This window comes from Macaca fascicularis, chromosome 1, assembly GCF_037993035.2.
Source record: "Macaca fascicularis isolate 582-1 chromosome 1, T2T-MFA8v1.1".
In the NCBI taxonomy this organism is placed as follows: Eukaryota; Metazoa; Chordata; class Mammalia; order Primates; family Cercopithecidae; genus Macaca; species Macaca fascicularis.
This window is the reverse complement of record NC_088375.1, coordinates 140,848,140-140,992,318: the sequence shown is the minus strand read 5'-3', so window position 1 is coordinate 140,992,318 and position 144,179 is coordinate 140,848,140. Positions and strand designations below refer to the sequence as shown.

The window sequence follows — 144,179 nt, the reverse complement described above, 5'->3', positions numbered from 1 at the left end:
CTAATATTTGGTTTTACTTTCTGACACTAACATTTGAGCCAGTTGATATGAATCAGAAAATCAGGATCATAAATTCAAAAGTTTGATTTTAATTTTCTGGCAAATTCAATAGGGTCCTGAAGAGAATTAAGGAATCCTTTAAATATGCCCATAAGTTTAACTTTTGACTATGGTTGATAAACCTAGGCTGGTTCTTCTCTGCTGAACACAGAGTGTTCCCAAAATGGAGCCAAAACAGCAGAAGAAAGAGGAGGAGGAGAAAGGGGAACTAGGTTCAGACAAGGAGGTTCTGACAAAAGAGAAAGAGGAACTGAAGGGGAAATTTTGGCAGTCTTTTTCAATTCAGAAATTATTTCAGACAATTTTTGTTTTTCTCTTGCAAATAAATTACTTTATCAGAGCCTTTTTTAGAAGGTTCTAAGTACCATTGAAAATAGCTCTCCCCTTGGCATGAAGTACAAAAAATAAACAAACAAACAAACAAGAAAAAAAAAAACCACACAGAAAATAGCTTCCCCATTGATTGTGTTTTTATTTTAGAGCTGGCTTTTTCTGAGTGTGTCATTATCTTCTGTTTATAGATGAGGAAATTGAAGCACTGAAAAGGTAAACAATCACTCACCCTTACTCCAAAGCACTTTACAAAAGAGGGAAATAAGCTTAGAGATGGAGAAGAAGCAAACTAAATATTAGAGAAAGATAGCATGATGAAACACACTGCGAGGCTGGCACAAGGTGCAGTGAAAAGAAGCATGCAATAAAGAAAGGAAAGTAATAAAGAGAGGGAAGTAATCACTAGTGAGCACATCACATGGAATGAGTATTGGATTTGGGTAGGAATTCAGTCCTGGTCCTGCCACTGACTCAGCTTATTTAGGCAGACTATTAGAAGTTAAGAACATGGCTTCTGGAGTCCAACTGCCCAGGTTTGAAATTTTCTGCTTTAGCAACTTTAAGAAGATACATGGCCTCTTTGTGCCTCAATTTACTCAGCAGTAAAAGAGATAGTATTATCTCCCTCATAGGATTGTTGAGAAGATGAGAGTTAATGGGTATTTCTATTAATAGCAATTTGGCTTGTTATAGACTAACTCTCCTGCTGAGAACAAATAAAAACACTGCAAAATGTTTTTAGAAATACATGATTGAAGGTATTGAAGAGCTGCCTAGGCAACAAAGACATTAGAAGTCAAGATCCTAGAAGGAAAGAATGCACAGAGAGAGGTAAGATGTTTGGCAATTCTTTTTTTCTCTTTTATTTTTGCTTATTTATACATTTTTATTTTTTTTACTTTCATCTTTCTTTCCTGGTACCAATTATTAAGTATTGGCTAAGAGACTGGGAAAGTGTACAGAGCTGCTTGCAGTCGTATAGGACTAGGTGAAGAAAAACTGCACTTCAGGGCCTAACAAAAAGGAGAGATCCTAATAAATACTCTGGTTTTCCAGTTTTGATTCCCCAGAAGTTTGCACCTTAGGGTTGTAAATCTACAAGTCATTATAAAAACTGACTCCTTGGTTCAAATCAGCTCAGTCCCTCCTTTTATTAAGTTGACCTGACTTTACTGAAACTGTCTGAAAGGGGAAGAAAGAAAAGTCAAAAAAGGGTATCTTTAGAAGTTTACTTCTGTGGTTTACTTCTAGGTTACTATGATGGTCTCTTGGGACCTTGCTATAGTTTAAAATTCATGATGAAATTTAATTCCCAATACAACAGTATTGAGAGGGACCTTTATGAAATGATTAGGCCATGAAGGCTCCACCCTCATGGATGGTATTAATATCCTTATAAAAAGGCTGGAGCGGGTGCGTTTGCTCCCTTTTTGCCCCTTCTGCCATGTGAGAGTGCAGCAAGAAAGTGTTACCTTGGAAGCAGAAAAGAAGACCTTATCAGACACCAAATCTGCTGGCACCTTGATCTGGGGCTTCCCAGCCTCCACAACTCTATGATGTCGATTTATATTATTTATCAGTTATTCAGTCTGTGTTTTTTTTCTTTTGTGAGATGAAGTCTTGCTCTGTTGCCCAGGCTGGAGTGCAGTGGCACAATCTTGGATCATTGCAACCTTTGCCTCCCAGATTGAAGTGATTCTCCTGCCTCAGCCTCCTAAGTAGCTGGAGTTACAGTTGTCCACCACCATGCTTGGCTAATTTTTGTATTTTTAGTGGAGCTGGGGTTTCACCACGTTGGCCAGGGTGGTCTCGAACTGCTGACCTCAAGTGATCCTTTTGCCTTGGCCTCCCAAAGTGCTGCAATTACAGGAGTGAGCCACTGTACCCGGTCAGTCTGTGGTATTTTGTTATAGCAGCAGGAACAGAAGAAAAGAGACCTCTATGTTGCTGGAGATCCTCTAAAGAATCATGTAAAACATATTTTAAAATAGAATTGTCCTACTGGAGGATGGAAAGGCTGGGGCATTCATTCACTAATGCCTGCTCTCCATTTGGTTGAGGGTTAACTCTCCCACATTCTAGGTTGCACTTGCTCATGGCTGAGTGGCCTTTTGCAGCTTTGGAGAATCGGAGCATAGAGATGGTGCTTGATGTAGCACACTGTAAAGCTACATGGAGCTGTCCACCATGGCTGTGCTGAAATTAGTAGTGTCAAGGAGATGTGATAAAGTGTATCAGAAGCCTCGTCTACATATAGAACATAGGTACAGGCCTGACATGCATGTGATTGAAGTCCTAGTAGGACAAGATAATAGATGAGAGAAGAAAAGAGAAGAGAAGAGGAAAAGAAAAAGATTGCAGAAGCAATGTCAAAATAGGTTATGGCCATGAATTTTCTATTAATAAAGTCCTTCACAGGACAAGAAAAAGCAATCCTAAAATTCATATAGAACCAAAAATGAGCCCATGTAGCCAAAGCAATATACTAAGCAAAAAGAACAAATCTGGAGGCATCACATTATCCAAATGATATGGTTTGGCTCTGTGTCCCCACCCAAATCTCATCTTGAATTGTAATCCCCATGTGTCAAGGGAGGGGCCTTCTGGGAGGTGACTGAATCATGGGGGCAGACTTCCCCGTTACTGTTCTGGTAATAGTGAGTGAGTTCTCATGAGAACTGATGGTTTAAAAGTGTGGCTTTCTTCACTCACACTCTCTCTCTCTCTCCTGCTGCCTTGTGAAGAAGGTGTTTGCTTCTCTTTTGCCCTCTGCCATGATTATAAGTTTCCTGAGGCCTCCCCAACCATGCAGAACTGTGAGTCAATTAAACCTCTTTTCTTCATAAATTACCCAGTCTTAGGTAGTTCTTTATAGCAGTTTGAAAATGGACTAATACAGAAAATTGCTACCAGGAGTGGGGGACTGCCAGAAAGATATCTGAAAATGTGGAAGCAACTTTGGAACTGGGTAACAGGCAGAGGTTGGAATGTCTAGAAGGCTCAGAAGAAGACAGGAAGATATGGGAAAGTTTGGAACTTCCTAAAGACTTATTGAATGGATTTGAGCAAAATGCTGATAGTGATATGGACAATGAATTCCAGGCTGAGATGAGAAACTTATTGGGAACTGGAGCAAGGATCACTCTTGCTATTGCTTCAGCAAAGAGACTAGCAGCATTTTGCCCTGTCCTAGAGACCTGTGGAACTTTGACATTGAGCGAGATGATTTAGGGTATCTGGTAAAAGGAATTTAAGCAGCAAAGTATTCAGGAGGTGACCTGGCTTTTTCTTTTTTTTTTTTTTTTTTTTTTTTTTTTTTTTTGAGACGGAGTCTCGCTCTGTCACCCAGGCTGGAGTGCAGTGGCGCGATCTCGGCTCACTGCAAGCTCCGCCTCCCGGGTTCACGCCATTCTCCTGCCTCAGCCTCCCGAGTAGCTGGGACTACAGGCACCCACAACCGCGCCCGGCTAATTTTTTGTATTTTTAGTAGAGACGGGGTTTCACCGTGGTCTCGATCTCCTGACCTTGTGATCCGCCCGCCTCGGCCTCCCAAAGTGCTGGGATTACAGGCGTGAGCCACCGCGCCCGGCGACCTGGCTTTTTCTGAAAGCATACAGTCATATACATTCACAAAGACATTGTGTGAAATTGAAACTTATGTTTAAAAGGGAAGCAGAGTGTAAAAGTTTTGAAAATTTGCAGCCTGACCATGTAGTAGAAAAGATAAAAGCATTTTCTGGGGAGAAACTCAGCTGTGTGCTGTAGAAATTTGCACAAGTAAAGAGAAGCCGAATGTTAATCACCAAGACAATGGGGAAAATGTCTCCAGGGCATTTCAGTGATCTTAAGGCAGCCCTTCCCATCACAGACCTGGAGGCCTAGCAGGGAAAAATGGTTTCATGCCAGACCCAGGAACTGACTGCTCTGTGTAGCCTTTGGACATGGCACCCTGTGTCCCAGTCACTCCAGTTCCAGCCATGGCTTAAAAGAGGCCAAGGTATAACTTGGGTCATTGTTTCAGAGGGTGCAAGCCCCAAGCCTTGGCAGCTTCCATGTGGTGTTGAGCCTGCGGGTGAACAGAAGACAAGAGTTGAGGTTTGGGTGCCTCTGCCTAGATTTCAGAGGACATATACAAATGCCTCAATGTCCAGGCAGAAGTCTGCTGCAGGGACAGAGCCCTCATGAAGAACCTCTGCTACAGCAATACAGTGGGGAAATGTGGGGTCACAGCCCCCACATGTAGTCCCCAATGGGGCACTGCCTACTGGAGCTGTGAGAAGAGAGCCACCATCCTCCAGACCCCAGAATGGTAGATCCACCAACAGCTTGCACTGTGTACCTGGAAAAGCCACAGGTTCTCAACACCAGCCCGTGAAAGCAGTTGCAGCCACTGTACCCTGCAGAGCCACAGGGGCATAGTTGCCTAAGGCCTTGGGAGACCACCTCTTACAGCTCTGTTCCCTGGATGTGAGACATGGAGTTAAAGGAAATTATTTTGGAGCCTTAAGATTTAATTGCTGCCCTGTTGGGTTTGGGACTTGCTGGAGCTTATAGTCCCTTTGTTTTGGCCAATTTCTCCCATTGGAATGGGAACATCTAACCAATGCCTGTACCCCCATTGTATCTTAGAAGTAACTAACTTGCTTTTGATTTTACAGGCCATAGTGGGAAGGGACTTGTCTTGTCTCAGATGAGACTTTGGATTTGGGTTTTTGGGTTAGTGCTGGAATGAGACAAGACATTGGGGGACTGTTGGGAAGGCATGATTGTATTTGAAACGTGAGAAGGACATGAGATTTGGGATGGACCAGGGGCAAAATCATATAAGTTGGCTCTGTGTCCTCATCCAAATCTCATCTTGAATTGTAATCCCCATGTGTCAGGGGAGGGGCCTGGTGGGAGGTGATTTAATCATGGGGATGGACTTCTGCCTTGCTGTTCTCATGATAGTGAGTGCATTCTCATGAGATTTGATGGTTTAAAAGTGTGTAGCTTTCTTAGTGCGCACTCTCTCTCCTACTGCCTTTTGAAGAAGATGTCTGCTTCTCCTTTGCCTTCCACCATGATTGTATGTTTCCTGAGGCCTCCCCAGTCATGCAGAACTATGAGTCAATTAAACCTCTTTTCTTCATAAACTACCCAGTCTCAGGTAGCTTTTTATAGCAGCATGAAAACATACAAATACATTAACTTCAAACTATACTACAAGGCTGCAGTTATCAAAACAGCATGGTACTGATATTAAAATACAAAGTAGACAAATGGAAAAGAATAGAGAAGCCAGAAATGAAGACAAATACTTCCAGCCAACTGATCTTAGACAAAGCACACAAAAACATAAATTAAGGAAAGAACACTCTATTCAATAAATGATGCTGAAAAAACTGGCAAGCCACATGTAGAAGAATGAAACTGGATCCCCATCTCTCACCTTATACAAAAATCAACTCAAGATGGATTAAAGACTTAAATCTAAGACCTGAAACCATAAACATTCTAGAAGATAATTCTTAGGCAAAGAATTCATGACTAAGACCCCCCCAAAGCAAATGCAACAACAACCGAAAAGTAAATAAATGGGACCTAATTAAACTAAAAAGCTCCTGCACAGCAAAAGAAATAATCAGCAGAGTAAACAGTAACCCCATAGAGTGGGAGAAAAAATTTGCAAACTATACATCTGACAAAAGACCAGTGTCCAGAACCTACAAGGAACTCAAACAAATTAGTAATTAAAAAATAAATAATTCCTATCAAAAAGTTGGCAAAGTACACGAATGAAAGTGGCCAGAAGTGGGCAAAGAACATTTCCCAAAAGAAAATACACAAACAGCCAACAAACATGAAAACGTGTTTAACATCACTAGTTATCAGAGAAATGCAAATTAAAACCACAGTGAGATATCACTTTACTCCTGCAAGAATGGCCCCAAAGTCAAAAAATAATGGATGTTGGCATTAATGAGGTGAAAAGAAACACTTTTACACCGCTGGTGGGAACGTAAATTAGTGCAACTGCTATGGGAAACAGTTTGAAGATTCCTTAAAGAACAAAGAGTAGAACTACCATTTGATCCAGCAATGCTACTACTGGGTATCTTCCCAAAGGAAAATAAATCATTCTATGAAAAAGACACATACACATGCATGTTTGTAGCAGCATAATTCGCAATTGAAAAGACATGGAACTAACCTTGGTGCCCATCAACCAACAAGTGGATAAAGAAAATGTGGCATATATACATGATGGAATACTATTCAGGCATAAAAAGGAACAAAATAATGTCTTTTGCAGCAACTTGGATGGAGCCAGAGGCCATTATCCTAAGTGAAGTAACTCAGGAATGGAAAATCAACTATTGTATGTTCTCACTTATAAGTGGGATGTAAGCTATGAGGATGCAAAGGCATAAGAATGACATGCTGGACTTCGGGGACTCGGGGGAAGATTGAGAGGGGGATGAGAAGTAAAAGACTACATCTTGAGTACAGCGTACACTGTTCAGGTAATGGGTGCACTAAAATCTCAGAAATCACCTCTAGTCAACTTATCCCTGTAACCAAAATCCACCTGTACCCCCAAAACTATTAAAATAACAAACAAAAACTGATGAAAATTCTAAAGCTACAATTCCATAATTTAAAATCTTCTACCAGGGAACTCTAAGCCAAGAGAATACTTTCACAAACTGACTCTGACCTACTCTATATAGCATGGGAGGAGTTACCTTTTTTCATCCAGAATGATAAAAGGATTGGATTTCTTGGGCAGTGTGGGTCCACGAAAACAACCATCAACTCAGGAATTAATATAAGTTTTAAAATTCTTCTTCTTCTTTGTCTTTAAAGTTATCCCATAGATATAACAAAAAGATCTGCTTCAAAAGCTTCAGAAACAGAAATGTTTTGACTACATGTTTGCTTTATATATTGCAGTTCCCCCTTTCCATTAGATGTGTATTTTAATAGTTATGTAATAAAGATGAGTAATCTTCTGGCATTTTCATGCTCAGGTTTCCATTCTGATTTTATGCATTTACCTTTTCTTTGTTACCTTAGAATCTTTCCTTATATCAAGTCCCTCAGGTTTTTATTCCAAGTTAGCTAGCCTTAGAGGGAGAGTTTTTACATTTATTCTGTCTCTACCTGACTGGAATTGTGGGCTTGGATTAAGACAAAAGAGAAAAAGAAAGAATTGGCAGGGACTTTTGTTTCAGGCCATGATGAGGTAACAGACTGGATTCGCATTTTCATCTTTATTCTTTATTTTTAAGAAAACAACTTTATTGAGGTTTTTTTTTTTTAACTGATCATGAAGTTTCTCCTTTTCAGATGTACAATTCAGTGATTTTTGCTAGCTTTTCCAAGCAGTATAACCATTACCCTGTCAGTTTTAGCATATTTTTATGCTCCCAGTAGGATCCCTTGTGCCCATTTCCTGTTAATCTCCGTTTCTATCCCACTGGGCGACACTACTGTATCTTCTATCTCTATGCATTTGCCTATTTTGGACCTTTTATTTAAATGGAATCATACACAATATGTGGCCTCTTGTTTCTGGTTTCTTTCATTGTAGCACATTGTTTTTGAGATTCATCTTGACATACCATGTGTCAGTAGTTTGCTCCTTTTTATTGTTGAAGAGTATTTCATTGTATAGATAGACCATGACACTGTTCACTTCTGCTCCTCTTTCATTGGCTAGAACACAAGTCACATGGCCAAACCCAACTGCAAGGGAAGCTGAGAAATGGAGTCTATGTGCCCACAAGAATGGAGCCGATTGTGATAAGTACAAATACCACGCATGTGGGTGTGTGTAGAAACTGCAGAGTCTGTGCTGGGCACAGTGGCTCATGCCTGTAATCTCAGCACTTTGGGAGGGCGATACAGGCAGATCACTTGAGGTCAGGAGTTTGAGACCAGCCTGACCAACATGGTGAAATCCTGTCTCTACTAAAAATTCAAAAAATTAGCCAGGCATGGTGACATTTACCTTTTCTTTGTTACCTTAGAAACACCTGTAGTCCCAGCTACTCAGGATACTGAGGCAGGAGAATCACTTGAATCCCAGAGGCAGAGGTTGCAGTGAGCTGAGACTGCACAACTACACTCCAGCCTGGACAACGGAGCAAGACTTTGTCTTGGAAAAAAAAAAGAAAGAAAGAAAAGAGGCCAGGTGCAATGGCTCACACCTGTAATCCCAGCACTTTGGGAGGCCAAGGTGATTGATTCATGAGGTCAGGAGTTCAAGACTAGCCTGGCCAACATGGTGAAACCCCATCTCTACTAAAAATACAAAAAATTAACTAGGCGTAGTGGTGGGCACCTATAATCCTAGCTACTCAGGAGGCTGAGGCAGGAGAATTGCTTGAACCCAGGAGGTGGAGGTTGCAGTGAGCTGAGATCGTGCAACTGCACTCCGGTCTGGGTAACAGAGTGAGACTCCGTCTCAAAACAAAAAAGAAAAGGAAAAAGAAACTGCAGAGTCTATGTTTGAGTTGCCTTGATGAGCAATGGAGCACACTCACATCTTAAATCAAAAACTGAACAAAATATATAGAAAGGAGGTATATTACTTTTCTATTGCAGCTGTAACAATTTACCACAAATTTAGTACCTTAAAACAACATAAATGTATTATATTACAGTTCTGAAGAGTCCAAAATGGATCTCACTGGGCTAAAATCAAGGTGCTAGCTGGGCTGCATTCCTCCTGGAAGACCTAGGGGAGTATTTGTTTCCTTATTTTTTCTAGCTTCTAGAGGCTGGGAAATTGGCTTATGTATTCACTGATTTATGGCTTTCATCCATCTTCAAAGCCAGCCACACATTATTCTGACCTCTGCTCCATCATCACATCTCCTTCTCTCACTCTAATTCCTCTTCTTCTCCTTTTCACCTATTAGGACCCCTTATCAATACATTAAGCCTACTTGAATAATCCAGGATAACCTCCCCATCTCAAGATCCTTAATTTAATTACACAGGCAAAGTCCCTTTTGCCACTTAATATATTCACAGGTTCTGGGAATTGGGACATAAACGTTTTGTTGTTGGGGGGATGTCATTATTCTGTCTACCACATAAGGATTTCAGACATTGGACAACAGGCAGGATGATGGGGAACAAATGAAGAGGGGCTCATTTAGCTCAGTAGCTTCCATTACTGACAGAAGAGAGTTTCCAGGCCATACCACAGGAAGTGGGGACTCAAACAGATCTTGATGGTCTCCTTGAATAGAGGAAACAGAGTTGAGAATTCACACAGGGCAAGGTAGCTAGATTTCACTTGGCAGAGTACCGGTGAGGAGAGAGCTTCATGGAAAAGAGAGAACTAAATAGAGAAAGAGAGCTTCGGATATTTGCCAAGTTGTCCTTGAGTCTTTTTTTTTTTTTTTTTTGGTAGAGACGGAGTTCTCCCTATATTGCCCATGCTGGTCTCAGACTCCTGGTCTCAAGCAATCCTCCCACCTCGGTCTCCCAAAATGCTGAGATCACAAGCATGAGCCACTGCGCCCAGCCCTTCTTGAGTCTTTAACTGAGTACTCACCAAAGTGTATGTAGAAAGAAATCATTTAGGGCTGCTGAGAGAATCACCAGAGATGAGCAGGAAGAACAGTCCCTGGAGCTCACACAGGAGTCCACTGGCCAGAGTGAAAAAAAACTGGTAATACATGGGACATGAGGTGGGATACACACAGGGTATTGCTTCAGTAATGAGGCAAAATTGCTCTAAACTAAAAGCTACTCTTGTTCCACGAACAAAGCTTGAGGGAAAGCCTTAGAAGGACAAACTATTTTCAAGTAACTTAACTGAACAATGCTCAAGAATATCAAAAGGAATATAAATTATGTAGCATCAAATGGCATAAAACTCCAATGTCAAGCATCCAGTGAAAAATTATTAGGGATACAAGGAAACAGAAAAATATGACTTATAACAAGGAGAAAAATTACTTGAAAGAAATAGACACTAGAATGGCATAGATTATCATCTGTTATTATCAATGTTTATATCATCAAATTAGTAGGCAGTATAAGTTATTATAACTATAACTATGTTATAAAATTTGTGTGTTCAACAAGGCAGAGGAAAGCTTAAGCATGTTAAAGAAAAACAGAAGATATAAAGAAATTTAAATCAAATTTCTATAGATGAGAAATACAGGGTCTGAGATTTTTTTAAAGTACACTGGGTGGGATTAATAGCAGATTGGATGGTGGAAGAAAATATAATATGTAGCAACAGGAATTACCCAAAATGATACACAGAAAGAAAAAAAGTTGAACTGTGGGACAAATTCAAGTGGCCTAATGGGTGTATAACTGAAATCCCTGAAAAGGAGGGCTAGGATAACAAAAAAATTGATGAAGTAATGAATGAAAATGCTGAAAAGTATGAACCCACAGAACCAAGAAGCTCAATGAACCCTGCACATAAGAAACATGAAGAAAACTACACCAAGGCACATTATAATCAAATTGTGATAAAGAGAAAATCTTAAAGGCAGCTAGAAAAAAACACATACTACATAGAGAAGAACAAAGATTTAAAAATCCAGCATATTTCTTGTTGAAAATAATGCAAACCAAAAGATGGTGGAACATTGTTGGCAAAACACTGAAAACAATCAAACTAACATTCAACACCCAGTGAAAATATCTTTTTTAAAAAGGCAAAATAAAGGCTTTGCTGGATATATAAAAAACTGCCCATTTTACTTTGCTCTCCATCCTTTTCGCCATGTAAGGATGCAGCATTCAAGACACTATTTTGGAAGCAGAGATCTGGGCTCTCATCGGACACCAAACCTGCCAGCTCCTTGATCTTGAACTTCTCAGCCTCCAGGACTGTGAGAATAAATTTCTATTATTTATAAATTAAATACACACACACACACACATATGTATATATATAAAGAGAGAATTTATGCCAGAATTGCACTACAATGCTAAAAGGGCTGGGTGCTGTGGCTCACACTTGTAATCCCACACTTTGGGAGGCCGAGGTGGGTGGATCACTTGAGGCCAGGTGTTCAAGACCAGCTTGGACAACATGGTGAAACCCCATCTCTACTAAAAATACAAAAAATTAGCTGGGTGTGTTGGCAGGCACCTGTAATTCCAGCTACTCAGGAGGCTTAAGCACAAGAATCACTTGAACCCGGGACACAGAGGCCACAGTGAGCCAAGATTGTGCCACTCCACTCCAGCCTGGGTGACAGAGTGAGACTCCATCTTAAAAACGTGAAAGACAGAGAGAGAGAGAGAGAGAGAGATAGAGAGAGAGAGAGAGAGAAATAAAGAAAGACCAAAAGAAATCTGCCAAGCAGAAGGAAAGTGATACTAGATGAAGGAAGAAAGAAGAAAGAAAGAGAGAGAGAGAGAAGGAAGGAAGGAAGGAAGGGAGGAAAATGAAGGAAGGAAAGAAGAAAAAGAAAGAAAGAAAGAAAGAAAGGAAGAAAGAAAGAAGAAAGAAAGAGAAAAGAAGGAGGAAATGAAGAAAGAAAGAAAAAGAAAGATGAAAGGAAGGAAGGAAGAAAGAAGAAGAAAGAAGAAAAGAAATAAAGGAAAGAAAGAGAAAGAAAGAAGGAAAGAAAGAAAGAAAGAAAAGAAAAGGAAAGATAGAGAGAGAAAGAAACCTGCCAAGCAGAAGGTAAGTGATACCAGATGAAAACCTGGCGCTACACAAAGGAATGAAGACAGAATGGAAGTGGTAAAAATGTGGGCAAAGATAAAATACTCTTCCTGCTAATTTAAAAAATTTCTTTACAAGATAATTGAAGCCATGTGTGGTGACATGTTCTAGTAGTACCAGCTACTCCAGAGGCTGAGGCAGGAGGATCAATTGAGCTCAGGCATTCAAGACCAGCCTGAGCACCAAAGCAAGACCTTTATCTCTTAAGAAAAAAAATTGGCCAGCTAGTCACAAAAGACCACATATGATAAGGATTCATTTACCTTAAGTGGCCAGAATAGGCAAATCTATAGACACAGATTAGTGATTGCCTAGGACTTGGCAGATTGGGGGAAAATGGAGAGTGACTGCTAATGGGTAAGGGGTTTCTTTTTGGGATGATGAAATGCTCTAAAATGATGGTTGCACAAGTCTGTGAATACACTAAAAATTGTTGAATTGTGCACTTTAGATGAGTGAAATGTATAACTTGTTAATTCTCTCTTTTTTTTTTTTTTTTGAGATAAAGTCTCACCTTATCACTCAGGCTGGAGTGCAGTGGTGTGATAATGGCTCACTAAAGCCTTGCAGCCTCAACTTCCTGGGCTCAGGTGATTCTCGCACCTCAGTCTCCTAAGTAGCTGGGACTACAGGCATGCATCACCATGCCTAGCTAATTTTTTATATTTTCTGTAGAGACGGGGTTTCACCATGTTGCCCAGGCTGATCTTGATCTCTTGAGCTCAAGCAATCCACCCACCTTGGGCTCCCAAAGTGCTGGGACTACAGGCATGCGCCACCATGCCTGGTATTGTTAATTATATCTCAATAAAATTCTTTTAAAAAAGATAGCTAGGTATTTAAGGCAAGATTAATAACAATGAGCTGGTCACGGTGACTCACCCTTATAATCCCAGCATTTTGGGAGGCTAAGGTGGGAAGATCACTAGAGCTCAGGAGTCTATGACTAGCCTAGGCACCATAACAAGACCCCATCTTTACAAAATAATTTAAAAATTAGCTGAGCGTGGTGGTAAATGCCTGTGGTCCCAGCTACCTGGGAGGCTGATGTGGGAGTATTGCTCGAGCCCCTCAGGAGGTTGAGGCTACAAGTGAGCTGTGATTGCACCACTGCACTCCAGCCTGGCAACAGAGAGAGACCCCATATCAAAAAAAATTAGTAACAATGCATTGTAATGCTTATAACATCTGAAGGAGTAAAATGCATGAAAATAGCACAAAGCCAGGGGAGGGAAAATAGATGTATATTGTTGTAAGGTTATTATACCATACATGAAGTACCGTAATTCTTGAAGGCAGATTATAATAAATTAAAGATTTATACTATACATCAAGGAAATGCAAGTTAAAATGACAATGAGATACTACTTCACACCCACTAGGATGGCTATAATCAAAAAGAAAATTAAGAACAAGTATTAGTGAAGATATGGAGAAATGAGAATCCTAATGCACTGTCGTGGGAATGTAAAATGATGCAGCTGCTTTGACAAACAGTCTGGAAGTTCCTAAAATGGTTAATATAGACTTATCATGTGACCCAGTAATTCCATGTCCAGGTGTGTACAGAGAAATACAAACATATGTCTACACAGAAACATGTATCTAATACTGATAGCATCATTATTGATAATGGCCCAAAAGTGAACACAATCCAACTATCCATCAACTGATGATAATGAATAGACAAATAAAATGTGTTACATCCATATAATGGAATATTATCTGTGAATAAAAAGGAATAAAGTACTGATATATTTTACAACATGGTTGAACCTGAAAACATCATACTAATTGAAAAAAGTCACAAATGACCATATATTGCATGATTTCATTTATACCAAATATCCAGAATAAGCAAATCTAATGGTTGCCTATGGCTGAGGAGAATGGAGAAATGGAGGGGAAGGTTGCTTAGGTGTAGGGGATCTCTTTTTGGGAACAATGAGAATGTTCTAAAATTGATCATGGTGATAGTTGCCAAATTCTGTCATACTAAAGCCATTAAATTATATATTTTAAGTGAATGAAGTGCATGGTATGTGAATTATATCTCAAAAAGAGCTGTTTTACCAGATGGGCAATATAGTGATGATAACAGTGGCAGCCTATCTGGAGCAGCTGCTCCCATCACGCCAGCTGCAGCAGGGAGGCACAGCTGGGCTGCACCTTCCATGGAGCCGGCAGGAGCCAGGAACAGGTGGGAGCCCCTCCCCTTCCGAGTTGGTGGGGCAGGAGCTCCCCAGGTACAGCTGCAGCTGCCCAAGTCATGGCTCTGGACTCAGGCATCCTTACACTCTTCGGGGCCTGGGAAGGCCCCCCACTGCCCTTGCAGACTCAGAAATGCCTGCTCCTGCTGTCTGGCTTCTCACTGCTATTGGTGCTGACTCTGATCTTGCTGCAAAGTCAGGGCTGAGCCCAGGTGCTGTCACAGTGTGGCCAGATGTGCACACACTCAGAGCAGTGCTGACACACCTGCTCCCCGCTACCCACTCCAGGGCATCCTCTCTGCTGAGAGCAGCAGAGTCGGGACAACTAGCTGTAGAGAGGAGCTACCCACTCCATGGCCTCCTCTCCCCTGAAAGCTAGAGATACATTGGGACAACCAGCTGCAGAAATAGAAACCAGCTGCAGAGAGGAACAACGCACTCCAGGGCCTCCTCTCTGCTGAAAGCGCAGCGATGACAAGACAACCTACCTGCAGAGAGGAGCCTCCCAATCCAGGGCCTCCTCTCTGCTAGGAGTGAAACACTTATTGGGATACCCTAGCTATGTAAAGGAGCTACCTACTGTGGGTCTCTTCTGAGCTGTTCTATCCCTCAATAAAAATCCTTCTCATCTTGCTCACCCTCCACTTGTCTGCATACTTCATTCTTCCTGGTAGCAGGACAGGAACTCAGGACCTGTCAAATGGTGGGGCTAAAAGAGCTGTAGCACAAACACGGCTGAAACATGCCCCTTGTTTGCCACATTGCGGGTGAAGAGAAAGAGAGAAGAGCTATGGCCCTTTGGGAAGCCCAGACCTGGGAACTCCCTGAGCCAGAGTTGTGACTCCCTCTTTGGGGTCCTGCAGTTCCTAGAGTCTGTAAGCTTCTGGGTGCCACCGTGTTTTCCAGTGGCAGCCTTGGAAGCTGCTTGTGGTGTGCCTGGTCCAGCCACAGCCTTGCAGAGAACTGGCACCCATGCCAGTACTTGGAGCTTCCTGCCCCACTGCAGCAGCTGGCGTGCCTGACTGTGCACAGTGGCTAGACCCCATGCTTGCTCACTCACACATCTCTCACCACTCCATGCCTGGCTCACCCTAGGCAGCCATAGGATCCAGGCCAGTAGCATGAGCTGAGAGGAGCCTGCCAGGCCAAGTGGGTGGAATGAGCTCAGCAGCCCCAAGCAAAACTTAGCCACAGAGGTTTCCAGCCAGAAAAGCAACACCCCAAAAATCCTGCAACAGTGAGACCTCATCTCTGCAAAAAATTTAAAAATTAGTCAAGTGTGGTGGTACGTACCTGTAGTCTTAGCTATTTGAGAGGCTGAGGTGGGAGGATCTCTTGAGCCTGGGAAATGAAGGTTGCATAAGCCGAGATCGCACCACTGCACTGCAGCCTGGGTGACAGAGCAGTACCCTGTCTCAAAAAGGAAAACAGTCATTTTAAAAATAAAGTTTAAAAAATGTATATTAGAAACCCTAAAGTAACCATTAAAATACAAAACAAAGAGTTGTAGCTAATAGGCCAACTGGAGATAAATGGAAAAATAAAAAATACTGAATCCAAGAGAAGTTAACAAGAAAAAGAGGGAACAGAAAACAAATAGGACAAATAGAAAACAAAAAGTAAGATGGTAGACTTAAACCCTACCATATCCTTAATTATGTTAAGTGTAAATATCTTAAACACCCCAATTTAAAGGCAGAGATTGTCAAGTTGGGTAAAAAAGCAAGACCCAACTATATGCTGCATATAAGAAACCCATTTGAAAAACAAAGTAACAAATAACCTAAAAATCAAAAGATGCCAAAAAAAAATCCCATGCTAACACTAGTCAAAAGAATACTAGGATGACAATATTAATTTCAGACAAAGTAGATTTCTGAGCAAAGAATATTGCCAGTGTTAAAAAGAATCATTCTAAATCCAGGTACAGTGACGTGTGCCTGTAATCCTAGCTACTCCAGATGCTGAAGCAAGAGGACCACTTGAGCCCAAGAGTTTGAGACCAGCCTGGGCAACATAGTGAAAAAAAAGTCAAAAAATTAGCTTGTTGTGGTGGCGAGTGCCTGTAGTCCCAGCTACTCGGGAGGCTAAGGTGGAAGATCACTTGAGCCCGGGAAAAGTTGAGGCTACCTTGAGCCATGATTATGCCGCTACACTTTAGCCTGGGTGACAGAGTGAGACCCCATCTCAAAAATAAAAAATAAAAAATGAAAGAATAAGAAAATGAGATAAAACAAAGGAGTCCATTGGTCAAGAGAACTTAGCAATTCTAAATGTTTATGCACCTAATAATTAAGCTTCACATACACAAAATAAAACTGATGGAACTGCAAGGAAAAATACATAAGTTCACAATTATAGTAAGATACTTCAACAACTTTCTGATTAGAATTTAATAGAAGAGATAAACAGAAAAACTGTAAAGATATTGAAGATTCAAACACCTAAACCAACTTGACCTAATTGAAATTTATCAAATGCTTCACCCAACAGCAACAAAATACATGTTCTTTTCTAATATCCACAAAACATTTACCAAGATAAGTCATATTCTGATCAAAAGCCAAGTCTCAGTAAGTTGAACAGAATTCAGATGTACAAAATATGACCACAAGAAAATTAAATGGAACTCAACAACAGAAAGATATCTGAAAAATCCCCAAATAGGTAGATATTAAATATAAATAACACACTTCTAAATAACTCAAGTATCAAAGAGGCAAGCAAAAGAATGTTGAAATTATTTGAATTGAGTAAGAAGAAAAATTTGTGAGATGATGCTAAAGTAGTGCTTAGGAGGAAATACATAGCATTAAGTGCATATATTTTTTTAAAATTGTTTCAAATTAGTGACCTTAGGAAACTAAAAAGAAGAACAATTCAAATCCAAAGAAGCCAAAGAAAGTAATAAATATGAGAGCAGAAATCAATGAAATGGAAAACAAATAAGCAAAAAGAATAGAGAAAAATCAATAAAGCCAAAAACATATTGAGAAGATCAATAAAATTGATAAATCTGTAGCCTGACTGATAGGAGACAAAAGAAGATACACATCACTAATATTGAGAAGGAAAGGGGGCCATAACTATAGGTTCTATAAACATTAAGAGGATAATAAGGGACTATTATAAACTTTTTACTAATATATTCAACAACTTAAATGAAATAGACAAGCTACCAAAGCTTACTCAAGAAGAAATAGATAATATGCAAAGTTTTATTTTTATTAAAGAAATCAAATTTTTAATTAAAAATTTTCCCATTAAGAAAACTCTAGGCCCACATGGCTTCACTGTTCAAGTCTACCAAAATGTAAAAGCAAAATAGTGACAATTCTACAAAAAGTCTTTCAGAAAATTGAAGAAGAAGAAACTTCCCCTAATTCATTATATGAGAGTAGCATTAACCTGGTACCAAAACCAAACAAAAACACAGAAGATAATGAAACTGTATGCCAGTGTTCTTCATGAACATTGAAATAAAACTTCTCAACAAAATGTTAACAAAGTAAATCCAGTAATGAATACAATAGTTAATACATTCTGACTAAACTAGTTTATCCCACAAATGCAAGAGTGGTGAAAAAAATTTGAAAATTAACCAATGTAATTTCATCTACACACACACACACACACACACACACACACACACACACACACACACACACAAATTCTTCTCAATAAATGAAAGAAAAACATTTGACAAAGTCTTACATTCATTCCTAATAAAAACTTTCATCAGTGTAGGAATAGCAGGGAATTTCTTTTACCTAACAAAGTTCATATATAAAAAATTTACATCTACCCTCATGGTTTATCATCAACAACTGAATGCTTTCTGTCTAAGATTCCAAAGAAAGAAAGAAATGTCCATACTCACCTCTTTTTTGTTGTTGTTGTTATTGTTGACAGGTTCTCGCTTTGTCACCCATACTGGGGTGCAGTGGCACTATTATGGCTCACTGCATCCTTGACCTCCTGGGCTCAATTAATTCTCCCACCTCATCCTCCCAAGTAGCTGGGAATACAGCTGTGCACCACCAGGCCTGGCTAACTTTTTTATTTTTTTGTATTTTTGGTAGAGACAGGGTTTCATCATGTTGCCTAGGCTTGTCTCAAACTCCTGGGCTCAAGTGATCCTCTTGCCTTGGTCTCCCAGAATGTTGGGATTTATAGGCATGAGCCACTGGATGGGCCTCCATGCTCACCTCTTCTATTCAACATTGTATTAAGAAAATAAAAAGAAATAACAGTATATAGATTATAGAAGAAGAAGGAAAATTTTATTTGGAACGACAAAATCATCTAGGTAGAAAATCTTAAGGAACCCCTCAAGAAAGATAATATAACTATATAACTAAGAAGTGAATCATCATTGAATGATATATAATGTACAAAATATATAAAAATATTAACCACAGTCAGGTATTAAAATTCTAAAATCTATACCATTTACATAACATTGAAAAAAAATTTTTTTGAGACAGTGTCTTGCTCTGTCACCCAGGCTAGAGTGCATTGGTATGATCTTGGCTCTGCCAACTTTACCTCCTGGGTTCAAGTGATTTTCATGCCTCAGCCTCCCGAGTAGCTGGGCCTGTAGGCATGCGCCACCATACCTGGCTAATTTTTATATTTTTAGTAAAGACAGGGTTTCACCATGTTGGCCAGGCTTGTCCGTAACTCATGGCCTCAAGTGATCCACCCACCTTGGCCTCCCTAATTGCTAGGATTAGAGTCATGAGCCACTGCACCCAGCCTAGAAAATTTAAAATATTTAGGAATAAATTTAATGAAACATGTTGAAAACCTGCACACTGAAAATGACAAAACATTGCTGAGAGAAGCTAGGGATGACCCAAGTAAATATAGCAGAGAGATATAGCAGGTTCGTGAATCAGAAGACTCAGTATTGGTCAGATGTTAGTTCTCCCCCTGGAGATTCAATGCAATCCCAATAAAAGGCCAGCACAATTTTTTAATAGAAATTGACAAGCTGATTCTACAATGCGTTTGAAAATGAAAAGAATCTAAAACAGCCAAAACAACTTTAAAAAAGAATAAAGCTATTTATTTACACTATTTGATTTCAAGACCTATAAAGCTACAGTAATCAAGATGGTATGGTATTGGTGTAAAGACAGACAATAGAACAGAGTAGATAGTCTGGAATTAAAGGTAAGGCTACAGTAATCAATGTGATATGGTAGTGTAAAGACAGGCCATAGAACAGAATAGAGAGTTTGGAATTAGAAATATAATTCATTTTTCACAAAGGATCAATGCAATTCAATAGTGAAAGGATAATTTTTAAACAAATGACACTGAAGCAATTGAATTGCTGTATGTGACAACATGAATCTCACACTATACACAGATTACGTACACTCACCTCACACTATATGCATACTGTCTACAAAAATTAACTCAAAATGGCTCAAAGACTTAATTGTGAGGGTTACTACTGTAAAATTTCTAGAAGAATCAAGGAGAAAATATTCATGACCTTGGATTTGGCAAAGATTTCTTAAACAGGATTCAAAAAGCGTAAAAGAAAAAGAGCCACTGTATTAATTATCTACTGTGGGACAACAAATTACCTTTAATCCTAGTGACTTAAAATAGTACTTATTGTTACCTTTGTGAGTCATGAATCCCAGCATGACTTAGAGCTGAGACCTCTGCTTCAAGGGTCTCTCACAAGGCTACAGTCAACTTTCAACAGGGGCTGTGCTCTGATTTGAAGTCTCAGCTAGTTAAGGATCCACTTTTGAATATTGTAGTCAAGATTTAGTTCTCAAGGATTGAGAACTTACTTCTTTGCTAGCTATTGGCCAGAGGCAACTCTACTTTGCCCTGTGGGCTTCTCAATAGGGCAGCTCACGAAAGAGCCTCTTGCTTCATCAAAGGAAGGATGAAAGAAGAGTCAGGGAGAGGGTACAAGCAAGAAGCAAGTCACAGTCTTTTCTAGTGTAATCCTGAGGTGATATTCTATCACCTTTGCCACAAGTTATTCATTAGAAATAAAACACTATGTCTAACTCACATTCAAGGGGAGAGGATTACACAAGGTCACAAATGCCAGAAGGTAGGGATTGTTGAAAACAGTTTCAGAAACTTCCAAAAAATTTACAAAATTTAAATCTTTTGCTCTTCTGAAGGCATTGTCATGGACTGGGAAAAAACATTCACAAAACTTTATCCAATAAAAGAACTGGTATCTAAAATATATAAAGAATTCACACAGTTCAATAATAAAAAGACAAATAATCCCATTTTCAAAATGCCAAAAAGCTGGGCACAGTGGCCCATTCCTATTGTACAAGCTACTTGGGAGGCTGAGGCAGTATGATTGTTTGCACCCAGGAGTTTGAGGCTGTAGTGCACCATGACCACACCTGTGGATAGCCACTGCACCTCAGCCTGGGCAAGAAACTGAAACCCCATCTCAAAATAAAAAATTGGGCAAAATATTTAAACAGATACTTCATAAAAAATATGTGTGGATGGCAAATAAGTACATGACAAGATGCTCAACATCATTATTTGTTATGAAAATGCAAATTAAAACACAATGAGATACCATCATATATCCACTAGAATGTTAAAAAGACTAGCAATACTAGTCTTTGGTGAACATGTGAAGCACCCAGGACTCTCATACTCTGCTAGTGGTAATTTAAATTGATGTAATCTCTTTAGGAAACAGTTTGCAAGTTTCCTAAAAAGTTAAACATGAACCTATTATCATGAGATCTTTGGGGTGTTGCTTCACCTGCTGGAAACCTGCCAGTGGCACCTTTACCCAAGTTTTCCTCAGGTCTGCTGGGCTTGTTTTGCCCACTTGGCCTGTCAGGCTGCACTTGGCTTGCACTATTGGTCTGGATCCCACACCTACCAAAGGTGAGCCAGGGGCAGAGTGGTGAGGAATGTGTGAGTGAGCACGGGGTCTGGCCACTGCACACAGCCAGGCATGCTGGCTGCAGTGGGGCAGGCAGCTCCAGGTGCTGACACAGGTGCTGGTCCCCTGTGAGGCTGTAACTGGACCAGGCATACTGCAAGCAGCTTCCTCTAGGGGCACTGGGGAACACAGTGGCACCTGGAAACTAGGAGACACTAGGAACCACAGAGCCCCAAAGAAGGTGTCACAGCCCTGAATTGGGGAGCTCCAAGATCTGGGTTCCCCAAAGGGTTGCAGCTCTCCTTTCTTCTCTTCTTCTCATCACTTGCAACGTGGTGAGCAGGGGGGCATGTTTAAGCCCTGTTAGTGTTACAGCTCTTTCAATCTTGCCATATGGGGGTCCCAAGATCCTGTCCCACATCCAGGAAGAATGAGGTATGTGGACAACTGGAGGGTGAACAAGGTGAAGAGGTGCTTTATTGAGTGACAGTATAGCTCTTGGGAGACCCAAAGTGGGTAGCTCCTTTCTGCAAGCAGGTCACCCTGACATCTCTGCAGCCCTCATCAGAAAAGAGACCTGGAGTGGGTAGCTCCTATCTGCAGGCAGGTCATCCCATCATCTCAGCAGAGGAGACCAGAGTGGGTAACTCCTATCCACAGGCAGGTTATCTCAACATCTGTGTAGCCCTCAGCAGAGAGGAGACCCAGAGTGGATAGCTCCTAACCACAGGCAGGTTGCCCTGATGTCTCTGGAGCCCTCAGCAGAGAGAAGACCTGGAGTTGGTAACTCCTCTCCACAGGCAGGTTGTCCTGTCATCTGTGCAGCCCTCAGTGGAGAGGAGACCCAGAGTAGATAGCTCCTATCCACAGGCAGGTCACCCTGATGTCTCTGAAGCCCTCAGCAGAGAGGAGATCTGGCGTGGGTGGCTCCTATATGCAGGCAGGTTGTCCCGTTGTCTGTGTAGCCCTCAGTGTGGATTCTATCCAGAGGCAGGATAGCTCCTGTCCACAAGCAGGTCATCCCAATGTCTCTGCAGCCCTCAGTGGAGAGAAGCCCTGGAGTGGGTAGCTTCTATCCACAGGCAGCTTGTCCAGATGTCCCTACAGCTCTCAGTGGAGATGACACCTGGGGTGCCACAGGCAGGTCATCCTGACAAGTCTGCAGACCTCAGTGGAGACTAGAGCTGGAGTGGGTAGCTCCTATCTGCAGACAGGTCATCTGCCCGAGTCTGGCTGAGTCTGGGGATTTTTATGGGCTTCAGAATGGAGGAAATACATGCTGACTGGTCCACGGGCAGCCATGGGAGAACCTGGAAAAAGCACCATAAGTTCTCACTTCAGTCTGCAGAACTGGCAGCCCGGGCCACAGCCTTCAGGCCATCCCTAGCTTGAAGGCAGGGCTTCACCAGGAGCCGCCTCTTTCTGCCCAGGAGCCTGGCTGCCTCCTGCTGCCATCACCTTGCTGTTCATGGTGCTCACCAGCACCCAGGCTGCTCATGCTGAGGGGCACCTGCAAGCTCACACTGAGCTGCTCTCTGGCCCCTCTCAGACTCCCTCCCGTGTTCCTTAGTACCCAAAGTCCAGAGGGGACTGAGGTGGCAAGGGCTGGTGGGCCAGTGCTGCCCCAAGCGTACACACTTGGCCAGGTCATGACGGTGCCCAGGCTGGGTTTCAACTCTGCTCCAAAATCAGACCAGGCACCTAGAGTAGGGAGAGGAGCAGGGACTTCCAAGCCTGTGGGGGTAGGGGGCCTTCTTGGTCCCCAGAGCTCTAGAATGCCCGGGCTCACAACCCCGGCTGGGTGGCTGCAGCTGCACCTGGAGGGCAGGGCTCCTACCCATCCAGCTCTGAAAGGCGCAGGGCTTCCCCCTGTTCCTGGCTCCCTCTGGCTCTGTGGAGCACACAGCCCCAGCGGTGCCTCTCCACTGCAGCCAGTGTCATGGCTGAGGCCACTCCAGACAGGCTGCAGCTGCCATCACTATTATATAACTCAGTCATTACATTCTATTATATTATTCTATTGCTGCTATAAAAAATTACCACTAACTCAGTGGTTTAAAACAACACAAGTTTATTATCTTACAGCTCTGGAGGTGAGAAGTCTAAAATCAATCTCATTGGACTACAGTCAAGAGTTGGAAAGGCTGGTTCATTCTGGAGGCTCCAGGGGAGATTCCGTTTCCTTGCCTTCTAGCTTCTAGAGACTGGCTGAATTTCTTTGACTCCTGCTCCCATCCTCCATCTTTAAAGCCAGCAACGTAGCATCTTCAATCCCTCTCTCAGCTCCATTGTCATTTCACTTTCTGTCTGACTCTGACTCTGTTGCCTCCTTCTTACAAGGGCCCTTGTGATGACATTGGGCCCCCTTGGTAATCAAGTGAATTTCCCACCTCAAGATCCTTCACTTAATCACATCTGCCAAGTACCTTTTGTCATATAAGGTAAATAGCAAAAGGGAATTAGGACATGGATGTCTTTGGCAGATCATTATCCAGTCTGGCAAAAACTTCTAGGTATTCATTCCAAAAATAAAGGAAAGTGTGTGTTCATACAAAATCTTTTTTTTTTTTTTTCCCCCTTGAGACAGGGTCTCACTCTGTTGCCCAGGCTGGAATGCAGTGGTGTGATTATGGCTCACTGCAGCCTCGACCTCCTGAGCTCGAGTAATCTTCTCACCTGAATCTCTTGGGTAGCTGGGACCACAGGCATGCACTACCATGCCTGGCTAATTTTTTTTTTTTTTTTTTTTTGTAAACATGAAAATTTGCCACGCTGCCCAGGGTGGTCTGAAACTCTTGGTCTCAAGCAATCCTCCCACCTTAGCCTCCCAAAGTGCTGGGATTACAGGCATGAGCCACCATGCCTGGCCCATACAAAATTTTTTACACAAATGTTCATAGCAGCTTTATTTGTAATATTTACAAATGTTTTATTTGTAAAACAAAAAGTCATCTATACTCCTTTAGCAAGTGAATGGATAAACAAATTGTGATACATCCACCCAATAGAATACCACTCAGAATAAAAAGAAATTATACAGCAACAACATAGATGAATTTAAAGTAATCACACCAGATAAAAGGAGCCAGATGATGGTGTACATACGGTATGATTCTATTTATAGAAAAATTCTAGAAAATATAATCTTATCTGTAATCAAAAGCAAATCAGCAGCTGCCTAGGGACAGAGTGGGATGGGAGAGGTGGGTTTGGATTACAAGGGTCATGAGGGCATTTTTGGGGGTGATGGATATGTTCATTATCTTGATTTTTGTGATGGTTTCATGAGTATAAACATATATCCCTTTATAGATGTGCCGTTCATTATATGTCATTGTACCTCAGTAAATCTGTTAATACAAACAAAAACCAATTGATTCCATTTGGATTAAAGATAATAAAAGAGTTGGAGCATTTTGCTGGAGGATGAAACTATATTCATCTTGGTTACTTCATAAGCAAACTGGATTTGGTGGGGGCAGAATGCTTAAACAAATATAAGCAAAGCTTCCTCTTTTCTGTTTTTTCTTCATTTTTTTTGGCTTTCCATAGATGTTGCTGAAACACACCAAGAAGTTGCTAGCTGTCTTAAATGTCCTTTTAGAGGACTCTGCCTCATCTTTGCTTAAAAAATATCTAACAGTTGAGGCTCAGAAATGCTTATTTTCAACTAATAATTTTTTAACTTTCTCTCCCTCTCCCTTTTTGTTTCTGTTTGAGACAAGGTCTCTCTCTGTTCCCCAGGCTAAAGTGCAGTGGCGTAATCACGGTTCACTGCAACCTCTGCCTCTGAGGCTCCAGTGATTCTCCCACCTCCGCCTCCCAAGTAGCTGGGACTACAGGTGAGCACCACCATATTCGGCTAATTTTTGTATTTTTTTTAGAGATGGGGTCTCACCATGTTGCCCAGTCTGGTCTCAAACTTCTGAGCTCAAGTAATCTGTTGGTCTTGGCCTCCCACAGTGCTGGTATTACAAGTGTAGGCCACCATGCCCAGCCAACTTTCTCTTTTGGTTGTAGATTTCATCACAATGCGTGTAACTTCTAGGTCAGAGTATAGCAGCATGCCACACAGGCCCCTACTTTCAAAATCCCACTGAAAAACTAGGGTCCAAGTAGAATGCTTTAAGCAGCACATTAATCCAATGCTTTGTACTGAGCACTGATTATATGGAAAGGAATTGAATTACATATATTAAGTCTATTTCTCCTTTTGGACTTTCATGGTAAAAGGACTACATATTGTGCTACTGCCTAATATTTGCTGTACTAAGTGGGCTGTAATCTGAAAGGACTATAATGTGTGGTCAAAGAAAGAATGAAAATTACAGTAAGGTCATGAACTTCTTACACAAAGAAATGAAAAATTCTGTTTTATTTCAGATTTAACAATCCTAATTGAATACGTAATATTTGCATGATGTCCTAATATTTACACTGAGTGCAGACAATAAATTCTACTGTAAAACAGTCCTGCAAATTGTAGCCAAAGTCAATGTTCTTTTGCTTACTGCAGCGAGACTGGTTCTTTTTACTTCTAGATAGTTCAGTATTCTTGCCATTAGATGGCAGTCAAAACTAATGCAATGATTAAACTCCAAGTTTAATAATGATTTACATAGGTACAACATGTTATTCAGTGGACATATTTATAAAAAGCTCTGTGAAAATTGAAAGACATTGTCAATGATCTAACATTCCTCTTGGAAACCAGGCATTTTACAAGGTAAATAGGTATCCCAAAGAGATCAGGTCTTTTTTAAAAATACGCTTTCTGAAAATTTGGAGTATAACATATGTACAGTAAAATGCAGAAAGCACTGTCAGTTTAAGGCATCATCACAAAGTGAAAACACCTGTATAAGCATCACCTAGATAAAATGAAAGAACATTACCAGCATCTCAGAAGACTCCCTTGTGTTCTCTCCCAATCATTACCTTCTCCCTTCTCCCCAGAGGTAACCATTATCCTGACTTCCAACATTATAATTTAGGTTTTCCTATTTTGAGAAAGTTTTTAAGTGTTATTATATATCATTTATGTCTGGCTTCTTTCACTCAATATTTTTGTTATTTTTGCTTGTAGGTATATTTCATTCTTTTCCCTTGTGGTTAACAAATTTTATTATATGAATATACCACTATTTATCCATTCTACTATTGGAAATCTGGGTTGTTTCCAGTATTTAGCTATTATAAATAATTTTCTGTGATGAACATCCTTGCATGTGCCTTTGGTGCACATAAGAACATATGGCATTTGAGTATATATCTAGGAGTAGAATTTTTGTATTGCATAGTATGCAATATTGCCAAATAGTTTTTCAAAGTTGTATCAATTTACACTTCCACTAGCAGTGTGTGAGAATTTCCATCATTCCATGTCTTTGCTAATACTTGGTGTTGTCGATCTTTTCTATGTCAGCCATTCTGATAGACATGTAGCGATATTTCAGTGGGGTTTTAATGTGCATTTTTCTCATACATAATAACGTTAAACACTTTTTGAATATATTTTCTTATGTAAGTGTTGATTCATGTATTTTGCCAATTTTCCACCATGTGGTCTATCTTACTGTTTTGTAGAAACTTTTTATATATTCTAGATATGAGCCCTTTGTTGGGTATATGTATTATTAATATATTTTCCCATTCTGGGTTTGTCTTTTCATTCCCTTAAAAGCACTTTCTGGTAAATTTTAATTTACTCATTTTGTCCATTTTTTCCTTTATGGTTAGTTCATGCTTTTTGTACTTTGTTTTAAAAACCTCTGCCTATACCAGAGTTGTGAAGATAGTCTTATATATGTTCTAGAAACTTCACTGTATTAACTGTGAAACTCTGCATTTTCTTTTTTTTCTTCTTTCCCCCCCCCCCTTTTTTTTTTTTTTTTGAGACAGAGTTTCACTCTGTCGCCCAGGCTGGAGTGCAGTGGTGCAATCTCGGCTCACTGCAAGCTCCATTTCCTGGGTTCACACCATTCTCCTGCCTCAGCCTCCCAAGTAGCTGGGACCACAGGTGCCTGCCACCACGCCCGGCTAATTGTTTGTATTTTTAGTAGAGACGGGGTTTCACTGTGTTAACCAGGATGGTCTTGATCTCTTGACCTCGTGATCCACCCACCTCGGCCTCCCAAAGTGCTGGGATTACAGGCGTGAGCCACCGGAAACTCTGTATTTTCATAAAATTCAACTCCAGGTAGATCTTAGATTAAACTGTGAAATACACTTGTTTACTATTGCTTGCAGTCATGTAACTTGTGGCATTCCTTTCTTCTGGACACAGGAACCAGAAATAGGATACTAAGAACAGGGAATAAAAATTTGTTTTTTCTCAGATTGTATGTTTGCTTGTGAAGAAATTCTTTCCCGCCATTTTTGCTGAAATGGAGAGAAGGGTACGCAAGAGACACCACTTCTTCAGGTTAACTCCAGGACAATGATCCAGGAAGTGTTCTAGGTTACTCTGCTGGGCATGTTCTCTCTTTGCAGACTGAATTCTGAAGTACTGCAGTCAGTCATTCCGTTAACATGTAATGAAACTTTTTTTTTTTTTTTTTTTTTTTTTAAAGACACGGTCTCGCTCTGTTGCCCAGGCTGGAGTGTAGTGGCATGATCACAGCTTACTGCAACTTCAACCTTCTGGGTTCAAGTAGTCCTCCCACCTCAGCCTCCTGAGCACCTGGGATTATAGGCACATGCAATCATGGCTGGCTAATATTTTTATTTTTTTGTAGAGACAGGAGGGTCTCACTATGATGCCCAGGCTGGTCTCAACCTCCTGGACTCATGCTATCCTCCTGCCTTTGGCATTGCAAGTGCTGGGATTATAGCCATGAGCCACTGCACCTGGCCTTAAATGACATTTGAGTAATAGTGAAGATGAGATAAATTGTGAACAGGCAGGGTGTCTCCTTGAAGCAGGCTGGGTAAATTGCTATGATGGCACAACACTAGGAAGAGTTTCCAGGGGTAGCAGATCCTTGTTACTCCGGGACCCACCCACTAGAAGCACAGAAGAGGCAGGTTACTTAATAGGTGGATAAGCAAATGTTCAATTACCCTTCCGTGTAATCTGGTGGCCAAAAACATTAATTAAGAGTCCCCTTTCCTGAGTCTTCAGCTTAAACACTGAGCAGCTTCCTGTCTCACCACACCTAAGCGGAGATTTGTTTGAACTCACCGCACAGGACTCCTTAAACAGAACCTCTCCAGCCTTGCTTGAAGTGAGTAATTTATTTTCTGGGTCTTTCCTGGGAGATGCAGGGAATGGTGTTCCTGTGAGTTTGTGGTGTGTTTGTTTGTGTTTGCTGTTTTATTTGGCAAATTCCACAGAGTAATGTGTGTGATATTCATGTATAATTAAAATATACTGTGGAGTTAACAAAAATACATGCAAACATTATGGCTTAATCATTGGAAATTTAGAAATTCTGACTTAATAGGCCTACAGTGAGGCCTGGGCATTGTTGGTTTTTGTAATTTTAAACTGTCTTTAGATAGATAAAATATGGACAATGTAATAAAATTAAATGTACAAAAGAGAAGTAGTGAAAAGTAGGACTCTTAAAAAAAATCATCCCAGTCTCCTAGTTCCCCTGTCCAGAGGGCTGTACTTACTTCCAGTTCCTTGTGTTTCCTTCCAGAGGTATTCTGTGCATACAGAGAGTAAAAATTCTCTTTTAAACAGAAGTGACAGCATCATTTACTACTGTTCTGAATCTTGTAAGTCACTAATTTTTAAAAGGCTCTCCAAGAGATTTTGAAGCAAATGCCTCATTAAAAGCTACTAATAAAAAGCTATGCTTCTGTTCCCCACTAAAAGCTATGGATGCATTTATTAAAAATCTTTTATATCTAATTTCATGTATTCAGCAAGGCCCTCAAATATGTGGTCTAAATTCATCGGGTTAAGACTCTCCGATCTAGGGTGTTCAATGTAAGAATACTTGGTGTTACCAGATTAAAATATAGCATGCTTAGTTAAATTTGAATTTCAGATATATAATAAATAGTTTTTAGTGTAAGTATATTCCATGCAATATTTGTAATATCTGAAATTCAAATTTAAGTGGGAGTCTGAATATTTAATCTGGCAGTCCTATACAAAATTTTGATGCATCAGAAGTTATTCCAACTGATAGTCTGTAAAATGCCCTCTTTTTGAGACGACCTAGGTTATAATTTTAAAACCAAGCCCTTTAGGTTAAAGCCAAATTCTCTGAGTTTAATTTAAATTAGGTATCTGTTGGCTTACTTCAACATAAGTGGATTTAACTTGCTGTTTTATCTCATGGGATAAACCTGTATTGTTACAGTGAAGTGGCCACCGAAATTAAAAAATAAGCTTGAGGCCAGAAGTTTGAGAGCAGCTTGAACAAATAGTGACACCCTCTTTCTAAAAACACAAGAAATTAGCAAGATTTGGTGGAATGCAATGTAGTCACTGCTACTCAGGAGGCTGAGGTGGGAGGATCACTTGAGTTTGAGGAGGAATTGAGATCCAGGAGTTTAAGGCTGCTGTGAAATATGATGTTATGCTTCACGTCACTGCCCTCCAGCCTGGGCAATAGAGGAAGACCCCATCTCTTAAAAAAAAGAAAGAAAGAAAGAAAGAAACCAAAACACCAAATCTTGAATTTACACATAGTAGACTATGTGTATTACTTTTAAAGAATTTAAAATATCTAGTCTGAGCCATGTTAGTCTTTAAAATCAACATTAAAATCTTAGCTGATTGGATTTGGATAAGGATAAGGAGAACCAGCCTAGAGGTAAGTGCTCATGATTGATTATTTAAATCATTTCTATTATCAATAAAAAATTATTGAGCATTTACTTAAATGGTGAAAAATTCTGACATGAAAGATGCAGAATTGTGGTTTATTATCTTTTAAGTAAATCAATAACAACATATTATGCTACAGTTTGCCATGGTTACCACAGGACTGAATGAAGGAGGATGAACAAGAAATGAAAACTTAAAACAAAAGAAACTGTCTTAAAGAAGGGGTCCGGGGAGGAAGAGGCCTTCTGCTTCTACTGAGCAAAGGCAGCCACCTTGAGCTTCTACAGCCCCTCATATTTATTGGGTAGAAAGAGCAGGGAGCGGGAGGTAACGATTGGTCGGCTACTTAATTGATCACAGGTTCACATTATTGCTAACAGGCTTCAGATGTGCCTAATCACAAGAAACACTTGTGCCTGGGGCGTGACTGCCCTCAGCATTCCTTCTGGGCGGCAGACACAGTTTGTCAGTTTGCCAACAACTTGCTTTCATGGGAACAGTCTGCTGTTTACTCATATAGCCTCCAGTGGCATACTGAGTTGATCACAAACCTCACTCTTTCGGCCTGCAACAATATTATAATAAATATCAAATGACAAAGAATTACAAATGTTAGAATTCTACTATGAAGATAGTAGAGGCAAAGATTACGGCAATGGATATGATTCTGTTACATAAGAGATGAAAAAGAACTTGTATTAGACCCTGAGTATCCCAGACAATGTCTGAATGGACTCAATAAAATTAAAATTTATCATTTCATTTCAGAATTGTAGCTATAGTACATTTTCATTTCCTTCCCGGCTAATCTACATAGGATTTAGACAGTGGTATGCTTATATTTAACAATCAGCGCTCCAGGGAAAAAGCCCTGATTTGAAGCATTTGCTAATTCCCACGCTATAAATACTCTTACCATGACTGCTATCAAGCTAACATTTTTTAACAAACTGTTTGCAAAATTCCTGAAAATTTAGCAATTTATTCTTTTGAATCTGTACAAGCTGATTTTATTTCTATGAGTTCACATGATGTACCTGTCTGGTTTTCATAAAAAGAAAACAGAGAATGTTCGTTCTTTGTTAACTGGTGTGCATATCTTGAAATTTTTTATCACATGCCAAAAAAATTTCCAAACAAAACTCAACAACAAGAAAAAAGATAGGAATACTTTAAGAAATTAATATAAATTTTGAATGGGTTTGGGAAAGTACAACCAACACCTAGAGAAAACTATAACTTTTGTTCTACCAGGTCTCCTGCCCTGAAGAAAATTTAATATAAACAAATACCTAAACATTTTTAAAGTTACACAGTTCTATCATAATGCAGTGGGAAAAATCCAACCAACGTAGAAAAGTAGACATAAGTTACCTCTTTAAACACATCTATTCCATTTGATTTATATTGAATTTTCTTTTGTTTTTCCACATTTCACTGGAGCAATTACATGAAATGCTTTAACTAGATTCAATAATGGCGAGTAGAATTCCAAAAAACATAAAATGGCCTCTCTGTCTCCCTCTCACTTTCTTTCCTTCTCTCTTTCTCTTTTTCTTCAGTGAGCCACCTTGAGCAATGCCCTTGAAGTTTTGGATTTCTTCCAATTCTTGGGTTGGAAAACTGGCAGTACAGAAAGTAGTGATGACTATTAACTAGCCAGTGCCATTCTTCATTTGGCTGGCATGGACTCAGCATGCTAGTGTGATCCCATTTTTGAAACATTAAAATGGTACTGCTCTTTGATTTTCTTCCTTAAGGTAGTTTTAGCTTGATTGTTCTGGCCTAGCTACTTGAAGGATAATTTTATTTCTGGACATTGTCTCTGTAGCTTTAATTTTAAGACAAAGTCTTAAGATTTGCAAATGACATGGGATTGATTTATGGTTGAAAGTTGATGTACTTGGACTAGTAAATTATTATATATCCAAGAATGCAGCAGTGAAAAACTTTGTTTCATATTTTGCCTTAACAAAGGATTCATGAAGGGAATATTCGAAACCAGAAAGGGCATTAGTTAAATGTTTATAACATAAAGAAATTATAAAAGGAACTTGCATTTGAATTACTACATAATATATGCAAAAGAAAACATAACACTTTAAGGGACTATTATAGACCAGAGTTCTATGATATGCCTGAAGCGAAAATGCATTCAGTAAGTTATTTTTCATAATAAAAAGAGACATTGTAATAATTGTTTAAATTGCTAAAGCACCTTTGTAATTTAGGCCCTTTCAAGTTTACTTGTAGAGTAGCTTCATTGTATATGGAGAAAATAGAATAATATCATTTTCTTGATTTTTTCTTAGTATTATTACCTTATAAATTATGCAATATGAAATCAAAACTATGTGGTGATTGCCAAGATAGGTCAAGTAGCAAAAAAGTATAATTGGTTTGAAGATTTTTATATTTAATGATTCAAATTATGATATAGAGGTAGCATCTGGAATAAATTAATATTAGATTTCTACTATAATAAAGAGATATTTCTTTCAAGATTCTGAAAGTTATGTTTTAACATTTTAAATTTAATTTACTTTAATCTTTTAAAATAAGAGATGGGGTCTTGCTATGTTGGCTGGGTTGGTCTTAAACTATTGACCTCAAGCAATCCTCCCACCTCAGGCTTCCAAAGTGTTAGGATTATGGGCATGAGCCACTGTACCTGGCCAGTTTTAACATTTTTAGAGATAAAAATTCTGTGTTTGAACTGCTTACAAAATGCCTTGTCATGAGTCTATAAAGAATAAATTATCTGTAAAAGTAATTTAGTGCCAAAATGATTTTGATTATGTGAAAAATCATAGTCTTATAAACTGCCATACTGATAATATATATTTGTGTATGTGACTATGTGTATGTAAAATATCTCTGCATGTTTGTTGGCTGAATGCCTATATGCTATTTTAGAGAAGATTTGTTCTAATAGGAAATACTTTGAAATCTGATTAATCTTTATTATTCTTGTAACAAAATATAACACTAAACATTTATTTCTTTATTGTGAAAGTTTTCACTTTTTAATTATTTTTGCTTAAACATTGTTGAACCAGTGACTTTTAATGTCATGAAAGAATTTTATAAATTACAAATAATTCTTTAGAAGATATTATCTATTTAAGGTGGCAATATGAATTACATTAAAAATTTTATAGTAATGGAGGGTAACAGAAATTTTATTTAAATTTGAATATTAAACTTGATGCAGGGCTGGGTGCAGTGGCTCACTCCTGTAATCCTAGCACTTTGGGAGGCTGAGGTAGGAGGATCACTTGAGTCCAGGAATTTGATACCAGCCCAGGCAGCCTTGTGAGACCTCTGTCTCTCCCAAATAAATAAATAAATAAAACAAAATAAAATTAGCCAAGTGTGGTTGTGTGCCTGTGGTCCTAGCCACTCAGGAGGCTGAGGTGGGAGGATCACTTGAGTCTGGGAGGTCGAGGTTGTAGTAAGCTATGATGGTGCCCAGCCTGGATGACAGGAGACTTTGTCTCAAAACAAAAACAAATAAGAAAACCCTTGATAACCCCCAAATTGAGCTTTTTGAAGAGAAATGAATTGTTTTAAGTGTGGAATCCTGCTTCAGAACCTTGAAAGAAGAAAAAATCTTCATGTAGGAGGTGAGCTTTATGTTCTATTGGGAAATTACATAAACAGCACGGTTGGGAATTTTAATGTGAACAGTAGATTATTTTACTTTAAAAGAGAAATCCTGGCTGGGTGTGGTGGTTCATGGCCTGTAATCCCAAAATTTTGGGAGGCTGAGGGGGTTGGATCGCTTGAGCCCAGGGGTTCAAGACCAGTCTGGGCAACAATGGCAAAACCCCATCTCTACAAAAAAATCCAAAAAATTATCCAGGTGTGGTGGCGAGCACCTATAATCCTAGCTACTTGGGAGGCTAAGGCAGGAGAACTGCTTGAGCCGGAAAGGCGAAGGTTGCAGTGAGCCCAGATGGCCCTACTGCACTGCTGGGCAACAAAGCAAGACTGTGTCTCAGAAAAAAAAAAAAAAAAAAAGAGATAAATTCTTTAACTTCGGTTTAAATTATACTCTATAGGTCTTAGCTTTTATGACAATACTTAGATATAATAAATCTTGGTATTGCTGTGCTGCTAAATAATGAGATACTCATTTAATAAATCAATTTCCTGGCTGGGCACAGTGGCTAACGCCTATAATCCCAGCACTTTGGGAGGCTGAGGCAGGCAGATCACTTGAGGTCAGGAGTTCCAGACCAGCCCAACATGGTGAAACCCCGTCTCCACTAAAAACACAAAAATTAGCTGGGCGTGGTGTCGGGCGCCTGTAATCCTAGCTACTCGGGAGGTTGAGGCAGGAGAATTGCTTGAACCTGGGGGGTGGACGTTGCAGTGAGCCAAGATCGCGCCACTGCACTCCAACTTGGGCGACAGAGTGAAAAGCCGTCCAAAAAAAATAAAAAATAAAAAATTCCATTTCCATTCCATTTTCCCTTACTAATTAGTGTTACTTGCAATTGCAAAATACATTCATGATTCCAGGGATTGAGAGGAAGTGATAGGAGAGGCGGTTAACAATGTTAGGTGATATAAATAAACGAAGAAATTCTTTTGGAATAGAGGCAATGTGGAAAAATATTAGAAACTGTTGTTCAATGCTTCACAGGCTTTTCACTGCATGGTACAAACTTAAGCATTTAAAAATTGTCTATAACCCACTTGGAAGAGGGCATTCGTATGCTTAAAGTGGCCTCAGGGAAGGAGAGCAGAAAATTTAGGAAGATTAGCAACTGGGCTGTCTGGCTGTTGGCCTCAACTCCAAGAGGGAGCGCAGCTAGGCAAGGACACGGATTAAGCGGAAGAGGTTGGAACACCTGTGCAGGCCAGGTAGGGGAGGAGTTTCAATGCTGACAAAGAACCCGTTGGGAGAGCTTCCTAAAACACCCAGCTGTCATGACGCACTGAGGAGTACTCTACTAGTTGACTGCTTTGAAGTGTGTGTGTGCGCTTGCTTGCTTTAGGAGACAAGCTATTAATACTAAAGCATATGTTAGGGAGTTGCTCAGCGTACTTGATATCTAGTAGCACCAGCCAAGCTAGCTAACAGCCTTCCCATGGAGATAGGCCAAGAAGTAGCTCCATAGAGAAAAAAGGAAGTAGTGGACCTGCCTCCAAGGTTCCGATACCGGGACGTGAAAGAGATCTGAAGTTCCTAATAGGCTGTTTACACTACCAGAGAAAAATCTGGCTCCCATCCAACCCCCACCCACGAGGTGCCCATTCCAGAGATGGGGCAAGCTGCCTTCTCATCTTCGGTAGGTGACAGCTCGGCTCACATTTGTCCACGTCTTCCATCTCGTGCCTTGGCAACATCCCCAAATGATTACTGGAAGAGCTGCCTCTTTTTATAATTTCCTGACAGAATTTATAAAATTAAACATTTAAAGACAGAATCGGGGACATGTTGCATTCACATTTGATGTTCAACCTGTGCACATTTTGGTGGTCCCCAATAATCGTCATGTCAAAGCATCAGGCTCGAAAGATCACCTTAAGCATCAAGATTTAAAAAAATAAAACACAACTCTCCTCAATCTAAACTCTAGGATTTGGATGACGCTTCCCTGTCAAGGTTTCTCCCGCGTGGAGGAGACAAGAGGCAGGAAAGGCAGGTAACTGAAATTGCCTCACCTAAAGGGGCTCAGCGCAGAGGAGGAATGAGATAATAGCGGCGGTGGGATCTTTTCCCTTCTCTCCCTTTCTATCTTGGAAACGGGGTGCGAGTGTCGGCGGAGCGGAGGCAGTCCAAGCTGCGGGGTACCGGCGGGAGGAGACTCGACGAGCGAAAGGGGCCAGCGAGGGTGACCAGGTGCCCGCTGGGGGACCCCGGCGGCGGTGGCCAGGGGCGCCCAGGTCCTCCCCGATCCCAGGATGCACTGCGCCCCGCCCCCTCCCCGCGCCGCGTTCCGCCTCCCCTCGGCCCCGGCCCCCTCCCGCCCAGCTCGGGGAGGCGGGGACGCGGCGGCGGCGGCGCCTTCACCAGTCGCGTCTTTCTCACTCACTGGGGAGCCCGGCGGTGGCGGCACCTTTCGAGGCAGACCCGCTGAGCTGCTAGCCCGCCGGCCAGGGAGTGAGAGGTCGGATCGACTGACGGCAGAGCCGACAGACGGACGGACAGCGGCAACGCCAGACGGCCAGAGTCGCCTCAAGTTCCGCCATGAGCTGGGGCACAGAGCTGTGGGTGAGTGGGGGAAAGGGGCGCCCCGCATGGACCCCGGCCCCTGAGAAGCGCGGGTTGGGCGGGCGCCGCGGACCTTCGGCGGTGAGAGCGCGCACCGCGGTCCTTGGTACGGCGCTGGCGGAGGGTGAGGGTCTCGCTCCTCTTTGTGTGCAGACTCCTCTTCCCTTCTCGGTCGGGGGTCTAGGGGGCCGCTAGTCCGTGCCCCCGCCTTTGCCACCGTGGTGCGGCTCGGGCGGCGCCCGGGACGGCCGGGGGAGCAGCCCGCGGGCTACTGCGTCCGCCGTGATCCCCTCTTGTCCCTTCCTCCTCCGCCTTCACTTTCCCGACGCCTGGCTTCGCGCCCGGCGGCTCGTCTCTCCCTTTGTATCTCTTCTCCTGGAGGCGGGGGAGGGGGCCCATTGTCCCCAATGGGCGCTGTTCGAGGGCGGGGAGGGGACCGGCCGCGATCCCTCGCCCGGGCCAGGTCCGCGGGGCTAGGGCGTCGCCCGGCTGGGGCGGCGCGGGGAGCGGGGAGCGGGGAGGCGCCGCCCAGAGCTCTCGCCCCAGGTATGGGGACCCAGGCGGCTTTGTTCGGAGCCCGGCCTCGGGCCAGCCAGGCCCAGCCCACACTCCCATTTCCCTCTCTCTGCTTCTGTGCTTCGGGCGGGCACAGCTTCGAGGGACTCCGGTTTGGCCAACCCCGGCTGCAGCCTTTGGGCTGATGGCTTGGTTTTGGGGGCTGAATTAAATCGAGTGATTTAATTCAGGAAGCTAATTTTGCCAAAAGGAGCGTACGGTTTCCCTGTTGCTTTACTTCCCCTTCCGTTCTTTATTCTCACTTGTTCTTTCTCCTTCGTTCTCTCCTTTCCTTTCCTCCCTGCCGTTCTTTGGCACAGGAGGCTCCAGACAATGCCCAATGTCTGGCCAAGGTACGGGCGGAGGGTAATAGGTCGGAGAATTTGCCCCTGGCGCCGGCGCGGAAGGGTGGAGGTGTAGAGGGCTGTGATTTCTCAGGTGCGGCCGGGGGAACTGGGTGCGTGGGGGCGCTGTTCCGAGAGCCGCCTGGCCTCAGCCACTCCCCTTTTTATTCCACCTGTGCCTGTTTTCCGTGCCTTTTGTTCGCGAGGATCTCGTGAAATCACTGCAGATAAAGGGGAGAAGTAACTTTTGAGTATGTGTGTGCCCGGCTAGGGTGGGAGTGAAAGCCGATCGGTTAATTGAAAGGCAAAATGTTTTCTTATTTTTCTCGTCTACTCATAGATTGGGAATCTTAGAACTGTGACACTTTAGAGTCCATCTAGTGAACGCTTACTTAGCTAGCCAGGAATCTCTTGTGCAACATTCTGGACAAATGCTTACCCGGTCTGTAAACACACCACCCAAGAGAAAATACCTTAGCCCCTTCATTCTGTTTCTTAGATAGCATTAATTGTTCTTATATTGGGGAGGATTGTGTGGAAAAGAATTATGTAAAGTTTAATCCTTTTACATTGGTTAGTTTCTCAGGCATTATTGGCCTTTTTTTCCTTACACTTTGTGCATTCTGTAATTGATTATAGTGAATTATCAATGAAAGGAAATCGGTATAGTTTTATTTCCATTTTTTCAATTTTTTCATGCTTACCAGAGTGCATTCATCCATTTTTATAATTACAAAATGTTTTAATTTTTGCCTGTTTAAATGACTCGTGCTTCAAAGGAAATTAAAATGTAAGTAGAATACTTTTAAAAAGTAAACATAGGAAAACAGTGGAGGCATGTTATTTAGATTTAACTCTTAAGGTTTAAAAAAAAATTCACCTTGTATCACACTAAAGAATAACAGTTTTAAGGGAAAACATTATTTTAGTGAATAATAAAATGTTATTTTAAAGTTTTTTTTTTAAACTTATGGTACTACATAAGGAAACTATTCCATTTCTCTGCTGTCTCCTGTAATTTGGTTATTTACTTTCAGCATTTAAATAGTTTCTCAGCAATCTGAAAAGATAAACTGTAGAAGAGATGGGAATTTTTGTTCTAACTAAAATTTGTTTTGTGTCCTTTGGAAATTCTGAAAAAAGATTTTTAATTTTTCTCTTAACATTTAGCACATCTCCATATTTTAAGATTTTTAAAATATCTTGAGGGAAACATTTATTAGAAACTAAGTAATGTAGAATCAACTAATACCAACTTGGTGTCTAAAACTTAGATAAGCAGAACTTGGTGTAGAGGACTGTTGTTGGGACTAGAAAAAACCTTAGGAAAATTTGAGTATGCTTCCTATTTTTACTGTTCTCAGTTTTGAAAAAGGATTGTACTTCCAATGGATTGTAATGTAATACAAACACCTGTACTGTGCTCTTGCCATTGAGGAATTCGAGGTTGGGAAATTCTCTTGAAATTTTGGATTTAGAAACCAGTTATCCTATTATTTCATGTTTAGAATCACATTACTGTCCCAAAGAGTTAATTATTGAGAATATGTTGTTACAGAAAAATGATATGTAGCCATGCACTTAAACCTAAGTCTGCTTCTTGTAACAATCATTGGAGTTTTTTTTTTTTTTTTTTTTTTTTTTTTTGCTGTTTTAATGCTTCTTAAGTCTTATGTTAAATTTGAGAAAAGAAAGGAATTCAGTAGAACGACTCTAATACTGACTTTGGGGGACTTTTTTTTAGTGATATGCTAAGTAGGTCGTGTCAGACTTTGGTTGTGTAGTTGTTAGGGGATATGAATTAACTTGTAATAAATTTGAACTGTGCTTACAAGGATTTCTAGTGTTCCAAATGAGTAAATAAGTTGGTGAATGTATACTACAGTCACAGTTTTGCATTGTATTCTGGGTAATACCAAAGAAAGAGATGATACTGTGTTCACTTCTTCAGGATGCACGGTAGCATCTTAGGCATTGCTTACTATGTTCATTTCTTTCTTACATAGCAAGAATGGATGGATCAGATAGAGAGCCAAATATGAATTAATAATTTCACAAAGCACAGATTTTGAAATTATTTGCTTTTTTTTTAAACAGGGAAATTAGAGATTGAAAAAGACCTATGTTTAGTAAATAAGTTTTACTTATTAAGAAATAGGTTTTTAGTTTTTTGAGGACCTGGTTAAAGTTCGACAGACAAAAATCTGTGTATGGGTTGTGAATGTGTGTATAGATATGAAAAAAAATATATGGCTGAGCACCTCACATACATATGATTTACTGAAAATTTTGCTACCCAAGGGAAATGCTGGATAAGTCTGGTAGTTAGAAGATGGATTCAAATACCTGATTTAATTTATAAGTGCATATAAATTTTTTTATGCCTTAATTTCCTGGTCGATATAATCTTTGGTCCTTAGTTTAAGAATGTATAATTTAAAAGCCATTGTTATTTTCATTATATTATTTATATTATTATTATTTTTGAGACAGAGTGTCTTCTGTTGCCTAACCTGGAGTGCAGTGGTACGATCTCGGGTCACTGCAACTTCAGCCTCTCAGGTTCAAGCCATTCTCCCACCTCAGCCCCTTGAGTAGCTGGGATTTCAGATGCACAGCACCATGCCCAACTAATTTTTGAATTTTTAGTAGAAACGGGGTTTCACCATGTTGGCCACGCTGGTCTCGAACTCCCAACCTTGTGATCTGCCCACCTCAGCATCCCAAAGTGCTGGGTTTATAGGTATGAGCCATTGTGCCCAGCCTTCATCGTATTATTAACTAAATGCATTTGACAAAGCTTATATCTTTTTGGAAGACATTGAAAAATGTGGGTTGAGTGATAGATTAGGTGGATAATTTATGTATTACCCTCAATCTTAACCTTTTAATGCATCATTATCTTGACTTCTTAGCACTTTATATAGGACTTAAATTTACATTGTAAGTGACTAGATTGTCCTTGAGTGTAGAAAGACTGGATTCATCTTTGTTTTCACTGACCAAAACAATGCTTGTAGGTGATCATGCATGTTTTTTCCAATTGCATTGATAGTTGATTGCATTACCCAGAGTATTAGTGACTAATTAGCAAGTGTATCTTTAGGGTTCTCAAAGCCTTTGTAGGTGATGATAGGTTAGGTGATCTAGATAACAGCTCAAGAAAGTCTAAAGCTGAAACCAAAATTATAAAGTTAAGTTTTATTACTTGGGTTAAACATTTTTATCAAGTAAAATGGTGAAAGGATGGGGAAGAAAAGACCTACAGGTAATTTCTGGTGAATTTACTTGATTGATAGCTTGGTAATGTGACTGCCTAAGTAATTGATGAAATCTTAGGCCACATTAATAGATTTATCTGTGAAAAGGAATTGGGTCTCATAGTCTACTGGTTAGACCATATCTGTAATATATATGTATATTTTTAGAGATAGGGTCTTGCTATACTCTCAGGCCAGTCTTGAACTCTGCGCTCCACAATTGTCCTGCCTTAAGCTCCCAAGAAGCTGGGACTGTCTATAATATTGACTTTAATTTTATTTCACATTTTTTAGAGGGTGCTTGTCTAGAGGAGATTGACAAAGAAAATTCATTATTAATGTAAACTGAATTGCTTCTCCAAAAGTAAATGAAAGGCCATGAAACTGCTGTAGGAATTCAGTTTTGTTTTAAAAATACAATAATTATTTTGTGTCTATTATATGGGAAGCACTGTTATGTTTGGTGAGATTTATGAAGGCTTATGATATTGGCCCTGCCCTGACAAAAGGTGGAGTTGCTTTGAGGTGATATTACTTTACTAACTCCAAAATACTCCCCTACATTGATACTACTGCCCAGAATGCCCTCTGTTGACCAATTCCTATCAACCCCATGCCTCCAGACTATCCATTCTGGATATTATCTTTCTTATGGGACTACCACCTTATATTATAGTTATTTCTTGTGCATTCAAATCTTAGGGAAATTGTCATGATATAAATACTTACATCTTACATTCCCTTTTGTTGGCAGAAATTGTTGTGTTCAACATTGTATTACAGATGTTACTGCTGTTAGTTAAGGAGGATGAGTGAGAGGTATCAAGATATCTGTTTATGTCACCATTCCGTAATGACTATAATAAGTTGGAAGCTGGAGAGCTGCCTCTAACCAGTATCTCCTTTGCATTGCGGCTCATACTCCATTTACTTCCACTTGCTTTCCCTGCCTTTTTCTTAAAATATTTGCTCTTTCTCCTTCCCCCACCCTATAAACCTATAAAATATGATTTTGGCTGGAAATGTAAAAAATACTTGCTCTACCAAGTTTTTCCCCTATCAGCTAGTTTGTAGAGAGAAAATATGGCAAGAGAATAGTAATGGCTTATAATTGTCAAATACCGTCTGTGCATATCAACAAGTGCTGTCTTATTTAATAATCTTCAATCTTTAAACATTTTCACTTCAATAGCAAAAAAAAAAAAATCTGCCTTGGGGAATATATCTATAGAATATTAAAAACTGGTGGGAAAGGTTATATAAAGGTTTTGTTTTATAGAATGTAAAAGCTGTTCCATATTTCAATTCAGGCCATGTCTGTCTAATACATCTAAAACATGTAAACAGGACTGAGGCTTGTTCATTCAACACATGTTTATTTCATGCCTATTATGGCTTCAGCACTAAGCTAGGCTTTGTGGGGCATACTAAAAGAATCAGTTAGATATCAGCATGAGCCTCAAAGCAACCCTAAAACAAGTAGAAAGTAATAGATGGACTTCAGGGCTGTGAAAAATGACTTTTCATTCTAGACATCACAGGAAAATCTTTAGGAAGACTCTGTCACTTGACCTAGGTTTTGGAATAAGAAGGGTTATGCAGGTGGGGGTTCCTGAGAAGTTTCTAGAGGGCAGATACTGTGTCTTACTCATTGCTTATTCATTGTCTGATTCATTGCTCTATCCTACCTGGCTTAGAGCCTGACATTATTAGGCTCTTTAATAAATGTTTGCTGGACTGACCTGAGTCTAGTGTTACGTTTGACTTGAATTTGAGTGCAGAATGTCTGAAATTAGTGATAAAGGGTAGACTGGAACCAGGCAGGCAAAGAGGTTGGTCTGGCTGCTTGATTCATGAACCTTTTGTGTGCATGTATGTGTGTGACTGTATGTGTGTGTGTGTGTGTGTGTGTGTGTGTGTGTGTGTGTGTAGTTATGCATTTGCATATAATCAACCCACTTTTCAGACCATTTAAAAATTCACAGAAGGAAGTCTTAGTTTGTTGGTAGAAAGGATTACTTCTTGCTTCTGAATACTTTGGTGGCAGGAGGGGAATACCTCTGGGTTTTAGAAGGTGAAAGTGTATTTATTTTATCACCCATGCAAGAATATTTGAAGGACGTTATTTCCTTTAATAATATGCTACTGATTTGAAATCAGTTTTATTTTTAAATATAATTACTACAACTTGTTTATACTGTTTTTTCTTTCCCCTTTATCTGTGACTTTATACTGTAGGCCCTCCATATCAGTGATTTCCACATCTGTGGATTCAACCAACCACGGACTGGAAATACTAATTAAAACAATCATACAACAATAAAAATAATACAAATCTAAAAACAATACAGCATAACAACTATTTACACATGCCATTTACATTGTATTAGGTATTATAAGCAATCTAGAGATTACTTAAATCTAGAGATTATTTAAATCTAGAGATTACTTAAAATATATGGGAGGATGTGTGTAGATTATGTGGGTTATGTGCATATACCGTGCCATTTTATTTTTATTTATTTTTTGAGACAGAGATTTATTTATTTTTTGAGACGGAGTCTCACTCTCTCACCTAGGCTCTAGTGCAGTGGCGTGATCTTGGCTCACTGCAAACTCCGCCTCATGGGTTCTTGCCATTCTCCCTCCTCAGCCTCCCGAGTAGCTGGGACTACAGGTGCCCGCCACCACGCCTGGCTTATTTTGTTTTTGTAGTTTTAGTAGAGATGGGATTTCCCCGTGTTATCCAGGATGGTCTAGATCTTCTGACCTTGTGGTCTGCTCGCCTCGGCCTCCCAGAGTGCTGGGATTACAGGCGTGAGCCACCGCGCCTGGCCTATTTATTTTTTTTTAAGAGATAGGGTCTTGCTGTGTCACCCAGGCTGGAGTGCAGTGGCACAATCATAGCTCACCGCAGCCTCAAACTCCTGGACTCAAGTGATCGTCTTGCATCAGCCTCTCAAGTAGCTAGGACTCCAGGCATGTGCCATCATACCCAGCTAATTTTTTTTTGTGGAGGCAAGATCTCACTGCATTGCTCCGCTGGTCGTGAACTCCTGGCCTCAAGTGGCTTTCCTCCCTCGGCCTCCCAAAGTGCTGGGATTACAGGCATGAGCCACTGTGTCTGGCCCTATGCCACATGCCATTTTATAAGGGACTTGAACATCCATGGCGAATACCAGTGCTGGTGGACAACTATATTTTTGCTTCTATATCAGTTTAGGTATCAGTGCTTTTTCTGGAGGTGAGAGGGTGTTCACTGGGAAAATGCAGTTAGTTTTGATTCCCACACTTCTGCTTTAATTCCTAGTTTCATGAGCTGATTTATATGCTAAGAGTATTCTAATAACAAAATATTTTAGAATATTTGAAACATCACCTAATTGATGACAATGATAAATGCTCTAAAACTGCAAATTGTGCTTTAGAAATAATAAACATAATCTATTAGTGTTACAGATAATTTTAATATTGTCATCTGTGCCTTTCAGCATTTTCCTTTTTTCCCCAAAATAAGTTGTATTAACTTCTATGATTGGTTTTACAGAATTTTCGTTGACTAGTTCTTTGAAACCTCTTTTATACCATAGGAGGATGCTGTCGGGCATTGTGAGATGTTACCTACTTGGGCATGGGGATACTCCCCTCTAGTCTCAACTATTTGGGAGGTTGAGGCAGGAAGATTGCTTGAGCCCAGCAACTTGAGTCCAGCCTGGGCAATATAATGAGACACTGTCTCCAAGGAAAAAAAATGTCTGACTGCTTTTTGTAATGTGGGGGTCAGCATTTAGAATCTGTTTGGACCCCAAGAAAAAAAATCTATAATAACAAGGATAAAAGTTTATGTAAAGTGTCCATGTTGAATCCAAATTAGTTATTCACGTTTGGCAATTAGGGGCATTTTTTCCCTCAAGTTCTTGATAGAGAACTAATTAGCAGACTTTACAAATATCTCATGAAAGATGGGAAATACTAGTATTTGTATACTTGTTATAGTTTGAAAAGAATCAGTGTATAGAGTGAGATTTTACTATTTTTGGCACACCATAATTTTGTTGTTTTTAGGGAGTAAAGGATATCTGTTTTGTTTTTGCTGTGTCCTTGCTGCATACCCAATTTATAGATAAGGAGCCAGGTGCGGCTGCTCATGCTTGTAATTCCAGCGCTTTGGGAGGCCAAGGTGCGCGGATCTCTTGAGCCCAGAGAAACCAGCCTGGGCAACATGGTGAAACCCTTTCTCTACCAAAAAAAAAAAAAAAAAAGCAGAAATAAGCTGGGCGTGGTGGTGCGCACCTGTAGTCCCAGCTAATCAGGAGGCTGAGGCGGGAGGATCACCTGAGCCCAGGAGTCGAGGCTGCAGGGAGCTGTCATCTGCCACTGCACTTTAGCTTGGGTGATAGAGCAAGACCCTGTCTCAAAAAAAAAAAAAAAAGATTATAATGGTTGCTTTTGGGGGAGTATTTACTGGGGATGGCAAGCCATTGAATCCCACTATTGATTCAGCCAATTTTAGTGCTTAATATATGCCAATTCCTTTTCTTTCTTATCTTTTTTGAGACAGGGTCTCACTTCCATAGCCCAGGCTGGAGTGCAGTGGTGCCATCACAGCTTACTGCAGCCTCGACCTACCTGACTCAGGTGATCCTCCATCCTCAGCCTCCTGAGTAGCAGGACTACAGGTGCTTGCCACCACACCCGGCTAATATTTGTATTTTTTGTAGAGATAGCATTTAGCCATATTGCCCAGGCTGGGATCTCCTGGGCTTAAGTGATCCATCTGCCTCAGCCTCCCAAAGCGCTGGGGATTACAGGTGTGAGCCACTGCGTCTGACCTCCAACCACTATTCTGAATTGTATCACCATTGATTACTTTTGTAGGTTTTAAAATTTCATATACATGATACCATATGATAAGTACTCTTTTGCACCCTCTTCCATTTAACATCTGTTTTCTTCCATTTTGCATTTTCTTCCTTGATATCTGTGAGAATCATCCTTCCGTGGTTAGTTGCAATGTTCTATTTTATGTACAGAATTTGTATTTTCTTCTGCCATTTGCTTGGGGTGATTACTGGTCCGGGACTACCTTAAGCCAGTTTTAAGATGTGCAGTTCTCTTGTGTGGTTGTTGGATTTTGATTTTTTTTCCCTGTGCCTCTTGCTGATTATCAAAACAGAGATTCTAATTTTTCAGGATTGGCAGACATCCTCAGGGCAAGAGTAGCTTATGTGCTCTTTTACCTTTCTGGATTCTCCTTCTTACTTCACATTTCTTGGCTTGTCTTCTTGGATGATTTAAAATTTTTGAAATATATTTCATCCAGATTTTTTGTTCAGTTAAATAGCGATAGTTGACAACTTAGCCCTCCATTACTGGAAACGGAAATTTCTTATTTAAGTTTTTAATTTTTGCTATTTTTATTTCTAAGAGCCGTGTTTTTTTGGTTTTGTTTTCTAAATGTAATTTTAAAATAGCATTTTCTACTTGTATCTTGGAGCAATATCTTCTCTTGGTTCTTTTTATAGATCAAAGACAGGTTTTTGAGGAGGAAAACTGGATATCCACATGCAGAAGAATGAGTGTTTTGTTTTTTGATAGAGGTGGGGTCTACCACGTTGCCCAGGCTGGTCTTGAACTACTAGGCCCAAGTGATCCTCCTGCCTCAGCCTCCCAAAGTGTTGGGATTACAGGCATGAGCTACCGTGCCTAGCCCAGAAGAATGAAACTAGACCTTCATGTCACACCATATACAAAAATCAACTTAAAATGGATTAAAGACTTAAACATAGGACCTGAAACTGTAAAAATACTAGAAGAAAATATAGTTCTATGATATTGATCTTGGCAGAGATTTTTTAGTTACGGCTCCAAAAATATAGGCAACAAAAGCAAAATGGACAAGAGGGATTACATCAAACTAAAAAGCTTCTACACAACAAAGGAAGCAATCAACAGAGTGAAAAGACAGCCCAGGGAATGGAAGAATATTACAGTAATCCCCCTTCAGTTTTGCTTTTTGTGGTCAACTGTGGTGTGAAAATATTAAATGGAAATTTTCAGAAATAAACATTCACATAATGTTTGTTACCATTTATTATTCTAATTGTTCTCTTATTAGTTATTGTTGTTAATCTCTTACTGTGCTTAATTTATAAATTGAAGTTTATCATAAGTATAGAAGTATAGGAAAAACAGTATAGACCCGTATAGGCTTTGGTACTACACAAGGTTTCAGGCATCCACTGGGGGTCTTACAGTGTATCCTCTGTGGGCTGAGTGTGGTGGCTCATGCCTGTAATCCCAGCACTTTGGGAGGCCAAGGTGGGTGGATAACTTGAGGCCAGGGATTTGAGACCAGCCTAGGCAACGTGGCAAAACCCCGTCTCCACTAAAAATACACAAATTAGCCAGGTGTGGTGGCATGCACCTGTAATCCCAGCTACTCCAAGAATCACTTGAACCCAGGAGGTGGAGGTTACAGTGAGCTGAGATCACACCACTGCACTCAGCCTGGATGACACAGCGAGACTCTGTCTCAAAAAAAAAAGAAAGAAAATAAAAAAGAACAGAGTGTATCCCTGTAGATAAAGGGGGACTACTATATTTGTAAACTATGCATCTGATAAGGGGTTAATACCCAAAATATGTAAGGAACTCAGACAACTCAGTAGCAAGAAAACAACTTGATTAAAAAAAATGGGCTGAGGACCTGAGCGTACATTTCTTGAAAGAAGACGTGTAATTGGCCACCATGTGTATGAAAAAATGCTCAACATCTCTGATCATCAGGGAAATGCAAATTAAAGCCCCGATCGGATACCACCTTACACCTGTTATGGGGCTATTACTAAAAGAAGGAAAGATAAATGTTGGTGAGGAGGTGAAGAAAAGGGAACCCTTGTACATTGTTTGTGGGAATGTAAATTAGTGCAGCCATTATGGAAAACAATATGACAGTTCCTCACAAAATTAAAAATAGAATTGCCATATGGCCTAGCATCCCACTTCTGTGTATTTATCCAAAGGACAGGAAATCAGTATGGTGAAGAGATACCTGCACCCACTTTCTTCGCAATGTGATTCACAATAGCCAAGATACAGAATTGCTGTGATTTGAATGTTTGTGGCCCCTCCAAAATACAAGTTGAAGCTTAATCTCCAATGCAAGAGTACACATTAAGTGCCCTTTCTCTGAAATAGTTAGAGAAGACCAGAAGTGTTTTGGATTTCAGATTTTTTTTTTGTGATTTTTTTTTGGGGGATATTGGAATATTGGCATTATACTTACCAATTGAGCATCCCAAATCAGAAAATCCAAAACCTGAACTGTTCCAATGAGCATTTCCTTTGAGCATCATGTTGGCACTCAAAAGGTTTTGGAACATTTCCGATTTTGGATTTTCAGATTTGGGATGCTCATTCTGTTTTAAGCAGTGGGGCCTTTAAGAAGTGATTAGTCTGTAAGGGCTCTGCCTTCATGAATGGGATTACAGCCCTTATAAAAGGACTTGAAGGAGAGAGTTCACACTTTCCATTCCTGTTTGCCCTTTTGATGTGTGAGGACATAGCACCAAGGTGCTATCTTGGAAGCAGAGAGCAGCCTTCATCAGATACCAATTTTCCTGGCACCTGGATTTTGTACTTCCCAACCTCCAGAATGAAGACAAATACATTTCTGTTCTTTATAAGTTACCCAGTCTCAGATATTTTCTTTTAGCAGCACAAATGGGACTGAAACAGGAAGCAACGTAAATGTCCATCAGTGAATGAATGGATAAAGAAAATATATATTCTCACAATGGAATACTATTCAGTCCTGAAAAAGAAGGAAATCCCAGGCACATGTTTTCAGGATCTCCTGGGGGCTGTGTCACAGAAAAAAGAAAAAGAAAAAAAGGAAATCCTGTCATTTACGATAACATGGATGAACCTGCAGGATTTCATGTTAAGTGAAATAAGCCAGGCACGGAGAGACAAATATCACATCATCTCACTTACGTGTGGAGTGTAGAGAAGTTGATCTCATAGGAACAGAGCAAAATGGTGGTAACCAGAGGCTGGGTGTGGGGAGAATTGGGAAGATGTTTGTCAAAAGACTTAAACTTTCAGTTATGCAGGAAGAATAAGTTAAAGAGATCTATTGTACATCATGTTGACTACAGTTAATAATGTATACTTGAAAATTGCTATGAGGATAGTTTTATATCATAAATATATACAATTTCTACTTGTCAACTAAAAATAAAAAAATAGATTTTTTGTTTGTTACGTTTAGTTTTCTTATCTTTGCATAATATTGTAACCTCCAAGTTTGCATTTTTTTTCTTTGTCAGTTTTGGTTTCTGTCTTTCATGTTAGAGGCTTTCCTCAAGTATTTTATGATTCCAGGACTCTGGAAAGATGTTTGTTAAACTTAGGGCATACTGAGCTCTGATATACTCTACCTGTAAGTTTAGAGTTTGGGTTGTTTGAAGTTTTTGATCCTTTTAAAGGAATTTTTCTTCTTGATTTACCCTGGAGTGTTCAAATCCGCTTTCTCTTTTCCAATCCTTTTGTGAAAGCCCAGGAGGTATGCAGAGTCTTTCCAGGGTAGAAGCAAGTTGAAGTGTTGATGTCACATATACCATTGCTGTTTATGGTGTTGAGAGCACAATTTGAATTTTTTTTTTTTTTAGTCAGGTGCTTAAACAAATAGCTTGTCTTACGTAACAAGAAACTTGGAGGTAGACCATCACTGGCATGGGTTCACGAGATCAACACTCTCAGAGTCAGCATGTGCAATTGTTTTGGACTTTCCCTCGAAGTTATAAGGTGATAGTTGCAGTTCTAACCATCATGTTTGTATTTAAGGCCAAAAAAAAAAAAAAAAAAAAGCAGGGGACAACATCAATAGCGTTTGCCTCTTTATCACGAATGCAAAAGCTTTTCTAGAAACCCTACAAAAAACATCTTCTGCAGAGCTGGGTGCATTGGACCTGAACAAAATTAGGATTCTATTAGGAAGAAGAGGAATAGGTATAAGGTATGCCAAAGCATAGAATATATGATCTCTGTCTCTAAGGAGTTAATGATGGCTTAGTAGAGGGAAAACAAATATGTGGATATTTGAATTATTACATGGGAGTTAAGGGTAATAATACAGGTAACTGATCAGGAATTTTTTTTTTTTTTCTTTTTTTGAGACAGAGTCTTGCTCAGTTGCCCAGGCTGGAGTGCGGTGGCATGATCTGGGCTCACTGCAAGCTCCGCCTCCCGGGTTCACGCCATTCTCCTGCCTCAGCCTCCCGAGTAGCTGGGTCTACAGGCACCCGCCACTACGCCTGGCTAATTTTTTTGTATTTTTTTTTAGTAGAGACAGGGTTTCATCGTGTTAGCCAAGATGGTCTCGATCTCCTGACCTCGTGATCCTCCCGTCTCGGCCTCCCAAAGTGCTGGGATTACAGGCATGAGCCACTGCACCCGGCCCGATCAGACATTTTAAGAAGAGATGACATCTTCATGGATCTCACAAAGCCCACCATCATTTTAAGAGTCCTGTTGGTAAAGGGCTCGTGTGTCTTAGCTGGATTCCATGGACTACTTCTTACTTGTCACACACCATACCATGCTGACATCACCTGCCAGAATGGAAGGGTGTTTTGAGCAAGTATCCAGAATTGATGGGCAGTGCATGGTGGAGTTGACCCAACTCTAGTCAGATGAGAAGATACGTTAGGGACTGAGGAAAGAGTCATGAAACAAAAGGCCAGAAATTTATTTTGTGAGTAGAAGGTTTCCCGGGATGTTGGAAACAAAGATCTATATTTAACCTAGATCTCTTAGTCACCTAAATATAATACCAAGCTATAAATTTGTCTACAGAGAGTAAGAGGCCATCAGCCTGGAGTTACTTTTTTTTGAATTGATAGACTTTATTTTTTAGAACACTTTTAGATTTACTTAGAAATTGAGCAGGTATTTATTATTCCTTCTGCCCCAGTTTCTCCTATTATTAATATCCTACTTTAGTATGGTACATTTGTTGTAACTAATGAACCAATATTGATACATTATTATTAACTAAAGGCCACAGTTTATTAAGGTTTCCTTAGTTTTTACCTAATGCCCCTTTTTTGTTCCATATTACGTTTAGTTGTATGTCTCCTTCGACACATGGCAGTAACATTTTCTCAGACTTCCCTTGTTTTTGATAACTTTGAAAATTTTGAGGAGTACTGGTCAAGCATATTGTAGGATACCCCTTTATTGGAAAATGTCTGATGTTTTTTCATGATTAGACTGGAGTTACGGGTTTTGGGGAGGAAGACAATATGCCATTTGCATCACATCATTTCAAGGGTATCTGTTATCGACAGGATTTTATCACTTTTGGCATTGATCTTGGTCACCTGGCTAAAGTAGTGTTTATCAGATTTTTCCACTGTATTTTTTTCTCCTCCTTTTTCTATACTGTACTCTTGGGAAGGAAGTCATTATGTATAGCGAAAACTGAAGGAGAGGGGAGTTATGCTCCCATCCTTTATGATGGAGTATCTACATAATTTATTTAAAGTTCTTTTGCACAGAAGATTTGTCTTTTCCCCTCCATCTGTTTATTCATCAGTCATTTATTTATATCAGTATGAACTGATGGATATTTACTTTGTACTTTGAGTTATAATCCGAGACTATTTCATTAGTTTTTTTGCTCAGATTATTGTAGCTTTTGACCATTTGAGCTCTTTCGGTTGGCTTTTGTGTCTTTTTAACAGACTTTCATCAATAAGGATTTTCTTTTAAAGCACTTCCTTACTTTCTGGGACTGTAAGATATGTGATCCAGGCTCATTTTGTGCATTTCCTGCCCGAAACCTAGAATAAGCCATTTCTTCAAAGAGCCCTGGTTCATTTTGTTGTAGAATAGTGTTAGAAACAGATCTGGGTGCTAGCTGTGCTCATTGCTACTGCTGTATCATTTTTATAGGCCCTCTTAGCTTAACAAAAAATATATGTTTGTATACTAACCTGTGTATAAGATGCTCCTTAGGATGGGGTTGTGTTACAGTTAACCAATCGTAAAGTTGAAACTGTTCTCAACCGTAAGTTGGGAACCGTCTGTGTACATATTTATAAATATTTCTATATGTAACCATCTGTATTAAATTAAATCTGAGTTCTCACTGATACCTCCAAATCTAATCCATTACCACATGTATCTTTCTAGCCTCCTTCCTTGCTTATCCGTAAATTCCTAATCCAGTGATTTTCTCTACCTGCCATCCATTTGCTTAATCGTTTATTTCCAGTATATATGTATAGCAGTGTTAGAGTTGTTAACTGATATCCCTGTGGGAAACAACTCTGTCAACTGGAGTACATTGATTATGTGCAGTTCTTTGCATTTGGTTTTAGGCTCTTCGTTTCCAGTTACTTACGTCAGCACCTTTTCTCATCCCCTTCAGTGAGTTTGTTTTATACGTTTGTAAAACAGATTCTCTTATCACATTTTACATTCTGTCTTGAGATCCTCTGACTTCCTAAATAATTTTTAAAACTTGCATACATTAACTTTCATTCTTTGTGCTGTGAAGTTCCGTAGGTTTTGACAAGTGCATAATGCCATGAATCCAACATCACAAGATCATGTAGAATAGTTTCACTACCTTAAAAATCCCCTGTGGCCTACCTCATACACATAAGGGCAGCTACCATAAGAACAACAGAAAATAAATGGTGTTGGCAAGGATATGAAGAAATTGAAACCCTTGTGCCCTTTTGGTAGGAATGTAAAATGTTACTGTGCCGTGGAAAGCAGTGTGGTGGTTCCTCCAAAAATTAAACGTATGATTCAGCAATTTCACTTCTGAGCATATACCCAAAGAATTGAAAGTAGGGTTTTGTTTTGTTTTTCAGAAGAACAAAGATTTATTGAGTAGCTACAATACATACTGATCTTCTCCTTGTAATTATAAAGATATGTACAATTTTCTCTAATTTATGCTCATTCAACATAGGAACCTGAAATCTGGTATACTGTTTACTAAACACAATATTTGTATTCTGAAAATTGCCTCTATGTTTCTGTCATATGTCTCTGGAATCCCAGTTACATGTTTGTTGGATCTTCTTGCTCTATCCTCCACATCAATAAAACATTCACTATGTATATTTCTATACTGTGTTCTGTTTTCTTTTTACAGATTTTTTTCAATAAATTATAGGATAAATTATGTTAATTGGTTGTTTCATTCATTGTGTTTCACATTTTAATCATAATATGTTGTTTTCTTTTCTACAAATTCTATTTTGCTTTTTTCCAAATAGTCAATTTCTTTTTCTTTTTTTTTTAGATGGAGTCTCGCTCTGTCACCCAGGCTGGAGTGCAGTGGCGCGATCTCAGCTCACTGCAAGCTCCACCTCCTGGGTTCATGCCATTCTCCCGCTTCAGCCTCCTGAGTAGCTGGGACTACAGGCACCCAGCACAGTGCCTGGCTAATTTTTTGTATTTTTAGTAGAGATGGGGTTTCACCATATTAGCCAGGATGGTCTCAATCTCCTGACCTCGTGATCTGCCTGCCTCGGCCTTCTAAAGTGCTGGGATTACAGGCATGAGCCACCGTACCTGGCCAATTTCTTGTTCTTTAATCATACTTTCAATAGCAGCCTTTAAACATATTAAACATAATTATTAAATTATTACCTAATAACTTAAATACCTAGTTTGACGTTATTGCTGACTCTCATTCAAGATGTGAGCTGTTTACTTGTGTGTTTAGTGAATTTTAATCAGAAGTTCATGTTACTTTAAATTTATCTGCAGGAACCATTGAGGCTTGAGTATAACATGTGTTCCTCCAGAAATGATTTCTATTACTTCTGTCAGGTACCTTGGGGACGATACCAACCCAGAATCCATATAAGCAATAATTTTGACTTGGGGGTTTCTCAGGGCCACAATAGTCGTAAGATTTAGGCTACATAGCTAAATAAGTAGAAGTTTGAGGCTAAAAATCATCAGGGGAAACTTTTTCTCTTTCTCCCAAACTAAGGCTGAGAGAATTATGCATATCATGGTTTCATTTTGTGGGGTCAGGTTTTTCTATTTTGCCCTGAGAGAATGTTACCCTTTGGGAGGCCCTGTTTCAGTGTCATGAGGGTTGTCTCTTTTTTGGGGGGCAGGGGAGTTATTTTTTATGTACTTTAAGTTCTAGGGTACATGTGCACAACGTGCAGGTTTGATACGTAGGTATACGTGTGCCATGCTGGTTTGCTGCGCCTTCAACTCATCATTTATATTATGTATTTCTCCTAATGCTATCCCTCCCCGAGACCCCCAATCCCCTGACAGGCCCCGGTGTGTGATGTTCCCCACCCTGTGTCCAAGTGATCTCATTTTTCATTTCCCACCTGTGAGTGAGAACATGTGGTTTTTGGTTTTCTGTCCTTGTGATAGTTTGCTGAAAATGATGGTTTCCAGCTTCATCCATGTCCCTGCAAAGGACATGAACTCATCCTTTTTTATGGCTGCATAGTGTTCCATGGTGTATATGTGCCACATTTTCTTTATCCAGTCTATCATTGATGGACATTTGGGTTGGTTCCAAGTCTTTGCTGTTGTGAATAGTGCCGCAATAAACATACGTGTACATATGTCTTTATAGTAGCATGATTTATAATCCTTTGGGTATATACCCAGTAATGGGATCGCTGGGTCAAATGGTAATTCTAGTTCTAGATCCTTGAGTAATCGCCACACTGTCTTCCACAATCGTTGAACTAATTTACATTCCCACCAACAGTGTAAAAGCGTTTCTGTTTCTCTACATCATCTCCAGCATCTGTTGTTTCCTGACTTTTTAATGATTACCATTCTAACTGACGGGAGATGGTGTCTCATTGTGGTTTTGATTTGCATTTCTCTGATGGCCAGTGATGATGAGCATTTTTTCATGTGTCTGTTGGGCGTATTGATGTCTTCTTTTGAAAAGTATCTGTTCATATCCTTTGCCCACTTTTTGATGGGGTTTGTTTTTTTCTTGTAAATTTGTTTGAGGTCTTTGTAGATTCTGGATGTTAGCCCTTTGTCAGATGCATAGATGGCAAAAATTTTCTCCCATTCTATAGGTTGCCTGTTCATTCTGATGGTAGTTTCTTTTGCCATGCAGAAGCTCTTTAGTTTAATTAGATCCCCTTTGTCTATTTTGACTTTTGTTGCCATTGCTTTTGGTGTTTTAGTCATGAAGTCCTTGCCCATGCCTATGTCCTGAATGGTATTGCCTAGGTTTTCTTCTAGAGTTTTTATGGTTTTACTTCTAACATTTAAGTCTTTAATCCATCTTGAATTAATTTTTGTATAAGGTGTAAGGAAGGAATCCAGTTTCAACTTTCTACATATGGCTAGCCAGTTTTCCCACCACCATTTATTAAATAGGGAATCCTTTCCCCATTGCTTGATTTTGTCAGGTTTGTCAAAGATCAGATGGTTGTAGATGTGTGGTGTTATTTCTGAGGCCTCTGTTCAGTTCCATTGGTCTGTCTCTTGTTTTGGTACCAGTACCATGCTATTTTGGTTACTGTAGCCTTGTAGTATAGTTTGAGGTCGGGTACCAGCATGCCTCCAGCTTTGTTCTTTTTGCTTAGGATTGTCTTGGCAATGCGGGCTCTTTTTTGGTTCCATATGAACTTTAAAGTAGTTTTTTTTCCAATTCTGTGAAGAAAGTCATTGGTAGCTTGATGGGGATGGCATTGAATCTATAAATTACTTTGGGCAGTATGGCCATTTTCATGATATTGATTCTTCCTATCCATGAGCATGGAATGTTCTTCCATTTGTTTGTGTCCTCCTTGTGTCCTCCATCTCTTTGAGATGGAGTCTAGCTCTGTTGCCCAGGCTGCAATGCAGTGGTGTGATCTTGCTCACTGCAACCTCCGCCTCCCAGATTCAAGCAATTCTCCTGCCTCAGCCTCCTGAGTAGCTGGGAACTACAGGTGTACGCCACCATGCCTGGCTAATTTTTGTATCTTTAGTAGAGATGGGGTTTCACCATATTGGCCAGGCTAGTCTTGAACTCCTGACTTCAAGTGATCCACCCACCTTGGCCTCCCAATGTGCTAGAATTATAGGCATGAGCCACCGCACCTTGCCAAAAGTAGGGTCTTAAAGAGGTATATGTCCACCCATTTGTATAGCAACATTATTGACAATAGCTAAAAAATGGAAGCAACCCACTTGTTCATCAGCAGATAAATGGACAAACAAAATTTGGTATACACATGCAGTGAATATTATTCAGCCTTAAAAAGGAAGGAAATTCTGACACATTCTGTAAAACATGGATGACTCTTGAGGACATCATGTTAAGTGAAACAAGCAGGTCAGAAAAGGACAAATACTGTACAACTCCATTTACATGAGGTACCTATAGTAGTCAAAATTGGAAAGAAGGAAGTAGAATGATGGTTTCCAGGGAATAGGGGTTGGCAGGAAAGGGGTTATCATTTAATGGGTATAGAGTTTCAGTTTTGCAAGATGAAAAGAGTTCTGGAGATGGTTGGTGGTGATGGTTGTACAACAGTATGAATGTATCGTAGTACCACTGAACTGTATGCTTAAAAATGGTAGAGCCAAGTGTGGTGGCATATACATGTTGTCCCAGCTACTGAGGAGGCTGAGGTAGGAGGATCATTTGAGGCCAGGAGTTTGAGGCTGTACTGTGCCATAATTGTGCTTGTTAATAGCCACTGCACTTTAGCCTGGGCAACATAACAAGATGCCAACTCTTAAAAAAGCTGGGCATGGTGGTGTGCGCAATAGTCCCAGCTACTCCTGAGGGTGAGTTGAGAGGATTGCTTGAGTTCAGGAATTTGAGTTCAGCCTGGGCAACAGAGTGAGACCTTGTCTCTCTCTAAACAAAAGATTGTAAATTTTACATTATGTGTATTTTACCACAATAAAAAAATTCTTCTCTCCTCCCCACAATTCCTCTGTGCTTCCCCTAGTTATCCCCTCTTCCTGTACAACCACTGATCTTTTTACTGTGACTTTTCATTACCTCAGGAGGAAAGCTGGTGCCCATTAGGAGTCACTCCCTTCTTCTCCCTCTCCTCCAACCCCAGCCCTAGCAAACCACTAATCTTCCTGTCTCAATTGATTTACCTATTCTGGACATTTCATGTAAATGGAATTACAGAATATGTGGTCATTGGTGACTGGCATGTTTCAGTTAGTTTAAAAGTTTTCAGGGCTTATGCATATTGTAACTTATGCATTACTTCGTTCTTTTTTTTTTAATTGAATAATATTCTCTTGTATGCATATACCACATTTTATTCATCCATTCATCTGTTGATTGACATTTAGGCGTTTTCTATTTTTGGCATGAATAATGTTGCTGTGTGCTTTGAACATTAGTGGACAAATTTTTCCGTCTTTTTTGGAGATAGGGTCTTGCTCGGTCATCCAGGCTGGAGTGCAGTGGTGCAATCTTGGCTCACTGCAGCCTCGACTTCCTGGGTTCAAGCAATCCTCCCATGTCAGCCTCCCATGTAGCTGGTACCACAGGGAAATGCCACCACACCTGGCAAATTTTTATATTTTTGGTGGAGATGGGGTTTTGCCATGTTGCCCAGGCTAGTCTTAAACTCCTGGGCTCAAGCAGTCTGCCCAAAGTGCTAGGATTACAGGTGTGAGCCACCACGCCTGGCCCGATGGACAAATTTTTGTGTGGATATATTTTTCTTTCTCTTGGGTATATACTTAGCAGTAGAATTGATGAGTCATATGGTAACTCTATTTTTAACCATTTTAGGAACTCCCAGACTATTTTGCATTTACATTCCCACCAGGAATGTGTGAGAGTGCTGATTTCTATACATCCTTGCCAACAGTTGATATCATCTGAATTTTTGATTATAGCCTTCATAGTTAGATATAAAGTAGTATCTTATTGTGGTTTCGATTTACATTTACTTGATGATGAATAATGTTGAGCATCTTTTCTTGTGCTTATTGTATATCTTTCCTAAAGAAATATCTGCTTACCTCAGTTAACTTTATTATTATTATTATTATACTTTAAGTTCTAGGGTACATGTGCATAACATGCAGGTTTGTTACATAGGCATACATGTGCCATGTTGGTTTGCTGCACCCATCAACTCGTCATTTACATTAGATATTTCTCCTAACACTATTCCTCCCCCAGTCCCCTACCCCGCAACAGGCCCCAGTGTGTCATGTTCCCCACCCTGTGTCCATGTGTTCTCATTGTTCAACTCCCATTTATGAATGAGAACATGTGGTGTTTGGTTTTCCGTTCTTGTAATAGTATGCTGAGAATGATGGTCTCCATTTTCATCCATGTCCCTGCAAAGGACATGAACTCATCCTTTTTTATGGCTGCGTAGTATTCCATGGTGTATATGTGCCACATTTTCTTTATCCGGTCTATTACTGATGGACATTTGGGTTGGTTCCAAGTCTTTGCTATTGTGAATAGTGCCGCAGTAAACATACGTGTGCATGTGTCTTTATAGTAGCATGATTTATAATCCTTTGTTACCTCAGTTAACTTTTAAGTATGAATGTTCACCTTAAATTTCTGCAGTAGTATGTACTAGTAAACTGTAAATAAAAACTAATATTGATGGCAGCGGTACTGTATTAAGAAAAGGAAAAATTGCCAGGCAGCAACTCAGGAGGCTGAGGCAGAAGGATTGCTTGAGGCCAGGAGTTTGAGATCAACCTGGGTAATATAGCAAGATCTTGTCTCTAAGAAAATAAAAATAAAAAAATTAGCCTGACATGGTGGTGTACACTTGTTGTTCCAGCTATGTGGGATCACTTGAGCCCGGGAGTTCAAGGCTACAGTGAGCTATGATCATGTCACTGCACCACTGCTGTCTGGGCAACAGAGTGAGACTCTGACTCTTAAAAGAAAAAAAGAAAAGGAAAAAATGTAATTGTGGTGTTAAAGTACCATATTTATCTTTGATATTCCTCCCTGAACTTGCCAGCCACTCTTTTATATTGAGGTGTTTGGTTTTGGCATTAATTTAAGAAATTTAAAATCCAAGTGTGAATGTTAGCTGTGCTCTCTTTTCTTTCTTTATTTTTTCCCGAGATGAGGTCTCGCTCTGTTGCCCAGGCTGGAGTGTAGTGGTGCCATCACAGTACAGTAACCTCAAACTCCTGGGCTCAAGTGAGCTTCCTATCTTAGCCTCCAGGGTATCTGGGACTACAGGTGCATGCCACCAAGCCCAGCTCTTTTTTTTGTGTGTGGATACAGGGTCTCTCTGTGTTGCCCAAGCTGGTCTTAAAACTCCTGGGCTTAAGCAGTCGTTCTGCCTTGGCCTGCTAAAGTGTTGAGATTGCGGCATGAGCCACCACACTCAGCCTTGTCTGTTACTTTTTAAAAGAAACTTTTTCACTAACTGGCACTCCAGTTGCCTTGCTTCTCTTGTCTCTGACTATGGATGGGAGTCTTTGTTGTTGTATAAGTAGAAAGCTTTCTTACGTTGTAAGATGTCAGTAGTATCAAGTATGAAAGTCTAGGAAATGGGCCAGGCGCAGTGGCTCACACCTATAATCCCAGCACTTTGGGAGGCTGAGGTGGGCGGCTCACCTGAGGTTAGGAGTTCGAGATTAGCCTGGCCAACATGGTGAAACCCCATCTCTACTAATAATATAAAAATTGGCTGGGCGTTGTGGTGCACGCCTGTAATCCCAGCTATGCGGGAGGCTGAGGCAGGAGAATCGCAGAGTGAGACTGCATCTTAAAAAAAAAAAAAAGAAAGTCCAAGAAATGTTGGGTCTAGGAGATACTTAAGTAATGAAAACCTTCTGCATGATTTAAACATGACTTTAGAATTTGATTAATTCCTATAAGACATTTTGGCAGTTCTTTGGTAATATCTAATAAGAATAATGGCAATATTATTCTTTTTTAGTGATGCAAAATTACAAATACTGCAGTGGTACTTACTTACTCATTTATATTGTAGCTACAGGTTGAGTGTTCCTTATCCAAAATGCTTGGGGCCAGAAGATTTTCATATTTTGGATTATTTTTGGATTTTTGGAATACTTTCGTTTTACTTACTGGTTGAGCGTTCCTAATCTGAAATAGGAAATGCTCCAATGAGCATTTCCTTTGAGCATCATGCTGTCACTCAAAAACTTTTGGATTTTGGAATGTTTCAGATTCTGGAACATTTCAGATTAGGGGTGCTCAACCTGTGGAACGTTAGTTTATGTTAATCAAAGCTACATTTTTGTTTTTATTCTGCTTAGTGTTTTGACTTTATTATCTGTATGAAGAACCTAATTCTCATCCAGGCACTGTGGTGCATGCCTGTAATTCCAACACTTTGGGAGGCCAAGGCGGGCAGATGGCTTGAGCCTAGGAGTTCAAGACCAGCCTAGGCAACGTGGCAAGATCCTGTTTCCACAAAAATTACAAAAAGTAGCTGGGTGTGGTGGTGTGCACCTGTAGTTCTAGCTACTCAGGAGCCTGAGGTGAGAGGATTTCTTGAGTCGGGGAGGTGGAGCCTGCAGTGAGCCGTGATTGTGCCACTGCACTCCAGCCTGGGTGACAGACTGAGACCCTGCCTCAAAAAACAAAAGCAAAACCAAAAACCTAATTCTTTTTTATTTATCCTCAGTGTTTCTTGCTTGGGTGAAATGTTGGTTCATTTCTTTGTTCAACTTCTGGTAGTCGATAAGTTAGTCATTTATTTTATGTATTTTATACCTTTTAAACATCAGCAACTTTTTATTTCAGTTGGCCGTTGGCATGTGGCTTGGAGAGTCTAATAATAACATTAATTTATGGGAGTGTTGGGTGGGCAGCAGTTTATAGTTTTGTAAGACTTCATTGATGATTGTGATTCTCATCTGGCTGAGAAATGGTGCTGTTAATTAGCAGTACAGAAATCTGGACAGTCATTAGAATCATCTAGAGAATTTAAAGGCAGTAACAACCATACTCCCAAATCCTACTGTAATCTCTTGAATCAGAATCTCTGGCATGAGGCCCAGAAATTTGTGTTTTTTGAAAATATTCCAAATGATTCTGACAGTACCAAGGTTTGAAAACCGTTGCTTCATGTACTCTAAAATCTGTACTTAAGTCAGGAAATTAGAATCTCCTTGTTCTTATACTGAGTCATATTCCCTTTGTACTCCTATTAAGTTGATTTTACTAATACTAATAATAATCTAATGATTATTGAATACTTAAGCAGTGTATATCACATTTTTGGGTTCAGAGAGATTAAGTATCTTGTCTAAAACTACTTCATAGTAAGTGGAAGAGTGGTATAAATTCAGATATTTCTGTATCCAGAGCCCTTATTCTTTACCATGAATATTATACTGCTTTTATTGAATTGGTTTTGTTGAGAAGGCAGCCATCAGTGTATGTGCAGAGATTATTAAAAAAAAAATCCTAACAGTTCGTTAGTTTACCATAAAGATGTTAAGAATATTGCTGATTGCATTATTGTGGTATTCTCTGTGAGACTCATGGAATAAATTACTCTTTAGCTTTTTTGTGGTATAGAAACTGCATTTTCTATGCCTGTTTATGTTTCTCATTTTGCACTTGCTGCTAGAAAACTTAAAGTCAGGTTCTGGTTCACTGTTAGCAGATGTATAGGATTTTTTTGTCTGCATTTTGTTTACAAATTTTGTTCTTAGTATCATCTTACATTTGTCTATTTCTTTTTTTCATTTTTTCATCTCTTCTATAATTATTGTATCTTGCTCTGTTATCTTTATGTTGCTTTAGAGGAAAGTGTGAAGTAATTAACAAGTGATTTTGAACCATTTTATGTAATTCTGGCCAAAAATCTTTTTGAAAGATTTTTGAATTTGGGCAAGAAAGGATCTTGTAATTTGGAACATTATCTGTGTGCCAGGAACATTGCTAGATGTTCTTTTATTTTTTATTTTACTTTCATGCCAGCTCTGCAAGGTAAATAGTGGTATTCCCATTTTACAGAAGATGAAACTTAAGGTTAACTTTTGTCATGTAAAGCTAAACTCTGATCTAGATTTGTGTGACTCCAAAACTTTTTTTGTGTGCCTCTAATGGATCTAATTTATCTAGAGATTTCTTAACCCTCTAGTGGGGGTCATGTACATCTTCAACAAGCATTCATAAAATACTTTATAGAAAGCACTGTGCCTAGTTCTGGGTATACATCCCCAACTGCCTAGAAATTGCTACACTGGATAGGATGTCTTGACTTGAGCTTAACATGTATTTGAACAGACATTTGTATTAGTCTATCGTCCTGGTAGGAAATAGCACTCAAAAGGCTTAACTGAGGAGCTGCAAATAAACTTTTTATAAAGATGTGGGCCTGGTCTGTGGAGCCAGCAGTGGATAGTGTGTTACCCTAGAGCTAGTAACAGTTGGGAGCTGCTAGTAGTTAGGCCTTAAGGGCAAAGAGAGGCATTGGTTACTAGCCCCCTAAGCAGTAGCTGTAGGCAGAAAGGGCTATGTACAGGGTCTATGGCCTTTAGTAGGGGAATATAGGAAATTTACAGCAGAGTGGTGGAGGAATAAAAAATTTGACTTCTAGTCTTAGTATTTTGGGAGACTGAGGCTAGTGGATCACCTGAGGTCAGGAGTTCAAGACCAACCTGGCCAACATCGTGAAACCCCATCTCTACTGAAAATACAAAAATTAGCCGGGCGTGGTGGCGCATGCCTATAATTCCAGCTACTCGGGAGGTGATGACAGGAGAATTGCTTGAACTGGGAGGTGGAGGTTGCAGTGAGCTGAGATCACGCCACTGCACTCCAGCCTGGGTGAGAAAGCGAGACTCCATCTCAAGAAAACAAAAACAAAAACAAAAACTTTGACTTCACTTTCATCCTGCTTTTTCAGGATGCCTTCAATTGACTGAACCAAAGGAGAAGTTAGGGCAAGGGAACCCATTGATAGTAGTCTGTTGGGGCCCAGAGAAGTGTTGATGAAAGAGGGTGATTCTGGAAGAGGAACGAGGAGCACAGACATGGCCCTTACTCTGAAGATATGTATTGAGATAAGATAAGCAGGGAAAATAAGTATTGAGCAAATTATTACAAGTGTGATGAGGGCTGTGGAAACTTAGAATAGACGTGCCTAGCCTGAGAAGGCGTCTCTGTGGAATTTTCTTCACACATCCTGGTTCTTTTGAAACAAAACAGGTCCCCTTCTACAGAGATTCTGATTTACTAGGTCTGGAGAGTATATATTTTAAAAATCCTACTCAGGTTATTTTGTCAATCATTTATTTCTTAGAGTTAGAGAGAGGCCATAATGCTGAGGCTCAGAGGTTCGGGAAAAGAGTGATGTGAGATGAAGTTAGAGAGATGATGGCCAGAGCCTATAGGCCATTCTTGCTTTTTTATTTTTAAGTTACCTTACTAAGTAACTACATCCTAACTGCTTCTGCCTCTTTTCACAGTAGTGCTCATTCTCACACCTAGCTGCTTTTCTTTGATGTCTTGTTATGAACCTCCAATTCCTTAGTAGGAGATATATATATCAAGGAAGCTGGAGAAATAACAGTGAGAACAGTAGCACTGTGTCATGATAACTGAATTCTAAAGCTTGTTCATTTCCAGTGGATAACCAGAGCCAAGGTCATTTTGTATTTTTTTTCAAGTGAACAGAATGGGAAGTGACTTCTTCCTTTTTGAGATTTTCTTGATATCTAGAATGATGATACACATACAACTAAAAAACTTTGAGACATGTAAAATATATACAGGTGCAGTTAGAAATGAAAGAAGTAGAATATACTCATAACTTTTAGAAACTAAAGCTTCAAGCTTTACATATTCTGAAAATGTATAATTAAAAATTTTTATTATTTAAAATACATTTAGACCAGGTGCAGTGGCTCATGCCTGTAATTTCAGCACTTTGGGAAGCCAAGGTGGGAGGATCACTTGAGCCCAGAAACAATGTAGAGAGACACCCTCCTCTACAAAAATACAAAAAAATTAGGCAGGGTGGTGCATGCCTATGGTCCCAGCTACTTGGGAGGCTGAGGTGGGAGGATCACTTGAGCCTGGGAGGTTGAGGCTGCAGTGAGCTCTGGTTGTGCCACTGCACTCCAGCCTAGGTGACTGAGTGAGACCCTGTCTGAAAAAAAACCCCAAAACGAAAAACAAACTCCCTATCTTCACCACTCAGTACACATCACATGCATGTAATAAAGAGGTACTCTGAGCCAATCATCACATTTTGTGAAATATTTTGCATAAGTATAAATGTTAGATAAATAAGCTGTAAACATAAAAATCAGTTTAACCTAACTTGTAAAGAATAAACCTGCTATGTATAAGAAATCATGCATGAGAATAATTGTAAAATAATAACAAAATAAGCATTAACAGCTTTGTGTATTTGAATTAAAGGAAACATAAAGTAAGGTTGCTTGTTACTAAGTTTACGGAGTTGTGAAATATAATTGTGAAATCAGAAATTCTTACTGGTAGTTTTATATGTGAAAATGGCTGATTTCTACATATTCTGTGTTTTGCTACCCAACTCAATTTTGTTTTTTGTAATAGTTTATTGGTCAGTTTTCTTGAGTTTTTGAGATTTTGCAGGTACAAGGTCTGCAAGTAGCAGTACGTTTATATTTTCCTTTTGCAATGTTTATACCTCCAATTTCTTTCTCTTGTTTAATTTCATTGGTATGTTAGTGCATTAAAACATCGTGTGAAATATTGGACCGAACACCAACATTGTGACAGTAATGTACAAATGATATGTAACTGATTCTGTGTTCAATTAAAGTATTTATTCAGCTCTTCGTAGACTGTAAACTCTTAAGTGTAGGATCTACTTTTAATTCTCTGTATCTTCCATCTAGTCCAGTGTCATTTACTAGCTGGTAAACTCTGAACCTTACTTTCCATGTTTGTATAATAATAGGAGTAATTATGCCTACTCTCAAGGAGAGATTAAATGAGATAATATATAAAAGCACTCAACACAGTGCCTGGCACTGGTGGCAGTTGTTATTATCTATTTAATTCAACAAATAATTGAGTGTTAACCTAAGGATAGGGATATTATGTGAACAAAAATATCCCTCTGTTTTTGGTATGGTGGAAAGAGAGCTATTAATCAAATAGTCGCATAGAGGGGTAAGTACTACAAAGGAAAGGAATAAAATTCCATAAGGTGATATCGGCATAAAAACATAACCCACCATTAAGTTCAGCGAGGGTGTCCTGTGGAAGAGATTGTAACAGAGATCTGAAAAATGGTTAGGAGATGATTAGGTGTGTGTGAGTGGGCAGAGGGGGGAGTTCAGAAAGAAGATGTAGCATGTGCAAATACTCTCAAACAGGAGGGTGTCTTTCTCAAATGAAAAACAAAACGAAACAAACAAATAAAAAATCTGTTGTAGCCAGAGCAAAACAGATACAGAGAAAGATGTGTTACTGAAGTTGATAAGGTGACCACCATTCACAGGACACTTACTGTATTAGTTCGTTTAATCCTTCCAGTCATTTAAGATACATAAATTGACGTCTCTCCATTTTACCAATGATGAAACAAGGCAGAGAAGTTAAATGGCTTGCCCAAGGTGACACATTTAATAAATGGCAGAGTCTGTATTTGAACACAGGCGGCCTAGATACTGAATCAGTGCCCTTAATATTTGTACCATATTGCCTGACATGATCACTTGCATTTTGAAAAGATCACTCTAACTACAATGTGAAAAATAGATTAGAGGATAATTAGAAAGGACATTGAGAGACCAGTTAAGAGGCTGTTGCCTCTTAAACAAATGGTATTAAACAAATGGTGATTGTAGCTTGGAGTAGAATGATGGCAAGAGAGATACAGAGTAGTAGATGGCTTATTATTTTACAAAATGAGTGTATCCTGTGTGAATAAATGAAAAACGAATGAAATGAGGTGAGACACGTGTATAATATGGCAGTGTGCTGTCTTACTGTACAGAGTTTATAAGCAACAACTGCTGAATTATCTGTTGAAATAAAAATCATGAGGTAAATATAAACCTATTTAGATTTATGTTACCACCAACTAAGGTTTTTGTGTTAAATACATGGTAGAAAAATATGTTAATCTATAAAGTAGTAGCTTGTATATGTTCACCCTGCAAACTTTTAGGTGCACTTGATGCTGTAAAGCTCTTCTATTTCTCATTAGACTTTTAAATACTCTTCAGCACAAAAGTGAATTATAGTACAAAGCTATTACTGCTTCTCAGAAAATAAAGGAAGAATGCTCTAAAGATAAATATAAATGAATTAAAAGGAAGAGATCATTCACTCTAAAACTGAAAATCACAACCTTCCTGAACAGTAAAGGCAGATGGGCAGAATAAATACTTGGGTCTAATTTGAAAAATCCATATTTCTATTTCAGACATCCTACTATAACCATACCCTGCATTAGTGCATTTTGTGGTTAAAACATTTTTATTCCAGAAAGCTAAAAGATGTAATAAGATACAATAATTGTTTTTAATTCTGCCTTTTCTGTTTCTTTAACAATCCTTTTACTTTCTATAATTGTGAGTACCATCGATAGACACAGACTAATTCTTTGTCAGAAATAAACTTTATTTTTTAGGCCGGGCGCAGTGGCTCAAGCCTGTAATCCCAGCACTTTGGGAGGCCGAGACGGGCGGATCACGAGGTCAGGAGATCGAGACCATCCTGGCTAACACGGTGAAACCCCATCTCTACTAAAAAATACAAAAAACTAGCCAGGCGAGGTGGCGGGCGCCTGTAGTCCCAGCTACTCGGGAGGCTGAGGCAGGAGAATGGCATAAACCCGGGAGGCGGAGCTTGCAGTGAGCTGAGATCTGGCCACTGCACTACAGCCTGGGCGACAGAGTGAGACTCCGTCTCAGAAAAAAAAAAAAAAAGAAATAAACCTTATTTTTTAAAATGTCTGGAACACACACACATTCACTTTGGTTGTAGAATAAGCAAACTGTGAATAATTCACACTGTGAAAACTGTGTGAATTAAGAATCTTTCCAGTTAGGGATAAATGAGGAACTGATAGTTCAAGAGTGTAAATCAGAATTTAAAGTGAATGGCAGGAACTTTCCCTTCTGTCTTTTACCCTCTGAGCAATTCAAGTGAGGTTCAGCAAGGTTGGTGTCCTTGGTGTCGGAAGCTGTGATGGTCTAGAGCAGGGTATCAGAACCTGGGTCTTGATGAGTGTAGGAGGTGGCCTGGAATGGTAAGTCAGAGCCTAAGTGGAGAGAGGACAGCCTCCGTGTGAGAGGATGGCAGACTCAGTGTGCAGTATCAGAGCAAGAATGGGATGAAGAGGATGACCATTTAGGAGAGTGGAAAGAGTGGCAGCTATAACCCCTTGCAGTATATTGGAGCCTAAGTGGAATGATGAGGGTATCCCATGCAGGAGGGCAGCCAGCCTCAGGGTAGTAGAACCCAGGTGGAGCGGGGGGCAATCCATGCAGACAGCAGCAGAGTGGCATCAGCCTGATTGAGAGTGTCAGAGTAGGGGGCAGCAGTGGCAGTCTAATAAGGTGTGAAGCCTTGAGTACAGTAAGGAGGGTACCTGTGTGTAGCCATGGTGGCAGTGAGAGACTGATTACCTGCTGGGGATTGTTTAAGTGAGTATATATATTAAGGATAAAAGGAGCCAAGTTTTTTCACTGTTGGAGAAGGAAATTACAAATATTGAAAAGGTGTTGGTGTTAGATTGGAATTGGAGATATTGGTGTAAACTCATGGTTTTCTGTATAGATAGATGGATAGATGTAGAAATAAAGAGACAAATGGTAAGTTTAATTTGGACTCAGGTCTTCTTTAATTCACACAGTCACATTGACAAGGAAGATACTTAATGATTTGATACATCCTGAGGTTTGCTTTCTAAAAGGCGGCCATTTAAACTTAAAGCAAAATTCATACATCAAAATTTGTAACTCCTCTAAATCTTATCCCTTATCGGGGGAACCCACCCCCAGTATTTCAACATAGGTTCTTTCTGTTTTCCTTAAGTGTCGGCCAGTCTGAAAAATAAAAAGAAAGAGTACAAAGAGAGGAATTTTACAGCTGGGCTGCTGGGGATGACATCACATGTTGGTAGGTCCATGATGCCCACCTGAGCCACAAAACCAGCAGGTTTTCATTAAGGACTTCAAAAGGGGAGGGGGTGTACGAACAGGGAGGAGGTCACAAAGATCACATGCTTCAAAGGGCAAAAAGAGAACAAAGATCACATGCTTCTGAGGAAACAGGGCAAGGACAAAAGCAAAGATCCCAAGGCAAAGGGCAAAATTAGAATTACTGATGAGGGTCTATGTTCAGCTGTGCACGTATTGTTTTGATAAACATCTTAACAGAAAATGGGGTTTGAGAGCAGAGAACCAGTCTGACCTCCAATTTTTCCCCACCCTAGTGAGCCTGAGGGTACTGCAGGAGACCAGGGCGTATTTCAGTCCTTATCTCAACTGCATAAGACAGGCACTCCCAGAACGGCCGTTTATAGACCTCCCCCCAGGAATGCAATTCTTTTCCTGTGGTCTTAATATTATATTCCTTGCTAGGAAAAGAAGTTAGTGATATCTCTCCTACTTGCATGTCCGTTTATAGGCTCTCTGCAAGAAAAAAAATATGGCTTTGTTCTGCCTGCCCCCGCAGGCAGTCAGACCTTATGGTTGTCTTCCCTTGTTCCCTGAAAATTGCTGTTGTTCTGTTGTTTTTCAAGGTGCACTGATTTCATATTGTTCAAACACATGTTTTACAATCAGTTTGTACAGTAGTGGTCCTGAGGTGGCATACATCCTCAGCTTACGAAGATAACAGGATTAAGAGATTAAAGTGAGACAGGCGTAAGAAATTGTTAAGAGTATTATTTGGGAACTGATAAATGTCCAGGAAATCTTCACCGTTTATGTTCAGAGATTGAAGTAAAGACAGGCGTAAGAAGATAAGAGTAGTATTAGGGGGTTGATAAATGTCCATGAAATCTTCACAATTTATGTTCCTCTGTCACGGCTCCAGCCAGTTCCTCCGTTCGGGGTCCCTGACTTCCTGCAACAATCCCTTTCCCCACAAAGCGTGCAGTTCTTCATTTTATGATTTTACTAAACCTCAGAACAGTTTAGTGCAGAGAAATGAGTAAACCTCTAGTGGCCACTTGTTCCATCCACATACCAGTCTTAAGTCTGAATACCTTGGACATATCAACAATGCTCTTGTCTTTTTCTTGCCATAGTGAGTGGAAAGACTCTGAAAATTTTAACTTTCACAAATCACCTAATCTTTTGAGAACCCATTCCGCTATCTGTAAAACCACCAACTTCATAGGGTTGTGGGTGAAGATTAAATGAGAAATGCATGGAAATTTTCTCTAGACATTACGCATTGGAGTATGCTTCCCTTCAAGTGTCTTTCTACTTTCTTGCTGATGACTCTAGGGGTCCTGTAAGTTGGGTCTCTTAGAGTCTCTTAATTCTTTTTTTTTTTTGTTTTTTTTTGTTTTTTTTATTTCGAGAGGGAGTCTCGCTCTGTCACCCAGGCTGGAGTGCAGTGGCGCAATCTTGGCTCACTGCAAGCCCTGCCTCCCAGGTTCACACCATTCTCCTGCCTCAGCCTTCCGAGTAGCTGGGACTACAGGCACCCACCACTATGCCCAGCTAATTTTTTGTATTTTTAGTAGAGACGGGGTTTCACCGTGTTAGCCAGGATGATCTCAATCTCCTGACCTCATGATCCACCCGCCTCAGCCTCCCAAAGTGCTGGGATTACAGGCATGAGCCACCACGCCCAACTGTCTCTTAATTCTTAAGGAATCAACTGATTAAAATCTCTTCCATAAGTTTCTGTATAATAAAGTTGCCACATTGTATCTCACATCTTCCAATTTGTTTAAGAGCAAATAATGGTTAGGGTAGAATTCTGTGGGAAAAAAAATCATAATCCCAATCCCTTCCTCCAACATATGATGTGATTAATCGTACTTGTGTTACCATAGAAATTTTCCTGACAAATGCTCCAGTGGAAGAAGCACATAACCAATCAGCAATTGAAACTTCCCCACTTTTGATGTAGATGTCCCTTTACAACACATAATCTCAGTGTTTCCATGTGTAGAACAAACTTCTTAATTTCTGTATCAGCAATTAGATAGGCCCCAGAGGTCCATGTGTGCTCCTTTTTTTTTTTTTCCTAAGGCTAAAAGTGTGAGGCAGGCATTTGTTGCATACTATTCCTTCAGTATTTTAGTGAAAGCACGCTTCATACCCATCTTTACCAGCCTGTCAATAATCAAATATATAGCTACTAAATGAAGAGTTCTAACTACTTTAGTATTAACACCATAAGAAAGGAAAACAATATTGATGTCTGACATGTTTAAGGATGCTTAAGAGGGGAAATTAAGGAGACTGGTCCATTAATTGTGGGATAAAATAATAATAGTCAGAAATTTTAGCTAGTTTATCAAGTCACACTTGCAAGCCTCTTATCAATTTACTCCTGTACTGAAATGAACATACAGTAAAATTCAAGAGAAATTGGGGTTCAAAATAAATTTTACTTCTGAGCTTGGAATGCAAGAGAGTAACAGACTGCTGTCCTAATTATAATACCTTTTTGACACCTTGTTATAGTTCCTTGCCACCTCTGAATAAACTGTCCATTTCTACGTAATTGTTCATCATTCTTATCAATCCTTTTTGAAAGTAGAGAAATAATTTTTTTAAAAAATTGGGAAAAAAAGGAAAGTATTGGTCCGTATTTATGTAAAATTTCAGTCTATTGCATTTGAATAAAAATCTGCCAAAGGGTGGGCACAGTGGCTCACACCTGTAATCCCAGCACTTTGGGAGGCTGAGGCCAGAGGATCAGAGGATCATTTGAGCCCAGGAGTTTGAGACCAGTCTGGCAACAGGGCGAAACCCCATCTCCACTAAAAATGCAAAAATAAGCCAGGTGTAGTAGCATGTGCGTGTAGTCCCAGCTATTTGGGGGGCTGAGGTGGGAGGAGGATCACTGAGCCCAGGAGGTGGAGACTACAATGAGCTGTGATCACACCACTGCACACCAGCCTGGGCAACAGAGTGAGACCCTGTCTCAAATAAAATAAATAAATAAATAAATAAATAAATAAACAAACAAGCAAACCAAATAAACACAAGCACAACGTTGAAAATTTTTTTGTTTGCCTTATTTTCATTTCTTCTTAGCTGCTAAACTGCCTCCATGTATATACTTTTCTCCTGGTATATCTGTTAATTATTACTGTAAACATGATTTATTTCACATTAGCAAAAAGAAATTCCTTTTCCATTTAGAGCCATTTTATATAAATGTTAAAGCTCAAGTTAAGAATTTTAATAGTTTTTCTTTAATTTTTTTATAGATATGCTTGTAAGTACTTCATGTGCAGTATAAGGTTCACTCTAGTGTTCTTTTAGGAGTAAGAAAAAGAATCATTCTTAAAATGAAGTTATTTTTAAAAGTCTGAAATTGGCCGGGCGCGGTGGCTCACGCCTGTAATCCCAGCACTTTGGAAGGCCGAGGCGGGCGGATCACAAGGTCAGGAGATCGAGACCATGGTGAAACCCCGTCTCTACTAAAAATAGAAAAAAAATTAGCCGGGCGCAGTGGCGGGCGCCTGTAGCTACTCGGGAGGCTGAGGCCGGAGAATGGCGTGAACCCGGGAGGCGGAGCTTGCAGTGAGCCGAGATTGCGCCACTGCACTCCAGCCTGGGTGACAGAGCGAGACTCCGTCTCAAAAAACAAAAACAAATAAAAGTCTGAAATTATGTATTCATTTAAAATACTGTGCATGGTAATGGTTTATTGAATTGAAAGCTAGTAGCAGGCCAGACACAGTGTCTCACACCTGTAATCCTACCACTTTGGGAGGCTGAGGTAGGCAGATCACTTGAGCCCAGGAGTTCAAGACTAGCCTGGGCAACGTGGTGAAATCCTTGTCTCTACAAAAAAATACAAAAACTCAATGGCTCGTGCCTGTAATCCCAGCACTTTGGGAGGCCGAGGCGGGTGAATCACGAGGTCGGGAGATCGAGACCATTTCACCAACACGGTGAAACCCTGTCTCTACTAAAAATACAAAAAATTAGCCGGGCGTGATGGTGCGCGCCTGTAGTCCCAGCTACTTGGGAGACTGAGGCAGGAGAATGGCTTGAACCCGGGAGGCGGAGCTTGTAGTGAGCTGAGATCGCCCCACTGCAGTCCAGCCTGGACGACAGAGTAAGACTCTGTCTAAAAAAAAAAAAAAAAAAAAAAAAAAAATACAAAAAGTAGCCGGGCATGGTATCACATTCCTGTAGTCCCAACTACTCAGGTGGGAGGACCACTTCTGCCCAGAAAGTTGATGGTGCTGTGGTGAGCTGTGATGGTGCCACTGCACTCAAGCCTGGGCCACAGGGTGAGACCTTGTCTCCAAAAATAAAAAAAAAAACAAAAGGGAAAGGAAAGCTAGTAGCAGCCACCCTACCAGGTCACAGGCAAGTTTTTGATGTTGAATAAACAATTATATACAGTCAATATGAAAAGGACAAAATTACCATGTAAATGCAACATGCCACTAATAGTGCCTAGTTTATGTTGATGTGCAGGAGAATTCATTTACTTAATCATTTCCCTTTTACTCAATGCCTCCCACCAGTATTACAGTCACAGTAAGCCATGAAAGAATAAACAACAGCCTAAATTATGCATGTGTATGTTCAGAATATGGCTGTTTTGGATCATGGAGACTTCTGATTAAATTTGTATGCATCTGTAGCTATTATATAAAATTGAATACATTAATAATTTATTCTAAATCTTAAGACTTTTCAATATTGTGGATAAAAATGAGCCATGAGACTTCTGTCTAGATCAGTTTTGCTTCTTCCAAAATATAATAAACCATATGTAGATAAAACTAAATTATCTCAATATTTAACCATAATTATATACTAAGAATAGTATGAGGTCACTCTTTGGAGTTATTCCCATGAATATACCAAGAACTAAGTATCCTTCAGATTATATTAGAGCCAGAAAGCCTATTTGCTTTTCAAATAATAAATAGTCTTAGAGAATTTACTTAACTAAGTGAACTGATTTAAAGCATCAACACAAGGGAACAAAACTAATTAAGTCAAGACATGTGGATCATTGATTTAGCTGTTTCTTAGCTCTGTTACTTTGGGCAAACAGTTTATTGAGATGGAGTCTCTCCCTGTTGCCCAGGCTGGTGTGCAGTGACGTGATCTTGGCTCACCACAACCTCTGCCTCCTGGGTTCAAGCGATTCTCCTGCCTCAGCCTCCTGAGTAGCTGGGACTACAGGCATGAGCCACCATGCCCGGCTAATTTTTGTATTTTTAGTAGAGATCGGGTTTCACTATGTTGGGTAGGCTGGTCTGAAACTCCTGACCTTGTGATCCGCCTGCCTTGGCCTCCCAAACTGCTGGGATTACAGGCGTGAGCCACTGTGCCTGACTGGGCAAATAGTTTAATCTTGAGGCTTCAGTTTCCTCATCTGTAAGTAGAGACTGATCTTTGAAGTCTCTTCTCGCCATAAAGGCCTGTGATTAAATTTCATACTTAAGCATTGCAGTCACCAAGTAGATTGAGTCTCAGAAAGGGAAAAGGGGAAAGCAGACTAGAGTAAAATGGAAAATGAGCCCAGTGAGAAGCCAAGAAATCAAAGAGAGGTGGTGCAAAGGGATGTTTAGCACTGTTCTAGAGAATTTTCATGTTAAAAATATGACTGCCTGTACACGAAGACTAGTTCTGTTCTTGAATCCCCTGTTTGCTAATTATGTTCTCTCATGTCAGGATAAAATGTCAGCACAGGGGGACCAAACTGTGTTGCTGATTGGTGTGAGGGTAGAGGAACTCCTGGCAGGAAGTGGTCCAGGTTGGTAGGTAGCAAGGATAATGATGCAAGCAAATGACTTGAGAATCTGAGAAAAGGCTAAACAGAATAACGTAAAGAAAACTAGATTTAAAATAGTTAATCCTAAACTCTAGTTGTGGTGTTAACCCTAACTACTAAATGACCCTGGGCTCAAGTTTGAGATCTTGGGAGGCAGAGCAGTGCTGAACAATAGAGAGGCTAATGTCAAACAGAAATGAAAGACAACAAAGACAACTCCTGGGAAGAATGGCTCACACCTGTAATCCAGCACTTTGGGAGGCCAGGTGTTCGAGACCAGCCTTGCCAATGTAGCAAGACACTGTCTCTACAAATAAAATAAATTAGCTGGGCATAGTGGCTCACACCTGTAGTCCCAGCTGCTTGGGAGGCTGAGGCAGGAAGATTGCTTGAGCCCAGGAGGTCAAGGCTGCAGTGAGCTGTGATTGTGCCATTGCACTGCAGCCTGGGCAACAGAATGAGACCCTATCTTTAAAAAAAAAAAAAAAAAAAAAAGTTAAGAAAGGTTGTAGGATCTCCAAATTACAAAAAATTGTGAAATAAGATGGCCACATGTGAAGATGGGAAGATGGCTCATATACTACACAGATACAGAGCTTACTTCACACAACAGATGTGCTCTGATAGTTTGTAAATTTATTTTGGATTAATCAAACAATTTTAATTGTCCTAAGAACACATACTATTTTAAAGACCCCTATAGAGAACAATTATCCTGTAATTTAATTTTTTAATAAATATATTTATATATTGAGTTTGCTAGAAGACATAAAACCTATGTATTGTATGAAGTTCAGTCATACAAAGCTGACCACTAAAGATTATTAACAGTCATTACTATATATAACATTCTGGAGGTACTAGCCAGTGAAATTAAAGAAAAGTGATTATTTGATTAATAAATCTCCTTTCCACTAAGTATATTTTTACTCACATCCCTAGTGCCAAGCTCAGCACTCATTTATTTGTTGCATTAAATGAATAGTAATAGCTACCAGTGCCAAGTACTATGTTAAATGCATTATTTATATTCCTTTTTTTTTTTTTTTTGGAGATGGAGTCTTGCCCCATTGCCCAGGCCGGAGTGCAGTGGCGTGGTCTCAGCTCACTGCAACCTCTGCCTCCTGGGTTCAAGCGATTTTCCTGCCTTAGCCTCCTCAGTAGCTGGGATTACAGGCGCCTGCCACCATGCCCAGCTGATTGTTTTTGTATTTTAAGTAGAGACGGGGTTTCACCATGTTGGCCAGGCTGGTCTCGAACTCCTGACCTGTGATCCGCCTGCCTCACCCTCCCAAAGTGCTGAGATTCCAGGCATGAGCCACCATGCTTGGCCGCATTATTTATATTTCATTTAATCTTTCCACTTTGGAGTTGTGTAACTACTCCAGTTTTACAGATATGGAACAGGAAGCTCAGAGATCAAGCACTAGTAAATGACACCAGGTTAGGTGTCAGATGCAAAGAATTAGAAATGGATTCTGTACTTAAGAGTTTTTAGTGTATTGAAATCTCTAAGTGAACATAGAAAATGTTAGCTTACTGTTCATATATAGTTATTACCGCATTGATATTTGGTCTCATATACCTTTAATGCATGGATATACCACTATTTTGGTGTAATACAGTTATTTTGGAATTTAAAAAATCAGAATCATTTGCATGTTGAGATATGCCCAGCTAGTTATTAGAATTTCAGATGTAAAAATGTCACTCTTCTATAATTCCATAATTTTCAAGATGATGAAGAAAATGGTAAAATATGGCTCTGTAACAGAATACTTTTTTTTTAGGGCTTTACTGTTTACAGGTCTTTCACATACATTCTCATTTGACCCTCACAACAACCCTGTAAAGTAGGCAGCACGTGTATTCTCATTTGACAGTTGAGGAAAGTGAATCTCAGAGCAGTTAACTGATAATAATAATTCTTAATTCAAAGACTTTCTGAATAAGTAAATTTCAGCTGTTGACCTTGCCTTCTATTTTACTGAAAATAAACTGAAGCAATCGTGGGAGAATTTCCACATGCTCCTACTACCATATCTACCAAGCTGTCTAGACCTATGCCCACTTACTTTGCCTTCTCTCCCGTTACTGTAATTAAACTTCTCATGCTCTTAGCAAAGGCTCAGTGCTCATTGCTCCAGCAGTGAACACTGCTTCTACACTTAAGTGTTTTCTTTTCTTTCAGATCATTTCCATTAGCAATAAAATAATAATATTTTTTTTTATCTTAAAAACCACCCTCACTTGATCCCATTCTTCTCTTTAGCTATTTTTTGTATCTCTTCTCTCCTTTCAAGCAAAATTCCTTAAAAGTGATGTCCACACTTAACTGTCTTCAACTTCTATCTAATCTTTTGGAAACCATTTCAATCAGGCTTTTGCCCTCATTATTTCAACAGAACTGCTCTTGTTAAGACAGTCAGTGATCTGCATGTTGCTAACGTGGTCAGTTTTCAGTCTTTTTACTACTTTTAGTAGCACCTGACAAAGTGGATCGCTTTCTCCTCCTTGAAATAATACATCATTCATTCGACTTCTTTTTTTCTCCCCCCAAATGTTGGCTTTTAATTTTGTTTGTTTTGTTTCATGTCTGTAACAGTGGGTACATGGGATTTGATTTTGCCTCTTCTTTACTCCCCTATCACTTTCTTTTCATCCAAGAAAGCTTGATTTGGATAATCAGGGTAAGTCAGTTAAAGTGTTCAAACTGAGTGTATAGTTTGTCAAGTAAATTTCAACTCTTACAGTCTGAAATGTTACAAAGTTAAGCAGTACTACATGTTTGGCATCTCCTTTTTCATCATAATTAATTTGTCACTGCATTCGATAGAGGAAAGCAGAACAAATACGTTTTCACTAACCAACCACGTGACAGAGATTTTTGACTCCAGGCCTGGTAGAAATTCAGAAAAAGAGAAAATCATATAAGGGAATGAGGCTCCTTAGAAGACCTTGGAAGATCTTGTTAACAGGTCAACCTACCTAGCCATAAATGCCTTGAATTCAGGACTAAGATTTTCATCACTGTAGTGATCTTCATTTGTCTTCTTATACATTACGCCACACTTTTCTAGTTTTACTTGTACCTCACTGGTTACTCCTCAGTGTCCTTTGCTGGTTCTTCATCAATTCCTTGACCTCTGAATGTTGGTGTGCAACGAGGCTTAATTGAGATCATGTCCAGGGTAATTTCTTTATCATTTATCTTCAGCAGGACCACTTCTGTTAATTCCAGACATATGTATTTAGCTGTCTACTCAACATATCAACCTGGATATCTTAAGGACATCTCAAAATTAACTGTCTAAAGCCAAAACTTTTTTCTTCCCATTGCCCAAACTTGATCTCTTCTTTTAGTTAAAAGCAGTTTCATCCTTCTAGTTCATGGGGCTCAAAATTGATGTTTGTTTTTCTTCTAAAACCCATGCTCAAAACATTAGAAAAATTTGTTCACACTACCTTCAGAATATATCCAAAATCTTACCACTTTTCACCACCCTGCTGCTTTTACTCTGGACCAAACCAGCTCATGTCTGGTCTGGATTATTGCAGTAGCCTCCTTAAAAGGTCTCCCTTGCTCTGAGTTTGGGGTGTGTGTGTGTGTGTTTTGTTTTGTTTGTCTTTTTTTTTTTTTTTAAAAGAAAAAGCCTACAGCATCCGGTATACCCAAATACTAACCAGGCCTGACCCTGAGTAGCTTCCAGGATCAGACAAGATCAGATGTGTTCAAGGATGGTGGGTCTGTGGACCTTGAACTAGTTTTTAATCAACATGGAAACTCCAGTGATCTATTTAAAAACTTGTATTGGGTCATGCCAAGTTTATTGGAGGTTATACGCTCCAATGTATTTCCAACTCAGGGTTAAAGCCAAGGTCCTTATGGTGGAAGATAGGGCATATAAACTGGCATTCTGGCGCTCACACACTCCACTTCAGTATCTGCTACTCTCCCCTCTTGCTCACTCAGCTGTGGCTTGCTTATTCAGCTTTTTGCTCTTCCTGGAATACATCAAACATATGTAGGCCCAGGGTTTTAACCGTTTTAACAACTGAACTTGTAACTGCACTAGTTCTCCAGGTAAGCTGAAGTATTAGGGGCGTGGACAGTTTATCCAAAGTAATAATCAGGAAGGCCTAATAAAAACATGTAGGTATTGTGGTAAAAAATAGAGTTGGTGAGCAAGGAGTTACCTTCTATTTCTCTTGTAGCAAAGTAGGAGGCAAGGTTATTGGCTAAGAGTGAGATGGATAGGAGATGGTATAAATTTAAAGTAAAAGAATAAGGTATGAGATAGTTGGCTAGGATAATGAAGTAGTGAATGGATTTGAGCTAAGTAGTATTAAAGTCCTGTAGGTAATAGACATGAATTTCAAAGTATAACTAGCCAGCGTTGTTCTTTCTTTCCTTTTTTCCAATTTTCTTCAGCAGCGTGAGGAAGAGTTAGTAAAACTCTAACCATAAATCAGGGTTGAAATTTGGCAAAGCTAGAGAGGGGCAAGGACAGTGAGTATATTTGGAAGGAGTGATTATAATGACTTAGGGAATCCAAGCTGTATAAAGATGGAAATGGCGACAGGAGGGGGTGAAGGATAATAATAATGATGTGTTGGGATCAATGGATTGTGGTCTCTGTGGGGCCAAAAAATTGTTGGACTTGGGGTATTTCAGGGAGTGACTTGACAGGGCTAGCTGCCTGAGAAAGACATTCTTGAAATTTATTGCAGGGAAGTGGAGTGGGAGAGACAAGATTGACATTCTTCCTACTTTATAAGGCAGTTATTGCTAATGACAATGGAGATGACCATGGGAATGACTTACTAAGGTGGAGTGGAAGTGAAAGTCACAGAAAAGTAAAAAAGAAAAATTGCAGTAGGGTATTGGAAAGATCATTTGGGTAGATTTTGAAGTCACTAAAAGCTTAATTTAAGTTTTAAGAAAAAATTTAAATGAAAAGATTTGGGGGAATTTCCCAAATATGCAAGTTTTCACCTGTCTTTAAAAAAACACCACCATGAGAAACCAAAAATAATTAAATTGATTTTTTTTTTTAAAATTCTGCAATATTTCTCAATTTTCTTTGAGGATAGACATGGTTGATCCTGAATGGAAATTGGTGTTTTAGCTCTATGAGACTGAAACAAAAAGTTTCTGCAGTCCGTAAGAGTTAAAGAGGGAGAAAAGTCAGTTGTGTTAGATCTTTAAAAACATTTTTGGTGGTAGTTTGGTATTCAGAAGTGCTGAAGGAACTTTGGCAGAAAGTCAGAGCCATAGAGCAAGTCCAAACTAGGACAGCAAAGTCATTATTCTGCTTTTTAGTGAGGAAAGTATTTTTAAAATGATGGTGACCCTTGGTTTTTTACCAAAAAGTACTTTATTTGGACTTCATTTGGATGCAAGGCTGTATCAAAGTAATTAGGAAAACAAGGATTGAATATTAAGTAGTGACTTCTAAAAAATAACATTTTGTGATATATAAAATAGTTCTTTTAAATTACATTTAAGACATACAGATAAAAGCAAGAAGATTGAGTAAACATAATATTTATTGCCTCACATTACTATGCAGTAGAACCTTGTGTAATTTGAGTTATGCTACATAATGTGGACATTTATGCTGGTGCTGATGCCAGCTTTAATTTAGGGTATTTTCCTGTGTTTCCAAGTAAATACAGTAAAATAACTTTAAGTATCTTACAAAATTAAAGAATGCCCAAAGGAAACAGAAAATGAGCTTTCTTGAGTTTAAATATAAGATGATAAGATTTAGATTAGAACTCACTACTGATACAGAGATTAATTTCACACAGGCTATGGTAAGAATGAATGTGTTGGAAAAGGAAGTGAGAGGATAATGAAGACAAGGAAATGAGGAAGTTGGACTCTGTGTAAGTCCAACTAGCTGAAATTACTAACTAGTAATTTATTCCAGATTCTATCTGAAATAAATCCATAGGAATAAGAGCAATACTAAAGGTAGAGAGAATAGCTTGGAGGTGTTGCCTCTTTGATGACTTAATATTCTTCTTTATTTCTAACTTACAGATGATTTCAGAATACTGCTCACCTTCACTTCTTTAGTTTTTCATGATCTTTTCCCTTGACCTTTTCCATAGTCCCAAAGTATTTGCTCATGCGGAGTGGGAAGATGTATGATCTCAGGCTTTGAAACTACAGAGGTTGGAAGATGTTACTTTTGATAATCTAAGACTTCATGACTTTGATTCTTACATTTTATCATTTACTTATTTATTTTTAAGAGATTGGGTCTTGTACTGTCACCCAGGCTGGAGTGCAGTGTGTGATCATGGCTCACTGTAGCCTCAACCTCCCAGGCTCAAGCAATCCTCCTACCTCAGCTTCCAGAGTAGCTGGGATTACAGGCATGGGCCACGATGCCAGGCTAATTTTTTTTTAAATTATTTTTTGTAGAGATGGTCTTGCTGTGTTACCCAGGCTGATCTTCAACTCCTGGACTCAAGCAATCCTCCCACCTTGGTCTCCCAAGTGTTAGGATTACAGGCGTGAGCCACCATGCCTGGCTGATTCTTATATTTTAATTTAAAAACTTTCTACTTTATATTGTGGTGATTAAAACCATTCCTTGCTTTCCAGCCTTCTTCTCTCAAGTTTCTGGAGTTGTTTGATCACTAATAGTGTGACTACTAAAGAAAGGCTGGATGACTTTTTTTTTCCCCACCCCAAAGAGACAGGGTCTTGCTCTGTTACCCAGGAGTGTTGTGGCACGATCACAGCTCTCTGTAACTTTGAACTTCCAGGCTCAAGCTGTCCTCCCATCCTCAGCCTCCCCAGTAGCTGGGACTACAGGTATGTGCCACCACAACCTAGTGTAAAAAAATTGTTTGTTATTCTCCCACCTGGGCCTCCTAAAGTGTCGGAATGATAGGCATGAGCTACGGCCAGGTCATGGTTGTTACAAAGAAGATAATTTGTTTCACTTGTAGCTAAACTTGTATTGTATTTTACCTTTATGGTACCTTTTAAAGCTGATTGGGCCGGGCGCGGTGGCTCAAGCCTGTAATCCCAGCACTTTGGGAGGCCGAGATGGGCGGATCATGAGGTCAGGAGATCGAGACCATCCTGGCTAACACGGTGAAACCCCGTCTCTACTAAAAAAATACAAAAAACTAGTCGGGTGAGGTGGCAGGTGCCTGTAGTCCCAGCTACTCGGGAGGCCGAGGCAGGAGAATGGCGTGAACCCGGGAGGCGGAGCTTGAAGTGAGCTGAGATCTGGCCACTGCAGTCCAGCCTCGGCGACAGAGTGAGACTCCGTCTCAAAAAAAAAAAAAAAAAAAAAAAGCTGATTGCTGTTTTTTGAAGTTGGCTTTTATTTATTTTAAAAGTATAGTACAACCTTAATGAAATATACTTAACACAATTATAGGCTTCTGTTATGTTTTCTACTTGTACAGTTCTATTTTGAGTTTTAAATCAACATTAACAATTAAACATTGTATCCATATATCCAGTTTTTGTCAGTTACAAAATAAATTTAAAACTTTAAAAAGTGGTATCTAAATAAATTTTATAATTTGTAACTTAACCATCATTAACTGAAAAATGAAATTTGACCAAACTTTCTCAATATTCTGATTAGCTGAGCTTTTACACATTTGTTATGGTGACCAACTGGAAAAATACCTTTTGGAGAGAGCTAATACATAGATATAGTCCAAGGTTTTATCCAGTGGAATCACAGCATGTATGATTTTGAGTATTGGAGAAAATAAGAATGACATTTAGTTTTTAAAAACAGTCTGACACAGGTCTTAGATATCTATTTTTTAGATGAAGTAATTTTTGAGAATCCTGAAAGAGCTTGAAAAGTGATAAACAGAAAATGAATTCTTTATGGGAACCACTGGTAGAAGAGATAACAACAAGAAGAAAAAAGCCAGTAAAATCATTTTGGTAGGGTAGGAAGGACTTGATAAAAATTAGATAAAGGATAATGCATTATTTAAAACCTGGGTCTTCAAAGAAGAGCACACAAGATGATCCACTGACATAAGGAGAAAAGAACTTAGAACTTCTGTTTATATGTTATCTAAAAAATAAGAAATGGGATACTTTACTAGTATTCCAAATGTGAGTTGATCCTGGTGTCTTGTCTTGGATTTTAAAAGTTTCCTGTAAAGAAACCGTGGATTGGACTGGGTGTGGTGGCTCACGCCTATAGTCCCAGTGCCTTGGGAGGCCCAGGTGGGAGAATTGCTTGAGGCCGGGAGTTTGAGACCAGACTGAGCAACAAAGCAAGACTCCTTCTTTATAAAATATTTTTAAAAATTAGCTTAAGCCCAGGAGTTCGATGCTGCAGTGAGCTATGATGGTGCCACTACATTCCTGGGTGAAAGAGCCAGACCCCATCTCTTAAAAACCTAAAAAATAAAATATAAAAAAGAAACCATGGATTAAATATAATATTTTAATGTGAATATAGGCAAACGATAAGAATGACCAGGCTGATGCTTCTTAATGTGTTTGAGAAAAAAACATAATGTTTATTAAGAAAGAAAGATATAATGTCTATATAATCATATGGACTAGAGGTAACCTTCCCCCTCTTAAGAAATTATTGAGAAGGTTATTTGAAATGGCACTTTGGGAGGCCAAGGCAGGAGGATCACTTGAACTCAGGGGTTTGAGATTAGCCTGGGCAACATGGCAAAACCCTGTCTCTACTAAAAATACAAAAATTAGCTGGCCATGGTGATACGCGCCTATAGTCCCAGCTACTTGAGAAGCTGAGCTGGAAGGATCACTTAAGCTCAGGAGGTCAAGTCTGCAGTGAGCCATGGGCATGTCTGTAGTCCTAGTTACTTGGGAGGCTGAGGCTGGAAGATGACTTAAGCCCAGGATTTTGACGCTGCAATGAGCTATGATGGTGAATGCATGGGTGAACCACAGGAAATTTATTTTTGGTGGAGGGATGAAGATTTTTTTTACTGTGTAAAATATGCAATGTAAAATTTACCATCTTAACCATTTTTAAATGTACAGTTTAGTGGCATTAAGTGCATTGATACTGTTTTACAACCATCACCACCATAAATTTCCAGAATGATCTTCATCTTGCAACTCTACACTCATTAAATAACTCCCCATTCTTTCCTACCCCATTCCCTGTCAACTACCATTCTACTTCCTTCTCTCTGATTTTAACTATTCTAAGTACCTCATGTAGGTGGAATCATACAGTATTTGTCCTTTTTTGTCTTATTTTACTTAGCATGATGTCCTCAATATTTATCCATGTTTTGTAGCATGTGCCAGAATTTCCTTCCGTTTTAAGGCTGAATAATATTAATTGTATTTATATACCACATTTTCTTTATTCACTTATCTGTTGATGGACAAGTGGGTTGCTTCCATAATGCTGCTATGATATGAATATGTGTTACTGGAAAGTGTCTTGAAATTTTGAACTTAGTGGTGAAAGACAGTACACTATTAGAAATATTCTTGCTAAAAGGAAAAATTGTTCCTTCTGACACCAAACGTGAGTTTTTTCCACTTGAACAACCAGTTCTTCAACTCTCTGGACACTAACTAGATGTCTTATAGTTCAGTTTTGTCACTATATGTCTGGAGTTGGTACAGACCTTACAGTTGAAGGGTTCAGTTCCATAGTACTGCCTGGACTTCAAGCATCAATTGCAGGTCCTGGACTTCTGGGTACTTGACTGACTTGGCTACAAATCAGGGGTTCCTGTGACCCCCTCCTCCGGTTTGATAATTTGCTGTAATGGCTTACAGAACTCAGGGAAACACTTTATTTACTATTACTGGTTTATTACAAAGGATATTATAAAGGACACAGATGAACAGCTAGATGAAGAGGTACCTAGGGTAAGCTCTGGAAAGACCCAAGATGCATGACGTTTTGTTCCTGTGGAGTTGAGATGCACTGCAAGTGGATGTGTTCACCTACCCAGAAGGTTTCCAAACCCATGGTTTAGGGTTTTTGTGGAGGCTCCATTACATAGGTGTGATTGATTAAATCGTTAGTTATTGTTGATTGAATTCAATCTCCATCCCTTCTCCTTTCCCAGGAGACTTGAGGGTAGGGAGAGCTGAAAGTTTCAACCCTCAAATCACTTGGTTGGTTCCTCTAGCAACCAGTCCTTGTCCTTCAAAGTCACCGCATTAGCATAAATTTAGGTATGATTGAAAGGGGGTTATTATGAATAACAAAAGATGCTCCTCTTACTCCACGACTCATGGAGTTCCAAGCGTTTTAGAAGCTCTGTTTCAGGAATCAGCGGTGGAGACAAAATGTCTGCATTTCTTACTACGTAGCTGTATTAGTCTGTTCGCACGCTGCTAATAAAGACATCCGAGACTGGGTAATTTATAAAAGAAAGAGGTTTAATTGACTCACAGTTCCACATGGGTGGGGAGGCCACACAGTCATGGTGGAAGGCGAATGAGGAGCAAAGTCACATCTTACTTGGCAGCAGGCAAGAGAGCATTTGCAAGGGAACTCCCCTTTATAAAACCATCAGATCTGGTGAGACTTATTCACTGTCATGAGAACAGCAAGGGAAAAACCTGCCCCCATGATTCAGTTACTTCCCATAAGGTCCATCCCATGACATGTGGGGATTATTATAATTTGAGATGAGATTTGGGTGGGGACACAGCCAAATGGTATCAAATCATTAGCACTAGCTCTTCCTTTTGTGGTGAGAATAGTGATATTATATGTGTAAAATATGGCAGCAAAATAAATTATCTCAGCAAATACTCTTACGCCATATGGAAAAATGGAAGTAGTTTTTAGAAAAGATTTCACACAGAAAGTTTGTTGTACAGTTTCATTAAAGTACAGATGTTTCCAACATTTCTCAGCTTATAATGTCTAGATTGTTTCAATAATGAATAATGTTTCAATAAAGCAGTTATGTTTAAAACTACCTTTTTGTGACCCACTGATGGAAAGATGTGTTGAAAAAGATTTATTCTTAACAGTAAATGTATTAACCACTGATAAAGTAGTGTGTTGGCTGGGGTTTTAAAAAGGAAATTGGAATAAGGTTGGAATTTATTCACTTCATTTGTAGGTAAGCAAAGAAAACTAAAGCAGGAAGTTCACAAAATATTAAGTTATATTTTTGTTATGATTAGTTTTATAAAAATAATACCTTTAAGACTACAGTGTTTCCAGATGAAACAGGGAGAGACAATTGAAAAATCTTTGTTTAATACAGGTTTGCTATCTCCTGGCTGTTTCAAATTTGTTGACATTTTTCTTTAACTAGTATGCTACCAGGTATTTTTGAGAAAATTTAATCTGTGCCTTCAAGATAAAAGAGAAGTTTTAATGGTGACTGAATAGCTGCCTTTCCAAAGAAATTTGAGCTATATAGAAAGCATTTTGATGATGAATATTTGGAAATGTATTCATTATATAATTTTGTTGCTGAAAATGATCTGTGTCACCTACAAATATTATTTTGTCTGTACACTTAAAATTCTTAGAAACAGAAATTTTTTACTTGTTGTAAAGTCAGTGTTTTAGTCAGGATTCTCCAGAGACAGATAATCAACAGGATATATACACATATAGAGAGAAATTTCTTTTAAGAAATTGACTCATGTGATTGTGGAAGCTTGGGATCTGCAGGGTAGGCCCAGGGAACAGTTGTAGTTTCAGACCAAAGTCAGTATTCTGGCAGAATTCTTTCTTGCTGGGGGAAGGTCAGTCTGTTCAGTGAAAGACTTCAACTGATTAGATGAGGCCCACTCACCCATTTTGGAGCATAATCTGCTTTATTTAAAATTCACCTATTTAAATATTAATTTTTTCCTTCCCTCTTGCCTTCTCCCCCTCCCCACTCCCCTCTTCTTTCTTTTTCCTTCCTTTCCTGTGGACAGGATCTCACTGTCACCCAGGCTGGAGTGTAGTGACACAGTTACAGCTCACTGTAACTTGAATTCCTGGACTCAAGGGATCCTCCCACCTCCACCTTTCACCTGGCTAATTTTATTTATTTATTTATTATTAATATTTATTTTTGCGACAGGGTCTTGCTCTCTTACCCTGGCTGAAGTGCAGTCATGACCTTCTGGGCTCAAACAATTCTTCTACTTCAGTCTCCCAGGTAGCTGGAATTACAAGCATGTACTAACATGCCTGGCTAATTGTTAGAGATTGGGTCTTAACATGTTGCTAAGGCTGGTCTTGAACTCCTGAGCTCAAGAGATTCTCTTGCTTCAGCCTTCCAAAGTTCTGGGATTACATATGTGAGCCACCTAGCCTTTTTTATGTTTTGTAGAGACAGGGTCTTGCTGTGTTGCCCAGGCTGATCTTGAACTCCTGGCCTTGAGTGAGTCTCCCATCCAGGCCTTCTCAAGTGCTGGGATTATAGGCATGAGCCACTGTACCTGGTCTAAATGTTAATTTCATCTAAAAAACACCTTCACAGAAACATCCAGAATAATGTTTAACCAAGTAAATATCTGGACACAGTTGCACAGCCTAGATGACACATAAAGTTAGTAATCACAATTAGTTTCAGTGGGGTTTGAACTTTTTTTTTGAGACAGAGTCTTGCTCTGTCACCCAGGCTGGAGTGCAGTGGTGCACTCTCAGCTCACTGCAAGCTCCGCCTCCCGGGTTCACGCCATTCTCCTGCCTCAGCCTCCTGAGTAACTGGGACCACAAGTGTGCGCCACCACGCCTGGCCAATTTTTGTGTTTTTAATGGAGACAGGGTTTCACCATGTTGACCAGGCTGGCCTCGAACGCCGGACCTCAAGTGATCCGCCCACCTCGGCCTCCCAAAGTGCTGGGATTACAGGCTTGAGCCACTGCGCCTGGCCATAATATTTTAAAAGTCATTGCTCAAAGGCATTTGTTTGTCAAATATGTTTTTAAAAAAAAAAAAAAAGCTGTTTAAAAATAATGTTCGTTTCATTTTCATCTCTTTTTAAAATTTCTATTGTGGATTTCATAACTACATAATTCAATAGTATATCATTTAATATATAAATAACTACATATAGTTTTTGTTCAGGTTTTTTACTGATGGGGTTTGGAATTTAAAATTTGGAGACTTAATCTAGAGGATAAAGAAGCGTAATATAAAATTTGGTGAAGAAGATTGTGGGAAGAGAAGCCTTTGAAGCAATTTAGAAAAATAAAGGAAGATTGTTTCAGCTTTGAAGTGGTTTTTTTTTTTTTTTGGAATTGTTTTTCATTGAGTGTATTTCAGTTTCAGTTTGATGAGAATTCTAATTTACAGTAGTTAATATTATGCAGATTGAGTTTACTGAGCAATGCATTTTCTTGCTGTATTCAAATATATTTTGAAAACCAGATGATAATCAGAAAGCTTCTTGGAAGAATAGTATTAGAGTGGCAACTTGCTTTTAGAATTTCTTTTTGATGGTTTAAGGTAGAGAAAGAGATAAAAGTCAAAAGGAGATAATTTGTAAATAATGTGACTAAACCACAAGTGATTTTAAAACAAGCTGTAAATATGGAAAGGGATGATACTTGAATATTTTGTCAGCACTGCAGACTTGATATATGAGAGGAAGACAGCACCAAGTTATTAGTCAGTTTGGAGCTTGTTGTTAAAGCAAGGGAAATGGTGGTTTCTCTGGCAGGAGGTGGCATCTGTGAGGACTGAAAGAGCCTTGTAGGACAGTGATACTCTATTATATGTCATTATCATATTTCCTGCATTGCAGAACATGTTTAATAACATCACCACAATCCTGTTAAGTGGGTGATGGGATTTCCATTTTAAGATGGGAAAACATTCAAGGAGCCTTGTTAGCTTGCGCAGTTTCAAACATCTCGGAAATGGCAGATCCCAGAATTTGAACTCAGGTATATTTGATTTTGTCCAGGTAAATAATTATTCGTTGAGTACCTGCTATGGTACCAAGCATGGTGCTTAGGCTGTGGGAGTTCAGAATTGAATAATGCATGATTCTGGCCCTCAATATAGTATAGCAAACGAATAAGATAGTAATTTTAGGGAGCCTTGGGGACATGGAGAAAGTCTGAGAGTTTAGAACCATTTTCTGGCGGACATAATGCCTGAACTGAATCTCAAAGGCCAGGGTAGGGGGGGATTTGGGGAAGAGTTGACTGCAAAAAGCTGAATAGGAGAGGGTGTTGCAACTGGGAGAGCCATGTTTGCAAAGACATTCAGGCATAAAGTAGCAAGATTTATGCTTAGGGACCTGTTTCTAGGTCTTAACGGGCGAAGTGAGGGAACTAGTAGATGAGCCTGGGTTTTTCCTTTTATACCTCATTGCTTCTCCGTACAAATATCAGAAGCTGTTTAAAATATGTGTGGATAAAATTTTAGACTTTTTAAAATGCATTTTTATCTTCCTTTTCTAGGATCAGTTTGACAGCTTAGACAAGCATACACAATGGGGAATTGACTTCTTGGAAAGATATGCCAAATTTGTTAAAGAGAGGATAGAAATTGAACAGAACTATGCGAAACAATTGAGGTAAGTTAATTTTTTTTCAGTTTTTAGAAATGAAATTACATGTTTAAACAGTTGGATATTAGAGGAGTGTGATATTCCAGAGGTTAAATTCTGTGTTTTTCATCAGAATTAGATTGAATTAGGTAACTGGTTTGTTTTAATGGTTAATTAAGTCATTGGCCAGTACAGTACCACAAGGAATATTGACTAGCTGGATCACAAATAGCTGTCATTCCAGAAAGACACTTAAAAATCTGAAAACTGGGGAGCATAATGCCAGGAAAAAGAAATATCTGGGTGTTATTCTGTGTTTTATACTTTTATTCCTCTCTAACTTTTTGCTTTAGTCATCTTTTCAAAGTATTGAATATTTCTTCAGTTTCTCTTCTCTTCAGAGTTTGTAAGACTTGGAAATTGAGTGTGTGCTGAGCTGAGTTTGTTTCTGTCAGTATTCAGTTACATATTATGAATGAACATGATTCTAGAATATGTTTTGGAAGATAAAAGTTTTAAAGGGAAAATTTTAGTCTTAAAACTGATGGACTTTGTGACAAGTAGTTGCTGGAACTTATTCAGTAAAAATGGTGCTTGAAGTCTGAAGACTAGACACCAGTATAAGGTTTTAGCTGTAGGGTTTAGGATAAAAAAGTGACCTGAAGTGACCAAAAAAATGCAACCTAAACAGGCATACATGACTACAAAGTCCAGGCGTATTTTGATTCAGGGGTCAAATAGTCTTCAGGCCCCATTTCTTGACTGTACTCCCTCTTGTTCTCTTCATTCTCAGGTTCCATTCATACCATCCTCTCTATTCCTTTAGCTCTAAGTTTTACATCTTCATACCCCCATATTCTGGAGAAGAATGATGGTCTTCTCTATTGTACCTTTGGGGAGAAAGGAAGGGAGGGAAAGAGGGAGTAGGGGAATGGAAGAAGGGAAAGGGGGATGAAAGTAAGGGGAAATGCAAGCCTGCACCAAGCTTCTTTTCTCCAGAAATACTAGCAGAGGGTCTCCTTTAGTCATACTGACTTTGGTTAGGTTATGTGCTTATCTTGAACAATTCACTAATATCGACTTACAGCTAATGATGGGGGGAGGATAGTTACTCAAAATTAATTTAAACTAGTGGTCCCAGAAGGAAGGGGGAGATACTTGAGTGCCTCATATATCCACTATAATAGTGCATGTAGTCGGGCGGAGCAAGATAGCCGAATAGGAACAGCTCCAGTCTCCAGCTCCCAGTGCCAGCGACACAGAAGACAGGTGATTTCTGCATTTCAACTGAGGTACTGGGTTCATCTCACTGGGGAGTGCCGGACAATCAGTGCTGGTCAGCTGTTGCAGCCCGACCAGCTCGAGCTGAAGCAGGGCGAGGCATCGCCTCACCTGGGAAGCACAAGGGGGAAGGGAATCCCTTTTCCTAGCCAGGGGAACTGAGACACACAACACCTGGAAAATCGGGTAACTCCCACCCGAATACTGCGCTTTAAGCAAACAGGCACACCAGGAGATTATATTCCACACCTGGTCGGGAGGGTCCCACGCCCACGGAGCCTTCCTCATTGCTAGCACAGCAGTCTGCGATCTAACCGCAAGGCAGCAGCGAGGCTAGGGGAGGGGCGCCCACCATTGCTGAGGCTTAAGTAGGTAAACAAAGCCCTGGGAAGATCGAACTGGGTGGAGCTCACAGCAGTTAAGGAGGCCTGCCAGTCTCTGTAGACTGCACCTCTGGGGACAGGGCACAGCTAAACAACAACAACAACAACAACAAAAAAGCAGCAGAAACCTCTGCAGATGCAAGCGACTCTGACAGCTTTGAAGAGAGCAGTGGATCTCCCAGCAGAGAGGTTGAGATCTGAGAATGGACAGACTGCCTGCTGAAGTGGGTCCCTGACCCCTGAGTAGCCTAACTGGGAGACATCCTCCACTAGGGGCAGACCGACACCCCACACCTCACACGGTGGAGTACACCCCGAGAGGAAGCTTCCAAAGCAAGAATCAGACAGGTACATTCGCTGTTCAGCAGTATTCTATCTTCTGCAGCCTCTGCTGCTGACACCCAGGCAAACAGGGTCTGGAGTGGACCTCAAGCAATCTCCAACAGACCTACAGCTGAGGGTCCTGACTGTTAGAAGGAAAACTAACAAACAGGAAGGACACCCACACCAAAACCCCATCAGTACGTCACCATCATCAAAGACCAGAGGCAGATAAAACCACAAAGATGGGGAAAAAGCAGGGCAGAAAAGCTGGAAATTCAAAAAATAAGAGCACATCTCCCCCTCCAAAGGAACGCAGCTCATCGCCAGCAACGGATCAAAGCTGGACGGAGAATGACTTTGATGAGATGAGAGTAGAAGGCTTCAGTTGATTAAACTTCTCAGAGCTAAAGGAGGAATTACGAACCCAGCGCAAAGAAACTAAAAATCTTGAAAAAAGAGTGGAAGAATTGATAACCAGAATAATTAATGCAGAGAAGGCCATAAACGAACGGGCAGAGTGAAATCCATGACACGAGAAATACATGACAAATGCACAAGCTTCAGTAACCGACTCGATCAACTGGAAGAAAGAGTATGAGCGATTGAGGATCAAATGAATGAAATGAAGCGAGAAGAGAAATCCAAAGAAAAAAGAAGAAAAAGTAATGAACAAAGCCTGCAAGAAGCATGGGATTATGTAAAAAGACCAGATCTACGTCTGATTGGGGTGCCTGAAAGTGAGGGAGAAAATGGAACCAAGTTGGAAAACACTCTTCAGGATATCATCCAGGAGAACTTCCCCAACCTAGTAAGGCAGGCCAACATTCAAATTCAGGAAATACAGAGAACGCTGCAAAGATACTCCTCGAGAAGAGCAACTCCAAGACTCATAATTGTCAGATTCACCAAAGTTGAAATGAAGGAAAAAATCTTAAGGGCAGCCAGAGAGAAAGGTCGGGTTACCCACAAAGGGAAGCCCATCAGACTAACAGCAGATCTCTTGGCAGAAACTCTACAAGCCAGAAGAGAGTGGGGGCCAATATTCAACATTCTTAAAGAAAAGAATTTTAAACCCAGAATTTCATATCCAGCCAAACTAAGTTTCATAAGTGAAGGAGAAATAAAATCCTTTACAGATAAGCAAATGCTTAGAGATTTTGTCACCACCAGGCCTGCCTTACAAGAGGCCCTGAAGGAAGCGCTAAACACGGAAAGGAACAACCGGTACCAGCCATTGCAAAAACATGCCAAAATGTAAAGACCATCGAGGCTAGGAAGAAACTGCATCAACTAACGAGCAAAATAACCAGTTAATATCATAACGGCAGAATCAAGTTCACACATAACAATATTAACCTTAAATGTAAATGGACTAAATGCTCCAATTAAAAGACACAGACTGGCAAACTGGATAAAAAGTCAAGACCCATCAGTCTGCTGTATTCAGGAGACCCATCTCACATGCAGAGACACACATAGGCTCAAAATAAAGGGATGGAGGAAGATCTACCAAGCAAATGGAGAATAAAAAAAACCAGGGGTTGCAATACTAATCTCTGATAAAACAGACTTTAAACCATCAAAGATCAAGAGAGACAAAGAAGGCCATTACATAATGGTAAAGGGATCAATTCAACAGGAAGAGCTAACCTAAATATATATGCACCCAATACAGGAGCACCCAGATTCATAAAGCAAGTCCTTAGAGACTTACAAAGAGACTTAGACCCCATACAATAATAATGGGAGACTTCAACACCCCACTGTCAACATTAGACAGATCTACAAGACAGAAAGTTAACAAGGATATCCAGGAATTGAACTCATCTCTGCAGCAAGCAGACCTAATAGACATCTATAGAACTCTCCACCCCAAATCAACAGAATATACATTCTTCTCAGCACCACATCGCACTTATTCCAAAATTGACCACATAATTGGAAGTAAAGGACTCCTCAGCAAATGTACAAGAATAGAAATTATAACAAACTGTCTTTCAGACCACAGTGCAATCAAACTAGAACTCAGGACTAAGAAACTCAATCAAAACTGCTCAACTACATGGAAACTGAACAACCTGCTCCTGAATGACTACTGGGTACACAACAAAATGAAGGCAGAAATAAAGATGTTCTTTGAAACCAAGAGAACAAAGATACAACATACCAGAATCTCTGGGACACATTTAAAGCAGTGTATAGAGGGAAATTTATAGCACTAAATGCCCACAAGAGAAAGCTGGAAAGATCTAAAATTGACACTCTAACATCATAATTAAAAGAAATAGAGAAGCAAGAGCAAACACATTCAAAAGCTAGCAGAAGGCAAGAAATAACTAAGATCAGAGCAGAACTGCAGGAGATAGAGACACAAAAAACTCTCCAAAAAATCAATGAATCCAGGAGTTGGTTTTTTGAAAAGATCAACAAAATTGATAGACCACTAGCAAGACTAATAAAGAAGAAAAGAGAGAAGAATCAAATAGACGCAATAAAAAATGATGAGATATCACCACCCACCCCACAGAAATACAAACTACCATCAGAGAATACTATAAACACCTCTACGCAAATAAACTAGAAAATCTAGAAGAAATGGATAATTTCCTGGACACTTACACTCTCCCGAGACTAAACCAGGAAGAAGCTGAATCCCTGAATAGACCAATAGCAGGCTCTGAAATTGAGGCAATAATTAATAGCCTACCAACCAAAAAAAGGTCCAGGACCAGATGGGTTCACAGCTGAATTCTACCAGAGGTACAAGCAGGAGCGGGTACCATTCCTTCTGAAACTCTTCCAATCAATAGAGGGAATCCTCCCTAACTCATTTTATGAGGCCAGCATCATCCTGATACCAAAGCCTGGCAGAGACACAACAAAAAAAGAGAATTTTAGACCAATATCCCTGATGAACATCGATGCGGAAATCCTCAATAAAATACTGGCAAACTGGATCTAACAGCACATCAAAAAGCTTATCCACCATGATCACGTTGGCTGCATCCCTGGGATGCAAGGCTGGTTCAACATTTGCAAATCAATAAACATAATCCAGCATATAAACAGAACCAAAGACAAAAACCACCTGATTATCTCAATAGATGCAGAAAAGGCCTTTGACAAAATTCAACAGCCCTTCATGCTAAAAACTCTCAATAAATTCGGTATTGATGGAACGTATCTCAAAATAATAAGAGCTATTTATGACAAACCCACAGCCAATATCATACTGAATGGGCAAAAACTGGAAAAATTCCCTTTGAAAACTGGCACAAGACAGGGATATGCCCTCTCTCACCACTCCTTTTCAACATAGTGTTGGAAGTTCTGGCTAGGGCAATCAGGCAAGAGAAAGAAATCAAGGGTATTCAGTTAGGAAAAGAAGAAGTCAAATTGTCCCTGTTTGCAGATGACATGATTATATATTTAGAAAACCCCATGGTCTCAGCCCAAAATCTCCTTAAGCTGATAAGCAACTTCAGCAAAGTCTCAGGATACAAAATCAATGTGCAAAAATCACAAACATTCTTATACATCAGTAACAGACAAACAGAGAGCCAAATCATTAATGAACTTCCATTCACAATTGCTTCAAAGAGAATAAAATACCTAGGAATCCAACTGACAAGGGATGTAAAGGACCTCTTCAAGGAGAACTACAAACCACTGCTCAGTGAAATGAAAGAGGACATAAACAAATGGAAGAACATACCATGCTCATGGATAGGAAGAATCAATATCGTGAAAATGGCCATACTGCCCAAAGTAATTTATAGATTCAGTGCCATCCCATCAAGCTACCAATGAGTTTCTTCACAGAATTGGAAAAAACTGCTTTAAAGTTCATATGGAACCAAACAAGAGCCCGCATCTCCAAGACAGTCCTAAGTCAAAAGAACAAAGCTGGAGGCATCACGCTACCTGACTTCAAACTATACTACAAGGCTACAGTAACCAAAACAGCATGGTACTGGTACCAAAACAGACATATAGACCAATGGAACAGAACAGAGTCCTCAGAAATAATACCACACATCTATAGCCATCTGATCTTTGATAAACCTGAGAAAAACAAGAAATGGGGAAAGGATTCCCTATTTAATAAATGGTGCTGGGAAAATTGGCTAACCATAAGTAGAAAGGTGAAACTGGATCCTTTCCTTACTCCTTATACGAAAATTAATTCAAGATGGATTAGAGACTTAAATGTTAGACCTAATACCATAAAAACCCTAGAAGAAAACCTAGGTAATACCATTCAGGACATAGGCATGGGCAAGGCCTTCATGTCTAAAACACCAAAAGCAACGGCAGCAAAAGCCAAAATTGACAAATGGGATCTAATTAAACTAAAGAGCTTCTGCACAGCAAAAGAAACTACCGTCAGAGTGAACAGGCAACCTACAGAATGGGAGAAAATGTTTGCAATCTACTCATCAGACAAAGGGCTAATATCCAGAACCTACAAAGAACTCATACAAATTTACAAGGAAAAAACAAACAACCCCATCAAAAAGTGGGCAAAGGATATGAACAGACATTTCTCAAAAGACGACATTCATACAGCCAACAGACACATGAAAAAATGCTCATCATCACTGGCCATCAGAGAAATGCAAATCAAAACCACAATGAGATACCATCTCACACCAGTTAGAATGGCAATCATTAAAAAGTCAGGAAACAACAAGTGCTAGAGAGGATGTGGAGAAATAGGAACACTTTTACACTGTTGGTGGGATTGTAAACTAGTTCAACCATTATGGAGAACAGTATGGTGATTCCTCAAGGATCTAGAACTAGAAGTACCATATGGCCCAGCCATCCCATTACTGGGTATATACCCAAAGGATTATAAATCATGCTGCTCTAAAGACACATGCACACGTATGTTTATTGCAGCACTATTCACAATAGCAAAGACTTGGAATCAACCCAAATGTCCATCAGTGACAGACTGGATTAAGAAAATGTGGCACATATACACCATGGAATACTATGCAGCCATAAAAAAGGATGAGTTTGTGTCCTTTGTAGGGACATGGATGCAGCTGGAAACCATCATTCTCAGCAAACTATTGCAAGAACAGAAAACCAAACACTGCGTGTTCTCACTCATAGGTGGGAACTGAACAATGAGATCACTTGGACTTGGGAAGGGGAACATCACACACCGGGGCCTATCACGGGGAGGGGTGAGGGGGGAGGGATTGCATTGGGAGTTATACCTGATGTAAATGATGAGTTGATGGGTGCTGACGAGTTGGTGGGTGCAGCACACCAACATGGCACAAGTATACATATGTAACAAACCTGCACGTTATGCACATGTACCCTAGAACTTAAGGTATAATAAAAAAAAAAAAATAGTGCATGTAACCAACTGACTGGATGCAGGGATGGAATAGACTAGAGTCACAAATAGCTTGCTTATAATATTTTTATAATGATAAACACTTATGATATTTACTGAATATTGACATTATGCTAATTTCCTATTCCATCGTCTTCCTGTTTTTTAAACAAGGTATTTTCCACATGAGAATATAAACAGGGAGCCTATTAGTATATTAATAATCACAGTGATGATGTTTCATCTGTCCAAAAGTTAATGATCTGGGAACCTTCTCTAGAATCTAGAAGAGCTTGAAATGGCCTCTGAGAGATTAAAATAGCAGCTACCACATGTATTCTTGTGTGACAAATAAAAATTTTATTTAAATTTTAATTTGATCTCAATTTTAGCACATTAAATTCTCATATTTCTATTGGAAAATTCTCAGTTTTTCCAATAGAAATGAATGAGAAAAAATGCTCTAGGTAATACAGTGATGGCAGTGTGAAGGAACAAACAATAAAGGAAAAGGTTTAAAAATTACAAAAATAGATGAAATTTAATGCAGGAGTGCCCTAGTTCATTTTGTGTTGCCATAACAGAATGCCTGAGTCTGAGTAATTTATAAAGAAAAGAGGTTTATTTAACTAATGGTTGTACAGGTTGGTGAGTTGAAAGGCATGCCCCCAGCTCCTGGCGCAGGGTTTTGTTGGGTCAAAGGGGAAGCGTGGATGTATGAAGAGAGAAGGAAAACCTGAAAGAGTACTGGCTTTTAAAAAACCCACTCTCAAAAAGTGATCCAGTCTTATTAGAATGAGAACACAGCTCACTGCCAAAAATGACACCAAACCACTATCCATGAGGGCGGATCCCTCATGATCCAAACACCTCCCATTAGGCACCGTCTCCTAACACCACCACTTTGGGGATCAGATTTCAACATGAGTTTTGGTTGGGGTCAAACAAACCATATCCAAACCATAGTGAAAAGTGAACCTACTTCTAATGCCCCAAGAGAATCACTGTATTATACAGAGTGAAAAAGTAAATACTGGTAAGAATGATCCTGGGCCCTCAAGAAAAGAATCAGATTATTTTAAAGAAGGCAGAGAATATAATAGTGTATCTCAAAATGTTTAAAAAGTCCAATCTGTCCTTTAATCTAGCATTTTCATTTCTAAACTTCCCTGCAGAAAAACACAAGTGTGCAAAGGTGTTTGCACAAAACTCTTCATTGCAGGGGGAAAAAAAAAAGTTTCTGGTTGTAAAAGTGCCTGTCAGTAGAAGAAGGATGAAAAAGACTGTGGTAGATTAAGTTTAAAAAAATCAGGTTTACCAACATTTTAAAACTTAAAAGCCTTATTCATCAGGTTGAATGATGAATGTACAGTAAGAACTGCATGTACAGTAACATCATTTTATTGCTTACTTGTGTTTGTACATACAGTATTGTATAAAATTTGTATGTATTCTGAAGAGGTCTAGAAGAATACACCCATATTATGTTACAATGATACCCTTGTGGAATGAGAGTAGGGAATGATAAGGGAAGGAACTTTTTATTTCATACACTTTTGAATTGTAGTCTTTTCAATGATTGTGTGTTACTTTTGTAATTTAAAACACTTGTTATTAAGAAGAGGATATGCTTCAAAAGAGATTCCTATCACAAATTATAAAATAAAAATTGATAACTTATAAGACAAAACTTCAGTAATCTGGAATATTTAACTGCCCAAGACTACTTAGACCTCAAAGCTTTTGAGATGGCCAGGGTTTCGCTAGTGTAACAGGACTCATCTAATCAAATGGCAAACTCGTTTGCCTTCTCTCTGTTCTGAGGCTGATAATAACCATTACAGTTTTCACTTACTTGGAAGAAAAGGATTGAGCTCTGATTCATTGAAGCAAGGGTGGCTAGAACCCACAACTTCATGATATGAAAAGTAGAATTTTGTGTTGAGAAAGTAGGTTTTATTATGTACTGATGCTTTAGATAGGTGATTTGAAGGAATGAAGCACACTTAAGGAATTTGGCACATTTCCATTCTAAGGATAATTCTCAATAGCAGTGATTCTCAGCAAGGGTAGAATTATTGGAGTAGTGAGGTATGAGGAGTAACGAAGAGTTGAGAGAAGGCATGTTTAATTTGAAATGATCTACATTGAGATTTGCTGCTTTGGGTGACTACTTGATAAATGATTGGATTATCAGCTGCTGTTTATAGTATGTCTTTTATCCAAAGGGAAGAGGTTTGCCTTGTTTGTTTCCTCCTCTTTAATGGGAAAAATTCTTTTGGTTAACTCCCCATATTTTTGCTAGTGCAGAGGGTAATTTCTTTCATAGTGAGGCAGCACTTTTTTTTTTCTCCTAAATAATAACTATTAGTCCATTCTCACACTGCTAATAAAGACATACCTGAGACTGGGTAATTTATAAGGGAAAAAGATTTAATTGACTCACAGTTCAGCATGGCTGGGGAGGCCTCAGTAAACTTATAGTGGAGGGAGAAGAGTAAGTGCCCAGTGAAGGGGGAATCCCATTATAAAACCATTAGATCTCGTGAGAACTAACTCACTGTTATGAGAACAGGATGGGGGAAACTGCTCCCATGATTCAGTTATCTCCACGTGGTCCCTCCCATGACACATGGGGATTATGGGAACTGTAATTCAAGGTGAGATTTGGGTAAGGACACAGCCAAATCATATCAACTATATTCATGATGTTAAACAATTACATTTTAAATATATTACAAGATTAAAATTTCTTAATCTTTGGCAATTCCAGATTGTTTTCTTCTTTTCTCCCTTTACTCTTCTGTTCTTGTGTTTTGATGGTGTTGGTTTAACTTTATTCTGGTGTTTGATACTGATTTTTGGTTTTGGTTTGAGGATGGGAATAAATAGAAAATAAAGCATCTAATGACATTTGGAGACATAGTTACATACAATTGAATCATATCCATTTTGATTGATGGAAAATGGTCACTTCAGATCAATTGGTGGAGTGTATTTTGTTTGCAAAGATATATGCAACTGAAATCAATCATTCTTTTAATAAACTTACACTATTTTATTTGTATAACAGAGATTAAGATTTCTAAGTAAAAAAAGAAGCCCTATATATGTGATAAGTATGTATCATTTTAGTTTTTTCCTAGTAAAAGTAATTGTATTCAGTTCTATCATAGAGATAGTGCTGTATGAAATTATATTCCCCAGCCTCCACCCCAGAGCATACATAAATTTTTGGTTCAAATGTGGCAGTATGGTATAGTGGAAGAGAATTAGGCTGTAAGACAGGAAGCCATTATTTTGGCCAAAGCAGAAATCTCTGAATTTCTTTTGATCAGATATTATATTATGTGCATTTCTATACCCCATACTAAGCCTACCTGGTACCTCTGGAACTGGGTGATTAAATATAAGTTGAATGAATAAGTAATGGCATAATCTGTGTTTCAGTTTAGTTTAGAAATTAGGATCTCTGACCACATGCCAAACCTTTGACTACATAGCAGCTTTCTATTAATACTGGAGTTTGGTGTCATGTACATCATTGTGATGTGGTCAAGTTGGTGTTATGTACATCATTGTGTCTACTAAGAGCAGTCCCAAATATTTCGGGTAGGCTTAGATACAGAGCAATCCAAATACAGCTAGTCTGTCAGAAGTGCCTTTTGCCTCCCGCCGTGAGTCGGAAGCCTCCCCAGCTTTGTGGAACTGTAATTCCAATTAAACCTCTTTTTCCTCCCTGTCTCGGGTATGTCTCTATCTCATTTTACTTTTCTCATACCTCTTTATCAGAATTTGGTTTCTATGTCACTCTATTTTGTCTGGCTGAAAGATTTTACATTCTCATCAACAATACCCAAAGCTTCCAGTTACTCCACATCCTTATTTTGCAAGTAGCCAGCCTAATCCGTGTGAGTTTGTTATCTCCCTGTGGTTCTGACTTACTTTTCCCTGATGACTAGTGATCTTTTCATATGCTTGTTGTCCATTTGTATATCTTTGGAGAAATGTCTTTTCAAGTCAATTTTTAAAAATTGAGTTACTTGTTTTTTTTGTTTTAGAGTTTTAGGAGTTCTTTGTATATTCTGGATTTTAACCTCTTGCCAGATATATGATTTGCAAATTCTTTCTCCCATTCTCTAAGTAGCCTTTTCATTCTCTTGATTGTGCCCTTCTATGCATTGAAGTTTTAAATTTTGATGTAGTCAGTTTATCTATTTTTTTTTTTTTGCCTGCTTTTGGTGTCATATCCAAGAAATCATTGCAAAATCGAATATCACAAAGATTTTCTCCTATGTTTTCTTCTCAGTTTCATAGTTTTAGGTCTTTGATGCATCTTGAGTTAATATTTGTATGTGTTATAAGGGTCCAGCTTCATTTTTTTTTTTTTTTTTTTTTTTTTTTTTTTTTTGAGACAGAGTCGCACTCTGTCTCCCAGCCTGGAGTGCAGTGGTGCGATCTCGGCTCACTGCAACCTCCGCCTCCTGGGTTCAAACTGTTTGAAACGTTTGTTCCTCGGAGCTGTAAAGAAATAGCACTTGAACATAAAATTTATTTATTTAGTAAGACCATTTTTACTTCCTGCAGAAAGGGTACACTCGTGCCACGAGAGTACACCGAACAAAGAGACAGGGTCATTTATAACCTGACGCATCCACCCTACTGCTGTGTCCAGTTTCCATTAGCTGGAATGGGACCTCACCCTGATTGGTTAGCAACTTACAACTTTTTTTTAAAAAGAGGTAAAGGTAGAGGGGAACAAAGGAAGGAGGAAGTAACTTGTTTCCTGTTGAGAAAGGTAAAAACACTTTTAAATAAGGAAGAGGAACAGGCTATGACCTAATGCTTGCTTGGACCAGTCTGAGCATGCTAGGGCAAATATTTGGGCTAAATTGTGGGAGCTAAGAACATAAAGTACACTGATTTCCTTATTACAGCTAGCAGGTATTTAAGAATGTTAGCACATGTCTTTAAATAAATTTTGCTTCTAAGAGAAGTTACTATTTATTCCTCATTAGATGGGGAGGAAAGTCTTTGAAGAGGAACCTCTACTTTACTTTTTACAAAATGATTCTCCTGCCTCAGCCTCCGGAGTAGCTGACACTACAGGCACCTGCCACCACGCCTGGTTAATTTTTGTATTTTTAGTAGAGATGGGGTTTCACCATATTGACCAGGCTGGTCTCGAACTCCTGACCTTGTGATCCACCTACCTTGGCCTCCCAAACTGCTGGGATTACAGGCATGAGCCGCTGTGCCTGGCCCCACTTCATTCTTTTGCAATGGATGCCTTTTATGTTTAAGTTATAAGAGAGAAGATTCTTGGCCGAAAGTGATGGAAACTCCAGCTTGAGCTAATTTAAGTATAATGAGAAATTTATTTACAATATAAATTTATTGATTTATTGATTTTAATTTTTTATTGAGTTCAAGAAGTGAAATAGTCATACTGCTAGAAGGCTTGGTCTACAGCTAGCTCACAGAAAAAAATAAAGACAGTATCTGAAACACAGCCAAAGCCCTTTGTTGTTTCTTCTTCTTCCTCTTCCTCTTCCTCCTCCTCCCCCTCCCCCTCCTCCCCTCCCCTCCCCTCCCCCTTCTTCCCTCCCCCTCCTCCCCCTGCCTCTCCCCCTCCGTGTCCTCTGGGGTTGGTGGCATTATTCTTTTAGCACAGACTGACTTTCTCCATGTGGCAGGAAATACAGTCACCAACAGTGCCAGTTTTATGTCTTAGAGATTCAGCTCCCATACTGGCCTCAAAGCTGTGTCAGGTCCAAAGTCTTAGAACTTTCAGAAAGGGATCTCGTTGGCCCAGCTATTTCATTTACTATCGTTGGGTCACTTAACTGAGCCCACAATTTGGGCCATATGTGTTAATCTGGCAGCTCTTAAGTAGGTTAAGAAAAGGGATACTAGTCAGTGAGTCTCAGATCTCTAATACTACCCTTTGCTGGAAGAAATGGTATGATTTATATTCCATTTTGTAAATAAATAGAATATTGATCACCTCTTAAACAGTAATTAGAACTCAGCCTCTCAAATGTTGAAAGTATGAAAATGTATAGAGGTGATTCTCAGTCTTTTAAGATTTTTGAGATAGTTTACATTCTGGCACTTAGCAGCAAAATGTTTTAATAGAAGTGAATTAATGTTTTGAGAAAGTATTTGGAATATTTTGTAATTTTTACTGAAACTCAAAAGTAAATATAGACATGACAAAACTGGAATGGATAAAAAGATTAGAATCAACAACTTAAATATACATTTAAAAGGGTGATATATTTAATATCACAAATATAACTAATATGTATAGACTGCTATAATCTTTGGAGATGCCCACTAAATTTAGAAGCCTTCTCTGACAACTGAAGGAACAACACTGATTTCTTTTGTATCCAAAGTGCATGAAGCCAAAGTACATAGAAAAACATGGATCCACACGCACATTCGCTGTCTCTCTCTCTCTCTCTCTCTCTCTCTCTCTCTCTCTCTCTCTGCTCCCTCTCTCCGTCCCTCCCTCCCCTTCCCCCCAAACAATGTACCAGCTTATCTGTGGAATCTATTATAATTTCTGTAATATGTACTGTGTGTATATAAAACTTTGTGTTTCAGTTAACTCCTGATTTATGACAACATACTAAAAACATGTCTCATACGTAAACTGCTATCAGTTTGGTGGAGAATCTGGATTTAGAAGAGGGGCGAACAGAAAAAGAGCCTAGGGGAAGTAACGTTAAGGGCAGATTTCTTAAACTAGATGAATTGTCTGAAATATTTTTAGTTTAGGAATGACCTGAATACTTTGCACTTACATATTAAAATTTATTTGAGCTAATAAGCATATTGTGTTAAAACTGCAAAGCAGGGATTTGCGGGACTTACTGAACCATTCATCCCTTTGTATGACTTTTTGTTGACTTTAGACTATTTTTTCAGAAGGCCCAAATGAGATCAGCTGCTTTGGAAGAATACATTCTTATTGTATATTTTTATTATTAGTTTTATTTATTTATTTATGAGACGGAGTTTCGCTCTTTCTCCCAGGCTGGAGTGAAGTGGCACGATCTTGGCTCACTGCAACCTCCGCTGCCCAGGTTCAAGCAATTCTCCTGCCTCAGCCTCCCTAGTAGCTGGGATTATAGGTGTGCCACCACCACATGTGGCTAATTTTTGTATTTTTAGTAGAGATGGAGTTTTGCCATGTTGGCCCGGCTGGTATTGAACTCCTGACCTCAGGTGAGCCACCATGCCTGGCCTAGTTTTATTTTATGAAAGCATTATATGATCATTATAACATTTAAATTCAAGTCCCTTCCCAGTTCCTCTCCTGAGAAGTGAGTACTATTAATAATTTGGTGTGTTAGCTGGGGCAGTGGCTAACGCCCATAATCCCAGCACTTTGGGAGGTGGATCCAACATGGTGAAACCCCATCTCTACTAAAAATACAAAAAAATTAGCCAGGCGTGATGACATGTGTCTGTTGTCCGAGCTACCTGGCAGGCTGAGGTGGGAGGATTGCTTGACCCGGGAGGTGGACGTTTTAGTGAGCCCAGATTGCACCACTGTACTCCAGCCTGGGTGACAGAGTGAGACCCTGTCTTATAATAATTTGGTGTGTCTTCTTTCAGAGCATATGTTTTCCTATAAATTTGGATTTGGTGACAAATGAGAAGAACGTCTTGGACAGTGCTGTAGTTTTTCAGGTTGCAGGGTTGACTTGAATGGAGTCTTTAGTGACCTGTGTATGGCATCTGAGGGCTCAGGATATTGGGGTTTGGGATGAGTCACCTATAGATGCGTGAGTTTTACATACAGGGATTCAAGATGAATTTATTTTTAAAATTGCTTAGGACTACCTTGCATGTTCAAAATACAGATTTACTTTCTTCCTCTTCCCCTTACCTCTTGTGTTACATGTGCTCTTCCTCCCAGAAGCTAGAGTTCCAATTAGTGTTATTTATGTGATGTTTAAGCTATTAATGACTTCTGTGGTTGCCGTTGGTAGTACTCATAATTCTTTCAAGTATCAGAAGCCTAACTCAGATTGGTTTAAACAAAGAAAGGAATTTACTGGCTTGTTTGAGTGAAAAATTTAGGGATCCAGGCACTTAGAGAAGTGTTTTGGATCTTTCTTCTTGGCTTTGCTTTTCTCTGTGTTGGTTTAATTTCCCAGTAGGCTCTTTTCCCATGGCCTTAATATGTCCTATCAGTTTAACAACTTCAGCAGAAAGAGAGCATGCCTTCCTAAGAATTACAACAGAAATTTTAGGATTGACTTTCATTGGCTTAGATTAATGGACCTGGATCAAATGAATACTCCCAGACCTTAATATGTGGTCACCACGACCACAGGTTCATAGGCATGACAGTGGAGGAGCTGTATTTTAGGATATGTTAGGCTATACTAGAATATTAAATTCCAAATCCCAGGGACTAAACATAACTAACTAAACACTTACTTATTAACACTCTTAATCATGTGAAGTCTGTTACAAGTTCAGACAGCTCATGTGGTAACTCAAGGATCCATACTCTTTTCATCTTCATCCCATCATTCAACCTCCACGATTGCTTCAGCAGAGAATAAGGGAGCCCAGAGGGTTGTACACAAGCTCTAAATGCTTCAGCCTGTACTTACAGAGAGGTCATAGCCCAATGCAGAATTGACCACGTGGTTCTACCAAACTGTTAGGGGGCTGGGAAGTGTGTGAAATAACATGGCTTTTTGATGAGCAGAAATATGTCTCCACAAGCTGTTGCAGAAGAAGGGTAGTCATAGAGGTAGTTAAAATGTGTCCACTACAGACTGGGACCCTAAACAATGTTTAAAATGTTGGTATATAAAAATGTAGTCAATCTTTGAAACTACTCACTCTATGAAATGCTTTTTGCTTAAATTTGACTTATTTTTTTTTTTTTTTTTTGAGACGGAGTCTGGCTCTGTCACCCAGGCTGGAGTGCAGTGGCGCGATCTCGGCTCACTGCAAGCTCCGCCTCCCGGGTTTACGCCATTCTCCTGCCTCAGCCTCCCGAGTAGCTGGGACTACAGGCGCCTGCCACCTCGCCCGGCTAGTTTTTTGTATTTTTTAGTAGAGACGGGGTTTCACCGTGTTAGCCAGGATGGTCTCTATCTCCTGACCTCGTGATCCGCCCGTCTCGGCCTCCCAAAGTGCTGGGATTACAGGCTTGAGCCACCGCGCCCGGCCAATTTGACTTATTTAATGCAGTTCATGAGTTTGTGCTTGCAAACCACTGAACTTAAAAGTAATTTCTAGAATACAACCCCATTTATAGGTTGGAGACTGTGCCTGTCATAACCACATTATTAAATCACCTGGTAATTGCTAAATTCCGTGGATACTTTAGGTACCTGTTTTATTATCTTTGATGAGTTGACTGTTTCTTAGAACAACTTCTTCTTCTTCACCCTCTTCTTTCTCCTCCTCTAGACCTCTTCTTCTTCCTCTTTCTCTTTTTTTTTCTTTTGAGACAGAGCCTCACTCTGTCACCCAGGTTGGAGTGCAGTGGCACGATCTCAGCTCACTGCAACCTTCGCCTTCCAGATTCAAGCAATTCTCGTACCTCAACCTCCTGAGTAGCTGAGACTACAGGAGTGAGCCACCATGCCTGGCTAATTTTTTTTTATTTTTGGTAGACACAGGTTTTCAGCATGTTGGTCAGGCTAGTGTCAAACTCCTGACCTCAAATGATCTGTCTGCCTTGGCCTCCCAAAGTGTCTTGTCTTCTTTTTTTCTTTTTTTTAAGGAACAGGGTCTCACTCTCTTTCCCAGGCTGGAGTGCAGTGGCAATGATCATAGCTCATTGCATCCTCGAACTCCTGGCCCCAAGGGATCCTCCCAGTTTGGCCTCACAAAGCACTGAGATTGCAGGCGTGAGACACCTCACCTGGCGTGTCTGAGAACGTCTTTAAAAAAGAAATCCCTTCTTTTCAATGACAGACTCTTGGGTTTTCTGTTACCCATACGTCTACTCAACTTGGTTGTCTCAGCTTTGTTGTTGTAATGCAAAAGCAGCCATAGACAATACAAGCATGAATTAGTGTAGTGCATTCCAATAAAATTTTGTTTTAAAAATAGGTGGTAGGACATAGTTTGTTTACCTCGAATCTTCCTAGCTGTTCGTCCTTATTGTTCTTCTGAAGCAGCTCTTCTTCCTTCCCTGTTAAATTTGTGTTCATAGATGGTCTCTAGCTACCTTTCATTTCATACTTCTTCAGTAGCCTCATTCGCATTCATTATTTTAACCATCTCAGGTGTTGGCATCAGGTTTGAGGCAGGTTTTGGCTTTGTCACTTACTGGCTATTTGACTGTGGGCAAGTCACTTAATATGTCTGAGTCCTGTAAAGTCAGGCTAATAATATCTGCTTGCAGTTGTAAGCATAAGATTATATATAAAGAGTTTAGCATTAAGATTGGCAAATAATACATGGACGACAAATGGTAACTCCTTGTTGTTTCTGTTATTGTCTTTACACGTTTACCCTCATATCTGCATCATGATCCCAGCAGTTTCTTTAGAGTTCTAGTTTTTACTATATATCTCTACTAGGCATTTTTATTTAACTCTTCTATAGTGTCAGTTAAGAAGCTTTCAGCTTCACGTAATAGAGTCATTTTATGTAACAAATTTGGAAGTGGCATTCTAGAGCTCAGCAATGATGTCAGGGCATTATCGTACGTCTCTTGGTCTTTCCCCTCATGGTTTCAAGATATTGCAGTAGCGTCCAGCAGTCTGTCCTCCCACATCTGTATACAAAACAATTTTATAAAGTAGTCACAAGACAGGGCTTCTCTTTGTGTATTTTTTCCTTTTTATTATAAAAATTATTGTTTTAAAAAAGTTAATTAGGAAATAGAATCTGTAGGGATTGAACGTGTTAAGGTGGGAGAAAGTGTAGGATGATTGTCAAATTTTTGGCTTAAATGTCTAGATTCTAGATGGTTGGTAGTGCCACTAATGTAAGAAAAGAGGTATGTAAAAGAAGATTAAGAAGCAGATAAATTTCATTTTAGACTTGTTGAATAGAGGTACCTGTGGCAGATGGACTGCCTATGCAACTGCCACTCCTTCTCCTATAGAAGCTTTACTGAGGTACAATTCATATGCTGTAAGATTCACTTGCTAAAAGCATACACTTGAATGGTTTTTTAGTGTATTTACAGAGTTTTGCAACCATAACCACGATTGAATTTTAGAATATTTTCATCATCCCCAAAAGAAAACCCTGTACCCGTTAGCAGTCATTTCCTTCTCCTCCATGTACTAGCAACCATTATCTATTTTCTGTCTCTGAATTTGCCTATTCTAGTGAATTATTCTGTTCATCATGTTTTCCCCTTCTTCCTTTTTGAGTTCTTTTGTAGAAAGGACTGTAGGTCATGCCCAATTACTAGTTTGCTAACTGTGACTCGTCCCTTTCTTTCTGTCAGTCTAGTATCTGAAGTAATTAATTTATAGCAGATAGTAGCTTTGCTGATATTTGGGTGAATTAGTAAATTAACTCATTCACAACAGTGAGTTTTGATAGTGTTTGGGTAACCAGGATTAATAACCACTGGTCAAGAGTATTTATTCAGAGTTCCTTCATATGACTTTAGAAGGGTCTCTGCTTCATTCCCCACTTACTTTTCAACCTTAACTATTTGTAATTCTCTAGCTCATATTTGATGTTCCAGCAACATTGAACCCACTTACAGTTCTTAAATGCTCTGTTTTCCCCCACTTCTTTGTCTTTGCTCATTAGATCTTCACTAATGAGCAGAATCCTCCCCCCAGGGGTTTCCAGTTGCCCAATTCCTGTTTATCTCTTTAGGCTCAGTCAGCAAATCAGAAATTTTAGCTTTCTACCCCTGGGGAACCCTCTTTACAGAGCCCTCTATTGTTCTTACCATATTATGTTATATAAGAGTGTCCATATATTTGATTTCTCTAGACCAGAGATCTCTGAACTTTTTATTGCTCACCTTAAAAAATGTTTGAGCATATGACTGCACAGGTTGTAAATTATGTACATGTATTAATGTAGTGACATGTTAAATATCTGCAAAGCTTTGAAGGCCAAGAAGGATGACTCACACCTGTAATCCCAGTACTTTGGGAGGCCAAGGCAGGTGGATCACTTGAGGCCAGGAGTTCGAGACCAGCTTGGGTAATGTAGTGAAACCCTGTATCTTTAAAAAGTATATATAGATATTATTAGTCAGGCATGATGGTGTGTGCCTGTAGTCCCAGCTACTTGGTAGGTTGAGGCAGGAGGATCACTTAAGCCCAGGAGTTTGAGGCTACAGTGAGCTATGGCTGCACCCTAGAGTGGTTGAAGTGCTAATGCTTTCATGTTGTCTCTAACTTTACAATCAGTGACAACTATGGGTTTCTTGGTGGTAGGAACTCAATACATGTTGATCTGAACTCTTTTCTCAGTGTCTTGCCTGTTCTTTATCCACCCCTCTCTGGGTGTTAGGTCTTCCTTTTCTTCGTATATCTTTATCATAGCACTTACCATGCTCTATATTACAATTATTGGTGTATACTTGTCTCCTTTCAATAGAGTATAAGTCTCTTGCTCATGGGTCCTCTTTTATTTATGATGCTCCTGGTAGTTTGCATGGTGCTTACCACATAATAGACAATTTGTAGAATGAATAAATTGATTCAAGTGGAAGTAATTGATACTAATCTGAGAATAATTAAGACAGTGATTCTTTTATAGTATTGAAAGATAGTAGGGCCCCTTACTTTAAAACTGCTTATAGTTTAAAGCAGTGCATCTCAAATTGTTTGTGATGATGGACCAGTTTCTTTTAATTTCCAATCCATTGTGTACTTTTGTAAAATACAGTAAAATATTATATAAATTTTTGTATTGTAAATTTTATATTATAAATATATAGATTGTTGTATTGTATTTTGTATTGTAATATACAGTAAAATACAATAAAAATTAAATACTAGAAACGTGACATAAAAGAGACATACAGAATATAGGCCCTAATTTTTAATTATTAGATTCAAAAGAAATACAGTTAATCCCAACTTCTGTACTTATCTCATTGTAGATTGTTACCACAGAGTCTATGGACCCTTGCTGGACCCAGGTTGACCATACTTTGAGACTCAGGGTATAAAGCACTTTATATCATTTAATTCTCCTGACTGTATGGAGTGTAGGTACTGTTTGTACCATTTATAGGAAATGAGGGGACAGAGAAGTTAGGCACATTGTCCAAGGTCACACAGGTACTACATAAAACAGCCAGGATTCAGGTTGGGCTGGTGGCTCATCCCAGCACTTTGCGAGGCTGAGGCAGGTGGATCACCTGAGGTCAGGAGTCGAGACCAGCCTGGCCAACATGGTGAAACCCTGTCTCTACTAAAAATAAAAAAATCAGCCAGGTGTGGTGGCATGCACCTATAATCCCAGCTATTCAGGAGGCTAAGGCTGGAGAATCGCCTGAACCCAGGAGGCGGAGGTTGCGGTGAGCTGAGATTGCACCACTGCACTTCAGCCTGGGTAACACAGTGAGACTCCATCTCGATAAACAAACAAACAAACAAACAAACAAACCAGGATTCAAACAAAGGTAGTCAGTCCAATCTGGCTCCAAAGTCCATATGCTAGTCTCTTTCTGATTTTGAAAGGATGAAATAAGGTAGCATTCTACTGTAAGAATGTTAAGAACAGACATGGATGAAGGCAAAAATAGTTACAAGTCAGAATGTAATTCATTTGCCTAGAAAAGAGAAGGATAAGGAGTTACATCATGATTTTCATATAAAAGTAGAGTTATGGAGATGGTGACAAATTGTTGTTTTATCCTTTGAGTCAGCATCTGATTACATTTTACCTTAGTTAGTATTAAAGCCCCCAGTTTGTGAAACAAAAGAAGTGATGATACTTCTTTGAAATGTTTCTTTTTGCCCTGACTCAGTTTCACATACTGAGTGTAATTGTTCCTCAGGGGGATTGGTTCCCAGACCCATGAGTACCAAAATCCAAAGATGCTCAGTCCCTTGTATAAAACGGCGTAACATTTGCCTATAACCTACCCACATTCTCCTCATACTTTAAATCATCTCTAGATTACTTAGACTGCCTAATACAGTGTAAATGCTATGTAAATATTTGTTAGGCTCTATTGTTTTTAAATTTGTATTACTTTTTATAGCTGTATTGTTATTTACTTATTTGAATATTTTTGACCCATGGTTGAATCTGTGGTTGTGGAACCCTGGAATACAGAGGGCCAACTGTACTTTGTTTCTTCTATTCTTCCTCTTAACTCTTTTCTTATTTGATAGTAACATCAACCAAATTGTTGTGATTACATTCATATGAAAATATAGAAATAACCTTTCTTTCTCCAGATATCAGTATTTTAAGAACAAAATGTAAGTAATGATTACATATTATGATGTTAATGGAGTAGAGACCATATTGCTGTCTTGATTGTTTTATATCATAAAATTCATGATTGAATGAAATTGAAAACTTAGACTATTTCAATTGTAACAACAGTTGAAATTTTTAATAAATTTTAAAAAATCTTCTTCCTATAGAAATCTGGTTAAGAAGTACTGCCCCAAACGTTCATCCAAAGATGAAGAGCCACGGTAAATTACATACCTGTTCATTAATGCATATTAAAAAATTTAAAAATACTTATATTTTTATTATTTAGTAAGATAAATATATTCTTAGCTTTTTATAAAGATTTTATAAAGTTAATTTAAAAATTAATGTTTATGAAAGAGAGAACTACTGTTAATGTTTTATGAGGATAAATACTGCGGTGGGCTTGATCAATGGTTTTCTAGAATAGTCAAATACAGATTTTCAATTAAAATGTAGACTAGGACTCCACTTGAATGATTTAGTCTGCAGAAGAAAAGAATATTTTCCACACTTTGTTACATAGTTGTTGGCTTCTTAGATTCTTGCTTTTACTTTTATAGGTAGTAAAACAATTTGACTAATTGGTATACAGGGATGTTGGAAAGCACTGAGAGTTTTTGCGTTAGAAATAAATAAAAAGGTTAGAAATCACTTATGAGTTTTTTGGTGGTCTTAAAGAGGAATATGTGGATGATTGGTTAGATGCAGAAACAAGAAGAGACTAGACTTACGAACAAACAACTCTGTATATAATTGTCAGTTGTTAGGATTCTCAGGTTTAGTGTTAATGGAGTCCTATCTGAGCTGTTAATCTTCAGCTGTAAGAGAGTGTTCCGCAGTATGTTCAAAGTAGATATATACATTAATACAGTGATTCTCTTTGTTTCTCTTCTTCCCTCACACACGTTTTTACCCTTATTTTTGACCCTTCTATCCCCTTTGGTGTCAATATAATGGCACTTCACTTCCATTCAGGATATGGGCAGGCATACAGGCAGCTGTGTCCAGAGCTGATAGCAAAATTGTTCTGTAGATCAGCCATCGAGATGCATTTGGCAAGCACATCATCTCTGCAACAGGTTCAGCTGCCAAGCCTAGGAATCCAACCAAGTTCATTCCCAAGCTCAGGCCAGTCAGTTGGCAACTTAAGAGATTCCAGTATGCCAAAAGAGCCTGCAGGTAGTATTCTTATTATTTTTTGACCCCCAATATCCCTTTACTAATAAATGAAAGACTACTTGAAGATATACAGACGTGTGCAACTTGAGCGTAATGCAGGATTTTTTCCATATGAAGTTAATTTAGAACTAGTAGCTGAGATTTAGGTTGAATATGCTAAAATTTGTGAAATGTTAGATTCAGTCCATACCTCACCAATATTTGTAATGAAAATAAAATTAAGTCTCACCATTTTGAAATGTTTTTGCCAGGTTTACCTCGTGTGTAGCCTTTTTTAATATCCTTAATGAGTTAAATGACTATGCAGGACAGCGAGAAGTTGTAGCAGAAGAAATGGCGCACAGAGTATATGGTGAATTAATGAGATATGCTCATGATCTGAAAACTGAAAGAAAAATGGTAATTCTTACAATTTTCATCCAATTGCAGTAGTATATGAAATAGTTGCACAGAAATACTTTTTTTTAAAAATGTGTGTTCAGCATAAACTGGTTTTCTATTTCACTACATTTCTTCTAGCTAAAAATTATCACAAAATACTCTTGCTAATTTATGATTCTTTTGGATTTAAGTTTGGCAAACTACAGCCTATGGGCCAAACCCAACCTAGTGCTTGGTTTTGTTTGCTAGTTGCCATAGGCTAAGAATGATTTTTATATTTTTAGATGGTTGAAAAAAGAATAATATTTCATGACATTGACAATTATATGAAATTTTAGTGTCCATACATAACATTTTATTGGAACAGACCCACATTCATTGACTTTTATAATGCCTGTGGCTGCTTTTGCATTACATTAGCAGAGTTGAGTGTCACAGAGACAGTGTAGCTTTAAAAGCCTACAGTATTTATCTGACCTTTTATAAAAAATGTTTGTCATCCACAATTCAAGACAATCATTATTTTTCTGAAAATTGTGCTTGTTTTCAAGGTTATATTTAAAGTATTAAGACAATATCCTATAAAATGCATTTTTAGGAAGCTTTGCTTTCTTCCTAAGTCTTGATAAAGTTAAAATTAGTACCTTAAAAAAAAATGAAGTGAAAAGCCTTTTGGGGACTTTAGACTTTAGTGTTTAAATGTAATTATTTTTATTTGTTTTGTTTTATTTTGTTTTTTTGGCCATGGTTATAATCTTCAGCATCTGCAAGAAGGACGAAAAGCTCAACAATATCTTGACATGTGCTGGAAACAGATGGATAATGTGAGTTATGATGTTTTCATGGTTAACATAAAATCTTGTAGACTAGATTAGCCCTAAATTCTTTTATGCTTCATATCTATTTGACTTTAATGTTTCTCAGTGTATTATTAATAATTTGACATTGGTATTATTGCATAATAGTCAATATAGTGTAAATAGAGGATGTGAGATCATTTTGTCATTTTTCTTGACCTTTATAACTCTATACTTAAGAACTCTATAATCTTCAATCATTGTGAACATTTAAGGAGATTTCTTTCTTTCTTTTTTTTTTTTTTTACTTTAAAGTAGTTACTATAAAGTATTAATAGAGGATAGAAGTAAGAGGGCAAGGGTGATATGTCTTAGAAGACCATATGACTGAGGACTGAGAATAATCAAGGTTCTTTTTCTACCTTTAACTTAGCACTTGATTTCTCTTGACTTCATTTTTTAGCATGTGAAAAATGAAGAGAGTGAACGAGATAATATGAAATGTTTCTTCCAGTTCAGTCATTGTATAATTTTATAAATGCTCCTGATATTGGCCTGCTAATAGAGACCATCCCAATGTAGGAAATAAAGTACTTTCTAGGGCAAAATTATAAAGGCATAATAATTATTTACTTAAAAATTTCCCCAAGGCACTTCCTCATGTAGTTTTTCTTAAATGCTCTAGTACATGAATAATTTGAAAAACAAGAAGTTCACATGGAACACTGCAGTTGCCTTTACATAAAATGCTCTGTAATCTGTGTCATGGGATTAGAGTAAAAAAAAAAAAAAGCTCTATTAAATGATATTCTGTAGTATAAGATATTCTTTTTGAACCCTCAAGTTATTGAACAGTTTACTCTTTACTAGCATGTTTCTCTGGTTGGCACTGCGTATTCCTTGAAAATTATGCTGAAGAGAGTTTTTCCATGTTAATCAGTTTAGCCTGTGCTTGTTAGAAAAAGTAGTTTGAGATTAAAAATCTCATGCATATACTTCCATTGCTTTCAGCCTGTTTTCTTTCCCTTTTAAAAATGCATATTCAAAACTTTGATTACATTTCTACTATGTAACTATCATTGATGTAATATTCTAATCACCAGTGCTGATCGAGAGTTCTTAGGTATATTAATAATCTGTTTTCATTTTCATTTCGATTTTCTAATTGGTTTCAGCAAGACTTTACAAAGTATTTATGTTGACTAAGTTTTAAATTGCCTTTACTATCATCCTTAGTATCTACCACCTAATGAGTGTGTGTGTGTTTTCATTTGCACAAAATAACATACTCCTACATTCATGAGTCGTTGGTTCCTTTAAAAATTGGTGTTGGCACAGATTATTCTTAATAGGTGCCAACTTGCCTTTAGAACAGTTGACAGTTATTAAGCGAAAGTTTTAGAGGTCGTAAGAAAGAAGCATCAAAAATGTGGGAGAGATTTCTTTAAGGCATTAACAACACTATAAAAAAAAGGTGAGTTCAGCTCTACTTGTGTTTATTAAAAAGTATCCTTGACATGTACTCTGGAGGTACAAAAGTAAGTATGACATGGTTCTTGTTTTTGTAGCACCTGCAGTCTAGTGAGGCAAACTAACCAATATAATTTCTGTTTAATATGTAGAAACAAATGTAGGATCATATTTCCTAGTTCCATGTCTTCCTGTTTAGTCAAGAAAATGAAACTGTAGAATTCCTAACACATTTGAAATAATTGTGAGGCAATGTAAAGAACTGGTGGACAGGTTGAATTAGTGACAGAGTATTAAAAATTGAGGAAAAAAATTAAAAGACAGTTATTAACCTTGGGATAAATAAAGTAGGCAGTACTGGCATTTAAGGTCAGGACAGAAGAGCCTGTAAAGGAGGTCTTAAAGGAATGGTCAGAGATTAAGAAGACAGAAGCATCAGAGATGCCAGGTCCATCAGTTAGGAGGCTCCAAGTAACAGAGCATGCAATTTTATAAGAGCACAGCTCAGAAATGGAGCAGTTCCATAGTTAGTCAGTAGCCCAAGGATGTCACCAGGCTCCATGTCCTTTTCATCTGTCTATGTTGCCATCTTGACCAGGTGCTCTCTTCCTCAGCCATGTCTCCTTAAGGTCAAAAGTAGGCTTAAACAGCTAAACACCATATCCTCATTCAGTTTCATCCAGAGGTGGGAAATCACTTCCAACTATCCCTTTTTATCAGGGAAGGAAAACTTTCCCAGAAAGTCCCCAGCAAATTTCCTCTGGGTGCCTTTGACAGAATTAGATTACTTACCTCTGCCCTGGCTGTGGGGAGTCTAGGACAGCAAGTATTAACTGTTTTCTGCCTCTGTATTGGAGGGCAGGCTCTGCTAAGCAAGAGTAGGGGAGTAGAAGTGGCTGTTCTTCATCTGCCACACCAAGGATGAAGGGAAAAAAAATCTTTTCTGGAGTATATTTCTATATCGTGTAACGTTATATTATCTTTCAGGGAAGGAATATTTTTAATATTATTGTACTACTAGTTATTTTGCTTTTGCAAGGAATTATTAGGTATGTGTTTTTCCACAAATAAGATACCAAATATAAAAATACTTTTGTACATAAGTAGCCTCAGTGTGCACCAAAATTAGTAGCCTGTAGTTGCTTGATTGGAAAATACTGTTCTGAACTCAGTTTCAGAGAATGAAATGTGGTAACTTAATTTTCATAGCAAAGTGACTTTATGTATGAGTATTTGTATATTTCAGGGGCTTCGAATAAATTACAAGTATCTCATTTGGTGTCTTATACTAATCAAAATACCTGTATAGAATAAAGCCTACATTTAAATAAATTTGTAAAAAATTCTGGAGCGCATTTATTTGATGTAAGTTATAGGCCTATCTGGTTATAACTATATTACAAACTGAACTAAGAAATCTTTTGACTACAAATGGCTGCATGTAATAGCTATTGTATTTTAAAATTGTATTTTAAACTCTTAGTTACTTGAAAGAAAGGGAAATTGCTAGCTACTAGGGAACCATGGGTAAACAAATCCAGAGCAATAGGTGTCTGAGCTGATACAGTGACATTTGGAAAAATGGGGACAGGGTGTTTGAGGTATAATGGTTTCCTGGACCTGGTACTTGCTAAGGGCTTGGATTTCGAGGTTATAACTCGTTTGATAAAGGAGGTTAGATAAATACAAAATATTGAGATCCCCTGCTTGCTTCTTCTGAGGAATTCTCAGAGCACAGGTTGCAAGGTATGAATTTTCCAGGCAAGAAATTGGAAGTCTTTCAGGGTAATCTAATCAGTTAGGGAGAAAAAGTTTATAAAAATTGATGCCAGAATTTTCCAAGGAAACAAACTACCTGGCCATGTCACCCTGGAGGAAAATATCATGATCCATAAAGCCCCATCTGTGGAGCTTTCAACAGCTTTTTAAATAAGAGCAGATATCCAAGGATCCCCGGATATTTAAAGAAGACATCTAATATGCACATCAGAGACCAGAACTAATATGCAGGAAAGAAGTCAATGTGACTGTGAAAGGAAATGAAAATTAAAATGCAAAAACAAACAAGGAAAAGACCTGCAGCTGTTAGCTAATATTCTCAAAGGGAATAGAGAAAATTTTACATCCATGAAATAAGAATAAGGTATTATTTTAAAAGAAACATATAAAGAACAAAAAATAACTTTATGATAGTAGAAAAAAAAAGCCCACTAGAAAAAAATGAAAGATAAAGTTCAATAAATACCCCAGTAGAGCAAAATGACAGACATTGAAAATATGGAAAATTAGAAGACTCATCCAGTAGGTTCATTTCCAAAATAATAAACATACTAGAAAAGAGAAAACATAGAAGAGGACAAAAATAACTCAAGAAAGTTTTCCCAGAACTGAAAGACATGAATTTCCAGATGGAAAGGATAGTCCAGGTGCTTGGCACAGTGGGTCCACATCTCTTGAAATTTCAGAACATTTGGAGAGAGAGAAGATTCTACCACCCTCTAGGGAGAAAAAATCCCAAACAAATAAACATGGTTTATACAATGGATCAGGAATCAGAATGGAATAGACAGGATAGTCACACAGGAAGCCAGAAGAATAGTGGAGCAATACTTCTTAAGTTTTTGAAGGAAAATGATTTCCAACTTAGAGTTCTAAATCCAGCCAAATTTTGTTGATTAAAAATGATGGTAAAGGCATTTTTAGCCATGGAGATTCAGTTATCTCCTGCAGACCTTTTAGGAGACTGCTACTGAATGTGTTATAGCAAAATGAGAAAGTGAATCAAGAAAGGAAAAAGCATAAAACTAGGAAATAGGAGGTCCAAACAAAGATAGAGGTGAAATGAATCCACAGGTTGATGGCGGAGGGAAATGCTAAGGTAACAAGTATGCATTAGGCCTAGTTAATGAGTTCAAATTTCAGCAAGTTTAGAAGCCTTTGGGAGAGATTTATCAAGAAAATAAAATCAATAGAATTCCTAATGTGTTAGAATTAACTGCGGACAGATTTAAAGAACTGGAAAAAAACGGTGTTGAATTAGAGATAAGTGCATTGGAAACTAAGCAAATTGAAAAAATGAAGACATGTATTAACTCCAGAATTCCAAAAAATTATGTAGGAAAGGAAATATAATATGACATACATTTTATATGGCTCAGTTGTGAATAGCTTTTACAAAGTCATAATAATTTGAATGAAATAAAATTTAAAAAGATTTGGGGTCTGGGCTGATGGTCTTCGTGAGACACCTGGAAAAAAACAATATAAAACCACTTTTGGGAGGGACACTCCATATCCCAAGCTACATTGGGTCTCACCAAAAAAATATAAAAACAAATGCCAAAACAAACCAACTGAACCAAAAACACCAAACCAAAAAAGTCCTCCTGCAGATGAGGACTTATATTTTTTATCATAAAAAGTATAAAACACACATTTTTTGAATGAGATGCATAGTAAATATTAACTCAGTCATGCCTATGTTTTTTTTCTTCATAGTCTGTAATGTCATATTTAAGGAAAGTGGATTGGTTGTAATAGTGAAAGTTATTTTCTAATCTAGAAAGGACAAATTTTACTTAGCGTGCAGTTCATTTCCACACAATACACATTGGCACATTTTAAAGTTATTTCTTTTTTCTCTCTTTTTAAAATTATTATACTTTAAGTTCTGGGATACATGTGCAGAACATGCAGGTTTGTTACATAGGTATACATGTTCCATGGTGGTTTGCTGCACCCATCAACCCATCCTCTGTGTTAGTTTTTTCTCCTAATGCTATCTAAAGTTATTTCTTAAATGAAGTTAGCCTAATTTTATTTTCTCAGTGTGATATTTTAATCTTTTTTAACAGAGTAAAAAGAAGTTTGAAAGAGAATGTAGAGAGGCAGAAAAGGCACAACAGAGTTATGAAAGATTGGATAATGATACTAATGCAACCAAGGCAGATGTTGAAAAGGTAAGAAATACCCTGACTTTAATGTCAAAATATTATTATTTACGTAAGGAAAGTAGTCACGACATTTGCATCAGTACAGTATTAGAATTTACTCAAGAGATACACTGTATCTAAGTCTAAAATATACAAATATTTGCCAACTTTAAATTGTACGTATTGGTCTGAGAAAGCAATATGTGTTAGTTTATTACAATATCTTAGCTGCATTCAAATTTAGAGGAAAGATGTAGTTGCTACTGGAATTGAGTTTTTGTCCTATTCCAAGATAGGTTAGAAAGCTAAGATGTGTTGATGGGGTAATAACTAATTAGTTAGAGAATAACTGTTGTAATTTGACTTTGTGCAAGAGATCAAGAGGAACAGAACTATATTCCTTAAATAAGCATTCCTTAAAGTATCTGTGGTTCTACACATAGGTGGAAACACTGTTGAATGTTGCATTATTCAAAAATCATATTATTTAGTTTCACTGTGATTTAAGTTCCATATTTTAGTTGGATATAGGTGGATCATAAAGAAATGTTTTACTGTTAACTTTTTTAACAATATGAAAATATTCCTAAAGCTACCTGTTTTTCTCTTCTGATTAAAAGCACACTGTTTCAAACTATGAGATTTTCATCTGTTTATTTTTTTATCTGGATTTGGTAAGGAGAGTCTATATTAGAGTGGCTTATTGCTATCAAAGAATACTATTGTAATGAGGGAGGGAAGAATATTGTAATAAGGAGACCTCTCTGACAATAAGATCTGCAAGTGTCTCCTTATATTTTAAATGGTATTAATAGTTCAAAAGAGTCATGCCACTTCATTATTCTTTTGATGTCAGGTGTTGGCTTCTCCATTGATAAAATCTAGTTTTAGTATAATTTTCAGAAAAGTGAATTGTTGTGATTTTGTTGTTGTTCTTGGTAATAATTTCGACCAATTTGCCCTTAGGCCAAACAGCAGTTGAATCTGCGCACACATATGGCTGATGAAAATAAAAATGAATATGCTGCACAATTACAAAACTTTAATGGAGAACAACACAAACATTTTTATGTAGTGATTCCTCAGATTTACAAGGTAAATCTTAGATATGAAGTTAATCTAGTTTTAGAGTTGGAAGAGCTGGTGTTTAAATATAAAACTTGTAAATCTTGGACATCAGAATCTTTCTGGATTCACTAGTCATCAAGGTTAGGGGTGAGAGATTCCTTTATGATTATAGATTTGAAAACAAGTTTTTTCTAACTTTTAAGTCACACATTTTCCTACATATCTACTATTAGTGTTATAAACAGTTTACTTAAACAATGACATTTGTAAGAAACATTTAAATACTGTATCATTAAGTGTTTTGACATGACAAAGAAGAATTAATTGCATTTGTGTATTGTAATCTGTTCACCTAGAATTGAGATGTAGCTTTTTTATACCAAACCAGAGTCATTGGCATCAGTCCAGATGGCAGAAATAAATCTTACAAAATGTATTTGCTAGCGTGGGTTTTGCCTGCTTGTCATGCTGACTCTGTTAGATGATAAATGTAATTCAGACTTTGAGCTTGCTTATAAATCCTGTCTGTCATCACTTGATGATAACAGTTGCAAAACAGCCTTAGGTAAAAAAGACCTCAGAATTTTCATGAGGATTAAATTATTTAATTGCCTTTTCTAGAAAGAAGAGAAATTACAGAAAAGGGATTTAGTAAAACAGTGTTGATGAGGTAGTATCTCAAAGAGCAGAGCTTACATGGGAAGAATGTCAGCCCAGGTATACTTTTTCCTCTTTATAAGGCGAGTTGGAAATACAAAGGAAGCACAGTGAGAGTTGGTGAACTGGAGTGGGAACCAGAATTCTGGTCACTGAATCCAGAGGACCAAGCCTGCCAGTCTTCACTGTGGTGCTTTTCTAGGCTTAATAGTTAAGTCTCCATATTCTGGGGAAACTATAACTCGGAGATAAACTACCTTTTGTGTTTTGGGCCTGATACTTACATTTGGACCTTTCTATGGAGCAATTCTTCTGTGAAAATACAGGTCTCAAAGTCCTAGGCTGTGGGAGTTTAGGGACACAAGTAGTGTAACTGCTTTCAACGAACAGAAAGGTCAGTGCTGGCAAATAGGATATGTAAAAAAAAAAAAAAGTCTTTAAGTTGTTGGACTTCATGTGTTCCAACATATTTCCTAGTGGCATGTGCCAGTGAATTTTCAGTTGTGAGGATTCTTTATGTGCCACTTTGAGCTTGTGACTTCCTGTTTTTCCTCATGTATTCCCAGCTCTGAGCCGTACACTGCAGTAGGTCTGGGTACCTGTTGATAAACAATGAGTATGGACTGTTGGTCCAGCCAGGTCTTACCGAAGTATCCTGAATAAACTTGAGGTTAGAAGTCTCAGACTTGGCCGGGGGCAGTGGCTCACGCCTATAATCCCAGCAGGCGGATCACGAGGTCAAGAGATGGAGACCATCCTGGCCAACATGGTGAAACCCCGTCTCTACTAAAAAATACAAAAATTAGCTGGGCATGGTGGCACATGCCTATAGTCCCAGCTACTCGAGAGGCTGAGGCAGGAGAATTGCTTGAACCCAGGAGGTGGAGGTTGCAGTGAGCCAAGATCACGCCACCGCACTCCATCCAGTCTGGTGACAGAGCAAGACTCTGCCTCAAAAAAAAAAAAAAAAAAAAAAAAGTCTCAGACTTGTATATGTTATGGGCCAATTGCCAAAAAAAAAAAAATTAAAAAATAAAAATGTTTTTTTAAAAAGCACCAGAATTTTGTCATCAAATGAAATGTTTCCTGGAAGCATAAACAAGAATACTCTAATTGAAGAGTAAAAGGTGGCAGTAGTATGGGGCAGGGAGCTGATAGCCAGTAAGGGATCCTTTTAGAAGGCTGGAATCCCAGTGTCATCTGGTTCTAGGAAAACAATATTAAGAGCCTTACTATTTTTTTTTTTAATTTATTTTGCTGTTTAGCACACCTCAGGTTTTAAGTATTATGAGTCAGTAACACTTGTTGAAAGGTATTAACAACAACAGCGTAACTATGAGGGTAGAAATCTTTATTTTTTGGTGGGGGATCACTAATTGATCTCCTTTAGAATGATTGAAAAATTCAGTTTTCTCTTTTTTAAAAAATTCTTGATTATTAGCAACTACAAGAAATGGATGAACGAAGGACTATTAAACTCAGTGAGTGTTACAGAGGATTTGCTGACTCAGAACGCAAAGTTATTCCTATCATTTCAAAATGTTTGGAAGGAATGATTCTTGCAGCAAAATCTGTTGATGAAAGAAGAGTAAGTGCTACATAATTATCTTTGAATGCATCTGTTTGGTTTAGGTGTGCAGTTTAAGTTAGTGAAATGAGTTGAGAAAGGGATAAAGTAATCTGATGTGTGATTCTAAATTATATTCTGTAGCATAATGCCTTGCAATAGATTCCTTTGAGTTCTAAGTTCATTCTAAATGCAAAAGTTCTAATTCTTTCTTTTAAAAAAAAAAGATTTCTAACTCGCTTCTCCCACTAAGTTTTCAGTTCTTATCAAAGAGTCTAACCTAGGAACTGTGTGTTACAAATTGTGTTATACTATTTGTTTAGTGAAAATTTAGAGAAGGATGTGGTCAGAGTTGCCTTTAGCACTTGAGCTGGATCAAGAAACGTGGGTAGCATATGGAGTGATGACCCATGAGGAGGAGGAAGGAGGCATTATGTGCAGATGAAACAGCATAGGCCGCCTCCCCTTGGGGAAATATAGGTAATCACATTGTATCTTGATTAAGGACTAGTGATCTTTTATCTCAGTAAATGTTGATTGAGTGATCAAAAAGCATGGTTGGCAGAAACTGAGGAAAAGCAGTGACAAGAGAAGAGAACTGGTGTTTGGAGGGTATCAGATATGTGCCACATATTTTAGTCTTAATGAACCTATGAAGTAGATATTATATTAGTGAGGATCCTTTCTGTAACAGCTAATAGAATTCTTAAATTTAGAAAAGAGGGTTTTTGGCTTCTTTAACTGGAAATTCCAAAGTGCATATATTATTTGAGCATGGCTGGATACAGGTTTATACAATATCATTAGAGCCCTTTTCTCTCTAATTACCCTAAGCAAATGATTGCTGAGGGTAGCATTACTGACAAAAGTAAGCTATGACTTTTAAGGATGACTTTTGACTAAAGGGCAAAATGTACAGTTAACAGAAATAGGCAACAGAAGAGGAGAGGTTGTTGTTAGGGATGGGAAGGAGTTTGTAGAGATACTCTGAAAATAATGAGTTTAAGATGTCAGTAAAGCATTCAGGTAGAGGTATGTATATCTAAAAACAATACTTATGTGAGTTTAAAAATTTTAAGTACATGGTATTAGACTTTACTTTCAAGCGTTTTTTGTACTCAGTAGTGTTTATGAGATCTTTCTCGTGTTGCTCTGTTAACATTCCACAGTATGTATTTAATGTATTTGTCTTTTCCCATGTTGAATTAGTTAGAAAGCTTTTCCCACTCATCTTTTACTCTCTTTTACAGTTAGATGTTCTTTCCTCACTTCAAAGATTAGCTTCTTTGTTGGCATCTGTCTTTTAAAGCAAAAAGCCTTTTTGCTTTGAAACTTCTCAACATTTCTACTTGATAATAACCTCTTTCTGTATTCTTTTTGTCAGTTAGGTCTTTTTCAGCTAAGTAGTCTTCAGATGAATTTCAGGTCATTAAAGCTACCAAGTAAAAACATTTTATGAATATTATAAATTAAGTGGTAATTTGCAAGTATATTGGGATTAAAATATTTTGGGTTTGTTACACATTCATGGGAATAAATTATTTACTTTAATGATTACTGTGGAATTATTTATTTAAACTTATATTTGTTGTTTTCTTCTACTGAATAAAGGTATGAAAGCTAACGTGGAATTATGAGCAAGTGAAACAGTTTTAAAACTTAGTTTCTTTTGTATAGGACTCTCAAATGGTGGTAGACTCCTTCAAATCTGGTTTTGAACCTCCAGGAGACTTTCCATTTGAAGATTACAGTCAACATATATATAGAACCATTTCTGATGGGACTATCAGTGCATCCAAACAGGAGAGTGGGAAGATGGATGCCAAAACCACAGTAGGAAAGGCCAAGGGCAAATTGTGGCTCTTTGGAAAGAAACCAAAGGTAAAAGTCATAAAATTCTTATATGCTAATCAGTTTAAGTGTACCAACTAAAACAGTGTGGGTATTGAATGGAAAATGATTTACCATTAATGGAGAATAAATATTTTCAATTTGAATGATTCAGTTAACCTTTCACTTATATTAGAAATACCTTAATAGTAACAGTTATTTATGGATTTAACATTTGATTACCACTTAATAATGGGTAAGAGTATTAACAAAGTTGTTAATATCTAGTTAAATTATATGCTTTTGAAGTTTCATTTGTATGTAGTTTCCATCCGAATTTTTAAGGAAACATGATCTAACTAAAATACCACTAAAATTGCAATTCTCAAATGGAATGAATGATTGACCACAGCCATAACACATGTCAAATTAGGTTTGACAGATCATACTACTAAAATTATTTTTATCATCCATATGAGTTTTTAATGGGAAGAGTTCAGTCTTCTTGGTTAATTGAAGTTTAAAACAATTTCTAGTTTGGTAAGAGAATCTCACTCTTGACTTCTTGTTAGAACCCGCCTTCTGATGTGCTCTTTATTTTAGATAGATCTAGGTCAGCATGTGAGCAAATGAAATAGATGGGTGCTTTGTCTTTCTTATCAATTAAATGGTTGTATTAGTGTCTTATTAGTGAGGAGAATAGAGAAATACTTTTAATCTGATGCACTATATTTATTAAAGTCTACTTGATTATTTTAATTCATTTTTTGATCATGGCATATGAGTGTAGATAAAATTAAAATTTAACTCATTATAATATATTTATATCTTTAAAAGCACAATTATAATTAACTCATGCTTTATTTATGCTTTTAATAATATTGTCCAGTCAAGAAGTTGAGAGGTAAAACCTGTTTTAGTCAGATCAAGGTAGCTAGAAGAGCTTAGATATAGAAGGAATACTGGAATTAAAAAGGTGAAATAAGGATGAAATAGAAATAGCCTGAGAGGAAAGCCATTAATGTAATGAAAAGTTGTTTGCCTATTTTTGATAATAATCAGTTATAGTTTTAATATTTTATGTGTGACATTACCTGTTTAGATAACTTTAGGTGTAGCTGCCAGCTTTATTTCTTGACAAGTACCATGGTAGTGCTAATATTCTAGAAATTAGAAGAGAATTTTAAAATCTAGGCCATATTGCTTTCTTTGACAATATAATGTGTGTACTCTGTATTTTTAATTTGTCCGATGTAAAAAGTAATCAAGTGAAATGGTACATTTTAAAAAGTAATTTGATTTTTTTAAATGATAGTTTTGGGCAAAACTATGTTTACTTTCTCATAATATTTTTACAGAAAACTTTATTTGAGATTTATTTTGTGAAAGTATGTTGCCAAAAATAGAATTTTCATTTAGGAAAAAACTATGCACATTTGGCTTATTGATTCCTTTCTTTATTTCCATATTAGCCACAGTCCCCACCCTTAACCCCTACTAGTTTATTCACATCCAGTACTCCTAATGGGTCCCAGTTTCTCACATTCTCCATTGAGCCCGTGCATTATTGTATGAATGAAATAAAAACAGGGAAGCCCAGAATTCCTTCTTTCAGAAGCCTCAAAAGAGGGGTAAGTTTAATAATGGGTTAAAATGCATGATGGCCTATTGTGTGTGTAGTGTGGCTTTTAATACTCTCCACCCTCATTATAAGGCTCTCTCCTATAAATACACAGTTTAAAAACACCACAGAATTAAGAATAGCTGCCCTCAAGTTAAAAACAACTCCTCTTTATAACATTTGAAATGCTCAACCATAAAAGAATGGTATTATAAAGAGGGTGCTGGGTACAATCATATTTTAGCTATTTTTTTGTTTATGTGAAATCATATGTTCACCATTGTCTTGTAATGTATTTACATTTTTAAGACTTTCAGTAATTTGTCACTGGAGTTACTCTTGTAATAATTTGTCACCAATGCTGACTTCACCTGCCAATTTTATAAAGTATTATTTTGTCGACGATAAAATGTCAAACTCAATTTTAATTGCCCTGCTTATTTTCAGATGTATAAAACACAGTTTCCAATAGTTAAAAAAATTAAAGATAGGCATTTTAAATATCAAGATTGTTGTAGATCAAATTGAGATAATATATTAGAAGGTAGATTGTAAATTGTAAAGCCTACAAAAATACTAGATATCACTGAGTAATGTTTACTAAACTGTTGTTTAGCAACAACTGTTATACTACTAATAAATACATTAGTGTTACTTTACTGTGTTAGTGAGGTAATTTTTCTTGTTTATGTTTGATTTTAAGGGTGTGCTTTTAATATTAATAGCCTGTAATTTAGACTCATTTATAAGATTTGTTTGAGCATTTGTTGGAAGATTTGAAAAACATAGGTTTGTTAACCCATAGATGAGAAATCAGTCTGTCAGTGCCATAAGAAGCCTAACAACAATAATCTAAAGTTAGGTTGTTTCATTCTTCCTTCTTAGACCCTTCCCTCCCTTCTTTTCTCCTCTCTTCTCTCTCCTTTCTCCTCCTTTCCTTCTATTTTTCTTTCTTTCTGTCTTCAGATTGCATTTTGGCCTCCTGTAGAACAAGACATATTAGTTTAGGGACAAGATTATATCTATGTTGCCTTAAAACATTATGACAAACTTAACTAATGTAACTAATGCAGCAGAAATGTCCAAGTGTGTTATGTCTTTTTTTGGGATTCTTTTTTCCTCCAATGACATGAACTTCTTTGCATCTATTTTACCTGATTCTATGTGTGGATGGTAGGTAATTGATGACATTTTGAAAAGTCCCCGTGGATGAGTCTGTATTATAACTACAGGCATGCCTATAATCACTTCCAAAAGCTCTGAAGACTTGTTTGAAAGACTTTGAGAAATCATATTTGGGATTTCTATTGCCTCAGTTATGAGGCTAGAACTCATTTCTATGTTGCTTCCCTATGGCAGTTTATTTACTACTTATTTTTAATTTTAATTTTTTTTTATAGAAATGTGTTGTTGCCCAGGCTGATCTCAAACTCCTGGGCTCAAGCAATCTTCCCACTACAGCCTCCCAAAGTTGTGGGATTGCAGGCATGAACCACCACTCTTCTGGCAATTTAGACTACACTAAATATTATGTTGTTACGTAAATCATGAGAAATTACCATGTAGTAGTCACGTTTTTGTAATCATTTGTATATCCTACATAATGAGTCTACCACGCCCAGTTAAAATAGTCATATTTTACACTATATAGTCATAGTCATATTTTTCACATATAGTCATAGAGATGCAACATAAGTGTAATTCTAAGAAAAAAAGAAAAAAAAACCTCAGGCAATTAGAGCTATGAGCCCTGGACAGAGAAGCTTAAATATGTGTCATCTTATTATTATTATTTTTAATAAGTTTGTAGGTAGAATTTTACAACTGTAAAACTTAAAAGCATTTGCTTATTATTTGTTTCTCACAAATTATAGATATTCATAAGTTATTTTTGTAGGGGCCTAGTTTTAGAAGGCTGAAATCCTCTCCCAGATTTATTATTAGCTACCATTCTGAAGAAGAAAGCAGCATGCAAGATAGAAAATATGACAAACCAACTGGGGGTTTAGAGGACAGAGCAGGGAGGAAAGTGGATTACAACTTTGAGGTTGAGAAATTTTTTTCTTTTGATTACTGTTTGGTATTTACTAGATATGTATCTCAAAAATTAACCTATAGAGATTTTTTTTTCCCACTTAAGAATTTTCTCAATATAGAAAAATTTTAAAAAAAGGAGGTAAGCTTTAAGTAAGCCTATTTATATGTTTTTACATGGAGTTTTCAGTCTATTAAAGATTACAGAACAAGTCTAGAGGTTTCTTAAAACCGATGAGTTGTACCGTTCAGTTCAGAAACTCTTGTTTTGTGCAATATTTGCTGCACATTGCTTTTCCTAAATAACTTCTTTAAAAAATTATGATTTTTTTTCTTTCTTTTCCTTTTCCTTTTTTAAAGAAAAACTGGTGTGTACAGAACCCAATATAAATTAAGGATATGAAAAATGTTATCTTACACCAGTGTTTTTGAGTTTGACAGTGGTATCAGCAGATCTTTTCTGAGGGAGGAAGGTCTATAATTTCATTCTGTGACATTAAGTTCTAACTGTTAATAGATATTTGAGGATATACTTGAACTTAACTACTTAAAAACAAACTAATAAATTTTACTCTATTGCTACTTTATTTGAGTTTTATTGGATACTATTTTTTAAGTTATTAGCAATGAGTCCAGGTTTTCTCTCTGAATTATTTATGACTTTATAGACTTTCCGAGACTTTTTTCTAAGCTTTTCTCTCTCCAGAGTAGTTCTCATGAAATTTTGTCCTATGTAAAATGAAATACACCTAATAATTGTAATTGCCTAAATGATTTCCTTTTTAGCTCTCTTGTGTTTATTAAATGTAGTTGAGTATATGAAATTTTCTAGTTTATGAGTATATAATTGTATATGAGACTAAGATATTTTTGTGTGGAACCTGTATTAGTTTAAAACCTTACACAGAATATATGTCTACTATTTTTACAAAGAACTTGAGTTTTGTATATCCCCAAATCTAATTATCAGATTTCCAATTGATAGTAAGACTAGATTAACAAACAGCTAAAAATTTTGATATTTCAGCTATAATTATCTTAATGCTTTCTCTAAAAGATTAATATAGAAATTGGAAAGATAATTTGAATCACTTAGAAATTTCGCTGGTGAAAATTATCAACAGATAAGTCAAATTCAGATACTTTAAATGTTTTGTTGCTTGTCCTGTATATAATTTCGTTTAATAACATTTTTGAAAGACCATGAATATCTTTCTTTAAACCTTTTTATTTCCTTACCAGGAGTTTTTTCATAGCAAAGTAAATTGTGGTTTTTGTTTCTCAAAAATACTGACAGTCTAAAGAATGTTAAACTTAATTTGGAAAGATAATGCATAGCAGTGACCAACTCATCAGAGATAAGGGGTAGATATTTTTGTCAGATTATTTATTAAAATTCATTCATATTTTTAATGTGAATTTTTTACCTGACATCTCCCCAACACCTTCTCTTAAAACATCATGATTTAGAAAACAGGGAAAAGTAAAAATTTTAGAGGCTGCTCACCAATTGAGATGAATGTGAAGATTAACTTTATAAAACTCTGTTGCATATTCTGGGTCACCGTGTGTGTGTATGTGTGTGTGTGTGTGTAGTTGGGATGCTAGATAGATGCTGTGCCAGTTGGAGAATCCTACTGACCCACAAAATGTGGGAGATATATCCATATTCATATTCATATCTATATCTATATACACACACATATATATACATATATAAAGTATTGTTATTGTATAAGAGCACTATGGTTGGTCTCTTCAGAATCTGTGTCATTTCATATTTTCAGAAAGAATACATTTTAATCAGTTTTCTATAAATTGAAGTTATGTTTTTAGTGTTATTCAAGCATATGGATTTTAAAATAAAACCTGAAAAATAGAAGCTATATTTTTAAAGCAAAATTCAACCTATATATTTGTATGTATTAGGAAATGTGTATGGGAAACTTGAATCTGGATAACTCACTATTTTGAAAATAATGTGTTTTTAATGTATCTCTACATTTAAAAAGATCTTAAAATGAAAGTAAAAATGTTCCCTCACCTAACCATGGTATATTTAAATTCAAACAGTACTTGGAACTATAAAAATGTAGATAATAGTGTTTTCTTTAATGCACTGGAAAGAACATTCTATTTTTTTAATATTTCACGTAAGATTTCTTTTTAAATGTCTAATCTTAGAGCTCATATTCACCTTTTCAAATGTTAGTAATTTGAGAATAAACTGCTATAGAAGTGAAATCCACTTACATAAAATTCACTTTAAAATAAAATGCATGATTACAGATAGAATGTTTATTTTTAAGTTTTAGTTAAACATAGAAAATATCTGCCCATTATCAGTGTATGCTTTTTTTTTTTCTTTTTTTGCAAGTAATTTACTTTTCCAAAATGTGCTTAAAATGGTTTTTCTGGCATAATTGTTTGAATTGTGAAATGTATGTGATTTATTTTAGTATTGTAAAAAAGAATAGGCTATTGCATCTTCTGTATTATGGTTTCCTGTGAATAATTTACCATTTCTTTCTGTTTTCCATTGAACTATTCAGTGGTCGGTGAAGATGGTAAGCCTTATGTGCTGATCTATATACTGTGCCAACATTAAGTAATCTCAGAACATTGTTTTGTTTAATTCAAAGCAAGTGGTAAATTACATCCCACGTTTTCACCTTGTGTGTTTTTTCTTTTTATAGTTTCATAGTCCAGCATATGCCAGTACTCTTGATGTCATAAGATTAGAAAATAATGTGGTTAATTGTCATCAACCCATTAAGTTCTTAAATGTCATTGAATGGAGTCCTTGTCATGTTACAGAAGAGGGTAAAATTGTGGTTAAACATTTTTTAAAGATTACGTGGTAGAGCCACAGTTTGTTATGCAGAAGGAAAATTTAGCAAATATTATTTTTCTTAACAGCCTTTAAAAAAATCATATACATTTGATTTGTAGTTTTATCACCAGAATCATTAGATTTTTCCAGAAAGAAAGAAAAATTTCCTGCTAGTATCATTATGGAGTTAGTCGTTGGTTCTTCTGTACTATTGAAGGAGAATAGAAGCACATATGATCTAAATATCCTGTGTGTGTTTGGCAGGCAGCGGGGGCGGTGGCAGAGAAGGTGTGTATGGGTTTGGGATGTTCCTTGGTATGTTTATTTCAAACAAATTAATGGATCTACATTAGGAACTAACCCCAAAATTATTGTGTAGGAAGCTACTGAAAAATAGATTACTCTTTTTTTACACTGTTGGAATCAGCCTTTTATAAATTCCTTTGTAGTAAGAGAGGTTGTTAAATGTCCCAGAGGTCTTCTGAACATCCATAGGAAATAAAGTTAAGTTTAATTCTCATATTCTATATAAGAATAGGGTTCTAATATCAAATGGGATATTCAAAATGTAAGTGCCTCAGTATTTACTGTTCATAAATTTGAGAACAGGGTTTGATAAGGGATATGTGGAATTCTGGCAGATTTACTTGTAGATTATTGTGAGTTTATCATAATTTTAACAACAAAAAACCCACAGTATGTTGACATGCATTTCTTCATCTTATTCAATACTTTTTCAAGATTTTAAGAAATATTTTTTAAAATATAAATTAGGAAGTTTATTTTTGGCATATATATGCTAGTTTTCAAAACCTGTACTCCTTGTCTGTAATCCCAGCTATTTGGGAGGCTAAGGTGGGCGGATTGATTGAGCCCAGGAGTTCGAGGCTATAGTGAGCCATGAGAGCTATGATCACTCAACTGCATTCCATTGTGGGCAGCAGAATGAGACCCTGTCTCTACAAAAAACCTTCAACTCCAAATTAGATAAAATACGACAAATTTATGTTACAAATTAACCAGTAAATCTAAAGGAAATCAACAAAGGAAATTTCACTATTGATTTATTTAGGTCAGATTGGGTTGATTGAGATCCTTGTTTCTAGTGATTGGTAAATGAAAAAAAATAAAAAATACTTAGGATCCCCTGCGTTTTTCTAGCAAGCTTGTTGAATATCCATAATGTACAGGCCACTGGGGAAAGAGACTAGGGATTCTGTTATTAATTAAATTTTACATTTAATTATAGCTCATCCTAGGAGTGAGTTTTCTCTTTTCTGAAAGTAAGTGACTCATTCTTACACATGGTGAAATAAAGCTATTTAGCATATGTTACAGGCATAAGTGGCCCAAAGAGCAAGAATGTATTTGTTTTGAGAGCTCCTTTTAGCATCACTTTAACAAATTGAATATTTATATGCTTTTTTCTTTTCTTTTTTTTTTTCTTTTTAAAGATGGAGTCTCGCTCTTGTCTCCCAGGCTGGAATGCAGTGGCGCGATCTCGGCTCACTGCAGCCTCTGCCTCCCGGGTTCAAGTGATTCTCCTGCCTCGGCCTCCCGAGTAGTTGGGATTACAGGCGCCCACCACCATGCCTGGCTAATTTATTGTGTTTTTAGTAGATACGGGGTTTCATCATGTTGGCCAGGCTCCAGGCTGGCCTCAAACTCCTGACCTCAGGTGATCCACCCGCCTCAGCCTCCCAAAGTGTTGGGATTACAGGCATGAGCCACTGCGCCTGGCCTCATATTAATATTCTTAAAATAACCATTTTGAAAAGAAAATGAATAGTGATAGGCATCATCAATTTCTGGAGTATATATAAAGATTTAAGTAATATAGGTTTATATTAAATAGATTCAATAGTTGCTAATATTGGTTCTGTTGTAATCTGTAATAACATAAGTAACAGTGATTAAAATAACATTTAAGGGAAAAGATGTCAGTTGGATCAGATGTTTACATTTAGATACTAGTACTTTTTCTTAAATTGCATAGTTTCTTGAATATCAAAATTTAAAAAATTTTTCAGACATCAAGGATCTTTGCTAAAGAAGGATTTTATCCTTCTTTCAGTAACAACTGAAGTATGTTATTTGGTTTACAAAAGGTTAATTGAAAATACACTCTTTGTTGGAATATAGTTTCTGCTCAGTGGATAGTTCTGTCTTTGGTTTTTAATGACCAGGTATGTTTTGAATGGTTTAATCAATCGTTCAAAGACTGTATGTAGTATCAAAGTATATTTCATTAGATTGTCTTTGTGAGGTAAGTTTCTTAATTATATTCATATTTTCAGTTTGAACATTTGTAACATTCTGAATGTCATGGCAATGGGTTTTATTTGGAAATGTTGTGATATGTTATATATAAAACAATACCCTGTATAGACAAGAAATGTTATGTGTTTCCATTTTGTTGTTGTTGCTGTAAGAAGGTTTACATGTATTCATTATAATCTGCCAAGATTGGAAAGTAATGTGATACTACCTACTGGTTATCTGTATCTGGGTATGATTTTACCTATTCTGTTACATGGTTTTATAAAATGAATGAAATTTGAGCTCTTTCTTCAGTACATTGTTTCATTAACATATACGCATAAACACACACATCTGTGTAGATTTTTTTTAAGGGGTTGCTTGAGGCAAATTTGAAATTAAACTTAAGATTGGTATGTATTCTTATTTTATAGCAGGTATATTTTAAAAATAACGTTTCCTGAAAATGTCCGTTATAATGATTTAGATTCTCTTTTCAGGGCCCAGCACTAGAAGATTTCAGTCATCTGCCACCAGAACAGAGACGTAAAAAACTACAGCAGCGCATTGATGAACTTAACAGAGAACTACAGAAGGAGTCAGACCAAAAGTATTATTCCTTTAAGTTTTCTCTATCATTATTGCTTATTTTAGGATCTACTTTGAGTGACACCCTTAAGTATGATATACAGAAGCCTTAAAAATCATATATACCAATTGAAATATCTTTTGAGAGAAAATTATACTCCTACCCTGGAAATTTTTATGGTTACCCTGTCATAGGTTAGAGAATTTCCTTGGTTGCAGATTTTTATTGGATGCTAATAGTGTATATTTATGCCTTCATTAATTTGCAAAAAATTTCTCAATGTTTTATTGTCAAGAGTAGTTTCACCAACACTAACCACCTGTTGTTCTTTGATACATTTTCATTTTGCTTTTATATGTGAATTGATTTCATTAGCAACCTGAGGCTGTTTTGTATGTAGCAAAACATTTGGCAGACAGTGCTTGATTACTAACAGCTTCATATTTGTTCACACATAGGTTTACTTTTTTATTTCATTTTTACAAGAAGTTTCCTCTAGTTTAATTTTTTTTAATGGACATAGAATTATATATGATAATTAAAGTGTTATTACAGTGAATTGGTGACTTGCTAGATCTTCACTGAGGATAAAATTGGAGCTTAAATTGTAGCATGAGAGATTGAAGTTTTGATGTTAAGAATTAGTGTATCAGATATGAAGTGGCGCTTAATCATATGAAATATTGCAATACCTTTGATTCTCATTCACAGTAGCTGTGTTCTGTAAAGTCACTGTGAACCCTGAATTATGGAATATTGAAACATTGCTCTTGGGGAGATACAGGGTTAGGTTCTAGGTAGCCACTGGTCACAATGTTTCCATCAGCTGATTGACACACAACCTTTTTTTATTTGTGTTCCTGTGCAAAAACACCTTATTTCATATATGATGTTGATTTATTAAGTTTGAATTTTTTCTGATAGCACTGTAACTCATGCTTGAACAAAGCTTATCTAAGACATGTATTTTCTCTGTAAGTAATAATATTACGTCCTTCTTTTGCTTAAGAACACTAGACAGCATTTCATTGCCATGCTTAGGGGCTATTTTAAACACCAAGATCAACAAAAAGCACAAAAATGTGAGAAACATTGCACTAAATGAGTAGACTGCAAAAAGGATACATGTCCAGAATATGAGAATACAAGCAGAAAGGCCAGAGTATTACTGGTTTGACCTCAGCTTGGAACCTGAATGTTGCTTCTGGTGACTCAAATTTTTCTCAGATATCTCCATGTCCAAAACAAGAATAAAGGCACAGAAATGTTAATGTTCTTGCCATGGCCTGGAATTAGTGCTAATCCAGAGAGATTTGGTTCAAAATTATGTGGAGCATAATAATAGAAGTTGAGGATGAAGAAGTATAGGACTTGTGAAAAATTCTGAATGCTTTTCTGTGGAGTTCTGTAGGTATTACAGTCCCCAGTTATTGAGAGAAGGGGTAACATTATTAGCTCTGTGTGCTAAAAGATAATTGAAAGCTGTATGAAGGGTAAATAGTATAGGAAAGAGATTGGAGGTAGAAGACTTTAACAATATGGGTGAGAGATGCTGAGGGCCTAAATTAAGGTATGGCCATGGGAATAGAAAGGAGGAATAGATAAAAGAATCATTTCAAAGCCAAAGTAGGTTGTACTTTTCTCCTGATTGGATGCTGGAGAAGAGAAGACATGGAGGAAGCTTAGAAAAAAAAAAAAAGAAGGCTTGCAGCTATAGATTTAATTGCAACAATAAGAAAAAAGTTTAGGGCAAAGATAAAGATTTTGTTTATGTTGATTTTTCAAATGTGAAAAGTCCATATTGGAAGTGTCCAGTTGAGTTTAGAAATATGAATCTAGAGTTCAGGAGAGAAAGAGGTCTGGAGATACGCATTTGAAAATCATCTGAACATAGATGATATTAAAACAATTAAGAGATCATCCTCAAACAAGACTGTAGGAAGAGACGTGAAGAAACCTTTGTCATTTTATGTAATACACATTTAAAGGTTGAACAAAGGAGGAGAAAGAAGCCAGTGAGGGAGATTATGAGAAAGAGGAAAAAGAAAATGTACCCTCTAGGAAGTCATGAAGGAAGAGAGTATTGAGGAGTGTTAGTCAATAGTGTCAGATGTTAGAGTCAAGAACAGCTAATTGAGGCATAACCGATTGTGATATGATTAGAGAATAGGAGGTAGGTTGAGAGGAGTTGGCAAATGACTGACTTTGGGTGGGGGCAAGTTAAAGCTGCCATTTCTATTTCTAGCAGAGGTGAGTGGGAGGACAATGATGATGTATGAGCTAAGGAACACTGTGGAATAGTGTGGCTGAGTTGGAATATAATGAATTTGATTTGGGACATGACGAGCTGAAGAATGTTATTCTAGCCCTTGATTTTGTGTGTGTGTGTGTGTGTTTGTATATATACATCTAAATAAAATTCCTTGTTTAGAAAGCAGGAAATAAGAAATGAACTCTGTTCTCTTTTGGTATTCCGATTGTCTTGATAAATTACTGACTCTATATATGTTATCACCTTTATGCAAATTGTCTTTAATCAGGTCGTGTTAGACAAACTTTAAAAGATATGACTCTACTTAAGATTAAGCTGCGTATGAGTCCCCAGAGTCAAATAAAACTCTTTTATCTGGAAGCATATGAAGTTAATATTTAATTCTGTGGTTCCCTTCTCTTTTTTAGAGATGCACTCAACAAAATGAAAGATGTATATGAGAAGAATCCACAAATGGGGGATCCAGGGAGTTTGCAGCCTAAATTAGCAGAGACCATGAATAACATTGACCGCCTACGAATGGAAATCCATAAGAATGAGGTAGAGTTGTTATTCAGCAGTTGTCAAGATAAATTATTTTTATAAACTTCATTATGATAGATTGGTTTTTCTTAGAATTATCTTCAAATGTTTATATTTAATGTTAGGGTTTATGATCTAAAAGTGTTATTGTGATGTGTGTTATTTAATCTCCTTGAAGTTTTTTATTTAGACCTTTATATAAAATTAAATATTTATACTGTTTTTTTGAATCAGCTATAAAGTTGATCATTTGACCAATTTGGAATAAAGGTTTCACATGTCTAAGAATTACATAATTATAAAAACAAACACATTTTAAATGTAGAAGTATAACTTATGAGCTTTTAAACGTATTTATTGAGCTCAGTTGTTTGCTTATTTTTTTCCTAAGGCTTGGCTCTCTGAAGTTGAAGGCAAAACAGGTGGGAGAGGAGACAGAAGACATAGCAGTGACATAAATCATCTTGTAACACAGGGACGAGAAAGGTCATTTTTTGTATTTTATTTGTATTTCTTCTCCCCAAAGTTTTCTCAACCTTTTGTCCTAAACTTTATACAATTCGTTTTTTTCTTCCAAATTTAACAAGTTCAGCTTTTAATAACCTCAGTCTTTTGAACCTAAGTAATTTTCTTTAGTGACAATTACAGATGAAGTAGGAAAGTTCATCTTGCTATTCAATCCTAGTTTGTCATGCATCCAAACACAGAGCTAGGAACATAGAAAATTCTTGGAGCTACAGTCTGAGGGCGTAGGCTCCTCAGGCATTGGAAGGTTTCTTAAGGTTCAAGTGGAGTTAGGGTCGCTTATGCCAAAGAAAAATTTTGCTATCAAATAGCTCAGAGTTTTGTGAAGAAAAAAAACACGTATTGTTAGTTTGGACCAGAGCTTCCAAAAGACACTTTGCTAAGTTTCTGTACCACTGGGACATTTCTTTCTTGATGTATTGTATCTTTTTTTCCAGAATAAAAGTCCGCAAATTAGGATTCATCTTAGAGAAGAATGTGAGCGGCCTAGTAACAACTCTTAGTTTTCTACTTAATTATAGTGTAATCTAAGCAAGTTCATTTTTAATGCTCCCTGAATCTCAATTTCCTGAAGTATAAAATGGAGGTTAAAACATCCACCCTTTAGGTTTGTTAGTATAAAAGTAAATAATGTACCTAAAGCACCTAGTAGTAAATAGTGGTAATAATAGTATGACTTCTTGAAAGAGTACGTATCTTTAATCTGTCAAGAGATACCCACAAATTACTGGTTTTTGTTATTAGGTAAAACTCAGATTAAAAGGATCTAATTTCTTTGGCATGTGTTATTTCTCTGGCTTCAGGCTTACTGAAAGTACTGTTAAAATCTAATTCTGTAAAATTTTCCATTATTAAATCTAATTCAGTCATTGGATTCTTCAGCAAAATTATTAACATTTTTCTCTGATTTAAAAAATTTTAAGAAAAATAAATTATATTTGTATTACCTGCTTTTTTGGATTTTTTAAGTTACCAACTTCCCTGTTACCATGATTAGTTGGAAATTTACTTTATGTTTTATTTTAGTTGAGAATCTTCTAATTTTCAGTGACAGAGTGAATACTTTACCCCTTGTGGCTTAAACCAAAAATGGACTTCATTGGCTGACTTTAGGGAGAGCTTGATCTAGGAGCGCAGATGTTATCCCCGGGACTCGATTTCTGTCCACCTCACAGCTGTGCTTTCTACTGTGTTGGCTTAATTTTAAGGCTCCAAAGCTCTAAGTGAGTATTCCTGCAGGTTCAAGTCCAGTAGAAAAGGGACAGAGTGAGTTCTCTTCCAAGAGTCCCAAGCAAAAGTCTCTGTGCATTTCTTACATCTGATTAGGTTACAGGACTTCCTGTGAACTGGTCATGCAGATGCTTGCTCTGATGGCCATTCCAGATCCAGAATAGAAACAGTTCAACCTGAAGCTTGTGAACTAAACATAGGTCTGCATGGGTCCCCTAAGGAATTTTAGGATGATAAACTTGGGATGATGGAAGACAAATGTCTAGAACGTTTTTCTGTTTTATCTCTAGACCTGGTGATAGTGAGATGTATTTACTGAATAATACTTTGTGCCTAGAATATTGTAATCTTGTAATTTTTTTATTTCAGGAAATTCAGCAAAGCAGCATTTTGTATTAGAAGTAATTTGTATACTCGACGTTTGAAAAAAATAGGGCTTAAGTGGAAACCGTGTCATTAATATTTAATTTTTGGAATTGATCCTGAGGATATCAATTTATAAATAATCTATATAATTCTCATGTTTATGATACTTGATCAGAGATAATTTTTTGTTTTACAGTCCTGAGGGAAGTTACACTGATGATGCAAACCAGGAAGTCCGTGGGCCACCCCAACAGCATGGTCACCACAGTGAGTTTGATGATGAATTTGAGGATGATGATCCCTTACCTGCTATTGGACACTGCAAAGCTATCTACCCTTTTGATGGTATGATTTTCTTAATAATATTGTATTTGATAAAATTGGTTCTTTAAAAGTATTTACATCGAGTCACTCACTGTAGTGTCCTTATTTAAGTAATACACGTTGTCAGAAAATTATCCCATTTCGGCCGGGCGCGGTGGCTCAAGCCTATAATCCCAGCACTTTGGGAGGCCGAGACAGGCGGATCACGAGGTCAGGAGATCGAGACCATCCTGGCGAACACGGTGAAACCCCGTCTCTACTAAAAAAATACAAAAAACTAGCCGGGCGAGGTGGCGGGCACCTGTAGTCCCAGCTACACAGGAGGCTGAGGCAGGAGAATGGCGTAAACCCGGGAGGCGGAGCTTGCAGTGAGCTGAGATCCGGCCACTGCGCTGCAGCCCCGGCGACAGAGTGAGACTCCGTCTCAAAAAAGAAAAAAGAAAAAAGAAAATTATCCCATTTCTTTAGTATGCATACTTTTGTTTTAACTGTATTATAAATGTAGATATTTTTCTTCCATACATGGAATTAAAAGGAAATTACCCATGTTACTAGCATCCTAATACAGATTATTAATTAATTATCAATTTTGGTCAATGCAGAATTTTCACCAGAGTTCTTACTAATGTGTACATGTCCTAAACAAAGTTGAGACATCTTGAACATGTAGCCCAACCCAGGAAGCGGGATGCTGGTGGATGCCACTTCATGTTCTTCCTCCTTGTAGCTTACTAACATTAAGATACAGGCACGAGGCATAGTTAGCTGAATGCCATCATCATATACTAAGTCTGTAGGCCACCTGTTTAGATGAAAGTGGGAGAGAATGTAGTAGCTACTGACTGTGCTATCTCTTACCCCATGAAAGTTGAAGAACAAACTCTGGAAGGGAAGTAAGGCACTGAGGCCCTCTCCTGCAGATTTTTAGTTCCTCTTTCTCCTGGACTCTGAAAAATACTCTCCCTCAACTAGCAGGAGAGCTGAGTAACACTTTCATTAAAAAACTGTTGTAAAATGGTGCTTGATTTAAGGTCCTTCTCCCCACTTCGTGTTGGTTTAAAATTGAGCAAAGTCTCTAGTAACTTCTTATTAGAAAATATATTAAATTTAAGACCTTGCAACCAAGTGCAGTGATGTGTGCCTGTAGTCCCAGACACTTGGGAGGCTGTGGTGGGAGGATTGCTTGAGCCCGGGAGTTCGAATCCAGCCTGGGCAGTAAGACCCTATCTCTAAAACAAAACAAAACAAAACAAAACACTTGCTATAATGTAATCTAGAGAGTCGGGAAGTAATTTAGCACATGTTAAATGAAGATTCACTTGTGAAAATTGTTACTGCTAAGCAGGTTGGGGGTGGTTGGGGATAGAGAGTAAAAGAGTTGTGTATGGCCATTCTGTTTCTGCCACCTCTAGAGTCAAACCTGTATTTTTCTCTGCTCTCCCTTCAAATGGTATTTTTTCCTTCTTTCTTCCCACTCTTTTGCTCTCTAGTTACTATTTTCCTAATCCATACCTAATGAATTTTTTTAGATAGTAAGACACTAAAATTTGGGTAAAGAGTTGGAATAGTGACATAGGAATTAGAATACTCTGTCAACTCATGTAATGTCACTGTGGCTCAGTTACCTTCATCTGTTACATGGGGGTGATGTTATCCAGCCCTGCAGGCTTATTATGCAGCTCAAATGGGAGAATGAATATGAAAGTGCTGGGTAAACCACAAAGCATAATAGAGATGTTGCTAATGAGAATCAGTAGTTCCAGATACATTGAAATCTAATAGGGTTTCATTGTATTTTGTGTGTTGTATTTGTAACTTTAAAAAAATATATCACATTTCTTAAATTACGCTTGTGAAAACTCTCATCTAGGACATAATGAAGGTACTCTAGCAATGAAAGAAGGTGAAGTTCTCTACATTATAGAGGAGGACAAAGGTGACGGATGGACAAGAACTCGGAGACAGAACGGTGAAGAAGGCTACGTTCCCACGTCATACATAGATGTAACTCTAGAGAAAAACAGTAAAGGTGCAGTAACTTATATCTAAAGTAACCAGGCACCTTTGTGCCGTGTGTGACATAGAAAGAGTAACATAAAATGAAAACACATTCAATAGGTTGAAAAAAATAAGAAAACTTAAAGGGCATCCAAGATTAATTGTTCACTATGTGAGCTGAGTGTAGGCTTGATCTTGTGAATATTACCACAAGAAACATTTTGTGGCACTTTACTGTTTGAGTAATGTTGGTGTGAAGCTTAATTGATGCCTTTTGCTTTATGTCCTGCTTAAGTCTGTGTGAAGGATTTGTGTTTTTCTGCCTTACAAATAGAATTTGATTTATTGGGCAGGAATTCATGGATAGTAATGCTCTCTGCCCCCTTTACTTCAGAAAACACAGTGACTATAGTGAATTTGAATAAGTGAAACTGCTCTGAAATGCCATGGAAAGCCGACTACCCAAAGAGTGGTTTCTTCTAGGAGTTTGAGTTTGTAGCTACAGTTTTCAAGAAGAAAAATAGTAGTTGGAAATTTGGTAAAATAATAAAATCATTTTCATTTTCTTCCCTTTTCTTAACTTTGGTTTCCTAAAGGAAGAAAATAAACACGTAGCACATAATCTATTTAAATAGATTTAAAGAGAGTTGCAAAATAAATCTCCTGGTCTAGCTCTTAGGTGAATAAAAGAGATTTTGTTTGAGACCTCAAAATATTTTGAGGTTAACTGGTAATTTTCAATAATTTACAGGCTTCTTTCCAAACTAATCTTATACTTTGTATGTTTGATCTTGAAAATATCTTTTGGGAAATACCACTTTAGTGATTATTTAGCATTTAGCAGTTACACAGAAAAATACATAGTTATATAGAAAAATGCACATTTGAAGATAGAGGAAATGTTGAATGGAGGGGAAGTTTTGACAGATTTTATTTTAAAGGAGAAACTTTTTGACTATCTGGGTTAAAGGAAGATACGTATACCACCCTTTAGGGCATTTTGTTATTTTAGCTGAATCGTTAGTTATTAGGATAGATAAATTTTTCCAGTTAATTTCAGCAAGCATTGTTGGAAACACTGTGCAGTCAAGGACTGTGCAGTGCTGGTTATGTGATCACACCCTGAGTCAGTGGTGTGGGGAAGTAAAGTGAAGAAGCAGTAAGATTGGTTTTTAATTTTGCCTATGTTTTAAATTCTCCTGGTATTTTCAGTAGCTGACTGTAAAATGATTAGAGACATTTGGGACAGGCACTTTAAACTGAACACCCCTTTTGGTTTTACCAAAGGTCTTCAGTAATTGTTCTTTTCTTTTTCCTCCTGGACTGCAGGTTCCTGAAGAGGGTTTCTGAGGAAATGGGCAAGATGTTGAAGGAGGTTACATGCAGCTGCTTTTGGGGGGAGGGTATTAGAGTTGTCAGGCTCAAAGAGAGTGAGAGAAGCAAGTTGCATGAGTGCATGTAGACATGATTATTTTTTACTAACTTCATTAGCATTTCCATACATTGTTTTAAAAAATCATACCAACCCTTAAGTTCTTAGTTCACAGTTACTCCCACAAAAGAAAAAGCCAACAATAGTGTACCATTTTTCTATTTATTTTATTGCTGTCTAATCAATAAAGAATGCAGAGCTGTCAAAAAATGTGTCTTACATTAGCGTCCCAACAGGATTGTCTCCCTCCCAGCTCTGTTTTAATTGGCTTTTAGACCCACTATCTGTCAGATCCTTGCCATCTGTCAGTGTCTGCCTGTGCCACCTCCGTGCTTGCTTAACATCCTGTTGCATGTCTAGAGTGACTGAGCTAGATTTTTCAGGCATGTCTTTAGATTCCCTTGTTCTTGTCAAAGCCTTTGTTTTGTTTTACATTTGTAGTGCAAATCACTTTGTCAAACATCTCCAGCACGAATGTTTCCATCCTAGTATTTGTGCACACTGCTATAACCTCCCCACTGCAAACATTCCAGTTTTGGCATTACGAAGAAGTAGCCTGTGAAGCTGAGGTATTTATGATAAGAAAAAGAAAACATCTCTGCTGTAGCCTGCAGCCCAGTTGAAAGAACTCTTTGAAACGTGACACATCTTCAGCACCTCAGTCTGGGAAGAATCTATAGTCAGCACTGAAATCCTGGCATAATAAACACGGAAGATACTCACCACCTCAAGACAAAGGACTGTTGTCAAAAGTCAGCTGCTTCCATTCAAATGCTGCCTTAAACTAGAGTGCCTAAATCTGTTGATTGCCAACACTACCACTACAGTATCCCACAAAGGGCTTTATGTGTCAGCTCAGTGCGACCTCCTTTAACTCTGCAGCACTGCTGCAGCTACCGACGTAGCCTCGGTAGGTGGCTATTAGAGCTCTACCATATACAATGGTGCATCTTCAAATTTATGCATCAAACTAAAGACATGTCCAAGTCCATTTTACTTTCCTCAGTGTTTTTATGAGAAGTTTTATGGACCTCCCCCAATTGTCTTTTTATTTGGGGTTATGACGATCATGTTTGATAATTACAATGATAGTCTGTTTCCACGTGATGCTTTTGTTTGAACCTGATAAAATTTAGTGAAACTTTGTAATGATCTATGTGCACTTTTACTTGTAAAATGGAATTTCTGTATGTTTATACTTGTAAATAGGATTGTTGTTAGTGCTCCTGTTGCTCATGGTGTCCTGCCTCGCATTTGTGATTCTGTTAATGACTTGTATCTTAACTAATTTCTTAGTGGTGTTGTAATAGGGAGATGGGGCAGGTGGGGGGTTATTTGTACCACTGAATCTTCATTAATTTGATTCTTTACTGTTTTGAGGGGAGAAAGAACGTGAAATGGTTTGTGTATTATTGAATTTTAAGCAATATTTTAGAAGCTGTGTGACTGCTTTAATAACTTTTTCCCAGTGTTATTTGAATCATACTACCAGTTATACTAAAGCTAAATGACAATTGTGTGAAAGTTACTGCCTTCATAAGATCAAGTCACCACTGTTACACAGCTGACATATAGTGTATTACCTTTGCAGCTAGTAAACTATAAAGTTTAGATATTGAATCTCGTTACAGGGTTATTTATATAATGTGACATTATTCAGTACTGACAGACTACGTGAAGTAGTTTTAAAATCTAGTGCTATTTTTATTTTAAAGGTTAGCAATGAGGAGGAAATGTGATCTGGCTATGTTTGTCTTCTGTACAAAGCCTGAAGTGCTTATGGTTTTTTGGCTAACAGCCACAGAGGGCAAAGTTTAAGACTATCTTGTAAGGACTAACTGTTCTTTTCAAGCTACTGTTTGTTTTTCTAAAAGCAGGATTTGCTTCCGTAGGAGGCAAGTTCCTTGACGTGGAATAGTGCAACCTGTATATGGGTTATTATAATAGGAAAGACATTTGTACTTGCACAGTTTAAATCATTCTTAAATTTTGAACATGTGAATTGTCCCAAAAAATCTTTAATTTTTTGGTAATTTTTACTCTCTTTGTGCACATGTTGATTTCTTAATGGTAAATCCTTCATTTAAAGATAGTGTTCTCTGTTGAGAATATTTTCATGGAATAAAACAATCTTTTCATGGCCTGTTAAGGTGTTTAGTGTGTGATCTTTCATTGCTCTGTGAACCAGAGATGTGATGATTTTGTTCTTGAATGTGCCAAGTCTCAGGTAATACAGAGTAGATGACAAATTCCGTAAGTGGGACAACTGTTTTTTTTCTTGCAAAGCAGTTTTGGAAATTTTATTCTAATTTTGGTTTCTCTAAGCTTTCCTAAAGGGGGAAAAAAAAGTTCACTGTCTCTTTAGAGTGAATTTAAATTGCTTGCAATAATTTGGATTTATCTTTCTTCTCCAGTAGCTGTGTTGCATAGACTTTCCTTTTACACTATCTATCCACTGCGTCCATAAGAACTTTCCTTGTACCTCATAGCCCAGTCTAGCCACTACACGCTGGACAGCATTTCCTGTGCTCTGGCTTGATTCCTGATCAGTTACAACACCCAGGTCTTCCTGGCATTTCAAAGCATGGGAAGAACATTTGCCATAATTAGTGACATATTATCTGTAACTTCAGAAAGTCTAATTTCAGAAGATTCACCTTTTAAAAAATGGAAATATGAAACTATGACTGCAAACTTTTAGAAACTCAGAAAAGGGAATAAAATTCAGGGTAGATGCTGAACAATGAGAGGCTGTGATTGTTGAGATGAAAATTTAGAGATCAGTCCCAAGTTTGGAAGTAGGAACACACAAAACAAAATAGTAGGAAAATAGTGTCAATTGTTAAAACTTCAGATGGACAGACATTTGGGGTGGGGAGCGCAAAACAATGAAAAAGGCTTTTATTATCGAAACTAAGATCAGGGAAATCACATCCTATTTGTGAGGGGCAGATAACGTCCTTATAACAATAACAACAAATGAAAAGGTTCTCCAGGCTCATTGAAAGGGATTTTATTTTGAAGAACGAACAGATTGTAAGTATTATCTGAAATACTTGGGACCAGAAGTGTTGTTGTTGTTTTTTTTTTCTTTTTTCTTTTTTAATATTTGCATTAAATACTTACCAGTTGAGCATCCTTAATCCCCAAATCCAGAATTTTCCAGTCAGCATTTCCTTTGAGCATCATGTCAGTGCTCAGAAAGTTTCAGATTTTGGAGTTTAGAATTTGGGATTCTCAACTTGTATTAGCTTAGGTTTAAAAAAAAAATGCTTAAGAAACAATGAACTTACTTCTATGAGTTCCTATACCTAGGATCAATGTATTCTTGAGGATAGTCACTGTCAGGAATTAGGGAAACTACAGAAAACATAAGAGGCACCAAAAGATTGGGGAATTGGCAAACATACATTTTGAAGAGTAAATTCTGAGAGAAGTTGGACAACCACCCTTGAAAGTATTAGATAATGTTAGCTTTTAGGGGACAGTGTATTGGGCAACTGACTGAAGTTCCTAAGAATAAGCCATTTCAAAATAGCCTCATTTCTTTCTTTTGATACAAATGGGGGAATTCTAAGACACAATTCGTGTCTTGCTTTCAACACAATTTCAGTTTGACAAGATTTCTCACTTGTTTTTTGTGAGCTGTAACAGCACTGTTAGGGAGAATGGGAGCATTTGATGACCTGATTTGGTAAACCCAGAATCTCCACCCTGAGGAGTTTATATGTATATGTATGTTATGAACCATTATAAGATAAATGTAT

General features: G+C 38.2%; 1 protein-coding gene across 14 annotated transcripts; it reads left to right on the top strand.

The window, feature by feature from the left end:
- Positions 1-36,019: 36,019 nt before the first annotated feature.
- Positions 36,020-142,561, top strand: FNBP1L (formin binding protein 1 like). Of its 14 annotated transcripts, XM_074001299.1 has the most exons (18): positions 36,020-36,219; positions 87,679-87,794; positions 109,691-109,744; positions 110,502-110,705; positions 110,957-111,104; positions 111,848-111,910; positions 117,208-117,312; positions 118,252-118,380; positions 120,452-120,598; positions 122,255-122,458; positions 123,880-124,038; positions 128,615-128,629; positions 131,655-131,764; positions 134,423-134,555; positions 134,929-135,023; positions 136,855-137,003; positions 138,853-139,011; positions 140,854-142,561. In XM_074001299.1, the coding sequence occupies exons 5-18, from the start codon at positions 111,039-111,041 to the stop codon at positions 141,033-141,035; spliced, it is 1,716 nt and encodes a 571-aa protein (XP_073857400.1). In that variant the 5' UTR covers positions 36,020-36,219; positions 87,679-87,794; positions 109,691-109,744; positions 110,502-110,705; positions 110,957-111,038; the 3' UTR covers positions 141,036-142,561. The 14 variants fall into 14 exon arrangements, with proteins under 14 accessions (XP_073857400.1, XP_045222966.2, XP_005542744.2 ...); XM_045367031.2 differs by lacking the exon at positions 110,502-110,705; XM_005542687.4 differs by lacking the exon at positions 110,502-110,705 and having other exon boundaries at positions 140,310-142,561.
- The last annotated feature ends 1,618 nt before the right edge of the window (positions 142,562-144,179 follow it).

What these genes read in the sequence shown, in the direction of transcription:
- FNBP1L (XM_045367031.2), top strand. Translation starts at nt 36,196, where the DNA reads ATGAGCTGGGGCACAGAGCTGTGG. An exon ending in TGATTCCTCAGATTTACAAG is followed by an intron (nt 118,381 to 120,451) that starts GTAAATCTTAGA and finishes CTTGATTATTAG; the next exon opens with CAACTACAAGAAATGGATGA. An exon ending in GTAACACAGGGACGAGAAAG is followed by an intron (nt 135,024 to 136,854) that starts GTCATTTTTTGT and finishes TTTGTTTTACAG; the next exon opens with TCCTGAGGGAAGTTACACTG.